This window comes from Ranitomeya imitator, chromosome 5, assembly GCF_032444005.1.
Source record: "Ranitomeya imitator isolate aRanImi1 chromosome 5, aRanImi1.pri, whole genome shotgun sequence".
NCBI classification, from domain to species: Eukaryota; Metazoa; Chordata; class Amphibia; order Anura; family Dendrobatidae; genus Ranitomeya; species Ranitomeya imitator.
This window is the reverse complement of record NC_091286.1, coordinates 341,661,571-341,805,749: the sequence shown is the minus strand read 5'-3', so window position 1 is coordinate 341,805,749 and position 144,179 is coordinate 341,661,571. Positions and strand designations below refer to the sequence as shown.

Below are 144,179 nucleotides of genomic sequence, written 5' to 3'. Positions count from 1 at the left end.
CTCCACTGACCTGTCTACTGCTGCCCGGGTTCCCCTGGAACCAATTTTAAATTGCCTACAGCCCGCCCAATTTATTATGTTAGGGCTTCGAAGCCTGTCTGCGGTCCCTCCTTCCACTAGGCCTCCACTGACCTGTCTACTGCCGCCCGTGTTCCCCTGGAACCAATTGTAAATTGCCTACAGCCAGGCCAATTTATTATGTTAGGGCTTCGAAGCCTGTCTGCGGTCCCTCCTTCCACTAGGCCTCCACTGACCTGTCTACTGCTGCCCGTGTTCCCCTGGAACCAATTGTAAATTGCCTACATCCCAATTTTTGTTATGTTAGGCCTTCGAAGCCTGTCTGCGGCCCGTTTTTCCACTACTACTACACTGACCAGGCCACTGCTGCCCGTGTTCCCCTGGAACCAATTTTAAATTGCCTACAGCCAGCCCAATTTATTATGTTAGGGCTTCGAAGCCTGTCTGCGGTCCCTCCTTCCACTAGGCCTCCACTGACCTGTCTACTGCTGCCCGGGTTCCCCTGGAACCAATTTTAAATTGCCTACAGCCAGCCCAATTTATTATGTTAGGGCTTCGAAGCCTGTCTGCGGTCCCTCCTTCCACTAGGCCTCACTGACCTGTCTACTGCCGCCCGTGTTCCCCTGGAACCAATTGTAAATTGCCTACAGCCAGCCCAATTTATTATGTTAGGGCTTCGAAGCCTGTCTGCGGTCCCTCCTTCCACTAGGCCTCCACTGACCTGTCTACTGCTGCCCGGGTTCCCCTGGAACCAATTTTAAATTGCCTACAGCCAGCCCAATTTATTATGTTAGGGCTTCGAAGCTTGTCTGCGGTCCCTCCTTCCACTAGGCCTCCACTGACCTGTCTACTGCTGCCCGGGTTCCCCTGGAACCAATTTTAAATTGCCTACAGCCAGCCCAATTTATTATGTTAGGGCTTCGAAGCCTGTCTGCGGTCCCTCCTTCCACTAGGCCTCCACTGACCTGTCTACTGCTGCCCGTGTTCCCCTGGAACCAATTTTAAATTGCCTACAGCCAGCCCAATTTATTATGTTAGGGCTTCGAAGCCTGTCTGCGGTCCCTCCTTCCACTAGGCCTCCACTGACCTGTCTACTGCCGCCCGTGTGCCCCTGGAACCAATTTTAAATTGCCTACAGCCAGCCCAATTTATTATGTTAGGGCTTCGAAGCCTGTCTGCGGTCCCTCCTTCCACTAGGCCTCCACTGACCTGTCTACTGCTGCCCGTGTACCCCTTGAACCAACATCAGAAAATATAAAAATAAGTATTTTGCTTATAAAAAAGAAAATACTGGAGAGATATCAAATGCAGACATTTTAACATTAAAAACAAACACATAAAACAAATATCTGGTACAGTACTAAAAATGGCCACCAGCTACAATAACTTTCTCCTGCAAGTAGTTAACTGAAAGTTTTTTTCAATTTAAAACACAGATATGGCATCCACCGAGTGTTGTCCTGTCGCGTCTTCTTTATATTATTGCCAAGAAGATGCAAAACAATGAAAATAATAAAATCATTATTTACCAAAAAAATAGAGTAAGTCAAAACAACATTGCAAATAAACATTCATTACAAATAAAGAAGCAGGGCGCGTCCGAGGGTGAGTATATACCTAATAAGAATGTAATCACCCTCGGACGCGCCCTGCTTCTTTCCGACAGCCTTCCTTCCTAAGAATCAGCCCTTCCGTGGTGTAGAGAGAGGGCTTGTTACACTCCAAGGTGTTCCCCAGGTTGCCTTTCCTGAGCTTCGATCTTCATGCTCTCGTTTAGTAGTTGTTGGAAACTACACTGCATTAGGCCTACAAATTGGGTATGGGGTGTAGAGAGATGGTGTGTTCAACTCCAAGGTGTTCTCCAGGTTGCCTTTCCTGAGCTTCGATCTTCCGACTCTCGTTTAGTAGTTCTTGGAAACTACACTGCATTAGGCCTACAAATTGGGTATGGGGTGTAGAGAGATGGTGTGTTCCACTCCAAGATGTTCTCCAGGTTGCCTTTCCTGAGCTTCGATCTTCCGGCTCTCGTTTAGTAGTTGTTGGAAAGTACACTGCATTAGGCCTACAAATTGGGTATGGGGTGTAGAGAGATGGTGTGTTCCACTCCAAGGTGTTCTCCAGGTTGCCTTTCCTGAGCTTCGATTTTCCGGCTCTCGTTTAGTAGTTGTTGGAAACTACACTGCATTAGGCCTACAAATTGGGTATGGGGTGTAGAGAGATGGTGTGTTCCACTCCAAGGTGTTCCCCAGGTTTTCTCGCCAATGCTTCGATCTTCATGCTCTCGTTTAGTAGTTGTTGGAAACTACGCTGCATTAGGCCTACAAATTGGATATGGGGTGTAGAGAGATGGTGTGTTCCACTCCAAGGTGTTCTCCAGGTTGCCTTTCCTGAGCTTCGATCTTCCGGCTCTCGTTTAGTAGTTCTTGGAAACTACGCTGCATTAGGCCTACAAATTAGGTATGGGGTGTAGAGAGATGGTGTGTTCCACTCCAAGGTGTTCTCCAGGTTGCCTTTCCTGAGCTTCGATCTTCCAGCTCTCGTTTAGTAGTTGTTGGAAACTACGCTGCATTAGGCCTACAAATTGGGTATGGGGTGTAGAGAGATGGTGTGTTCCACTCCAAGGTGTTCCCCAGGTTTCCTCGCCAATGCTTCGATCTTCATGCTCTCGTTTAGTAGTTGTTGGAAACTACGCTGCATTAGGCCTACAAATTGGGTATGGGGTGTAGAGAGATGGTGTGTTCCACTCCGAGGTGTTCTCCAGGTTGCCTTTCCTGAGCTTCGATCTTCCGGCTCTCGTTTAGTAGTTGTTGGAAACTACGCTGCATTAGGCCTACAAATTGGGTATGGGGTGTAGAGAGATGGTGTGTTCCACTCCAAGGTGTTCCCCAGGTTTCCTCGCCAATGCTTCGATCTTCATGCTCTCGTTTAGTAGTTGTTGGAAACTACGCTGCATTAGGCCTACAAATTGGGTATGGGGTGTAGAGAGATGGTGTGTTCCACTCCAAGGTGTTCTCCAGGTTGCCTTTCCTGAGCTTCGATCTTCCGGCTCTCGTTTAGTAGTTCTTGGAAACTACACTGCATTAGGCCTACAAATTGGGTATGGGGTGTAGAGAGATGGTGTGTTCCACTCCAAGATGTTCTCCAGGTTGCCTTTCCTGAGCTTCGATCTTCCGGCTCTCGTTTAGTAGTTGTTGGAAAGTACACTGCATTAGGCCTACAAATTGGGTATGGGGTGTAGAGAGATGGTGTGTTCCACTCCAAGGTGTTCTCCAGGTTGCCTTTCCTGAGCTTCGATTTTCCGGCTCTCGTTTAGTAGTTGTTGGAAACTACACTGCATTAGGCCTACAAATTGGGTATGGGGTGTAGAGAGATGGTGTGTTCCACTCCAAGGTGTTCCCCAGGTTTTCTCGCCAATGCTTCGATCTTCATGCTCTCGTTTAGTAGTTGTTGGAAACTACGCTGCATTAGGCCTACAAATTGGATATGAGGTGTAGAGAGATGGTGTGTTCCACTCCAAGGTGTTCTCCAGGTTGCCTTTCCTGAGCTTCGATCTTCCGGCTCTCGTTTAGTAGTTCTTGGAAACTACGCTGCATTAGGCCTACAAATTAGGTATGGGGTGTAGAGAGATGGTGTGTTCCACTCCAAGGTGTTCTCCAGGTTGCCTTTCCTGAGCTTCGATCTTCCAGCTCTCGTTTAGTAGTTGTTGGAAACTACGCTGCATTAGGCCTACAAATTGGGTATGGGGTGTAGAGAGATGGTGTGTTCCACTCCAAGGTGTTCCCCAGGTTTCCTCGCCAATGCTTCGATCTTCATGCTCTCGTTTAGTAGTTGTTGGAAACTACGCTGCATTAGGCCTACAAATTGGGTATGGGGTGTAGAGAGATGGTGTGTTCCACTCCGAGGTGTTCTCCAGGTTGCCTTTCCTGAGCTTCGATCTTCCGGCTCTCGTTTAGTAGTTGTTGGAAACTACGCTGCATTAGGCCTACAAATTGGGTATGGGGTGTAGAGAGATGGTGTGTTCCACTCCAAGGTGTTCCCCAGGTTTCCTCGCCAATGCTTCGATCTTCATGCTCTCGTTTAGTAGTTGTTGGAAACTACGCTGCATTAGGCCTACAAATTGGGTATGGGGTGTAGAGAGATGGTGTGTTCCACTCCAAGGTGTTCTCCAGGTTGCCTTTCCTGAGCTTCGATCTTCCGGCTCTCGTTTAGTAGTTGTTGGAAACTACGCTGCATTAGGCCTACAAATTGGGTATGGGGTGTAGAGAGATGGTGTGTTCCACTCCAAGGTGTTCCCCAGGTTTCCTCGCCAATGCTTCAATCTTCATGCTCTCGTTTAGTAGTTGTTGGAAACTACGCTGCATTAGGCCTACAAATTGGGTATGGGGTGTAGAGAGATGGTGTGTTCCACTCCAAGGTGTTCTCCAGGTTGCCTTTCCTGAGCTTCGATCTTCCGGCTCTCGTTTAGTAGTTGTTGGAAACTACGCTGCATTAGGCCTACAAATTGGGTATGGGGTGTAGAGAGATGGTGTGTTCCACTCCAAGGTGTTCCCCAGGTTTCCTCGCCAATGCTTCGATCTTCATGCTCTCGTTTAGTAGTTGTTGGAAACTACGCTGCATTAGGCCTACAAATTGGGTATGGGGTGTAGAGAGATGGTGTGTTCCACTCCAAGGTGTTCTCCAGGTTGCCTTTCCTGAGCTTCGATCTTCCGGCTCTCGTTTAGTAGTTCTTGGAAACTACACTGCATTAGGCCTACAAATTGGGTATGGGGTGTAGAGAGATGGTGTGTTCCACTCCAAGGTGTTCTCCAGGTTGCCTTTCCTGAGCTTCGATCTTCCGGCTCTCGTTTAGTAGTTCTTGGAAACTACACTGCATTAGGCCTACAAATTGGGAATGGGGTGTAGAGAGATGGTGTGTTCCACTCCAAGGTGTTCTCCAGGTTGCCTTTCCTGAGCTTCGATCTTCCGGCTCTCGTTTAGTAGTTCTTGGAAACTACACTGCATTAGGCCTACAAATTGGGTATGGGGTGTAGAGAGATGGTGTGTTCCACTCCAAGGTGTTCTCCAGGTTGCCTTTCCTGAACTTCTATCTTCAGGCTCTCATTAAATTGTGGTTAAACGGAACAACTGCATTTGGCGTACTAGTTGGTTTGGGGCCTACTATCGGTGTCTGCCACTCCTTGCTGTTCTCCTGGTTTCCTGTCCTGAAATTCCGTTTTCAGGAGCTCGTTAAGTAGTTGTTAATGTTAGACTGCATTTGGCCTACTAGTTGGGTTGGGGCCTACTATCGGTGTCTGCCACTCCTTGCTGTTCTCCTCCACTGAACAAAGCTGTGCCGCCTGTTTACTACGGTTGCCAATTTTGAACTGCATTTCGACTACTTACTGATTTGGGCCTACTCTCTGTGTCAGCCTCTCATTCCAGTTGTCCTCCACTGCAATGCCCCCTGGTTATTCCTGTGTTACCAATTTTGAACTGCATTTAGCCACCTTTATTCTTTGGGCCTATATCTGTGTTTCCTCCTCATCCTGCCCATTGCCCAGCCAGTGATAGATGAGTCTGCTGGTACATTGACCCATAACGCAACATTCCCCGTGCACGCTACACAACAACATTGTGACCCTGCTGAAAGTCAGGTTGCTCTTCCCGCATACCATACCACCTTACACGGGGACAAAGAGGAAGGTGCAGATGAAAGTGCAGGTTCCTTCATCAGGTGGGGGGAGGAATACTAGTTGGCGACGTCACTGGCACAGGGCCTCTCATAGTACGCAAAAGTGTTGCTGCCGGTGGGAGGCGCCCCCGCCGTGCAAACACACCGCTGTACTTTGAGGGGCCCTGTGCCAGTGCCAATGCCAACGAGTGTGCCCCCCCTGCTTGCTCAGGTTCACAGCACTTGCAAAGTTGAAATACTTACCTCTCCCTGCTCCACTGCCGTGACGTGGTCCAGATTTCCTGGGCCCACTAATTACTTGAACCAGCCCTACCCACCACAACTTTAGCCAAATGACCCCCAATTTCAAATGCCTTCCAATTATTATAAGGTAAATTACGCTTGACAAGCTTCATTAAGAAGAATGGATGGTTTTGACATTAAAATGGGCACTCTAGGTGTTTTCCTGGCCCCCACTCACTGCCGACTATGCTGTCCCATTGACTTGCATTGGGTTTCGTGTTTCGGTCGATCCCGACGTTACGTCATAATCGGCCGATTTCACTCGACCCGACTTTTGAGATAGTCGGGTTTCGCGAAACCCGGCTCGACTCTAAAAAGGTCAAGGTCGCTCAACTCTATCCACCACCACTACCATCATTACCAGCTGGCAATGAACGCCCACGGCCACGACCTCTTCCACCAGACTTCCTCATTGTTTTAAAAATGTAACCAACGTAACGGTATTTGTTATAAATAAAAAAAACAGACACTAGGCTTACTGTGGCCCACAATTTGAGAGAGATGGCACAGACAGGACGGGCACAGAAGCACAAAGGCCAATATTAATCTCCCACTATTTATTTTTTTTTTCAGGGAGAATTTAAATACCAAAATAAAGAAACAGACACTAGGCTTTCTGTGGCCCACAATTTGAGAGAGATGGCACAGACAGGACGGGCACAGAAGCACAAAGGCCAATATTAATCTCCCACTATTTTTTATTTTTCAGGGAGAATTTAAAAACCAAAATAAAAAAAAACAGACACTAGGCTTACTGTGGCCCACAATTTGAGAGAGATGGCACAGACAGGACGGGCACAGAAGCACAAAGGCCAATATTAATCTCCCACTATTTATTTTGTTTTTCAGGGAGAATTTAAAAACCAAAATGAAAAAAACAGACACAAGGCTTTCTGTGGCCCACAATTTGAGAGAGATGGCACAGACAGGACGGGCACAGAAGCACAAAGGCCAATATTAATCTCCCACTATTTATTTTTTTTTTTTCAGGGAGAATTTAAATACCAATATAAAGAAACAGACACTAGGCTTTCTGTGGCTCACAATTTGAGAGAGATGGCACAGACAGGACGGGCACAGAAGCACAAAGGTCAATATTAATCTCCCACTATTATTTTTTTTTCAGGGAGAATTTAAAAACCAAAATAAAAAAAAACAGACACTAGGCTTTCTGTGGCCCACAATTTGAGAGAGATGGCACAGACAGGACGGGCACAGAAGCACAAAGGCCAATATTAATCTCCCACTATTTTTTTTTTTCAGGGAGAATTTAAAAACCAAAATAAAAAAAAACAGACAATAGGCTTTCTGTGGCCCACAATTTGAGAGAGATGGCACAGACAGGACGGGCACAGAAGCGCAAAGGCCAATATTAATCTCCCACTATTTTTTTTTTTTTTCAGGGAGAATTTAAATACCAAAATAAAGAAACAGACACTAGGCTTTCTGTGGCCCACAATTTGAGAGAGATGGCACAGACAGGACGGGCACAGAAGCACAAAGGCCAATATTAATCTCCCACTATTTTTTTTTTTCTGGGAGAATTTAAAAACCAAAATAAAAAAAACAGACACTAGGCTTACTGTGGCCCACAATTTGAGAGAGATGGCACAGACAGGACGGGCACAGAAGCACAAAGGCCAATATTAATCTCCCACTATTTATTTTGTTTTTCAGGGAGAATTTAAAAACCAAAATAAAAAAAACAGACACAAGGCTTTCTGTGGCCCACAATTTGAGAGAGATGGCACAGACAGGACGGGCACAGAAGCACAAAGGCCAATATTAATCTCCCACTATTTATTTATTTTTTTCAGGGAGAATTTAAATGCCAAAATAAAGAAACAGACACTAGGCTTTCTGTGGCCCACAATTTGAGAGAGATGGCACAGACAGGACGGGCACAGAAGCACAAAGGCCAATATTAATCTCCCACTATTTTTTTTTTTTTTCAGGGAGAATTTAAATGCCAAAATAAAGAAACAGACACTAGGCTTTCTATGGCCCACAATTTGAGAGAGATGCCACAGACAGGACGGGCACAGAAGCACAAAGGCCAATATTAATCTCCCACTATTTTTTTTTTCAGGGAGAATTTAAAAACCAAAATAACAACAAAAAAAAAATAGGCTTTCTGTGGCCCACAATTTGAGAGAGATGGCACAGACAGGACGGGCACAGAAGCACAAAGGCCAATATTAATCTCCCACTATTTATTTTTTTTCAGGGAGAATTTAAAAACAAAAATAAAAAAAACAGACATTAGGCTTTCTGTGCCCCAAAATTGGAGAGAGATGGCACACACAGGACTGGCACTCTGGCAGAAATGCCAATCTTAATTTCCCACTATTTTTTTTTGTTAGGGAGAATTGCCAAGAAATCAGGGCCAGTATTACACACTAGGCTTTCTGTGCCCCAAAATTGGAGAGAGATGGCACACACAGGACTGGCACTCTAGCAGAAATGCCAATCTTAATCTCCCACTATTTTTTTTTATTAGGGAGAATTAAAAAAAAAAAATAAAAAAAAATAAAGGATTATAGACACTAGGTTTTCTGTGCCCCACAATTGTAGAGAGATGGCACACACGACTAGCACTCAAGCACAAATGCCAAGATTAATCTCCCACTATTTATTTTTTTTCAGGGAGAATTAAAAAAAAAAAAACAGGGACTGACCTACAATTACTATCTCCCTGCAGTAATCTCAGCCAGGTATGGCAGGCAGCAATAACAAGGAGTGGACTGCTGCACAAATTACATCAAAAGTGTGGACAAACAAACAAGAAAGCTGTGCAGAAAAGAAGGAACAGCAGGATTTGTGCTTTGAAAAAAGCAGTTGGTTTGCACAGCGGCGTACACACAGCAATGCAGCTATCAGGGAGCCTTCTGGGCAGCCCAATGAGCTACAGCGCTGAGGAAAAAAAAATGTAGCTTCCACTGTCCCTGCAAACAAAAGTTGGTGTTGGACAGTGGAAATCGCTACAGCACAAGCGGTTTGGGGGTTAATGGACCCTGCCTAACGCTATCCCTGCTTCTCACGAAGCGGCAGCAACCTCTCTCTATGCTCAGATCAGCAGCAGTAACATGGCGGTCGGCGGGAATGCCCCTTTATAGCCCCTGTGACGCCGCAGACAGCAAGCCAATCACTGCAATGCCCTTCTCTAAGATGGTGGGGACCAGGACCTATGTCATCACGCTGCCCACACTCTGCGTCCACCTTCATTGGCTGAGAAATGGCGCTTTTCGCATCATTGAAACGCGATTTTGGCGCGAAAGTCGCGTGCCGCATGGCCGACCCCACACAGGGATGGGGTCGGGTTTCATGAAACCCGACTGTGCCAAAAGTCGGCGACTTTTGAAAGTGAACGATCCGTTTTGCTCAACCCTATCCATGGATATTGGCCCCTTACCAGCTTAATAAGACTAGCACACAGATGCCTGCTTTCCCTTGGATTGTTATTAAAAATATGATGGCCATCATGTTGTTTTTCATTCATTTATTTATTTACAAGTGCAGTAAAATACACACAAGGCACTGCTCCACTCCTTCACTCCTGCTTCAAGATTATTATTTTTTTAAATTCTATATTATTTTAAGTAATTTTTCTATTCACATTTGAGTGCAGGTCAGTTGTCCTGCTCCTGCCCCCATTTTGCTTCCTTTTGCAGCCCCCTAGCCCTTATTCCGAACATTTTACAGCACCAAAGTTCGGATCCCCATTGACTTATATGAGATTCGCTTCCGGAGTCAAGTTTGGGTCATGTTTAGGTACCCAAACTCAAGTTCTACGAAACCCAAACTTCCACAGGTACGCTAATCCCTACACAGAACTTCTTTAGAGAATCTATTGACTATGATTATATAATAATTTAAATAGTCACTGCACTGTATGCACAATTATTAGACAACTAGATGGTGGCCCGATTCTAACGCATTGGGTATTCTAGAATATGTATGTATGTATGTCGCGCTGTGAGTGGGGGTTAAATTCCGTGCTAATATCAGCCGAGCACGACCAATCAGCGAAGCGTGGTTGAAATCCCACACCAATTTGTGGCCAGACTGGGTTTCGCTGATTGGTCACGGTTGGCCGGACTCGACTAATCACCAAAGCGGTGTTTAAATCCCGCGGCAATATTGCTGATTGGTCGCAGCCGGCCACGTAGTATATAGCACAGACACGTAGTATATAGCAGCCACATAGCACAGCGATGTAGTATATAACACAGCCCACGCAGTATATAGCACAGCCACGTAGTATATTGCACAGCCACGTAGTGAATAGCACAGACATGTAGTATATAGCACAGCGGTGTAGTATATAACACAGCCCACATAGTGTATAGCACAGCAACGTAATACATAGCAGCCACGTAGTATATAACACAGACAGCCACGTAGTATATAGCACAGCCACATAGTATATAGCAGTCACGTAGTATATAGCAGCCACGTAAGATATAGCAGCCACGTAGTATATAGCACAGCCACGTAGTATATAGCAGCCACGTAGTATATAACACAGCCCATGTAGTATATAGCACAGCCACGTAATATATAGCAGCCACGTATTATATAACACAGCCGCATAGTATTTAGCACAGCCATGTAGTATATAGCACTCACGTAGTATATAGCAGCCACGTAATATATAGCAGCCACGTAGTATATAACACAGCCCACATAGTATATAACACAGCCCACGTAGTATACAGCAGTGTGTCCACCATATCCCTGTGAAAAAAAAAATTAAAATAAAAAATCGTTGTATACTCACCTTCCGTTGTCCACCGAATATGTCCCGCTCCTCACTATGCGGCTGGCAGCTTCCGTTCCCAGTGATGCATTGCGAAATTACCCAGATGACGTAGCAGTCTCGCGAGACCACTACGTCATCTGGGTAATTTCTCAATGCATCTCTGGGAACAGAAGCTGCCGAGAGCATCGGGAAGACCTGGAAAGCTGCGGAGGCGACAGAAGGTGAGAATAGCATGATTTTTTATATTTTTATTATTTTTAACATTATATCTTTTTACTATTGATGCTGCATAGGCAGCATCAACAGTAAAAAGTTGGTCCAGGATGGGGCGACACACTGGCGCTGACTGGAGGGGAGTAGGCACTGACTGGAGGAGAGTAGGGAGGGGCCAATTCGCGGCCGGACTAAGCCTGTCACTGCGACGTGGGATTTTCGTTACATACAGACAAACAGACAGACAGATGGAAGTACCCCTTAGACGATTATATAGATAGATTGAATATTTTTAACTAGAATTTTTATGCAGATTTCCCAACTTTAAGCAGTAAAAATGTAAAAAAAAAGCAGATCAAGTGATGTGTAATTGTGCAATGAGGTATGTATGGTTTAAGGATACAACACCCTTTGTTAAGGTGTGCAGAATTATTAGGCAGCTTGTTTTCCTCTGTCAAAATGGGCCAAAAAATGTTTTAACTGACTCTGAAAAGTCAAAAATTGTTACGAGTCTTACAGGGGGATTCAGCACTCTTGAAATTGCTAATTGGGGCGTGATCATAGAACGATCAAAAGTTTTGTTGCAGATGGTAAACTGGGTCACAAAAATGTGAAGGCTGGCTATATTGGTCACTGATATGTTTTCTTCTTAAATGTTAGAAATATATTTTTGTAGATTTTTGGTTGCTTGGTTATTATACTCATCTTAACAGATGAATATAAACAATTGAGATGGGAAAATGTATGTTTTTCCTTTAGTTGCCTAATAATTCAACACACTAACAATTGCCCAATAATTATTCATACATAAATATTCTCTTAAAAAAGACAAAACCTCACTTTTTACTTTCTTAATTATACATGTTTATTAACCTTTTGGACTGACCAACAGCACTGTAGTTGTTCAGTAATAAAAGTAATCATCAAAATACTATTTGTCTGATATTGCACACAATGTAAAAATATTTTGAATTCTGCAAGACATGTACACAATGAGAGTCACCGTGGAAGAACTGAATCTTACGGAGTGCAAACTAAAAAGTCACAAAGCAGTACTTTGAGAATTTTCTTGAATGGACAAGAAGAACACATCTGCAGGGGTCAGAAATGAGATGGGTTGTCAGCCAGGCCAGGGGTCAGATCCAGAATGGCATGCCCACATCAACATAACAAATATGCCATGTGTTCATCAAAGTGCAAACAGTGTTAAAATAGAACAGTAACATACTTAGTAGCACACACTAGTTGACCAGAGACAGAAAGTATTTCTTAATAATTAGATTTGTCTTCTTTGCTGGCCAAAATGACAAACATTATTCATTATAAAACTTTGGATTAAGCAATTTTTTCAATAGTAACATTGATAATCCATCGAAACCTTCAAAAAGAACCTGAAGACCCACCTCTTCCGACAAGCCTACAACCTGCAGTAACCACCGATTGACCAAACCGCTGCACGGCCAGCTCTACCCTCGCCTACTGTATCCTCACCCATCCCTTGTAGATTGTGAGCCCTCGCTGGCAGGGTCCTCTCTCCTCCTGTACCAGTTGTGACTTGTATTGTTCAAGATTATTGTACTTGTTTTATTATGTATACCCCTCCTCACATGTAAAGCGCCATGGAATAAATGGCGCTATAATAATAAAAAATAATAATAATAATAATATTATTAGTTAAAATGAAATGAATAACCTAAATAAAATGTAAGTACTTTGAGCCTTTTCATAATTTGGACTATTATCTGAGGTAAAAAAAATTAATAAATCTGCTCTTCTGTCCTTTTGCTTGTGGATTGCTTTGTTGTGTCTATATCATAGCACTAATCTGTCAAGAATGAATCAGTTGCCTATGTCAGATGTACGAGTCAGACATGTTAACTCTGAACATTGTAATGACCTTAATTTGCTACATAATCATTACCAAAGTGACCCTGAAACCAATTGTAAACATTTTTAGAGAAAATACTAAAAAACTTTTATTAAGAATGGAATATGTGCTAGGTGTCAAGTTCCCACCACTGCACAGGGGGAATCTCGAACCATGTCTATTGCAGTCTCCCATTCTCCTCCAGCCGCAGTGGAACCTGCTCAGCAGAGACGTAGATCCCAGCGTCTGGCTCAAGCTGATACTGAGCGCTTGGTTACTGCTGCATTTCCAGGTTCTGCCTTTGTAGCCAGCACTGATCAGCAGTGAGCAAGCATTTCTGGGACTAAGTCCAGCTTTTCCCATACTGAGTATGCCCACGGGGTCACATGCTCAGGTCCTGTTGCGGCTCCTATTGGACCACCTGGAAGGTCCTGGAGTGCTACTACTATAAAAGGTTCGCATGGCAGCTCGGCCAGGCGCTAGTATAAACCTGGTATTGTGTGTGTGTGTGGTTGTATGCCTGTTCTGGTGATTGCTCCTTAACCATTCCCATTCCTAGTGATGTTGAATGCTCGCGAATGTTGGAGTTAACTAGCGCCTGACAGGGCTAATCTTCACACAAGAGAACTATCTGTACTGCGTCTAACCAGCAGTGACTGCCAGTGCTGCGCTGTACGCACTCTGTACGGCTAACTTTCAACTACTCCTGACAATCGGTCAGTGTAGGGTGGGAACTCCCACTTGATCCCAGCAACTGACTCAGGGTGTCCTCAGGCACGGGCTCAAAAGCCACTGAGGGTCAGAGCGAGATCAATCACCAACATAGTGGGGGTGAATTGCGAGCTCATTCTTAGGAACGGAAGCATGGCGGTTGCAGCGGTGACAACCAGGGCGCGTCTGAGGGTAAGTATATCAATATTTTTTATTTGTATTCTTTATTTTACACATGAATCTTAATCTCGATACCGATTCCCGATATCACAAAAATATCGGAACTCGGTATCGGAATTCCGATACCGCAAATATCGGCCGATACCCGATACTTGCGGTATCGGAATGCTCAACACTACTCTTGTACTCAGGGTGCAAAATGAACATCCATTTTGGAATATAACATTCATTGCTGTATAGCTAATTATTTTTATTTTGAATCAATTATTTTTTTATCGTTTTTTTTAAATAAATTGGTTTGATGCAAGGTATTATAGTGTCCTATACAGATTAGGATGAATGCCACTACTCCTACCATGCAGAATAAGTTAAAAATGATTATACTTGCTAATAAAATAGATTTAAACACATTCTATAAAAAAATCACCAAATTACTTAGTAAATTACAAACAACAAATATTAAATATTAAAAAGAAGGAACAAAAAGTGGAATACAGAAACACCTAATCACTTGCTATTTCAGATGATGATAAATATAATTGACTGCTATACAAGCCCCATTATATAATAATGCTATCATAGTACACAGATGGTCTACAGAATATGTAGGAGACTTTCTCTTTGATTGGAATTGATTATTCTATTTCTTTTCCATTTAACCCTGATCTCCATGATGACTTCTCTTGATGACTTTTCATGTCCAAATATTTTTGCTCCCTTTCATATGCAACCTATTCTCATCTTACTTCCTGCAACCAACATTGTGACTATTAGGCTGCCGTCACACTAGCAGTATTTGGTCAGTATTTTACATCAGTATTTGTAAGCCAAAACCAGGAGTGGAACAAATAGAGGAAAAGTATAATAGAAACATATGCACCACTTCTGTATTTATCACCCACTCCTGGTTTTGACTTACAAATACTGATGTAAAATACTGACCAAGTACTGCTAGTGTGATGGCAGCCTTAAAGTTCATGGTGCCTCCTTTACTATGCCTATATTGTTGCCCAGTGCCTTAGAATAAGAAATAAGTGGATCTTTTGAAATAAAATTTTGCAAGACTTGCCAAATTGTACCCCAAAATTAAACTTGTGGCTAATAAATTCACTTGATTGCATAATTAAAAAGCCTCTGTGTCGCAGAAGCACTGTTTATAGTCTGCTGGCAGCTACAAAAAATGGCTAACATGAACAGGTTTGGCACAAGCTACTCTGCTTCCTAGAACCAATGGGTTGCCCTGCCCTTCACCCTTTAACCCATATACAGGGATTTGGAATTACATAGGAGTCCCTGGGCTAGGGCCACAGAGTCAGCTGCTATTCGCTAGCGCATGCCCACAAGAATGATAGTCAGGTAGCTGGGTCATATCCAGGAGGTATGGGATGTACAAAACTATCAGGCAGGAGAAATATCAATAAATTAGTCAAAGTCATGGAACAGGATAATTCAAGATGAAACACCAGAAGCACAACACACAGGTAAAATCAAGTAGCACAAACATTGACTGGAAGTGGCAACTGACTCTCAGGCTTTTATATAGTAAAAGCCCCATCCAGTGCTGACAGCAGATAGAAACGTAAATGAGCAGAATTAATCCCATTGCTTCTGAACTGGCCCCAGCCACAAGTCAATGGAATAACATGAGATTGACGCTGTCAAGCATTACCCGCAACAAAGGCGCTATGCAAGCAATTTTCAAATTTTTAATTTTTATGTCCTTAAATCAGAGAGGTATAGCACACTAAATAGTTAGTAAATAACATTTCTCGCATGTCATCTTTACATCAGCACAATTTTTTTTTTGTTAGGAAGTGTGGTAGAGAGACTCGGCTGGACACAGAGGTATAACTGGAACACTATCTATTTAAGAAAATGCTTGGTTTATTGTAGCAGCATAAACCAAGCTGGGAAAGTAAACACGGCTCCAAGGACACTGCAGGAGGAGATACGTTGAACCGCCTCCCACCCTCTCTATGGAGGTCCAATAAAAGCTGCCCATAACATAACTCTCATTTAATCCTCTCAACACATAGTGTGCTGGAGGTAACTACTCTGGTTTCACATCACTGACGCCATTATGCGCAGTGACACATATCTCCCCTCCATCACTTCACGGGTAACTCTGTCACATATTCCCCCTCTGCCCAAAGCTGGGGTTTTTTGCACTTTTACTGGCTAAGCAGGGGACTCTGGACAGGGCATTTGAGTTCCCATGCAACCTCCCTGGCCTGTGCTCCACATGGAAAGTGAAGTCCTGGAACACCTGGACTTTCTGCAGGTGACTTCCCCAATCCGGGCTGAAGATCACAATGTCATCCAAGTAAGCAGCGGCGTACTTCTTGTATAGGACTAGTAACTGGTCCATATCCCTCTGGAAGGTATCTGTGGCTCCTTGTAGTCCGAATAGCATCCGGGTATACTGAAAGCACCCATCAGGTGTAGAAAAGGCTGTCTTCTCCTTGGCACTTGGAGACAGGAGAATTTGCAGGGGTGGTGATGTACCTGGCTGACCCTAACCTCTCAATAAGCTCATTGACCCAGGGCATCAGATACGCGTCAAACTTGGACACCTCATTGAGCTTCCTGCTATTGTTACAGAAGCGCCACTCTCTATTTGGCTTCTGCACCAGGACAATAGGGCTGGACCAGCCGCTCTTTGACTCCTTGATGACACCCAGGCTCAACATTTTCTTCACCTCCTGGGAGATCACCTCGAGGCGAGCTTCAGGAATCTGACACTGTCTTTGGTTCACCCTCACATGTGGTTCAGTCAGGATCTCGTGCTCCACCACCTGCATACATCCTGGTAACTTCGAAAACATGTCTTGGCTCTGCTGAAACAGCTCACGGCACTTTTGTTTCTGGGCTGGCAACAGTGTCTCTGCCAGTGTGACATCCTCCACCTTGGCTTCAGGATGGGCCCCTAGGCACATTGCTTCTGCAGAATCCCTGTCCCGCCACGGTTTGAGCAGGCTGATATGGAAAATCTCAGTAGGGCTTCCTTCTCCCTGGTTGCTGGACCTTATAGTTGAATCACTGAACTTCTCGACCACCTGGTATGGGCCTTGCCACTTGGCCAGCAATTTGCTTTCCATGGTGGGGATCAACATGAGCACCCAGTCTCCAGAGCTAAACTCTCTCAGCCCCATGGCCTCAGTTGTGGACCCTCGCCTGGGCTTCTTGTGCTTGAAGGAGATTCTCCTTTACAATCGGCATTACCCTTGCGATTTGGTCCTGCATTTGGGCCACATACTCGATGATGCTCCGCTGAGGTGTAACTTCTTCCCAAGTCTCCTTGGCAACATCTAGAAGTCCCTGGGGGGTGCCATCCATATAACAGCTCGAACGGTAAAAACTCCGTAGAGGCCTTTGGGGCTTCCCTGATGGAGAACAATAGGTATGGTAGGAGACAACCCCAATCTCGGCCATCCTTCTCCATGACCTACTTCAGCATGGACTTCAAGGTCATTTTGAACCTCTCCACCAGGACATCTGTCAGCGGATGTTACACTGACGTCCTAAATTGGGTAATCTGGAGAGCCTTGCACAACTCCCTCATTACCTTGAACATAAACGGTGTCCCCTGGTACATCAGGATGTTCTTCAGCAGACCCATTGGGAGAAAATATGGACTAGCTCTCGTGCTATACTCCAGGCAGAGGAGTTTCTCAGTGGTACGGCTTCCGGGTACCGCGTAGCATTGTCCATTACCACCAGGTTGTATTGATGACCCCTGGTGGACTTCACTAAGGACCCGACCATGTCCATGGCAATCTAGTCAAATGGAACTTCAATTATGGGTAACGGAACTAAGGGACTGCGGAAATGGGAGACGGGGGCGGTTAGCTGATAGCAATGTCCCTGTGACACCTAGGCCAGTAAAACCTCCGAAGGACTCGTTCTTGGGTCTTATCTACACCTAGGTGCCCCTCAAGATATGAGCATGGGCCAGATCTAGTACTCTACGTCTATAGGGCCCTGGGACTAAGAGCTGCTCTAATACATCCCCTCTCTGTTTAGTGACTCGATATAGCAACTCACCATTGATCACAAACTACGGGAACCTGGTGTCAACCCTCGGCTTTTGGGCAACCCCATTTATCACAGCCACATTTTCCCGTACATTTTTCAAGGTCAAGTCCTGCATTTGGGCAGTCCCAAAATTCCCACCAGAAACCCCCAGTTCAGGAATTTCAGTCTCACTGGTCACCATCTCATCCTTCCTCATCATCAACCAGGACACACAAGGGTAACACATTTATCTCCGACTGTGATGGGGTTTCAACAGTGTGGAGCTGGCTCCTGTTGGCATCCTTTGATATCTCCGCCTTCCCCCACAAGTCACAAGTCATGCTATACTCCAGGCAGAGGAGTTTCTCAGTGGTACGGCTTCAGGGTACCACGTAGCATTGTCCATTACCACCAGATTGTATTGATGACCCCTGGTGGACTTCACTAAGGGCCCGACCATGTCCATGGCAATCTGGTCAAATGGGACTTCAATTATGGGTAACGGAACTAAGGGACTGTGGAAATGGGAGACGGGGGCGGTTAGCTGATAGTAATGTCCCTGTGACACGTAGGCCAGTAAAACTTCCGAAGGACTCATAGTAACATAGTAACATAGTAACATAGTTAGTAAGGCCGAAAAAAGACATTTGTCCATCCAGTTCAGCCTATATTCCATCATAATAAATCCCCAGATCTACGTCCTTCTACAGAACCTAATTGTATGATACAATATTGTTCTGCTCCAGGAAGACATCCAGGCCTCTCTTGAACCCCTCGACTGAGTTCGCCATCACCACCTCCTCAGGCAAGCAATTCCAGATTCTCACTGCCCTAACAGTAAAGAATCCTCTTCTATGTTGGTGGAAAAACCTTCTCTCCTCCAGATGCAAAGAATGCCCCCTTGTACCCGTCACCTTCCTTGGTATAAACAGATCCTCAGCGAGATATTTGTATTGTCCCCTTATATACTTATACATGGTTATTAGATCGCCCCTCAGTCGTCTTTTTTCTAGACTAAATAATCCTAATTTCGCTAATCTATCTGGGTATTGTAGTTCTCCCATCCCCTTTATTAATTTTGTTGCCCTCCTTTGTACTCTCTCTAGTTCCATTATATCCTTCCTGAGCACCGGTGCCCAAAACTGGACACAGTACTCCATGTGCGGTCTAACTAGGGATTTGTACAGAGGCAGTATAATGCTCTCATCATGTGTATCCAGACCTCTTTTAATGCACCCCATGATCCTGTTTGCCTTGGCAGCTGCTGCCTGGCACTGGCTGCTCCAGGTAAGTTTATCATTAACTAGGATCCCCAAGTCCTTCTCCCTGTCAGATTTACCCAGTGGTTTCCCATTCAGTGTGTAATGGTGATATTGATTCCTCCTTCCCATGTGTATAACCTTACATTTATCATTGTTAAACCTCATCTGCCACCTTTCAGCCCAAGTTTCCAACTTATCCAGATCCATCTGTAGCAGAATACTATCTTCTCTTGTATTAACTGCTTTACATAGTTTTGTATCATCTGCAAATATCGATATTTTACTGTGTAAACCTTCTACCAGATCATTAATGAATATGTTGAAGAGAACAGGTCCCAATACTGACCCCTGCGGTACCCCACTGGTCACAGCGACCCAGTTAGAGACTATACCATTTATAACCACCCTCTGCTTTCTATCACTAAGCCAGTTACTAACCCATTTACACACATTTTCCCCCAGACCAAGCATTATCATTTTGTGTACCAACCTCTTGTGCGGCACGGTATCAAACGCTTTGGAAAAATCGAGATATACCACGTCCAATGACTCACCGTGGTCCAGCCTATAGCTTACCTCTTCATAAAAACTGATTAGATTGGTTTGACAGGAGCGATTTCTCATAAACCCATGCTGATATGGAGTTAAACAGTTATTCTCATTGAGATAATCCAGAATAACATCCCTCAGAAACCCTTCAAATATTTTACCAACAATAGAGGTTAGACTTACTGGCCTATAATTTCCAGGTTTACTTTTAGAGCCCTTTTTGAATATTGGCACCACATTTGCTATGCGCCAATCCTGCGGAACAGACCCTGTCGCTATAGAGTCCCTAAAAATAAGAAATAATGGTTTATCTATTACATTACTTAGTTCTCTTAGTACTCGTGGGTGTATGCCATCCGGACCCGGAGATTTATCTATTTTAATCTTATTTAGCCGGTTTCGCACCTCTTCTTGGGTTAGATTGGTGACCCTTAATATAGGGTTTTCATTGTTTCTTGGGATTTCACCTAGCATTTCATTTTCCACCGTGAATACCGTGGAGAAGAAGGTGTTTAATATGTTAGCTTTTTCCTCGTCATCTACAACCATTCTTTCCTCACTATTTTATAAGGGGCCTACATTTTCAGTTTTTATTCTTTTACTATTGATATAGTTGAAGAACAGTTTGGGATTAGTTTTACTCTCCTTAGCAATGTGCTTCTCTGTTTCCTTTTTGGCAGCTTTAATTACTTTTTTAGATAAAGTGCTTTTCTCCCTATAGTTTTTTAGAGCTTCAATGGTGCCATCCTGCTTTAGTAGTGCAAATGCTTTCTTTTTACTGTTAATTGCCTGTCTTACTTCTTTGTTTAGCCACATTGGGTTTTTCCTATTTCTAGTCCTTTTATTCCCACAAGGTATAAACCGCTTACACTGCCTATTTAGGATGTTCTTAAACATTTCCCATTTATTATCTGTATTCTTATTTCTGAGGATATTGTCCCAGTCTACCAGATTAAGGGCATTTCTAAGCTGGTCAAACTTTGCCTTCCTAAAGTTCAGTGTTTTTGTGACTCCCTGACAAGTCCCCCTAGTGAAAGACAGGTGAAACTGTACAATATTGTGGTCGCTATTTCCTAGATGCCCGACCACCTGCAGATTTGTTATTCTGTCAGGTCTATTAGATAGTATTAGGTCTAAAAGTGCTGCTCCTCTGGTTGGATTCTGCACCAATTGTGAAAGATAAATTTTCTTGGTTATTAGCAGAAACCTGTTGCCTTTATGGGTTTCACAGGTTTCTGTTTCCCAGTTAATATCCGGGTAGTTAAAGTCCCCCATAACCAGGACCTCATTATGGGTTGCAGCTTCATCTATCTGCTTTAGAAGTAGAATTTCCATGGTTTCTGTTATATTTGGGGGTTTGTAACTTGGGTCTTATCTACACCTAGGTGCCCCTCAAGGTATGAGCATGGGCCAGATCTAGTACTCTACATCTATAGGGCCCTGGGATTAAGAGCTGCTCTAATACATCCCCTCTCTGTTTAGTGACTCGATATAGCAACTCACCATTGATCACAAACTACGGGAACCTGGTGTCAACCCTCGGCTTTTGGGCAACGCCATTTATCACAGCCACATTTTCCCGTACATTTTTCAAGGTCAAGTCCTGCATTTGGGCAGTCCCAAAATTCCCACCAGAAACCCCCAGTTCAGGAATTTCAGTCTCACTGGTCACCATCTCATCCTCCCTCATCATCAGCCAGGACACACAAGGGTAACACATTTATCTCCGACTGTGATGGGGTTTCAACAGGGTTGAGCTGGCTCTTGTTGGCATCCTTTGATATCTCTGCCTTCCCCCACAAGTCACAGAAAAGGCTGAAGTCCCTTCTGATTATCACGGGGTGCAGCAAACCTTCGAGCACTCTGACCCATGGGGCTTTGTACGACAACTTGTTTTAACTGACAGTTTGGCGAAGGGATAGTCTTTGGCATCCCTGTGAATACAATTTACACCCACGTGTTTCCCCGAGATCAACTGATGGGGAAGTGTGGCCCTTATCAGGGTCACCAAACTCCCTGAATCTAAGAGTCCTGTCACCAGCACCCCATTTATTGACACGGGACAAGCCTGGTAGTAGCTTCTCACACTCCGCCACCCACTCAGACACCTTCAAAAAGGCCTCCCCATCATCCCCCTTGGTCATGTTTTGCATGGCTCGTCTTAATGACTTCTGGACGTATGTGTCGTCACCTGGACTTGGGTGAGGGGCTGTCGGCCTTCCATGAACCGCCTATGCCAGTAAGTCAATCTGCTGCTGGTGTTACTGCTGTTGCTGCATTTGTTGCATAAGCAACTTACTGGTCTCTTGTTGCACCATCTGTTGCTGCTGTAATTGCTGCTGATGTTTTTAGCTGCTGTTGCTAATGTGCTTGTAGCAGATGTTTGAGCAGGTCCTCCATCTTGCCTGACATCTACGCTGGCTTGTGGCTGCCACACGTGTTTGCTGGGAAACTGCCCACACTTCTAACACCACTTGTAGCAGATCGGCTCATTCGCCTGGACACAGACATATAACTGGAACACTGTTTCTTTAATAAAAGGCTTGGTTTATTGTATCAGCATAAACCAAGCAAGGAAAGTAAACACAGCCCTCTAATTAAAACAGCAAAGCAAAGAAACAAAAAAAACACAGTTCTTTTCCTAGCGGGGATCAGCCCGCTCACTCGCCGCAATGTCCACGGTTCAGATTGAGCACACAACTTCCTAGAGTGTTCTCTCTCCAGGCAACCCTGAACACTGGAATCTCTGACAGTCAGCCATCTAAGGCCAGACCATGTGACTCCTCCATCATGTGATTGATCACATGATCTCGACATCACCCAGGTCCTGTCTGGACACTGCAGGTGGAGATACAGTGGACCATCGCCCACCTGCTCTATGGAGGTCCACTAAAACTAGCCGATAACATAACTTTCATTTAATCTTCTCAACACGTAGTGTGCTGGAGGAAACTACTCTGGTTTCACATCACTGACACCATCATGCGCAGTGATACGTATCTCACCTCCATCACTTCCCCAATGACACTGTCACAGAAGTTTTTGTGGTTTAAAGTTGACGAGCGATTTCTCATTTTTCCAGCACATTTGCAAAACCATATTTTTTAGGGACCACATAATATTTGAAATGACTTTGAGGGGCCTGCGTGATGGAAAATACCCAAAAGTGACACCATTCTAAAAACTGCACCCCTCAAGATGCTCAAAACCACATTTAAGAAGTTTATTTTTGGAATGTGGAATGAAAAAATTAAGATTTAACTTTTTGTCACAAAAGTTTTACTTTAGTCCCAAATTTATTTATTTTTTGCAAGGATAACAGGGAAAAATGGACCCCAAAAATTTTTAAGCAATTTCTCCTGGGCATGCTGATACCCCATGTGTGGGGGAAAACCATTGTTTGGGCACACGGCAGTCCTCTGAAGGTAAGGAGCACCATTTGTCTTTTTGAATGTAAACTTTGCTGTTATAATTAGCAGATGCCATGTTGCGTTTGGAGAGCCCCTAATGTGCCTAAACAGTGTAAACTGCCCACAAATTAAACCATTTTGGAAATTAGACCCTTCAGGGAACTTATCTAGATGTGTGTAGAGCACCTTGATCCCCCATATGTTTCACAGAAATGTATAACATTGAGTCGTGAATATAAAAAAATCACAATTTCCCCCACAAAAATGACAAATTTGCTTGAATAGCGGATGCCATGTCACGATTGGAGAGCCCCTGATGTGACCAAACAGTGAGAACCACCCACTGACACCATTTTTGAAACTAGACCCCTCAGGGACCTTTACTAGATGTGTGTTGAGCACCTTGACCCCCAGATGCTTCACAAAAGTTTATAAACATTGAGCCGAGAAAATAAAAAAATCACATTTTCCCCATAAAAAGTTATTTAGCTCCAATTTTTTTATTTTCACAAGGATAGCGTAAAAAACAGACCCCAAAGTTTGTTGTGCAATTTCTCCTTGGTATGCATATACCCATATGTAATGGGTAAACTACTGTTACCCCAGGGCTCAGAAAAAGAGTGACATTTTGGAACGCAAACTTTGATGGAAAAGTCTGCTGGTGTCATGTCTTGTTTTGAGAGCCCCTAATGTGCCTAAACAGTGGAAAACCCCCACAAGTAACACCATTTTGGAAGCTAGACCCCTCAGGGAATGTATCTACATGTGTGGTGAGCACCTTGAACCTCCAGCTGATTAACAAACGTTTATAACATAGAGCTGTGAAAATAAAAAATCTAATTTTTCCCACAAAAATGCTATTTTAGCCACATTTGTTTATTTTCACAAGGATAGCAGGAGAAAATGGGCCCCCAACATTTGTTGTTCAATTTCTTCTGAGTATGCCAATACTCCGTATGTTGTCAAATACTACTTTTGACCAGCAAAAGTGGTAGCGGGTGCACCACTATATTAATAGTATGAATTGTATTATAAGACAGGGTGCTAGACTAAGCATGGGAAAAGCAAATATAACCAAGAAAAAGAAAGCCAATGCATATAAATGTGCACACCTGCTACATGATACCCCAAAATAGTATAAATTTTATTACAATAGCAATGACAAGTACAGAATATAAAATCAATTAAAAACATGTGACAAAACACAACACCCTTACCAAAAAGCCTATATCAAGCAATATATGATACACACGCTGCTGATGATATAGCCATAACACAAGGCAATATGGGAATTTAACGTATGGTACAATAATCACATATGAAACCAACACCATATATATAACAACCAATAATGCTAAACCGTGACCTGAAAATGACAAAATATGGGCGTCCAGAATTATGTCATTAATAATGCCTAGTAAGCATGTAGCGTGCAGATGTATGAAATGAAGCAATAGCCCTATCAAAATCAAAGGGGGACTGCAAAAAAAATGGACCCAGCCATGTGCAAATATGCAAATGTAAGCTGAGAAGTCTTCCAAATCAAAGAGCAAGGTCTAGTATGAAAAATGATGATAGTAATAATACATGAAAACCAGCCCAAAGCATGGTATAAATGATCAGACCTTGGGGGAAGCAGGGTCTTCTCAGTGCATGAAGGCAAATGCAGGTGGAATGCAAGTCCAAAGAGTGAAACCAAAAACACATGGGCCACCTGCATAGCGAACAAGTCTGTAGGAACCTGTTCACACCACCACAGAACTTGAAAACACAAAAGCGCACAGAGAGGTAAAAAAATACTCTGTTGTAAAAAAGTCACAGTAAATAAGCAAGTGCTAGTCAAAAAATGAAAAAATACAGGGTATTTAGTTAATAAGCTTTTTTGCAAAAAAAAAGTATGTTAAGCTGCTCCACCAATCGCCAAGGTATACCCATAATAGAGCAGTCCTGTCTAATGTATATAATCCCTATCTGATGTATTTAAAATCCTGATCATCTGTATAGTACCTGTATGAACAGGGCTCAGAGAGAAAATATCCACATTGAACATGCGAGATGGAACAGCTACAATGCAAATGACCCACAAAGGAGTGGTGAACTCCCCAGTCCCCAGTCCAAAGAGTGGTAGGGCAAAGCATGGCAAAAGGCGGGGTGTGGGAAGATCCCACGAGTATCGTTGCCAGCAAGCAGCTTCGTCAGGGAGAGTGGCTTCCCATGAGTAAATGTCCGCTATATATAGCAATGATATAAACATAAAATCATTACCGGTGTGCAGCGTTCACTGAAGAAAGCCGGAAGCCAGTGGAGGAGGGCGGCGAAGGCGCAGGAACTGAAAAAAATTCTGCAAGGTACAGCACCTGCGTGAACTCTGAAACAGCCGAAAGTGAAAGAAGAAAGGAAGGAGGGGCTAGCGCAGTGTGCGGCCGCACAACAAAAAATAGGACGCATGCATGAAGATGCTTGATAGAGAAGAGAACTAATGGAGTGAATAAAGCCGTGAGGCCATGAATGGGCGAGATATAGCACGGGCCATGCTTTAGGAGACCGAGATATGCAAGACCACCTGAGGAAAAATTTGTATTAATGTGAAGAAACTATGCATATAAATATAAAAAATCAAAACATCAAAAAAGAAAAACATATGAATAATATGCATACATGAACAATTATAAAGAAAAATATCTATACTGGACTATGAATTCCCAAAGGAGTCTAATTTCATATAAACTGATCAATATGTAGAACTATATGACATACATCCTGCACATATTTAGAGGTGTAGATACCAAGATTTTTTTTTTATATAATTATATATTTAGTAAGATGACAATGTCCATTCTTGACGAAGCATATGTACTATAGGAGCACTCCAGAATAAGGGACCTTGAAAAAGGACCATAATATGTAGGTACAAGTCCTAAAATCCGGACAATGCATCCACCCCACAGAAGTAAATGGTCCAGCATGAGAAATAGATCAACAACAGATAAAGCTAGTGAGATATGTCCACGATCTTGCATGGGAGAAAACCAAAGGCCTGGAGGTATCTCCAATGAAAATGTATTGAGACGATAGACTCAAATTATGGTCCTGAAAGCCCAAATGAGCAATCCATACGTTCACACAGGTGAAGGTGTATCCACTTAGACTGCCAACTTGGACATCCTGGGAAAGGGCTGCTCCATCAGGACCATGGCACGAGAAAGAAGGCAAAAAAAGCGGGCACAAATGAATAGGGTACTTGGAAAGCAGGTGCCTTCATTCACTGAGCAGACCCTGCTTCCCCCATACCATGCTTTGGGAACTCCTTCAAGATTGTTGGGAGACCATTTCCGGTGACTACCTCTTGAAACTCATCAAGAGAGTGCCAAGAGTGTGCAAAGCAGTCATCAAAACAAAAGGTGGCTACTTTGAAGAACCTAGAATATAAGACATAATTTCAGTTGTTTCACACTTTTTTGTTAAGTAAACAATTCCACATGTGTTATTTCATAGTTTTGATGCATTCAGTGTGAATTTACAATTTTCGTAGTCATGAAAATACAGAATAATCTTTAAATGAGAAGGTGTGTCGAAACTTTTGGTCTGTACTGTATATATATATATATATATACATATATATATATATATATATATATATGTATATATATATATATATATATATATGTGTGTGTGTGTGTGTGTGTGTGTGTGTTTTATTAACCCCTTCACCCCGAAGCCTGTTTTCAACTTCCTGACCTGGCCATTTTTTTCAATTTTGACCACTGTCACTTTATGAGGTCATAACTCTGAAACGCTTCAATGGATCCTAGTGATTCTCAGAATGTTTTCTCGTGACATATTGTACTTTATGATAGTGGTAATATTTCTTTCGATATGACTTATGGTTATTTGTGAAAAAATTGAAATTTGGTGAAAATTTTGAAAATTTAGCAATTTGTGAACTCTGAATTTTTATGCCCTTAACCCCTTAGTGACAGAGCCAATTTGGTACTTAATGACCGAGCCAATTTTTGCAATTCTGACCACTGTCACTTTATGAGGTTATAACTCTAGAACGCTTCAACGGATCCCGCTGATTCTGAGAATGTTTTTTCGTGACATATTGTACTTCATGTTAGTGGTAACATTTCTTCGATATTACTTGCGATTATTTATGAAAAAAACGGAAATATGGCGAAAATTTTACAAATTTTGCAATTTTCAAAATTTGTATTTTTATGCCCTTAAATCAGAGAGAAATGTCACAAAAAATACTTAATAAATAACATTTCCCACATGTCTACTTTACATCAGCACAATTTTGGAAACAAATTTTTTTTTTGTTAGGGAGTTATAAGTGTTAAAAGTTGACCAGCAATTTCTCATTTTTACAACACAATTTTTTTTAGGGACCACATCACATTTGAAGTCATTTTGAGGGGTCTATATGATAGAAAATAATGAAGTGTGACACCATTCTAAAAACTACACCCCTCAAGGTTCTCAAAACCACATTCAAGAAGTTTATTAACCCTTTACGTGCTTCACAGAAACTGAAACAATGTGGAAGGAAAAAATGAACATTTAACTTTTTTTTGCAAACATCTTAATTCAGAACCATTTTTTTTATTTTCACAAGTGTAAAAACAGAAATGTAACCATAAATTTTGTTATGCAATTTCTTCTGAATACGCCAATACCCCATATGTGGGGGTAAACCACTTTTTGGGCGCACCGCAGAACTTAGAAGTGAAGGAGCGCCGTTTGACTATTTCAATGCAGAATTGGCTGGAATTGAGATCAGACGCCATGTCACGTTTAGAGAGCCCCTGATGTGCCTAAACAGTGGAAACTTCCCACAAGTGACACCATTTTGGAAACTAGACCCCTTAAGGAACTTATCTAGATGTGTGGAGAGCACTTTGAACCCCCAAGTGCTTCACAGAAGTTTATAACGTAGAGCCGTGAAAATAAAAAATCGCTTTTGTTTACACAAAAATGATTTTTCGCCCACAAATTCTTATTTTCACAAGGGTAACCGGAGAAATTAGACCACAAAAGTTGTTGTGCGATTTCTCCTGAATACTTCGATACCCCATATGTGAGGGTAAACCACTGTTTGGGTGCACCGCAGAGCTTGGAAGTGAAGGAGCGCCGTTTTACTTTTTCAATGTAGAATTGGCTGGAATTGAGATTGGACGCCATGTCGCGTTTGGAGAGCCCCTGATGTGCCTAAACAGTGGAAACCCCCCACAAGTGACCCCATTTTGGAAACTAGACCCCTTAAGGAACTTATCTAGATGTGTGGTGAGCACTTTGAACCCCCATGTGCTTCACAGAAGTTTATAATGTAGAGCCGTGAAAAAAAAATTGCATTTTTTCTACAAAAATGATCTTTTTGCCCACAAATTTTTATTTTCACAAGGGTAACAGGAGAAATTAGACCACAAAAGTTGTTCTGCAATTTCTCCTGAGTACGCTGATACCCAATATGTGGGGGTAAACCACTGTTAGCGCGCACCGCAGAGCTTGGAAGAGAAGGAGTGCCGTTTTACTTTTTCAATGTAGAATTGGCTGGAATTGAGATTGGATGCCATGTCGAGTTTGGAGAGCCCCTGATGTGCCTAAACAGTGGAAACCCCCCACAAGTGACACCATTTTGGAAACTAGACCCCTTAAGGAACTTATATAGATGTGTGATGAGCACTTTGAACCCCCATGTGCTTCACAGAAGTTTATAACGTAGAGCCGTGAAAAAAAAAATCGCATTTTTTCTACAAAAATGATCTTTTTGCCCACACATTTTTATTTTCACAAGGGTAACAGGAGAAATTAGACCACAAAAGTTGTTGTGCAATTTCTCCTGAGTACGTCGATACCCAATATGTGGGGGTAAACCACTGTTTGGGCGCACCGCAGAGCTTGGAAGAGAAAGAGTGCCGTTTTACTTTCTCAATGTAGAATTGGCTGGAATTGAGATCGGACGCCATGTCGCGTTTGGAGAGCCCCTGATGTGCCTAAACAGTAGAAATCCCCCACAAGTGACCCCATTTTGGAAACTAGACCCCCTATGGAACTTATCTAGATGTGTGGTGAGAACTTTGAATGCCGTGAAAATAAAAAATATTTTTTTTTCCCACAAAAAAGATATTGTAGCCCCCAAGTTTTTATTTTCACAAGGGTAACAGGAGAAATTGGACTGCAATAGTTGTTGTCCAATTTATCCCGAGTACGCTGATGTGCCATATGTGGGGGTAAACCACTGTTTGGGCGCACGGCAGAGCTCGGAAGGGAAGGAGCGCCTTTTTGGAATGCAGACTTTGATAGAATGGTCTGTGGGCATTATGTTGCGATTGTAGAGCCCCTGATGTACCTAAACTGTAGTAACCCCCCACAACTGACCCCATTTTGGAAACTAGACCCCCCAAGGAACTTATCTAGATGTGTGGTGAGAACTTTGAATGCCCAAGTGCTTCACAGAAGTTTAGAATGCAGAGTCGTGAAAATAAAAAATATTTTATTTTTCACAAAAATGATATTGTAGCCCCCAAGTTTTTATTTTCACAAGGGTAACAGGAGAAATTGGACCACTAACGTTGTTGTCCAATTTATCCTGAGTATGCTGATGCCCCATATGTGGGGGTAAACCACTGTTTGGGCGCACGGCAGAGCTCGGAAGGGAAGGAGCGCCGATTTGGAATGCAGACTTAGAATTGTCTGTGGGCGTTATGTTGCGTTTGCAGAGCCCCTAATGTACCTAAACAGTAGTAACCCCCCACAAGTGACCCCGTTTTGGAAACTAGACCCCCCAAGGAACTTATATAGATGTGTGGTGAGAACTTTGAATGCCAAAGTGCTTCACAGAAGTTTATAATGCAGAGTCATAAAAAAAATATATATATATTTTTCCACAAAAAAGATTTTGTAGCCCCCAAGTTTTTATTTTCACAAGGGTAACAAGAGAAATTGGACCCCAGAAGTTGTCCAATTTATCCCGAGTACGCTGATGCCCCATATGTGGGGGTAACCCACTGTTTGGGCGCATGGCAGAGCTCAGAAGGGAGGGAGCATCATTTGACTTTTTGAGCGCAAAATTGGCTGTCGTGTTTGGAGACCCCCTGATGTACCTAAACAGTGGAAACCCCCCAATTCTAGCTCCAACCCTAACCCCAACACACCCCTAACCCTAATCCCAACCTGATCCATAATCCTAATCACTAACCCTAACCATAATCACAACCCTTACCCCAAAACAACCCTAATGTCAACCCTAACCATAACCTAATCAAAACCCTAAATCCAACACACCCCTAATCCTAATCTCAACCCTAACCGCAAACCTAACCCTAATCCCAATACACCCCTAATCACAACCCTAACCTTAACCCTAATCCCAAACCTAACCCTAATCCCAAGCGTAACCCTAATGCCAACCCTAACCCTAATACCAACCGTAATCCAAACCCTAACCCTAATCCCAACTCTAACCCTAACTTTAGCCCTAACCCTAGCCCTAACTTTAGCCCCAACCCTAACCCTAGCCCTAAGGCTACTTTCACACTCGCGTCGTTTGGCATCCGTCGCAATCCGTCGTTTTGGACAAGAAACGGATCCTGCAAATGTGCCCGCAGGATGCGTTTTTTGCCCATAGACTTGTATTGCTGACGGATCGTGACGGATGGCCACACGTCGCGTCCGTCGTGCACTGGATCAGTTGTGTTTTGGCGGACCGTCGGCACAAAAAAACGTTCAATGAAACTTTTTTTGTATGTCGCATCCGCCATTTCTGACCGCGCATGCGTGGCCGTAACTCCGCCCCTCCTCCTCAGGACATAGATTGGGCAGCGGATGCATTGAAAAACTACAGCCGCTGCCCACGTTGTGCACAATTTTCACAACGTGCGTCGGTATGTCGGGCCGACGCATTGCAATGGCCCCGTACCGACATAAGTGTGAAAGAAGCCTAACCCTAAATTTAGCCCCAACCCTAACCCTATATTTAGCCCCAACCCTAGCCCTAACCCTAACCCTAGCCCTAACCCTAACCCTAGCCCTAACCCTAGCCCTAACCCTAACCCTAGGTCTAACCCTAACCCTAGCCCTAACCCTAGCCCTAACCCTAGCCCTAACCCTAACCCTAGCCCTAACCCTAGCCCTAACCCTAACCTTAAACCTAGCCCTAACCCTAGCCCTAACCCTAGCCCTAACCCTAGCCCTAACCCTAACCCTAGCCCTAACCCTAGCCCTAACCCTAGCCCTAACCCTAACCCTAACCCTAACCCTAACCCTAGCCCTAACCCTAGCCCTAATTTTAGCCCCAACTGCTGTTCTCCTGCCGGCCAGCAGATGGAGACAGATGGCGGGCGCACTGCGCATGCGCCCGCCATTTTCTTTTGCCGGCGGCCAGGAGGAGCAGCAGGAGGATCCAGGGACACAGGTGAGTATGATAGGGTCCCCGAATCCCCCTATTTCTCTGTCCTCTGATGTGCGATCACATCAGAGGACAGAGAATTACACTTTTTTTTTTTGCGGTCGCCGGTAAACAGTTAATTACCGGCGATCGCAAAACAGGGGTCGGTAAAACCGACCCCGATCATGCTCTTTGGGGTCTCGGTACCCCCGGCAGCCGAGACCCCAAAGATTCTCACGGGGCCGGCCGGCGGGCGCACTGCGCATGCGCCCGCCATTTTGAAGATGGCGGCGCACACCAGGAGCCATGAGGAGCACCGGGGGAGACAGGTAAGTATTGGGGGGCTACCTGGGACCCCTTTTCTCTGTCCTCTGATGTGCGATCACATCGGAGGACAGAGAAATTAAAGAGATCGCGTTTTTTTTTGCGATCGCCGGTAAATGGTTAATTACCGGCGATCGCAAATGCGGGGTGGGTAAAAAAAAACCAGAATCATGTTCTCTGGGGTCTCGGCTACCCCCGGCAGCCGAGACCCCGGAGAAAATCCGATTCTGGGGGGCGCTATTTACTTTTTCCACAGCGCCGTTAATTAACGGCGCTGTGGTTTAAGTACCCTTAGCGACCGCCGTTAAAAGGCATATCGGCGGTCGCTAAGGGGTTAAATCACAGAGATATGTCACAAAAATGAGTTCATAATTAACATTTCCCACATGTGTACTATACATCAACACAATTTTGGAACCAAAATATTTTTTTGTCAGGAACTTATAAGGGTTAAATTTGACCTGAGATTTTTCATTTTATCAATAAAATTTACGAAACCATTTTTTTAGGGACCACCTCACACTTGAAGTCACTTTGAGGGGTCTATATGACAGAAAATACCCCAAAGTGACACCATTCCAGAAACTGCACCCCTCAAGGTACTCAAAACCACATTCAAGAAATTTATTAACCCTTCAGGTGCTTCACAAGAGCTGAAGAAATGTGGAAGGAAAAAATGAACATTTAACTCTTTAGTCATAAAAATTATCTTTCGGCAACAATTTGTTTATTTTCACAAGGGTAAAAGAAGAAAATGATCCACTAAAGTTGTTGAGTAATTTCTCCTGAGTACACAGATAGCCCATATGTGGGCAAAAACCACTGTTTGTATGCACAGCAGGGCCCAGAAGGGTAGGAGCGCCTTTTAACTTTTTGAATGCAAAATTGACTGAAATTGAGAGAACTTATGCAGCTGTGTGGTGGGCACTTTGAAACCCCAGGTGCTTCACAGAAGTTTATAACGTAGAGCCGTGAAAAAAAAAATCACATTTTTTTCACAAAAATGATCTTTTAGCAATGATTATTTTTATTTTCACAAGTGTAAAAGGAGAAAATGGTCCAATAAAATTGTTGAGCAAATTCTCCTGAATACCCCGATACCCCATATGTGGGAGAAAACCACTGTTTGGGCGCACAGCAGGGCTCGTAATGAAAGGAGCATCTCTTGACTTTTTGAACGCAAAATTGGCTGGAATTGAGAGCGGACTCCATGTCGCGTTTGAAGAGCCCCTGATGTGCCAAAACATTGGAAAACCCTCACAAGTGACCCCATTTTGGAAACTAGACCCTTTAACGAACTCATGTAGCTGTGTTGAGCACTTTGAACCCCCAGGTGCTTCAGAGAAGTTTATAACGTAGAGCCGGGAAAAAATATCTAATTTTTTCCACAAAAATGATCTTTTAGCCAAAAATTTTTTATTTTCACAAAGGTAACAGGAGAAAATAGACCTCTAAAGTTGTTGCACATTTCCTCCTGAGTACGCCGATGCCCCATATGTGGGGGAAAACCACTGTTTGTGCGCACGACAGGGCTCAGAATGGAAGGCATGACATTTTGGATTGCAGACTTTGATGGAACCAGGCAACCCCCACATGTACTTATGCTGGCTAACAGATGTAAATCATTCAGCTGCGGCAAGAAAAACTAAATCTCTGAGCACTAAAAAAAACTCGGAGGACCCCCAAGCATGCTCGAGAAATCTCGAGTAACGAGTATATTCGCTCATCACTAACTATAATGCTTTTGGTTTTAGTGTATGAATTTATAATGTGGTGGTATGTGTAAGATGTGCTCGGTACAACAGATTATAGATGTGTTGTGTCAAAAGGGTATAAACTAATTTTATTAATTTGTGGATGTGTGGTACGCTTTGAAACAATCCTTAATGCAAAGGCCAGGTTTCTCAGGGCAGGATTCACAATGGTAAATTGTGTCCTTTCGGATTCCCCTCTTGGAGCATACTCTACACCTTTTTTGTGATCGGCCTGTCCTTGCTGCTTGGGGAACCTGTCATGGGAAATGTTGACCTGGGACAATACCGGCACTATCAGATTCAGAAGTACTGGGGCCCTCACCTCCCCGAGTGCCAAACATTAGGGCCTTGAAACTGAAGGAAGGTCCCCGTATTGGCTGCAGATCGAAACAGCACAAAAGCATTGTGCATTGCCATCTGTACAATGTGAACGGACAATTTTTTGTACCATACTTTGGCTTTTCGCATGGCACTATATGTTTGGAGGACCTGATCTGAAAGATCCACACCCCCATGTACCGATTGTAATCCAAGATACAATCTGGCTTTCGGACTTGTGTTGTGGTTCCACGAACAGTGACAAGGGTGCTGTTGTCACGGTGTATGGTGGTCAAGACAAGGACATCCCTTTTGTCTTTATACTTGACCACCAGCATGTTGTCGCTGCATTGGGCTCTGCTTTCCCCTTTTCTCAGCATTTGCCCAGTTAGCGGCTTAGGGAGGCCTCGCTAATTTTTTTGCACGGTGCCACATGCAGCTGTACCTCTGGCAGAGAGGGCCTTGAAGAGTGGGACGCTGGTGTAAAAGTTATCAATGTAGAGGTGATAACCCTTATCCAGCAGTGGGTGCAGCAATTCCCACACAATTTTACCACTCACCCCCAGGACAGGGGGGCATTCAGGGGGGTTAATTTGGGTGTCCTTCCCCTCGTAGAACCTAAATCTGTAGGTGTACCCTGAGGTACGCTCGCACAGCTTGTACATCTTTATTCCATACCTGGACCTCTTACTGGGCAGGTATTTTCGGAATTTTAGCTTCCCTTTGAAGTGAACGAGAGATTCATCAATAGTGATGTCCCTCTGCGGTATGTACACCTCAGCAAATTTTCTGCTGAAGTGGTCGACAACTGGCCGAATATTATATAGACGATCAAAGTTAGGATCGTCTCGGGGAGGACACTGCGCTATAATGCAAAAATCTTTGGATCCCTTCAAATCGTGTCCTTGTCATGGCCATGTGGAATACCGGTGTACTGTAGAGAATATCAGTACTCCAGTATTGACGAATCTCAATTTTTGTATTATGCCCATATGCAGCACAATTCCACAAAATGTCAGTCATCATCTCTGCTGCATTTACGGGGGTCCATCTGGCATTTGATGATGTGGGATTTTGGGTGAAAAATTGTTGGGCATACAGGTTCGTCTGGGCCACCATAAGATTTATTATTTCATCACTGAAAAAGAATTTGAAGAAGTCAATTTCAATGAGGCCAGTGGTGTCAAACTGGATTCCTGAGCTGCTGCTGATAATTTTCGGGGGGTGCAATCCATACGGGATCGATTGCTCCAGGAGTTGCCTAGGTCCTAGGGTGCCTTGTTGGGGGTCCTTCCTCACCAGATGAGGAGGAGAAGGAGGAATAGAGGAATGTGGGATCTTCCTCACTGGCTGAATCTGTCAGACACAAGGATGGCGTAAGTCTCCTCTGGTGAATAGCGCCTTGTTGACGAATGGGTCATTTTAATTTCTGTTCCCAAACCCCGGGGATGTGTATGTAAGTGGTGCTTTTACACGTGTAATGTGTGGGGCTTGTGTATAGGGTACTCTTTATTATAGCAAAACAGAGAGAAAAAAAGTAGAGAGGTAAAATGTATAAGAAAAAATGGAAAGAAAAATCAGATGTAAAAAAAGTTTGTATAAAAAAACAGACGTTCACTACGCTAATGCCTTCCCTATAAATTTATCCGATGCAAATTCTTTTTTACAAAAGAAAAACGGACGTCACCAACAATGTGACGTACGCTCCCCTAATGCACTCGCTAAAAAGTTAATCGACACAACTAATTCTTTTTTTTACAAAAGAAAAATGGACGTCACCAACAATGCACTTTTTATGCAAGAAAAAAAAAGCTACCTCCCTACCTATAAAACTACTCTGTACTTTTTTTTTCTAAAACAAGATCGGTGGTACTGTAACTAATGCTGTGACACCGGCTATACTAACACGCTACCACTAAAACTACGCTGTACAATTTATTTTCTCTAAAAGAAGATTGGTCGTCACTAACGATGTGACGCCGGCTACGCTACCTTGCTATGTCTAAAACAATGCTGTACTAACTACTATTATTTCTTTCTAAAAAAACTTGGACGTCGCTTAGACTGCGAAGTCCGCTACACTAACTAGCTAAAAAAAAGAAAAATTCAGTGGCACATTCTCTGATCAGCAGTGATACTGATCAAAGTGCTGCGTACACAGGAAGAGCACAGATGATCTGCGCAGGATGCCACGCACACAAAAAAGCGCAAAAGAAGTTTGCTAAAAATTCAATTGGAGGGGGGGTGGGGGGGGGGGGGAGGGGATGTCACCAAACATTTGACGCCGTCTACACTACTTTGCTATGTCTAAAATAACTACGATTATTATTTTTTTCTTTAAAAAAATCGGACGTCGCTTAGATTGCGAAGTCTGCTACACTAACTAGCTAAAAAAAGAAAAATTCCTGTGGCGCAGTCTCTGATCAGCAGCGATACTGATCAAAGCACTGCGGACATAGGAAGAGCACAAATGCTCTGCGCAGGACTATGAGCACACACAAAAACCACAAAAAAAGGGAGCTGAAAATTCATATTTTCAATATGGTAGATCAGCAATGAAGTAGTAAATCACAATCACTTCAGGTCTTTATCCACCCTATGCTGTGCACTCTGAGCGCTCCTATCCCTACCCAGTACAAGAATAAAATGGCATTCCTTGGCTGACTCCTATGTTTTATAGTGCTTGTGATAGCCCTCATGATTAGGCTGTGCGACACCATGTGATCAGATTGCTGTAGGCCATCATGACGAAACCTGCGTTACTGTACCTGTAGCTCACTTATTGAGCATGCAACATACGTGAGATGGCACCGAGAATTTTTTTTGATGATTCTTGCAAATGGAATTGCAGAATTTTCAAATTTGTGTGGAACCGCAGATTTTAAGAAATATGACTTGAATTTGCTCCTCATCTCTACTTAGAATACAGAATATAGAAGGAGAGACACAACTATGAAATATTAGGAAGCTTTTAGACCTCTAAAATAATCAAACCCAATACCAGACCCCTACTTAAATTCAGAGCTTTGACTAGACTCCATAATAAATCAGACCCAAAATAAGACCCCTAAATTATTTAGACCCTAAAAAAGATGTCTAAAGTAATTTCTATACTAGACTAAACCCCTAATATAATAATACACTAAACTAGACCCATAAGTTAGTCATAACCCACACGAGGCCACTAAAATTAAAATCTCCCACCAATCTTTTCTCTTTCCTGAACTGCTTTTGCTTAAAGGAGTTATCCGGTTTTAAAATGTAAGTCTGCTGTCACTCTATGTGACTACAAACTTGTGAATTCTCACATTGCCCACGTTGCGTGCTGTGAGTATTCTCCTGTGCCAGCGGTGGAAGAGAGCAGTCATGTCACTGCTGTGATGTTAGTCACCACTCACAGACAAGCTGGAGGCTGGGGAGTCAAGAGTTCCGGGGTCAGCTATCAAGATGGCTCATCATAAACAAGGGGATTAAACAAAGGTGTAGTCAGGTCACAGTCTGAGGTAAAAATTCTGGGAATGATATGAGGAATCATAACAACAGCAGGTATGTGTTTTGCATATTTCTAGCCACACTCCAACTAGACTGTGTCTGGCCTCATTCAGTTCATGGCATGTGACTGCATGTATGCAAATCACAAACTTGCAGTCATGCACATTCCAATCTCGGCGCCAGTGCACGTGATGTGATGATTCACAAGTCTGCAGTCACATAAAATGACTGCAGACTTGTAGCTTAAGACCGGACAACCTTTTTAAGGTACTGCTGCAATGTGTTTTGGCGTAAGCCAGCCACAGGATATTGTGAGTGCCATCGCAAACTATGTACTGAGCAGTGGTGAGATCTGCTATCAGCCATACTCATTGCTCCCTGGGCATCCTCTCACAATAAGCACTTAACTCCTCACTGAGACTGATAAATACTCTCAATGGTTCAGAGCACTTGTCAGTCTGAGGAATGAAAAAGTTCTCCTGCTGAGAAAGGGGTGGCCATAGTCAACTATTTTCTGGTGTTTCATCCCCATACATTATCAAATACCTCAAGAGAATATTTATTTTATGTTCATAAAATATGTGACCTCTCTATGTGTGGCACGGTGGCTCCTGAGGATATATATATTATATTGACAAACTTCTGATAGTGACGAGAAATGAGAGATCAGTGTTCGGAGCATCAACTTAGAGTTGAATTTTTTCTAACTTATTGGTCCCTTCAAATTCCCAGAATCTGATCTTCGATTACAGAGGTTTTTTTAAAAAAAAAATTCCCTCACATTTTCACACACTGATAAAAACTCAGACAGCAGACTTTTAACCTCATGTGCAGCTAAGTGGACTTCCCCGTAATGCCCTTGCAGCTATCACATCACATGGTCTAACACAGCCAATCAGATGAGCTATCACAGGGACTGTAAAACATGAGAGCCGGCAAAGCAATGCCTCATTAGCCTTTTACAGAATAGGGATAGGAAGTCAGTAGTGATGAGTGAGTATACTCGTTGTTCGGGTTTTCCCGAGCACGCTCGGGTGGTCTCCGAGGATTTGTAAGTGCTCGGAGATTTAGTTTTTGTTGACGCAACTGCATGATTTACAGCTGCTAGCCAGCTTGAGTACATGTGGGGGTTGCCTGGTTGCTAGGGAATCCCCACATGTATTCAAGCTGTCTAGCAGCTGTAAATCTTTCAGCTGTGGCGAAGAAAAACTAAATCTCCGAGCACAAATACTCGGAGATCACCCGAGCTCACCGCTAGAAGTCGGAGCTCACAGGTCATTCCACCTAGGGAAAGAAAAAGACATATTCAGATTGTGCTGTATTAGGGCAGCTCTGAAGCACACTGTGATATAATAGGGAAGTGCTTTAGCTGTTTAGTTATTCAGTGTGACTGTGAATTGATTGATCTGTGATATATTGAAGTAACAGCATCTTAATAACAGCATTTTTTAAATATTTAATATTCTGCAAACGAGGACAGTATTTTAATATCGCTTTTGCTATATTTTTCTGCTAAATTATAATCCTGAAACCAAGGCTTTTATTTCACAGTAAGTGTGTTTCCTGGATTGTGACATAGTTTTGCCATAATTTTTTTTTTTAAGTTTTAAAGTAAAAAGAAAAATCTCCTTAAAAAATATTTTTTGCGCATTGTTCAATACAGATACGTACTCGCCACCCAAATACCATTTTTGGCTTTCAGCAGTTTCAGTCTGATTTCCCCATAGCCAGATAGGCTAAGGTCACTTTGACTTTAATAAAAACTGTATTTGCAGTTCAATTCAGTCCTAGGAGACTTCGAAATGTTATGCAGGTATTTTTCAGGCATTTAGAGGCCTTTCAGCATTTTCAGCAGTGATTCAGCAAATTTATTTGCTGTGAATCTAACTTTTGGGGAAATTTTGTTGACATGAGCCAACACAAATTTCAAACGATTCGCACAACTCTAGCAATCAGTATTGGTCTTTGGTGGTCTGTGTTGGATTTACTCCAATCTCAAAAATGAAATGGCAGAAAAGCTTAGTTAAGTCTTTGCTCCCTTTGTCTTGGTTTGGCTCACCTCACCTTTTTGGAAAGAAGAGTAAATGTTGACTAGGTCCCTAGAATATCCATAAATTCAGCTAAGGGCTTCTTCCGCTGCGTTGCAGCAATGAGTTAGGGTCTAGACACCCTGACCCCCACTAACTATGTCATTATGATGTGCCAGAAGATTTTTTAAACTGAAGTATTCTATTACGTGTCACCTTAAAGTTCTGTGCCCTTTATAACGCTCTACTTGGCACTCTACTTGAAGCCTTATATGCTTTGATATGATTGTAGATCTCCTGCGTGGCTGCTAGTTTCCTATAGTTTACAGAGGAGTGTTTATATTCATATATTAATTATAAAACCATATAATTTAATGAAAAACTGACATTTTCATGCATTTATTCTGTTGCAAAAAATTCACAATATTTCTTTTGTATAATTCAGTGCTAAAAAGTTAAATTCCATGGTGAGTCTATAGCTTGCAAGTAGTATCAAGCTTCACATAGCCTAAGTCACAAGTGCATACATTCTATACTTTATTTTACAAAGTCAGCTATCCAAATAAGTTAGGAACTTTGAAGTGGAAATCATCATTACCCGATGGACACATTTCTGGTTTTCAATGGTATTAAACTGCCAGATCTTTTTGTTCTCTGCAGGCTAGACAAGCACAATGTTGAGGGTGCAGGTGATACGAATATAAGTTCTTTCATTAAAATATTGGACATTAATAATAAAAAAGCATTTTTTGATTTAAATTCAATTCTTGCTCTCCGCCTGAGCTCTCTTCTTAGAATACATTTCTTAATAGGTGTTCGGGCTCCATCTAGTTCTATTACAATTTTTCTAGTTATATTGTTTTTGCATGGTTCCCCAGTACAGGTCAATGACACCTTTACTGTACTTCCATATGTCTAACATTTCATAGGTGGCATCTTAATCCATTTTTTTCGGTTTCTGTTGTTTAGTGTTAAAGGGACTCTGTCACCTGAATTTGGCGGGCTATGTAAATGCCCTCTGTCCGGTCCGATGGGCAGTTTTCTCTCCTTTCATTCACCCCTTTCTTTCCCGCTGGCCACAATATTTTCTTGAATTTGAGTCTGTTTCCTCCGTAGTTCACGCGTGCGCAAAGCAATCTTGCCTTGCGCACGCGCAGTATGCTTTGCTCAACTGCAGGCAACGCCAAAAAGCATTAGTGCGCATGCGCAGCCGCACTATGTCCCGGAACACAGCTAAATACTTCCGGGAAATAGTGCGGGGGCGCCTGCGCACTAATGCTTTTCGGCTTTGCCCGCAGTTGGGCAAAGCATACTGACCGTGCGCAAGGCAAGATTGCATTGCACACACGTGAACTACGGAGGTAACAGACTCAAATTCAAGAAAATATTGTGGCCAGGGGGAAAGGAAGGGGTGAATGAAAGGAGAGAAAACACCGCCCATCGGACCGGACAGAGGGCATTTACATAGCCCGCCAAATTCAGGTGACAGAGTCCCTTTAATCTGAAAGAATAGGAATAGGCCCAATCTTCATATGTATTTGGGTATTTTTGTCTTTGAAATTTTTCTTCTAAGTTGAATATTTTAATCTATAAGGACCTTTAAAGCTCCATACCAAGAAGCCATGTAGTCTCCATGCACTGCTGCACAGTCTCTTTGCACAGGGCTTGCTCATGTGCTTCAGCACCTAGCAGATTGCTTTCTTCCTACATAAAATTACTTCCATATTTTAGGACACACGAGCCCTTCAAAAAACAGGTGAAATTTTATCAATGGAAATATACTGTTGGATGTTAAAAATGTCCAGAAGTTTGCAATTAACCTGCCATAATATATTACTTATAAAGTACATGGTTAAAACTGTTGTACAATATAGGGAACTTTTGCTGTGAATGTCATTTATAACACGTGTTAACTTGGTGACTATAGGAATTGACTAAGGTCATAGAATGAAGGAATACATCACTCCGGTGTTTAATGTTTGTCATGACATTTTTTTTTAAACTTTTTTTTTTCTCGATTTTTGTTCTGTTCTTTATGAAACAGTCCTCGTTCTGTACTAAACCATACAACTAACACATTACTTAATCTTACTGGCACATTGTAAAATTTTACACATGCGCTCATCCAGATAATTACACAATTAATTTTCACTTAGTACAGCTGAAACGGGGATAATGAAATTTCCACTGGTGTACTGTTACGTCCTAGGGGTCATGGGTCAGTTTCCTGTTTGGATAAGGGCGAGTTTAAAGAGGATTTCTGACAGTCTCCTTACTTTAACTGAGCCTAAAAACATTGCAAAGGAATTTCAATTTACAGCTCAGATCAATGAAAAGAGCAGATGTTGGAAGTGTGCCGTTGACATTCTGGAAGTGCACTGAGCGCAGGTGTAGCTAGCAGACTCGGCACCCCCACTCCAGTTATTGTAAGTAATAATCTGGCCTAATTAAAACTTTCCCTGTTTACAGAAGTGAAGAGGGTGCTATGTCAAACTTGTCAGAAATCCCCTTCACTACAAAGAGGATTTTGTAAGCACTAATCTGCTAAAAAAGCATGACAGATGCTGCACAATGTTCTGTTCAAGAATGAAGGATGTAATATTGTTCTCTTTACGCATATATATCAAAGTAGGAAAACACTAGCATAATTCACGAACACTGCATTTCTAGGAGCTCTGTAAAGCTAAAATTGCTTTGAAAAAATTTGGAACTAGAGTTTGGGCGTAGAGTTATTAGCCTACTTTTTCCTAAGTTGCATTGAGCGTCCCAATAAAAGGAGGGCACTCTAAAGACTGGCAATAATCAAGAAAAATATTTTTCTCCGTGCTGATGGAATCCAGCTCAGCTGCAAACTTTCTACTTCACATAGTATATCGAGGACTAACCTGAGTGGAGCCTTGTATCCACTCTGTCTGTGCGACATATTTGTTTTATGTGCAAAGTCTCTGAATCTGCAACATAAATCTGAACATGTCCTATGACACTTCATAAATTTGTTGGAACTTGAACCAGAGGAAATCCTGTCTGCCTGTTCTACATGTATGCCATTATTTTGGTGTAAATAAATTGCATACTGCGGTGATACATTTATCATATACTTGTGACTGCTTAACCATGTGCTTGTTTTCGTGTCCTTAGGTGAAAAAAGTAATATATCGAAAATATGTAATACGTATTCTTAGAACCACATCTTCTAATATAATTGTAACATTCTTTTGCCCTTTATCATTGACAGTACAAAAATGTAGATTCTTCTAAGCAAGAATGATAGCAATAGTAATTACAGTAAAAAATAGCAAGAAAATAATTTTTATTTTGCATGTAAGATTTGTGCCTAATATTATCTTTCTAGCTATACTGCAGTATAACATTATTTCACTTAAACCATGGAGATTTTTTTTCTGTAAATGTATATTTTGTTTAAGGATCAGTATGATTATTGCATTGATGGAAATGTGTTTCAAATAACATTTTTTTTATTCATAAGTATTTATATATATAGTAGAAGGTATAGAGTAATCACTTCAATATGGGTATGATTGTGAACTAAATGTCATTTGATTCGTATCAATCCTAATATTTATATTTAATTATATTGAAAAAGATAATAGTGAGGAAAATTTGTTTTTTAGGCATTCAGAATTGCTTGAATTTTTTTTTTTTTTTAAAGTGAGAAAATCGAAACTGGACTTCCATTTTTATAGCAATCAGTTTAAAAGAAAAAACTAAAACCTGGAAAACGTTTTTTAGCAAAAGGTGGAAATACTGTTACACATTAGAATTGAATTTTTTGTCAACATTTTTCATTTATGCCTCATTTTCATAGGTAAATGGCATAACAAGAACATACTTTCATCAGTGAATCATATATTCTTATATATGCATCACTGTGAAAATTATTGTGGAACTAAATAAACATCAACACAAAAATATATCACTGACTGTGAAAAATGATTCTTTTATCAGGTATGAAGTGTTGCTACATTGGGTTACAATATCACCAAACATAATGTGGGAACGGCAGATAATTTAGATTGATTTTTGACAAAAGTTTTGCAGACTCTTAGGAATTTTTACAAACTAGAATATGTCTTGAATCAGAAATACTGAGGCTAGTTAGACAGCGTAACAGTAGATGAGGCAGTCAGCAGATAATAATAATCTATATTTATATACTGTTAACATATTCGCCAACATTTTATAATTCAGAGGATAAATGTATAGTCAATATCAGGCATTGCAGTACTCTTGGAGATACTGTTAACCCCTTAGTGACGGAGCCAAATTTTTGAAATCTGACCAGTGTCACTTTATGTGGTAATAACTCTGTAACGCTTCAACAAATCCAGGTGATTTTGAGAATGTTTTTTCGTGACACATTATACTTTATGATAATGGTAAATTTAGGTCAATATGTTTTGTGTTTATTTATAAAAAATATCAAAAATATGAGAAAAATGTTAAAAAATTAGCAATTTTCAAACTTTGAATGATTATCCCTTTAATCCAGATAGCCATAACACACAAAATCATTAATAAATAACATTTCCCACATGTCGGCTTTACATCAGCACCATTTGTAAAATGTTATTATATTTTGTTAGCATTTTAGGAGGATTAAAAATGTAGCAGCAATTTTTCATTTTTTCAAGGAAATTTACAAAATGTATTTTTTTAGGGACTTATCCATGTTTGAAGTGACTTTAGGAGTCTCGTATATTGGGAAACCCCCAAACGTGATACCATTTTAAAAACCGCACCCCCTGACATATTGAAAACTGCTGTCAGGTAGTTTATTAACTCTTTAGGTGCTTTACAGGAATTAATGCAAAGTGGCATGATAGGAATGAAAATGTGTATTTTTACCACCTAAATGTCTCTAACTTCTGAATAGATTACTACAGCCGTCAGACTCTAAGGCCGCTATTTGGTCATGAATTGCCATGGCAAACATCAGGACCACAATATCAAGATCTGAGGGCACCAATTTGGTTAAATAGGAAGCCCCACACTCTGTTAACCATTTATAATGATGCAGTCACTATTGGCAGCAGCATCTAAGGGGTTAAACAGAGTTGGACTGTGCCAACACTGATCATGGCTGATGCAGCAAGTTGTCAGCTATAGTGCACAACCGACAGCTGCTAGATTGTCACCTGTAGGGGGAGGCTATTCTCTTATATCTCAGGTCAGTTAAAAGATGTATTGGCTGTCATTAAGGGGTTAAAATAAAAATTAGGATGTTAGAAAAAGTTAATGAAAGGGATAAACAGGCCTTAATAAAAAATACTGTATGTTTTTAGGGAATGCATAATGCCTTAACATCCTTTGACATGTCTATATGTCAAACGTCATGTCCTCACACTCCATACGGGCTCTGGCACTGAGTCCATATGTTTTTCGGCACATGTGAGCTGATTTCATCAGCTGACATGTGCCCCTAAGGCCGGCGTCACACTAGCGAGTTTTACGGACGTATGAGTGCATAAAATACGTCCGTAAAACACGCATTACACACGGCCCAATGCTTCTCTATGCCCCTGCTCCTATCTGCCGTATTTTACTGATCTGTATTATACGGCTTGCTACGGCCGTAGAAAATCGCAGCATGCTGCATTTGTCACCGTATTGCGCAAAAAAAGCCAATGAAAGTCTATGGAAGCCCCAAAAATACGGATTACACACAGACCAGCAGTGTGACTTGCGAGAAATATGCAGCGAGAAAAGCCGACAATTCATTGCGGTGTACAGTAAAATCACACTGACAGCTTACAGTAGAATAGGTAGAATAAATGTGTACACATAGAATAGAATAGGTATATATATATATATATACATATATATATATATATATATGTCAGTGAGAGGAAGGAGATAGCAAAAGCCAGCAATTGAATTACCGGCTTTAAAGCTATCTAGCGCTGTATGAAGTAATAATATATATACATATATGTGTCTACTGACATAAATATATATATATACATAGACAGTATATATGTTTTTTTTTTTTACACATGGAACCCTTGTATGTCGGTTTTGCAAGCCTGCGAGAAAAACACGCAGTACGGATGCCATACAGATTACATACGGAGGATGCCATGCGCAAAAAACGCTGAAACACCCTGCCTACGGAGGAGCTACGGATCACTATTTTGGGGACTTTTCAGCATATTACGGCCGTAACATACGGACTGTATTGTCTTACGCTGAGCGTGACGCCGGCCTAATAGTCACAGGTGGAATTGCAATCCACTCGCTGCTGTTAAATGCCTCTGTCAGTCTCATTCCCCTTTTTCCCCATTCAAAATAATTTTTTGACCACGTAAATAGAAAATAACCTATACATGTTTGGTATCTGAAAACTTGTAATGACCTGGAGAATCATAATAATGTGGAATTGCACTTTTTTGCAATTTCATCGCACTTGGAATTTTGTCCTGCTTTCCAGTACACTACATGGTAAAACCAGTGATGCCGTTGAAAAGATCAACTCATCCCACAAAAAACAAGCCCTTACTTGGCCATATTGACAGAAAAATAAAAAAGTTATGGCTCTGGTAAGAAGGGGAGCAAAAAACGTAAAAGCAAAAATGGAAAATCATAAAGTGGTGAAATGGTTAAAGTACAATTACCATACTATCTAAATTATTGTGAAATGTTGGGAAAATAAAATTTTAAAGGTCCTATGATTTATAATATTACCTGGAAATTCAATAAGGAAGCATAAACTTAATAAAGATTCATTCCTTGGGGACACAGCTAATGACATATAGAGCAATATCTCTCTGAGAACTGGAGATTAGATAATCATCCAATCTAACCACACAAATGGTATTAATTTCTGTAATTAATCTTTCCAAATGAACACTAAGCTCTTCTGAACATAACAAGGGGATGTAGTTTCACATACATAGTGTAAACCACTGCTTTCCCATTCTGAACTAGTCTAATCAAGAATCAAGAAAGGTCAAAGGCTATATCAACCAATAAGGAAGTCAACTTCATTTTTAATGTTGGTGATATTGGCTGGATGCTGTGTGAAAATCCCAATTGTATCCATTTTTATTCTCCCTTTTTTTTGCTAAATGATTTCTTTAGCATTCAAAGCAGGGAAAATTTTTCTATGAAACAATTATATACTTACACATCTGTAACAATGGACCAACATGAGCAGGGATCGAAGCCATAGGAGGTGCAAATATAGTAGTTGCAACAGGCCACAGGTGAACGATGGAGTCTAACGCCCCTAAGCCAAATGTGTGACTAAAGTATTATACATGGCACCCTGTTCGAGGTGCTGTCTCTTCTTACAGATACTACAGCTGGTCTTCAGAGAATTCTAGGCCATGCAATGATTCTGTGAATATGTCTTCATGTGTCTCTCACACAGCCGATAAGTAACTGTCTGTGCACTGAGGAGGAGGAGAAAACCGGGAACTGCTCTTTGTGGCCGGGAGTCTTTTAATTCTGGAGAAGAGTCTGACTTGGCTTAATATCCTTAGCCATGTTGAAAGCCTTGTTAAAAGGATTGAAATTGATTTATAAAATGTTTACCTTCAATAGGCAACACTAAAAAGCCAACGCTCTTCTTCTCAAAGAGAACTAACATGCCTTCATGGGAGTTGTGACCTTTGGTTCACAACTGAAATAGGTGAGCACATTTCCCGCAAAGGATTGTATTCTTTCAAATATAGTGAGACACATTGGGGGCGCCTTGTGTTTTTTTTCTTTTTTTTTTTTCTTTATCAAAGAGAACTAATTAGCATACCCCTTTCCTAGAGAGCATTGCCTGTTCTATAAACCTCCATGTACTAGATAGCGACCTCTGTAAGGAGAAACACTACTGCCCTAGACTTTTATTAAAAGCATTGAAAAATTAAAAACAGAATAATTGAGAAATACAGGACGTAATTTGGGTAGAGTTGCATTTTGGCAAACACTATCTACAAATATATAGTATAGTTGACATCTTCACGTGGTATTCAGAGAATTGTTAGTCTAGTCCCAAGAATTCTGAAAAAATTAGAAAAACATTGTGAAAATTATTTGGAATATGAATAATTTTACTCTTGATGAAATTAATGTTATTATTACTAATTGATTCCCATTGCCTGTAGAATACTATCTCAAGTTTAGCTTTATTTTCTATGCAGTCAAAACATTTTTTAAACATATGTACAATGACTTCATTTTCCCCACGGAATATATTTTTTATTCAGAATCATAACCAATAGCTTAGAATCAAGAGCTGAGAATGCCAGATTTGACTTCACTTACTTTAATGAAGAAAAAAATAGCAAAAAGTAACCATAATGCTTACAGATAATAATAATAGTAATAAAAATAATATTTACCGATATATAACATATTTCACCATTCTTAATTCAAAGAAAAGACTGACAACATGTTTTCATTTCCTTACAGGAAAGATATATATCTTTGTACCATGTTAGCCAATAGATAGAAAAATATTCAGAATTACAAAACATTCACACTCCTTATCTATGAACTGTTCCAATATTTACGACCACAACTGTTTATCTTTCTCCCATACTGCTTCACGTCACTTGTATTATCTATTGCATTATTTCTGTGCTGTGTTTTGTACATGTATTTGATTCTTCAGATTTTGTATTAGTCTACGCCTGATGATGAGACCTGCATAGTCTCGAAAGCATGCAATTTGTTACCATCTTTTCAGTTAGCCATTAAAAGGTATCAACCACTGAGGACTCTAAATATTTTACATTTCCTTGCAGACTCAGATATTTATTATATTTTTTCTCTATTATAATTATACTGTATTATATTGTTCTAAGTTTTTTGCGTAATTAAGAAAAAATAACATATTCCACTGACTACATAATTGTGCGGCATAACATAATTTTTTTTCACTTGTGTTACTTACAATTTATGCCACGTTAATGTAGTTTAACAAGGCTATAACGTTCTTGTTGTGGTATCTCATAATACTTTTATAAAGTTGGTTTACAGGCTGCTCTTTGTTCTGAGGTTCAAAGTGACAAGCACATTGCAGACAAGTCACCTAAAGTTTTGCTGCTTACGTCCAGCAAGCACCGATTGCATTAGATTTACTCCAGGCTGGTGACTGTAAGGTATGTTCCTGGACTACAGTTGGTATTATATTATACAATTTAAAAAAAAAGCAAAATAACTTATTTGTATGTTATTACTTTTTTTTTTTTAAAACAAATTGAAAACTGTTTGCAACACTCTTTTAAGTTCCGTGAGCGTCCAATAATATCTTTCAGGGCTGTTACAATGCTGGCATTATACTGTCCCCTGTCAGCTTTCAATTACTTCATGCACCTAGCTGATCACCAGCTTATTTCCTGGCTTAGGTAAATAGGGTTTTTTGGTACACTTCCCAAAAGTCATTTCAGGGAAGATAAATTAAATAATGATTGCAATTTAATACAGTGATAGTGCTAAAATATTTCCTTCAAGTTTCAAGTTTGACCACAAGTTTCCAATAATACACTTATTTAACTTTCTATTTCAAACCTGAGGTTTTATTAAATTCTACAGCTGCAGTCAATATTTATGTATTCATCCACCGCATTGGACATTTTAAATATTATGGAGGCTCGAGTGTGTTAGAAGCACATAGAGCGAACACTTGCGTTTCATTTTAGGTGGGAAATTTCATTTTAAGGTATAACTATACTGAAAACACACATGGCCCAAACGCTTCAAAAAATATATATAATTTCATACCTTTTTTTTTTACCCGCTACGAAAAAATACAAGTACGATATTACGATATCATAAAATAAGAATTCTCTTTATATTTTCAATTACTAAAACTAATACAATATCCGTGCTCCGCAAAGGCAATTATAGAGCTTTAATGTGTAACAGACACTAATTTTACCTAGGCTTATGAAAAGAACTGAAAGATGCCAACATTTTGGGGGAAATTATAGTTAATAAAAGAACATTGGTGGTTACCCAACGCTACAAAAACAGAATTGATTATACTATATATTTAGGGCGATTGTAAAGTATTTACCGTTTTGCCAACCCCTAATTTCATGTAACATAGTAAATTTGAGACTTAAAGAGTAACCCACATTTTAATTTTTATTTAATAAATCAATAGTACAAGTAAAAATAGGAAACTTTGTGATATATCTTATCAGAGAAAATTGCTTATTTTTCTACCAGAATTGATAATTCATTATCATAATTCTCAATTCTCAGGTAAAATCTGTATTCAGTGAAAACAGACTTTTCCATTATTGATAGGACCTGGCAGTTACTACAGAGGGAGGAGCTAGAGAAGAGCTCCTCCTTTCTCCTCCCCTTCCTATCTACACAGAATTGTATCCGCAACAGCTCTCATCTCACACAGTAATGGGAAAGTCTGTCTTCACTGAATACAGATTTTACCTCAGAATAATAAGTGATCAATTCTGGCAGAGAAAGATGCAGATTTCTCTGATAAAATGTATTATAAAGTTGCTTATTTTCACACATATTATTGATTAATGAAATAAAAAATAAAATGATGGTTACTCCTTAAGCTTCTAGTTGCCTATTCTACTGGTTTGGCTGACAGCATCCCCAAAAAGGGAAGTGGTGTATATCTGACTTCAGCATAGCAGGTAATTCTTTTGTAAAAGGCGATTTGTAGTCACCGTCAGGGGGAGCTTACTATATAACTATTTATTGGTGTGTCAATGGGAGCTGTATAAATATGCCCGAAATGAGTTCCTGCTTGTGGACCCATCAGAAAGTCAAAATATTGTTTATGTACCTATCTGTCATAAAAATAACAGAAAAACTGACTGAACATCAAGAACTAGTCTGAAGAGGTGCATGCCAAAAAAAGCAACCTATATATCAAAATATGAAAATGGTTGCACTCAATAGTGATAAAGCATGTCAATGTGAAATACAAGAAGTGCGAATAGCAAAATGACTTTTAGGAAAAATACACGAGTTTAGCACAAAATTTGGCCAAATAGTGTGAGCCCATCAACCTATCGGGCCATATTTTGTGCTAAACGTCTCATGTGTATTTTTCCTATCTGTCATAAGTCGGGGTTATGAGTTCTACAGATCAAAGGCTGGGGGCATTTGAACACTGCCTGCACCCCCCACTGTGAACAAGTAATTGAATCTGGTAATTTGATAAAAGCACACATTTAGTCTGTATATTAGTAGTTAACAGGTAACTGTCAATGTTGGATAACCACTAGGGCCAGCAGATGTATTCCTGTATGCATTCACTGGCATAACACATAGGTGTTAAAGGAAGAAGCATCAGTGCTTTCACCTTGTACAGCCTCTCGGTCTATACTGCATAGTCAGGACAAGGTAAAACAATATGTTAAATTTTGTCCTGCAATAATTCTAGTTTTACAGAATCCATAGTTATATTCAGACTTTAGAATAGGCCCTGGCAGACCATTAATGCATCTCAGTAGCAAGGAAAAATTCAGTAGTAGGATGAAGGAAAAGTGCCCGCCCCAAAGCAAGAAGGAAGTGAAAGGCTGTTGATCTGTGTGCTGCTCAAAGCACAACTTGAGAATAACCTTGTCACCAGGTTTTCCCTATATAAAGTACCTCAGGACCTGTAAGCCCTCTGTTACAGCATAATAGAATGCTGTGTATACAGCTCTGGCAAAAATTAAGAGACCACTCTTAATTAAGAGACCATTCGCAAAGATTAGCCCACCCAATTCCAGCCTTGCTGAAGCATCCCCAGATCATCACTGATCCTCCACCAAATTTTACAGTGGGTGCAAGACACTGTGGCTTATATGCCGCTCCAGGCCTTCATCTAACCAATAGACGACCAGGTGTTGATCTGGGGATGCTTCAGCAAGGCTGGAGTTGGGCAGGTTAACCTTTGTGAAGGACGTATGAATCAAGACACATAGAAGGTTATCCTGGAAAAACAGTTGATTCATTCTGCTCAGGCAATGTTCCCCAACTATGAGGACTGGTTTTTGCCCTGATGAAGACGCTCTGAGAGCGTCGATACTCATGGAGCTTTGGTTCCTTTTCCCCCCCATGGTCAGCACTCTATTTTCGGTCATTGTATCTTTATCTGACAGTCTAGGTGTATTAGGTTTCTGGACTATCAGGTTTGATAAGTGACCTTTTTGTGATTATAAATGTTTTTAACAAGTATGTTTTGCCCTGCTGTGTTTTTGTATTGAAAATATTAAACTTTGTATATTTTTTGAGGTTGATCCCAATTGTGTGCATATCTTTTCTTGTTTGGTTTATATTGTATATATATATATATGTATATATATATATATACATATATATATATATATATATGCACTTGGTTGATCCCTAAATACACTGTGTGGTGCCCGCTACCCTTTCTTTTGGACATATGCCACAGAGGTAGGTCAATCAAGGTGTGGATGAAGGACCACCACATCAAATTCCTGTCATGGCCAGCCCAATCTCCAGACCTGAACCCCATTGAAAACCTCTGGAATGTAATCAAGAGGAAGATGGATAGTCACAAGCCATCAAACAAAGAAGAACTGCTTAAAGTTTTGTACCAGGAATGGCACATGGTCACCCAAAAGCAGTGTGAAAGACTAGTGGCAAGCATGCCAAGACGCATGAAAGCTGTAATTAAAAATCATGGTTATTACACAAAATATTGATTTCTGAACTCTTCCTGAGTTAAAGCATCAGAAAATAAATACAAAATGTATTGCTTGGAACTTCGGAGGCATGTTGTCAGTAGTTTATAGAATAAAAGAACAATTTACATTTTACTCAAAAATATGCATATAAAGAGAAAAATCCAACAAACTGAAAAGTATGCAGTGGTCTCTTAATTTTTGCCAGAGCTGTATTTCCCCAATCTGCTCTGCATGGCACAAAGATAACTTTCGTTATACTTACAGGTGATGCAGTCAAATCTAATGGGCATCTTTGGTCTTGATCTGGCACCTCCTCTTTTCTTACGATCACCATCCTCCTTCTCGGCTTCATGTGGATGATACATCCTATGTCATCCACACAGGGGCCTCCACTGCAGTCTTGTGCAGGTGTACTTCTCTCTGCCCTGCTGATGGCAGAGCAAAGTAATCTAGTGTGCGTGCAACTTTTTTAACCTACGGATTAGTGTTCTTTGGACTTTCCCCTGTGCATGCATACTATTGGACTTTGCATTGCCTTCAACAGGGCAGAGAGAAGTACACCTGCACAGGAGCGTAATGGAGGACACTGTGTGGATGACATAGGATGCGGACAGATTGGGGACATATGTACAGCATTCTAGTATTCTGTAAAAGTAGGCTTATAGGTACTGGCCGTACTTTATATGGGGAAAACCTGGTAAAAGGTTGCCTTTAAGCCTTTTTTTAAATCATTATAAAAGTATATAAGTTATTTACAATTTACAACTTGGGAAACTAATTTTCCAAGATTATGTTATTGTTGAATCTGATGTCTTCCATAAACATTACAAAAAAGTATTTTAAGTCTCAAAGTAAGTGGGAGTATGTGAGATGCTACATCTGGCAAAGAGTTTTTTTTACCATAGGAAACAGAATTGCTTGAAAATGTTGTGCACAACCACAGTAATGCCTTACGCTTCAAAACCTACAATGAGCTGTTACTGATATGATGTACTATATTATACAGTTATATGAAAAAGTTTGGGCACCCCTATTAATCTTAAGCTTAATCTACTATATAATTGTCTAAGGGTCACTTCCGTCTGTCTTTCTTTCTTTCTTTCTGTCACGGTTATTCATTCGCTGATTGGTTTCGGCAGCTACCTGTCATGGCTGTCGCGACCAATCAGCGACGGCCACAGTCCGGAAGAAAATGGCCGCTCCTTCCTCCCCGCAGTCAGTGCTTGGCGTCTGCATACTCCCCTCCAGTCAGCGCTCACACAGGGTTAATGGCAGCGTTGACCGCGGTGTAACGCACTCGGTTAACGCTGCTATTAACCCTAGTCAACATGATATTTAGTCAACATGAGACAGCAAGTATGTAAATCGCATAGTGTATACATATGTACAGTGGGGCAAAAAAGTATTTAGTCAGTCAGCAATAGAGCAAGTTCCACCACTTAAAAAGATGAGAGGCGCCTGTAATTTACATCATAGGTAGACCTCAACTATGGGAGACAAACTGAGAAAAAAAAAATCCAGAAAATCACATTGCCTGTTTTTTTATCATTTTATTTGCATATTATGGTGGAAAATAAGTATTTGGTCAGAAACAAAATTTCATCTCAATACTTTGTAATATATCCTTTGTTGGCAATGACAGAGGTCAAACGTTTTCTGTAAGTCTTCACAAGGTTGCCACACACTTTTGTTGGTATGTTGGCCCATTCCTCCATGCAGATCTCCTCTAGAGCAGTGATGTTTTTGGCTTTTCGCTTGGCAACACGGACTTTCAACTCCCTCCAAAGGTTTTCTATAGGGTTGAGATCTGGAGACTGGCTAGGCCACTCCAGGACCTTGAAATGCTTCTTATGAAGCCACTCCTTCGTTGCCCTGGCGGTGTGCTTTGGATCATTGTCATGTTGAAAGACCCAGCCACGTTTCATCTTCAATGCCCTTGCTGATGGAAGGAGGTTTGCACTCAAAATCTCACGATACATGGCCCCATTCATTCTTTCATGTACCCGGATTAGTCGTCCTAGCCCCTTTGCAGAGAAACAGCCCCAAAGCATGATGTTTCCACCACCATGCTTTACAGTAGGTATGGTGTTTGATGGATGCAACTCAGTATTCTTTTTCCTCCAAACACGACAAGTTGTGTTTCTACCAAACAGTTCCAGTTTAGTTTCATCAGACCATAGGACATTCTCCCAAAACTCCTCTGGATCATCCAAATGCTCTCTAGCAAACTTCAGACGGGCCCGGACATGTACTGGCTTAAGCAGTGGGACACGTCTGGCACTGCAGGATCTGAGTCCATGGTGGCGTAGTGTGTTACTTATGGTAGGCCTTGTTACATTGGTCCCAGCTCTCTGCAGTTCATTCACTAGGTCCCCCCGCGTGGTTCTGGGATTTTTGCTCATCGTTCTTGTGATCATTCTGACCCCACGGGGTGGGATTTTGCGTGGAGCCCCAGATCGAGGGAGATTATCATTGGTCTTGTATGTCTTCCATTTTCTAATTATTGCTCCCACTGTTGATTTCTTCACTCCAAGCTGGTTGGCTATTGCAGATTCAGTCTTACCAGCCTGGTGCAGGGCTACAATTTTGTTTCTGGTGTCCTTTAACAGCTCTTTGGTCTTCACCATAGTGGAGTTTGGAGTCAGACTGTTTGAGGGTGTGCACAGGTGTCTTTTTATACTGATAACAAGTTTAAACAGGTGCCATTACTACAGGTAATGAGTGGAGGAAAGAGGAGACTCTTAAAGAAGAAGTTACAGGTCTGTGAGAGCCTGAAATCTTGATTGTTTGTTTCTGACCAAATACTTATTTTCCACCATAATATGCAAATAAAATGTTAAAAAAAACACACAATGTGATTTTCTGGATTTTTTTTTCTCAGTTTGTCTCCCATAGTTGAGGTCTACCTATGATGTAAATTACAGACGCCTCTCATCTTTTTAAGTGGTGGAACTTGCACTATTGCTGACTGACTAAATACTTTTTTGCCCCACTGTATATATATGTAAGGCCTACATTCTTGTTTAAACATGTACTTGAAATAACGGCACTGGTGCCATCAGTGTTTTCTATCCGTGTGTCCATTTTTATCATCAGCATGGTCATCAGTGTTTTTCCAGTATGAAAAAGGAAATGAAAAGAATGAAGAAAGATTAATGAAAGAAAGGGATTACAAAGCTTCTCCTATACTTTACAAAACACAGATGGTACATGTATATCATGCATATGCTGTACACGTATTTCACAGACCCATAGACTTGTATTCGCCCTTGTCACCAGTGCTGCCAGAAAAAAAAAAGTCCTGTCTCTGAGTGTATTGCATGAACACTCACTTAGGTTATAATCGACATGTGTGGGGTCCATAAAAAAATGGATGTCACATGGAGCGCCCGCTAGGGCCGTGGGGTACTCGGGCCAGGTCCCAAAGTTCTTGGAGTTGGATGTGTCACGGCAGCAGTGACCCGTTCCGTGGCCCTGGGCATCCAATAGAAGTGCAATTGTAATTAAAGGGAAAAATAACGTTTATGGGGAATTGAGGAAAATGTTTGTGACGCCACCCGTGGTATTCAGCAATGAGATAGTGGCCAACACTGCAGTTCAGATCCTCTGGGGCAGATGGTGATGCAGCAGAGTTGGTGCAGCTCTCCACAGGTAGAGCTAACCCCAGGGCAGATGTAGTGTTGTATGATAAGATGATGGTGGTGGTCATGCTGGGCAGATGTTGTAGGAATAACGCAAGGACACAGTAAGGTGCAGTTTCCACGTTTACTCACAGTTCTCCAGTCGAAAAACGCCAGCCAGATGCTGTGTTCTCCGGGTCAATGGTCCAGCAAACTCCCAGGTAAATTGGGATGGACTCCTTTCATATGCCTTTCTCTGGCCATCTCACTACGCTGGCTTCCACTTCTCCTGCCCAGTGCCTTGGAAACTTGGGCTGAAAGGTGGCAGATGAGGTTTAACAATGATAAATGTAAGGTTATACACATGGGAAGAAGGAATCAATATCACCATTACACACTGAATGGGAAACCACTGGGTAAATCTGACAGGGAGAAGGACTTGGGGATCCTAGTTAATGATAAACTTACCTGGAGCAGCCAGTGCCAGGCAGCAGCTGCCAAGGCAAACAGGATCATGGGGTGCATTAAAAGAGGTCTGGATACACATGATGAGAGCATTATACTGCCTCTGTACAAATCCCTAGTTAGACCGCACATGGAGTACTGTGTCCAGTTTTGGGCACCAGTGCTCAGGAAGGATATAATGGAACTAGAGAGAGTACAAAGGAGGGCAACAAAATTAATAAAGGGGATGGGAGAACTACAATACCCAGATAGATTAGCGAAATTAGGATTATTTAGTCTAGAAAAAAGACGACTGAGGGGCGATCTAATAACCATGTATAAGTATATAAGGGGACAATACAAATATCTCGCTGAGGATCTGTTTATACCAAGGAAGGTGACGGGCACAAGGGGGCATTCTTTGCATCTGGAGGAGAGAAGGTTTTTCCACCAACATAGAAGAGGATTCTTTACTGTTAGGGCAGTGAGAATCTGGATTTGCTTGCCTGAGGAGGTGGTGATGGTGAACTCAGTCGAGGGGTTCAAGAGAGGCCTGGATGTCTTCCTGGAGCAGAACAATATTGTATCATACAATTAGGTTCTGTAGAAGGACGTAGATCTGGGGATTTATTATGATGGAATATAGGCTGAACTGGATGGACAAATGTCTTTTTTCGGCCTTACTAACTATGTTACTATGTTACTATGTTACTATGTTACCCACAGTGTCCCAAGCCAGCAGCCATGAACCTGGTCGGGCGACATCCTTTCAGTCCCTTGGATTCTATACCACTGCCTTTTTGGCAAAGTATGCGTGGATGCGACTCTTGCAAAAGCCCCAGCCTCTGGTTTCTTAACTGAACTTGAAGTATTCCACTAAGTTGGGGCCGGTCCCCTGACTGCAACCTGGTCCCTCCATATCTAGATACGGGCCCCATGGGTGGCTTCTGCACTTCCCGTGCCCCTAGGACCCATCCTTCCTCTCTCACTCTCTGCAATCTTTCTCTTTAGTCTTTTCTCCTTCTAGCTCCCTCTGACCGGGAGCTTCTTCTCTGCATATCTGCTCCACTCCTCCCTCCTTTTGCCTGACTCCCTTCTCATTAGCTCCTCCCCTACTCTACCTACCCCACCCACTCCCACCACCCATTCCTATCCAGCCTAGAATGAGGCGTTCCTCCCTAAGGGTATGCCCAGTTGCCCCGACAGAAAGATGTGTGTTGGATGTGAGTGTTAGAGTCCTGGATAGTACCCACTCTTTACGTGAGAGTGGGATACCACACCTCTGGATGAGGTGCAGTACCTCTGTGGTGACTGGACCCCAGGGGCGCCAGACACACGTACTGGAAACACAGATATGTAAAGGAGGCCTTATAAACAAAGTGGGGACAATAATTACAAGTTTTCCCACTTTCAAAAAATGTAGAGATCTGTAATTTTAACATAGGTTAATTTCAACTGTGAGAGACTGAATCTAAAAGTAAAAACAGAAAATCAAATGGTTTGATTTTTACATAATTAAATTTCATTTTATTGCATGAAATACATATTTGATTACCTATAAACCAGCGAGAATTCTGGCTCTCAAATTTTTCTTTAAAAAGACCTCCTACGCTACACTCATTGCCTGTATTAATTGCACCTGTTTAAACTTGTTACCTGTATAAAAGACCCCTGTCCACACACTTAATCAAGCACACTCCAACCTCTCCACTACAGCCACCATAGCCAAGACCACAGAGATGTGAAAGGCATCAGGGTCAAAATTGTAAACCTGCATATGACTGGGATGGGCTGCTGGACAATAGGCAAGCAGCTTGGCAAGAAGTCAACAACTGTTGGCGCAATTATTAGAAAATGGAAGAAACACAAGATGACTGTCGATCTTCCTTGATCTTGGGCTCCATGAAAGATCTCACTCTGTGGTGTAAGGATGATTCTGAGAAAGGTCAGGAATCAACCCAGAAATACACAGGAGAACCTGGTCAATGACCTGAAGAGAGCTGGGATCACTGTCTCAAACATTACCGCTAGTAACAAACCACGCCATCATGGATTAAAATCTTGCAGGGCACGCAAGGTTTCCCTGCTCACGACAGCACATCACCAGGCCCGTTTGAAGTTCACCCATGACCATCTGGATGATCCATGGAAGAAGGTGATGTGGCCAGATGAGACCAAATTAGAACTTCTTGGTATCAATTCCATGTTTGGAGCAAGAAGAAGGATGAGTACAACCCCAATAACACCGTCTCAACCGTGAAGCATAGTGGAGGAAATATCATACTTTGAGGGTTCTGTTCTGCAAAGGGGACAGTACGACTGTACTTTATTGAAGGGAGGATGGATGGGGTCAACCGACTCCTTCCCTCAGTAAGATCAATGAATATGGGTCAAGGCTTGGTCTTCCAACATGGCAATGACCCGAAACACACAACCAGGGAAACTAGGGAGTGGCTCTGTAAGAAATATTTCAAGGTTCTGGAGTGACCTAGCCAGTTTCCAGACCTGAACCCAATATAAAATCTTTGGAGGGAGCTGAAACTCAATGTTGCCCAGTGACAGCCCTGAAACCTGAAAGATCTAGAGAAGATCTGTATGGAGAAGAGGGCCAAAATCCCTGATGCAGTGTGTGCAGACTTGTTCAAGAACTACAGGAATTTGTCTGACCTCTGTAATTGCAAACAAAGGTTTCTGTACCAAATATTAAGTTCTGTTTTTCTATTGTATCAAATACTTACTTCATGCAATGAAATGCAAATTAATAATGTTAGAATCATACAATGCAATTTTCTCAATATTTTTTAAGATTCTGTCTCTCACAGTTGAGGTGTACCTACGATAAAAATTACAGACCTCTCCATTCTTTTTGGGTGGGAAAACTTGGAAAAATCGGCAGTGTATCAAATATCTATATGTTCCACTGTAGGCGTCATTTACATGTTTGTAATTCTGCAAGTTAACTTTGATATGCTGAGTCCTAAAGGTATATAATATGCGCTCTGTTAGGATTTTGCTCTACGTGCTGATTTGAGCGATTGTCACTTGATCGATCACAGGCGATTTTAGACTTGTAGTCATGTCCCGACTAACGTCTCCTCCTCCTTCTCTCTTTGTTATAATTTTCAATTGAGAGAAGCAGGCGGAATGTCAATCGTCAAATGACCTCAAGTCTGCAAATCGCATGTGATCACATGACGACCGCTCGAATCAGCAAGTAGAGCGAAATTCTAACACCGTGCATATTACACACCTTTAGGATTCAGCATGTTAGTGTCAACTTGCAGAATTACATACACAGGGGGACACCAGGGAAAAGCCGCAGGGGACCGGACTCTTGAGCTAGTCATCATAATTTCCGGACGGATATTAAATGTTTCTTTTATTTGACACACTGCAGCATCAGAGTATAACATACACAACTGCATCAATAGACTTGATGTCTGATTCATGCTGCCTGGGGGTCGGGCAGTAGGAATCAGCTGTCAGGTTCCTTATCATGTGGCAAAATAACACTGGACGCCTCAGTGTCATACATTACATATTGCTATCTCCAGATCACTATGTAATGACTCAATGTGGAAATAAATGCCATTCTATTAATATAATGCAATTATAACAGCTTATGATGTATTATGAGGTTCTGCAGCAGCTGAAGTGTGTATTACAATGGTTTGCAGTAGCTGAGGTGTGTATTATAATGTTCTGTATCAGCTGAAGTGTATATTACGGGGTTTTGTAGCAGGTGAGTTGTGTATTGTGATGTTCTGCATCAGCTAAGGTATATTATGAGGTTCTGCAGTAGCCAAGGTGTGTATTATGATTAGTGTTGAGCGATACCTTCCGATATCGGAAAGTATCGGTATCGGATTGGATCGGCCGATATTCAAAAAATATCGGATATCGCCGATACCGATCCCCGATCCCAATACAAGTCAATGGGACCAAAATATCGGAATTAAAATAAACCCTTTCTTTCCTTGTAGGTTCATTCTACATGAAGGAAAACAACTAAGAATAATGCAGGATGTATTTGGGGAGGTGGCGGAGACATTAAAGGCATAGAGGTTTAGCCCAATGAAATAGAATAGCAGGAATTTTATTTTTTTTTAAAGACGTTCGGAGTTACAAAGATATTGACTATGTAACATTTTTTTTTATTTTGTCAGATATTGATGTTTCACTATTCCACACCCTTCCCCTTCTTTTTTTATACTTTTCCCACACTTTCATCTTCATCATCATCAGCATCTTTGACATCAACTTCTTCACCTTATTCATCTTCTTCTTCATCTTCTACATTTTTTTTTAATTACATTCTTCATATTCATTTTCTTCAACTATTATTATTCTTCCTATTCTACTTCTTCATCATATTCTCATTTGTGACAGGCATTCCCATAGTTGTTATCTATAAAAGTTTGAAGATTACACCTTCCGTTCTGCCTGTCACAAAAGTTACATTTGTCCGCGTTCAGTTTGGCCTGCAGCATCAGGCTTTATCCAGGGTCACCATGAGGAGGAACGGACTCACCCCCATACACTGCTTAGTCTTCTTCTGCATATAATTTAGATAATATCTTTTGCTCTGATATTAAGTGTTATGCTTAATGTTCTTCTGCTCTTTGTTCTGCAGCCTCTTGTTCTTCTGCTTCTCGGTCTTCCATGTCGTCGTCTCCAGGGTCGTCGTCTCCAGGGTCGTCGTCTCCGCCGTCGTCGTCTCCTCCATCGTCGTCTCCGCCGTCGTTGGGGTGGTCTTCAGGGTTGTCATCTCCAGGGTCGTCGTCATCTCAGTGGTTGTCGTCTCTGGTGTCGTCGTCATCTTAGGGGTGGTCTTCCGGTCGTCGTCTTTAGGGTCTTGAACTTGGAAATGTAGCAGAAGGTACAAGAAGGCTGAGAAAATGCTGAGAACCAGCTGATGGAACTGGAACTCGGATGGCTACCCGAAGGTCAAAGAGCCAATGGAACTACCGAGGACCAGCTGACGTTACTGGAACCCGGTTACTAAGCAGGAGGTACCCGTGCTAAAAAGCACTACCAAGGACCGCCTGACGTTGGCGGAACTCGGATACCCAGAAGGAGGCACCTAAGCCAAAGGCTCTGCTCGGAACCAGCTGACATTACTGGAACCAGGATGGGGAGCAGAAGGTACAAGAGCAAAAGACACTGCCGAGAACCAGCTGACGGTACTGGAACCCGGATGGGTAGCCGAAGGTCCAAGAGCCAATGAAACTACTGAGGACCAGCTGACGTTACTGGAACCCGGTTACTAAGCAGGAGGTACCAGTGCCTGAAAGCACTACCAAGGACCACCTGACGTTGGTGGAACTCGATACCCAGAACGAGGCACCTAAGCCCGGAACCAGCTGACGTTACTGGAACCAGGATGGGGAGCAGAAGGTACAAGAGCAAAATACACTGCCGAGAACCAGCTGACGGTACTGGAACCAGGATGGGGAGCAGAAGGTACAAGAGCAAAAGACACTGCCGAGAACCAGCTGACGGTACTGGAACTCGGATGCGTTGGCCAACTGTGCAAGAGCCAATGGCATGACCGAGGACCAGCTGACGGTGCTGGAACCCGGTTACAAAGCTGTAGGTACCCGCGCTTAAAAGCACTACCAAGGAACGCCTGGCGTTGGCGGAACTCGGATACCCAGAAGGAGGCACCTAAGCCAAAGGCTCTGCCCGGAACCAGCTGACGGTGCTGGGACCAGGATGTGGACCAGAAGGTCCACAGGAGAGGAGAGAACAGCTAGGCCGCGAGGCTGCCGCAGTTACCGAACACCAACAGTCCTACAGGGGGAGCTTGGCCTACTGGCACTACAGAACCAGCCTTGATTGCCAATTCCCGCAGCCCACATAGGAAGCTCCTAAACTGGAGGCACCATGGAGTTGGCTAACCCGACCGCAACACGACGGGGCAACGTATAGGTGTCTAAGTGACCTTGACACTACCCGGAACCAGCTGACGGTGCTGGACCCAGGCTTGGCACGAGGGAGTACCCGTGACAAAGACACTGCCGAGAGCCAGCTGACGGTACTGGAACCCGGATGCGTTGCCCAAGTGTGCAATAGCCAATGGCACGACCGAGGACCAGCTGACGGTGCTGGAACCCGGTTACAAAGCTGTAGGTACCCGCGCTTAAAAGCACTACCAAGGACCTCCTGGCGTTGGCGGAATTCAGATACCCAGAAGGAGGCACCTAAGCCAAAGGCTCTGCCCGGAACCAGCTGACGGTGCTGGAACCAGGATGTGGACCAGAAGGTCCACAGGAGAGGAGAGAACAGCTAGGCCGCGAGGCTGCCGCAGTTACCGAACACCAACAGTCCTACAGGGGGATCTTGGCCTACTGGCACTACAGAACCAGCCTTGATTGCCAATTCCCGCAGCCCACATAGGACGCTCCTAAACTGGAGGCACCATGGAGTTGGCTAACCCGACCACAACACGACGGGGCAACGTATAGGCATCTAAGTGACCTTGACACTACCCGGAACCAGCTGACGGTGCTGGACCCAGGCTGGGCACGAGGGAGTACCCGTGACAAAGACACTGCCGAGAACCAGCTGATGGTACTGGAACCCGGATGCGTTGCCTATTCAAGATTGTCTTCCTACAGCCCCAACTAGCGGTGTTGGAGCAAAGGGTAAGCTGGGGGAGCAGAGTGTAGGCCGAAGCCTGCACTGGAGGCAGATTTGTGTCTGCGTTGCGTTTGCAGGAAACGTTGCCGGCTACACAGTGGGGGAACAGCTGGCGTTGCTGAACCCCACTGACACAATGGCGGTTTTTTTTCTCTGTGCAGCCTGCACTTCCAGGCACCAACTGCCCAGGGTCTGCAGGAGGAGCAGAGTGTAGGCTGAAGCCTAGTAGAACCAATTTCAAAGGTAACCTTTAACCCTCCCTCAGGTGTTAAAATGTAGAAGAGCCACACCTTGTGCAGCAGTAATGCTCCACAAGTGAAAGGTTGCTCTTTAAATTTTGCTCATTGCACACGCTGAATGAAAGACGTACACAATTTTGTCCATTATACAGTAAAACTGTATTGGAGGCGTGACTTGTCTTTTTAAGGAGACGCAGCACAGGTGTCCAAAATAACGCCTTAGTGCAGGGCGCAGCCTCCTGAGCGTTGTTATTTGCTGTACAGGAGTCTGCGCTCTTGTTATCCCTTGGCCATGCTCTGTGAGCGCTGCCTGTCTTCTCACCTCATTTCATGTCGGCCGGTGCGGTTAACGATGGCCAGGAATCCCAGACCCGCAGTGTGTTTTCATAAAGTCACACTGCAGGGCTGGGATTCATGGCCTTGTGCAGTAAATATGTTTGCTGCTCACTCATGTCCTTACACCTGCTTCAGACTGGGCGGCCTCAGCTGATCCCTTATCGCATGCCACGACCATGAGGCCGCACAGTCTGAAGAAGGCGGAAGAAGGGGAGTGAAGACAGGCGAAGATATGCACTGCTCGTGCCCATCAATCACACCCTCGCAGTCAAAATAAGTAAGACAACGAGGGGCGTTGTGTCGGGCAGGGCAGACGCACAGGCACAGGCAGCCAACCAACGATGTCAGAAGACGGCCAGCGTTACCAATGGGGGTGCTGCGTGTCATTAAAAAGGAAAGTCACACCTCAGGGACACTGTAATGGTCTCTAATGAGACACATTTTGTACGTGTTTGTTGAGTTCGACGTGGGCAAGGAGAAAAAGTCAACCACCTTGTACAAATGTAGCATTACTGCTGTACAAGGTGGCTGTTATACATAGAAACACCTGGGGGGGGCAGGGTCCCTTTAATTTCAGTTCAGGTGCCTGCGTGGCGTTTGCAGGACACGTTGCCGGCTACACAGCAGGGGAACAGCTGGCGGTGCTGAACCCCACTAACACATTGGCTGGTGTTTTTCTCTGTGCAGCTGGCACGTCCGGGCAAAAACTGGCGGTGTTAGAGCCCAGGGTCAGCAGGAGGAGGAGAGGAGCAGAGTGTAGGCCGAAGCCTGCACTGGTGGCAGCTTTTGTTCTGTTGTGCCAGCGTGGCTTGTGCTGGACACATTGCCGACTACACAGCAGGGGAACAGCTGGCGGTGCTGAACCCCACTGACACATTGGCTGGTGTTTTCTCTGTGCAGCTAGCATGTCTGGGCAGAAACTGGCGGTGTTAGAGCCCAGAGTCAGCAGGAGGAGGAGAGGAGCAGAGTGTAGGCCGAAGCCTGCACTGGTGGCAGCTTTTGTTCTGTTGTGCCAGCGTGGCTTGTGCTGGACACATTGCCGACTACACAGTAGGGGAACAGCTGGTGTTGCTGAACCCCACTGACACATTGGCTGGTGTTTTTCTCTGTGCAGCTAGCACTTCCGGGCAAAAACTGGCGGTGTTAGAGCCCAGGGTCAGCAGGAGGAGGAGAGGAGCAGAGTGTAGGCCGAAGCCTAATTGAACCAATTTCAAAGGTAACCTTTAACCCACCCTCAGGTGTTGCAATGTAGAAGAGCCACACCTTGTGCAGCAGTAATGCTCCACAAGAAAAAGGTTGCTCTTTAAATTTTGCTCATTGCACACGCTGAATGAAAGACGTACACAATTTTGCCCATTATACAGTAAAACTGTATTGGAGGCGTGACTTGTCTTTTTAAGGAGACGCAGCACAGGTGTCCAAAATAACGCCTTGGTGCTGGGCGCAGCCTCCTGAGCGTTGTTATTTGCTGTACAGGAGTCTGCGCTCTTGTTATCCCTTGGCCATGCGCTGTGAGCGCTGCCTGTCTTCTCACCTCATTTCATGTTGGCCGGTGCGGTTAGCGATGGCCATGAATCCCAGACCCGCAGTGTCTTTTCATAAAGTCACACTGCAGAGCTGGGATTCATGGCCTTGTGCAGTAAATATGTTTGCCGCTCACTCATGTCCTTACACCTGCTTCAGACTGGGCGGCCTCCGCTGATCCCTTATCGCATGCCGCGGCCATGAGGCCGCACAGTCTGAAGAAGGCGGAAGGAGATGAGTGAAGACAGGTGAACATATGCACTGCACATGCCCATCAATCACACCCTCGTAGTCAAAATATATCAGACAACGAGGGACGTTGTGTCGGGCAGGGCGGACGCACAGGCACAGCCAGCCAACCAATGATGTCAGAAGACGAGCAGCGCTACCAAAGGGGGTGCTGCGTGTCATTAAAAAGGAAAGTCACACCTCAGGGACAATGTAATGGTCTGTAATGAGACACATTTTGTAAGTGTTGCGTTCCACGTGGGCAAGGAGAAAAAGTTAGCCACCTTGTACAAATGCAGCATTACTGCTGTACAAGGTGGCTGTTATACATAGAAACACCTGGGAGGGGCAGGTTCCCTTTAATTTCAGTTCAGGTGCCTGCATGGCGTTTGCAGGACACGTTGCCGGCTACACAGCAGGGGAACAGCTGGCATTGCTGAACCCCACTGACAAATTGGCGGGTGTTTTTCTCTGTGCAGCTAGCACTTCCGGGCAAAAACTGGCGGTGTTAAAGCCCAGGGTCAGCAGGAGGAGGAGAGGAGCAGAGTGTAGGCCGAAGCCTGCACTGGAGGCAGGAAAATATCTGTTATTGTGCTAGCGTGGCTTGTGCTGGACACTTTGCCGGCTACACAGCAGATCAACAGCTGGCGTTGCTGATCCCCACTGACACATTGGCAGGTGTTTTTCTCTGTGCAGCTAGCACTTCCGGGCAACAACTGGCGGTGTTAGAGCCCAGGGTCTGCAGTAGGAGCAGAGTGTAAGCCGAAGCCTGCAGTGGAGCAAGTTGAAAGGGAACCTTTAACCCCCCCCAGGCATTTGTTGCTGAAAGAGCCATCTTGTACAGCAGTAATACTGCAAATGGAAAATGGTGGCTCTTTAAATTATGCTCCTTGCAAACGCTGAAGTACACACTCATATAATGTGTCCCCTCACACCGTTAAACCATCCCGGAGGTGGGACTTTCCTTTGTAATGTGACACAGCACAGCCGTCATTCCAACCCCCTTGGTGCCGTGCGCCACCTCCTCAACGTTGTTTGATTCTGTCATGTAGCCCGCACTGTAATGCTATCCCTTGGCCATGCACACTTAGCGATGCCCGTCTTCTGACATCATTTAGGTGTCAGGCTGGCACTGCCTGTGCGTCCAAGCTGCCCGAGATCCAACCTCGCAGTGTCATCTAATGTAATCCCACTGCGGGCCTGGGATCCATGGGCATGCGCAGTGCATATCATCGCCTCTCACTCCCCTCCTTCCTGCTTCTTCAGACTGTGCGGCGTCACGGCCGTGGCATGCTATTAGGGATCAGCTGATGCTGCCTAGTCTGAAGAAGCGTGAAGAAGGGGAGTGAGAGGCTAGTATATGCACTGCGCATGGCCATGGATACCAGGCCCACTGTGGGATCACATTAGACGACACTGCGAGGTGGGATTTCGGGCAGTGTGGACGCACAGGCGCAGCCAGGACGACAACAAATGATGTCAGAGGATGGGCAGCGCAAACAGTGCATGGCCAAGGGATAACATAACAGCGCAGGGTCCGTGACAGAATCAAACAACGCTAAGGAGGCGGCGCACGGAGCCAAGGGGGTAGGAATGACGGCTGTGCTGCGTCACATTACAAAGGAAAGTCCCACCTCCGGGACGGTTTGACGGTGTGAGGGGACACATTACATGAGTGTGTAGTTCAGCGTTTCCAAGGAGCATAATTTAAAGAGCGACCTTTTCCTTGTGCAGTATTAGTGCTGCACAAGGTGGCTCTTTCAGTAACAAACGCCTATGGTGGGGGGGACAGGTTCCCTTACATTTTAGTTGTGCCAGCGTGGCGGTCGCATGACACGTTGCTGGATACACAGCTGGGGATCAGCTGACGTTACTGAACCCCAATAACAGAGGAGCGACTGTTGACTGTGCAGACAGCACTTCCAGGCACCAACTGGCAGTGTTAGAGCCCAGGGACAGCAGGAGGAGCAGATTGGAGGTATTGACACACACACAGCTGGGGATCAGCTGACGTTACTGAACCCCAATAACAGAGGAGTGACTGTTGACTGTGCAGACAGCACTTCCAGGCACCAACTGGCGGTGTTAGAGCCCAGGGACAGCAGGAGGAGCAGATTGGAGGTATTGCCACACACACAGCTGGGGATCAGCTGACGTTACTGAACCCCAATAACAGAGGAGCGACTGTTGACTGTGCAGACAGCACTTCCAGGCACCAACTGGCGGTGTTAGAGCCCAGGGACAGCAGGAGGAGCAGATTGGAGGTATTGCCGCACACACAGCTGGGGATCAGCTGACGTTAATGAACCCCAATAACAGAGGAGCGACTGTTGACTGTGCGGACAGCACTTCCAGGCACCAACTGGCGGTGTTAGAGCCCAGGGACAGCATGAGTAGCAGATGAACAGAGTGTAGGCCAAAGCCTGATTGGAGCAAGTTGAAAGGGAACCTTTAACCCGCCCCCCAAGATCTTTATAGCTGAAAGAGCCATCTTGTGCAGCACTAAGGATGCAAAAGGAAAAGGTTGCTCTTTTAATTATGCTCCTTGCAAACACAGAAGTAAACACTTAAAATGTGTCCCCTGATACCGTAAAACCGTCCCGGAGGTGGGAATTTCCTTCGTAATGGGACGCAGCACAGCTGTCATTCCTATCCCCTTGGTGCCGTGCGCTGCCTCATCAGCATTTTTAAGCTGTCACGGAGCCTGCGCTGTTTTGTTATCCCTTGGCCATGCACACTTAGCGGTGCCCGTCTTCTGACATCATTTAGGTGTCAGGCTGTCAGTGCCTGTGCGTCCACGCTGCCCGAGATCCCACCTCGCAGTGTCGTCTAATGTAATCCCACTGCGGGCCTTGGATCCATGGGCATGCACAGTGCATATACTCGACTCCCCTCTTTCCCTCTTCTTCAGACTGTGTGGCGTCACGGCCGTGGCATGCTATTAGGGATCAGCTGACGGCACACAGTCTGAAGAAGGCAGAGGGAGATGAGCGAGAGCCTGAGGGGAAGATATGCACTGCGCATGCCCATGGATCCCAGGCCCGCAGTGTGATTCAATCAGAAGACACTGCGAGGTGGGATCTCGGGCAGCGCGGCCGCACAGGCGCAGCCAGCCTGACACCAAATTATGTCAGAAGACAGACAGCGCAAATTGGGCATGGCCAAGGGATAACAGAACAGCGCAGGGTCTGTGACAGCTTTAAACAACGCTGAGGAGGCAGCGCATGGCACCAAGGGGGTAGGAATGACGGCTGTGCTGCGTCACATTACGAAGGAAAGTCCCAGCTCCGGGACGGTATAACGGTATCAGTGAACACATTTTATAAGTGTTAAGTTCTGCGTGTGCTAGGAGCTAAACTAAAAGAGCTACCTTTTCCTTGTGCAGCATTACTGCTGCACAAGGTGGCTCTTTCAGTAACAAACGCCAGCGGGGGGGACAGGTTCCCTTACATTTAGGTTGTTGTGCCAGCGTGGCGGTCGCAGGACACATTGCCGGCTACACAGCTGGGGATCAGCTGACGTTACTGAAACCCAATAACACTGGGTCGTATGTTTTGACTGTGCAGCCTGCACTTCTGAGCCGCAACTGGCAGTGTTGGAGCCCAGGAATAGCAGTTCAGGAGGTAAAAGGTGAACACATCAGGAGCCCTGAATGACACCCAATTACTTAATCAGGCAGAGGAGTGGCAAATTCCTGCGAGATCCAGGCCTGGTTCATTTTCAGAAAAGTAAGCCGGTCAATGTTATCGGAGGATAGTCGCATGCGACGGTCTGTTAGTACACCACCTGCGGCACTAAAGACACGTTCCGATAAGACACTAGCCGCAGGGCAAGCCAGCACCTCCAATGCATACTGGCTTAGCTCTGGCCATGTATCCAGCTTAGAGACCCAAAACTTGAAAGGGGAAGAGCCGTCTGGGAGTACAGTAAGATGGCAAGACATGTAGTCTGTCACCATCTGACGGAACCGTTGCCTCCTGCTGACTGGAGCCGCCGGTGATGGTGTAGACATTTGGGGTGGGCACACAAAAGTTTGCCACAGTTGTGCCATACTGGTCTTGCCTTGGGCAGAGGCACTGCTTCTGCTCCCTCTTTGTGCAGAGCCTCCTCCACTGCCTCGACGCACTGAGCTGCTTTGTAAAGCACTAGCAGCACTCCTCTCAGTTGGACTGGAGAAGATGATGGAATTCACCAGTGTGTCGTGGTACTCCCGCATTTTACGCTCCCGGGTCAACGCTGGGATGAGGTTTTGGACGTTGTCCCGGTAGCGAGAATCGAGGAGGGTGAACACCCAATAATCAGGCATGTTGAGAATGTGGTCGATGCGGCGGTCGTTTCTCAGGCACTGCGGCATGAAATCAACCATGTGCTGCAGACTGCCAGCTGGCCCAGAAACGCTGTCCCCTGCTTGAGACATGATCTCTGCCCGCTCGTCATCACCCCACCCTCGCTGTACACACTGACCACTGGACAATTGTGTAACTCCCTCCTCTGGACGGAGCTCTTCCTCCTCCATTGACTCCTCCTCATCCTCCTCACAAAGTGGCCCCTGCCTACCCCTTTGTGAGGAACCACATGGCGCTGACTCTCCAGAAGCTGATGGAAAAAGTGACTCCTCATCCTCCACCTCTTCCACAACATCATCCCTTAACGCTTGCAGTGTTTGTTGAAGTAGGCAGATAAGGGGGACAGTCATGCTGACTAGTGCATCATCTGCACTTGCCATCCGCGTGGAATAATCGAAAGGACGCAAAACCTGGCAGACGTCCTTCATAGTGGCCCACTCTGTGGTTGTGAAGTCTGATCGGCGCTGACTGCGACTTCTTTGCGCCTGATGCAGCTGGTACTCCATTACTGCTTGCTGCTGCTCACACAACCGCTCCAACATATGTAACGTGGAATTCCACCTGGTAGGTAGGTCACATATGATGCGGTGTTCCGGAAGACGGAATCGGCGCTGCAGTGCAGCAATGCGGGATCTTGCCAAGCTGGAACGCCGCAAGTGAGCACACTCTAGGTGGACCTTGTGCAGCAGTGCATCAAGATCCGGATAGTCCCTCAGAAAACTCTGCACAACCAAATTGAGCACATGTGCCAGACATGGGATGTGAGTGAGGTTGCCAATGGCCAAAGCTGCCACCAGATTTCGGCCATTGTCACACACTACCATGCCTGGCTGGAGATTCGCTGGCACAAACCACACATCGCTCTCCTACTTGATGGCATTCCAGAGCTCCTGCGCTGTGTGGCTTCAATTCCCCAAAGAAACTAGTTTCAAGATGGCCTGTTGACGTTTGGCCACGGCTGTGCTCATGTCGGTCGTAACAGGTAAACGTTCACGGGTCCATGTGGAGGTGGACTGTGACGGCTCCTGCAACTATGATTCTGAGGAACTTGTGTATGAGGAGGAGTCAATGCGTACAGACTGGATTCCTGCAATCCTTGGAGTGGGCAGGACACGTCCTGCACCACTTGCACGATCTGTACCTGGCTCAACAACATTAACCCAATGGGCAGTGAGGGAAAGCGTTCAGTAGCGCGTGTTTTATGTGTCCCTCCACATGCTTGTGAAGAGCAGGGACAGCTTGCCTGCTGAAGTAAAAGCGGCTGGGCACCTTGTACTGTGGGACTGCCAATGCCATCAAGTCACGGAAGCTGTCAGTCTCCACCAGCCTGAATGAGAGCATTTCCAGTGACAGAAGTTTTGCAATGCCTGCATTCAGAGCCTGTGCTTGGGGGTGGTTGGCCGAGAATGCCCGCCTTTTCTCCCATGCCTGTACTACCGATGGCTGTAGACTAGGCAGGGAGTGTGAAGATGACTGGGAACGTGGTGCTGTGGGTGGAATTACACTAGGTCTCTGGACAACAGTGCCAGAGGTTCTTCCATGGCGATCCTGGGAGGAAGCCGAACCAGCTGTGTGTGAGCTGGAGGAAGAGGCAACACGAGCTGAAGAGGTGGTAGCTGCCGCTGTTGGTTGGCCTAGGTCTTCAGTGTGTTTTTGTAACTCCTGGTCCGCACATGTTTCCACATATTTGTGGTATTGAGGTTGCTGACACTTTTCCCTCTTTTGACTTTCTGATGACACAGCTTGCATTTGACAAAACAAATGTCATCTGCAACTGTGTCAAAAAAGGACCAGGCACTGCAAGTCTTGGGAGCGCCCTTTTTGGCTTTTGGAAGAGACAGGCTCCTAACGGGTGCCAAAGTGGAGGCTACAGGCTCCGCAGTCTTCCCCCTCCCTCTCCCTCTTTGGCCCGTTAGAGGAATCTCTTCCTCAGAGCTGCTCCCACCACCTTCCTGTTCCTCACGCCACGATGGGTCAAGGACCTCATCATCTCCACTACCCTCTGCCACCAACTGCTCCTCCTGGGTAGTCTCGGCAGCACAGTACGCACCAGAAAGCGGCACCTGAGTTTCATCATCAGATGCGTACTGTGCTGTGGTCACCGGAGGCACTGGCCCACCCGCATCTTCAGAGTCAGAGAGACAAAGCTGTTGGGCATCACTGCACACTGCCTCTTCTTCCATTTCTCCAATGCTGCTTGGCTGGCCCCCTGTTTCTAAGCCAAGAGATTCAGAGAACAGAAGTAGAGACGACTCCTGTCCTGGGCTCTCTGACTGCCTGGCCAATTTGGCAGGTGGTGAAGAGACAGATGGCTGCTCTCCAGTGGTCTGTGCCTGAGAGGATGTGGCACTAATTGAAGTCGATGCCGATGCGTTAGCTGCCATCCATCCGACAACGGCTTCAATTTGATCTTAACGCAGCAGCGGTGCACGGCGCTCTCCGACAAAGCTGCGCATGAAGGACTGTTCCCTGCTGAAACTGAGTGATGATGGGTCACCGGTGCCCGCAGCAGGCACAGAATCACCACGTCCTCTCCCTGCTCCTCTCCCTGCTCCGCGCCCACATGCCTTACTCCCTGCCCTCTTCATCTTGGTTGACAGATAAAGATAAGCAGAAAAGTACTAAGGCCTTAGTGTGCTTATTCCTGAAATGCTCCTCCTAACAGGTGTAAGAAACACTAATTTTGTAAAGTGTGGACTAGACTTTATTATTGATAAAATGTGGCCTACACAAGTGTTAAGTGGTGTTTGGTGAACTTTACTTTTTTTTTTCTGCAGATCGGGCTACAGAGCGAGTTTAACTCATACGGGGACCGTGCAGACAGCCGTAAACGGCGCTGCAAGGCCCAAAAACACTCCTTTAGGTTATCCTATGTAGTGTTTTTCCACAATTTAGCTGGAGACGGGTGGAAAGACACTAATAGGAAATTTTAGAAAAAATTTGCAGCAGGCTTCACTATTTGCAAAAAAAGACAAGTTATTTTACGGTATGAGGCAGTGACGCACCCTGAGCTGAATACAACCGGCTGTGGCTGCACACAGACTACAGGGCGAGCTGCGCTCACACGGAGACCGTGCAGACAGCCGTAAACGGCGCTGCAAGGCCCAAAAACCCTCCTCTAGGTTATCCTATGTAGTGTTTTTCCACAATTTAGCTGGAGACGGGTGGAAAGACACTAATAAGAAATTTTAGAAAAAATTTGCAGCAGGCTGCACTATTTGCAAAAAAGGAAAAGTTATTTAACGGTATGAGGCAGTGACGCACCCTGAGCTGAATACAACCGGCTGTGGCTGCACACAGACTACAGGGCGAGCTGCGCTCACACGGAGACCGTGCAGACAGCCGTAAACGGCGCTGCAAGGCCCAAAAACCCTCCTATAGGTTATCCTATGTAGTGTTTTTCCACAATTTAGCTAGAGACGGGTGGAAAGACACTAATAGAAATTTTAGAAAAAATGTGCAGAAGGCTGCACTATGAGCAAAAAAGGACAATGGATAGAACAGTATGAGGCAGTGTGAACCCCCCCTGAGCTGAATACAACCGGGTATATGGCTGTACACAGACTACAGAGTGAGCTGCACACACACACACTGAGAGAGACCTTGCAGAACGCTGTTAAAACAGCGCTGCAAGGCAAGAGCAAGGTGAACACACAGCGTTTGCTAAATTAGCCTGGGAAAAGCGCAATGAAGCAATTCGCTATCTCAACTGGCCCTCAGTTAGAACACAGCGTCCTGTCCCTAACTGAAATCACAGCAGAGTGAGCGCAAAATGGCGGCAGCGTTTTTTATAGTGCATCGTGACATCATTTCAGCAGCCAATCACAGCCTTGCCAGTAGTTACATGCCCACCATGCTAAACAGGATGTGCCCACACTTCCATTCATTCCTCATTGGCTGCTGCGTGCAGTTTTGAATTCTGGGAACTTCCGATTCCGGTATCCGATATGCGGGAAATATCGGAATTCGGTATCAGAATTCCGATACCGCAAATATCGGCCGATACCCGATACTTGCGGTATCGGAATGCTCAACACTAATTATGATGTTTCTGCATCAGCTGAGGTGTATTATGAAGTTCTGCAGCAGGTGAGTTGTGTATTATGATGTTCTGCAGCAGGTAAAGTGTATTGTGAGGTTCTGCAGTAGCCGACGTGTGTATTGTGATGTTCTGCATCAGCTGAGGTGTATTATGATGTTCTGCATCAGCTGAGGTGTTTTGCGAGGTACTGTAGCAGCTGAGGTGTGTATTATGAGGTTCTTCAGTAGCTGAGGTGTGTGTGTGGGCTAACATTGCTCTGTCACCACTGTGGATGTGGTGTGAGCAGATTATTGCACTACAGATAAGAGCACAAGATCACTCCTCTATCACTTCCAATGCTGGAATGAATTATTGCTGTGTACGATGGGAACCAGCACCCCAGTGAGAAACAGTAAATTCTCTGAATGGCTCTAGGCTTAAAATTGGGGCGTTGAACATACGTAATTCCGCCCAGCAGAGTTTTGGCTGCTTCAAAGTCATCTTAAATATGTGTTCACCTATTGTGCACACATATTTAATAGGCATCCATTTCGTATCCAAAAGAGCCAGCTCTCCTTGGTAAGTGGAGTCAATAGAGGCAGATCACCAGAAAGATCCTGTCATGAATGTGTCAGTTGTGACAAACAGTCATCCTAGATCTGGCTGCAGATGGTCTTTGTATTTAGTTCAAGCACCGTCTTGATTTTTGCATCTCTGTTATGGAGCGATATCATTCTCCCTCTAGGACCCAATAGTTACCTCCACCTCCTGCTACTAATCACACACCTGTGCTGAAGGTTAAAATACATTCAATTGCTGCAGCATGGTGCGGGTGTCAGCTCATACTTGCCTCAGTTTTGTTGGAAGTTTTAGCAGTCAGTTAGCGTGGTCCTTGTGGACCCTTGGAGGATTGCTGGCGTGATATCTCGGTGGTTTACTCAAGTTAAGTGTTTTCCCCTATCCGTCTACACTCTCTGTGTATAGTTTTAGTGGGGACCAACTAGTGCTTACCATGTCTACTCCCTATGTAGAGCCTATCGCTAGAATCAGGTAGGGATTAGGTGTTGTGAATTCTGCTCTTGGGCTCCCTACGGTGGTTATGAGTGGTAGTGCTGCTGTCTTTGGATCGCAGCATTTATCAGGTGTGTCCACTTATTGCAATTTGGACTGGGCTATTTAGTCTTGCTTGATCCTTTAGTCAGTGCCAGTTGTCCATTGTTTTTGGAGGATTCACATCCCTGACTGGTCTCTCCTGTTTTGCTGTTCTTTTCAACAAAGATAAGTTCTGGCTTTGTTTTTGCTGTCCACATGCTGTGGGCCTTATAGTTCTGTGCATTTTCATGTTTTGTCTTGTCCAGCTTTGTCTGTGTAAGGATTTTTTGCAGCCAAGCTGTATCTCAGGAGATGCAGATATACCCTCCATGTCTTTAGTCAGATGTGGAGATTTGTATTTTCTGTGGTGGATATTTTCTAGTGTTTTAATACTGACTGCATAGTACTCTGTCCTATTCTTTCTTTTTAGCTAGAAAGGCCTCCTTTGCTAAATCCTGATTTCAGTCTGCGTATGTCATTTCCCTCTCCTCTCACAGACAATATTTGTGGGGGGCTGTCTATCCTTTGGGGATTTTCTCTGAGGCAAGATAGTTTTCCCGTTTCTATCTTTAGGGGAAGTTAGTCCTTAGGCTGTGTCGAGGTGTCTAGGGAGTGTTAGGTACATCCCACGGCTACTTCTAGTTGCAGTGCTAAGTTCAGGGTCTGCGGTCAGTACAGGTACCACCTTCTCCAGAGTACGTCACATGCTGCTCCTAGGCCACCAGATCATAACAGTACAACTGGCCAACAATGAGTTAAACGCATCTCAGAAGAAGGGAAGGAAAGTGCTGAGCCATTTTTTTTTCTGTAGTCTGTTGTGTCTTTCCTTCCCTCTTTTCCTCTGGGTGGCTCAGGAGTTAGGCGCTGGCATGGAGGTTCAGGAATTGGTTTCTCGTGTGGACCAACTTGCTGCTAGAGTGCAGGGTATTTCTGATTATATCGTTCAGTCTCCGGTTTTAGAGCCTAGAATTCCAACTCCTGATTTGTTTTTTGGGGACAGGTACAAATTTTTGAGCTTTAAAAATAACTGTAAACTGTTTTTTGCTCTGAAACCCCGTTCTTCTGGTGATCCCATTCAGCAGGTTAAAATTGTTATTTCCCTGCTGCTTGGTGATCCTCAGGATTGGGCATTTTCCCTGGAATCTGGGAATCCTGCTTTGCTTAATGTAGACACCTTTTTTCAGGCACTAGGGTTATTGTATGATGAACCTAATTCAGTGGATCATGCAGAGACCTTGTTGGCCCTGTGTCAGGGTCAAGAAGCGGCAGAATCGTATTGCCAGAAATTTAGAAAATGGTCTGTATTGACTAAATGGAATGAGGATGCCTTGGCGGCAATTTTCAGAAAGGGTCTTTCTGAATCCGTTAAAGATGTTATGGTGGGGTTCCCCACGCCTGCTGGTCTGAGTGATTCTATGTCTCTGGCCATTCAGAATGATCGGCGCTTGCGTGAGCGCAGAGATGTGCACACTGTGGCGTTGTCCTCCGAGCGGAGCCCTGAGCCTATGCAGTGTGATAGGATTTTGTCTAGAGCTGAACAACAAAGATTAAGGCGTCAGAATAGGTTGTGTTTTTACTGCGGCGATTCTGCTCATGTTATTTCTGATTGCCCTAAGCGTACAAAGGGATTCGCTAGTTCTGTTACCATCAGTACTGTACAACCTAAATTTCTGTTATCTGTGACCTTGATCTGCTCATTATCATCATTTTCTGTCATGGCATTTGTGGATTCAGGCGCCGCTCTGAACTTAATGGACTTAGAATTTGCCAGACTTTGTGGTTTCCCCTTGCAGCCTTTGTAGAACCCTATTCCTTTAAGGGGCATTGATGCTACACCGTTGGCTAAAAATAAACCTCAGTTTTGGACACAGCTGACCATGTGCATGGCGCCAGCCCATCAGGAAGATTGTCGTTTTCTGGTGTTGCATAATTTGCATGATGCTATTGTGCTAGGTTTTCCATGGTTACAGGTGTTAGGACTGGCGGAACGCACCAAGACAGATGGTATAGATGCGTTCTCAGTCCGGGGTCCACCGTGCAGGTGAAAACCTGCTGCTAGCAATTAGCAGACTATATGGCGGTACACTAGAGTATACACGCGTGGGTTAACCTCACCCAGCGTGAAAGAAGCAATCCTGTTAAGGCACAGGACCGCGGTACCGCACCTAAAGCGCGAGCAAGTAGTCAGCGAACTCAACCCCAACTAGGATTGAAGTCCGATTAGACCCTTGCTGGCGCAACACCGCAACTGGGTGTGAAATAAAACAGAAGAGCATGCAGTGCCGCACTGACGAACACCACTAACCACCCAGGCTTGGGTAAGGAAAGCACAGAGGAAGTGCACGGCGCCGTACTGGCGGTCACAGCAACTGGACGCTATAATGTGTGACTAGTGCTGTAGGATAAGTCGGGCGCTAGGTAGCAGCCATACACCTTCCGCGAACAGTCATACTATAGGGTAGGGGTATCCAAGGACGACTTGCACTCACAACATACACACATTAGCAATTGTTTGACAATACTAGCGCATGGCCGTGCAGTCATGCGCAGTTTATATAGCAGCAGCACAGGAAGTGGCCACAGCACTTTTGCCCTTCTAGGACCTGCCAAGAGGACCAATGGAATGTGCTGCAGAGCCTGAGCACATGACCCTCGATCTCCAATGGGAAACCTTACGCTGGGCATGCTCAGTACGTGCAGACAAGGACTTAGTCCCAGAGAAGTCCGCTCGCTGCTGACCAGCACAGACTTTAATAGCAGAGACTGGAGAAGCAGCAGTAACTCTCAGAACAGAGTGAGAATGAGCAAGACGCTGGGACCGACGTCCTTGCTGAGCAGACTCCACTGCGGCTGGACAAGAATGGGAGACCGCAGCGGAGGTGGCTCGAGATTCCCCCTGTGCAGAAGCGGGCACTCGACCCCTAACATTACCCCCCTTCCTAGGGCCCCCCCCCTCCCTGGGCCTCACTATGTTCGAAGGCAGCAATGAGCTGCGGAGCCCGAATGTGCTCAGCAGGCTCCCAGGACCTATCCTCAGGGCCGTAACCCTTCCAGTCCACCCAAAAATTTTTTTTGCCACGTACCACCTTGCACCCCAAGATAGCGTTCACCTCGAAATCGTCCGTAGACGAACCCGATGTCCCGGCAGATGACTCAGAAAACCGAGACATGTATACGGGCTTAAGGAGGGAAACATGAAAGGTGTCGGTGATACCAAGGCGTGGAGGAAGGGCCAGACGGTAGACCACAGGATTAACCTGTTCGAGGACCTTGAAGGGACCCAAGTAGCGAGGAGCAAATTTAGTGGACTCAACTCGCAGCCTGATGTTACGGGCGGAGAGCCACACCAAGTCGCCAGGAGCAAAGGACGGGGCGGGGCGCCGATGAGCATCGGCGGAGGACCTCATTCTCTCCTTAGAGGCCCGAATGGCATCCTGAGTGCGGTCCCAAATATCCCGTGCCTCCACAGCCCAGTCTGCCACCCTGGAGTCCGCGGAAGACACGGGCATAGGCACAGGTACCCGTGGATGCTGACCATAGTTGAGGAGGAATGGGGTTTGTCCAGTGGAGTCGGCTACGGCGTTGTTCAGCGCAAACTCTGCCCATGATAGCAAGGATGCCCAGTCATCCTGCCTGGCTGAAACAAAATGTCGCAGGTATGTGACCAAGGTCTGGTTGGCCCTCTCTACCAACCCATTCGTCTCGGGATGATAAGCGGAAGAGAGATTCAACTCAATACTGAGAAGACGACACAGCTCTCTCCAGAACCGAGACGCAAACTGGGGACCCCGGTCACTGACAATTTTGTCAGGCATACCATGTAGGCGGAAGATGTGCTTAATGAACAACGCAGCCAAGGCCCGTGCAGAAGGTAACCGTGGTAGCGGCACCAAATGCACCATTTTCGAGAAATGATGGGTGATGACCCAAATGATGGTACAGCCGCGAGAATTGGGCAAACCCACGACAAAGTCCATCCCGACCATCTCCCAGGGCCTATCTGCCACCGGCAAGGGATAGAGCAACCCAGCTGGCCTTTGACGCTGAGATTTATTTTTGGCGCAGGAGACACATGCCAGAACATAATCCCTGACATCCCGGACCATATGCGGCCACCAGTACGTCCTCGCCAGTAGCTCAGATGTCCTCTTTGTCCCAAAGTGTTCACCCACTCTGGACGAATGAGCCCAAGAGAGAACCTCCGGTCGCAAATTAATGGGCACAAAAGTCTTGCCCGGAGGCACAGACTCAAGCGAAACCAGTGCTACGGTTCTCAGGCTCTCAGAGGGAACAATAAGCCGAGGCTCCTCTTCCTCCTCTTCAGTTGACATAAGGGAGCGAGAGAGAGCATCAGCACGAATATTCTTCTCCCCGGCGAGAAAATGAAGAGAAAAGTGGAACCGGGAAAAGAACAAGGACCATCTGGCTTGGCGAGAATTTAGCCGCTGGGCTGTCTGTAAGTAGACCAAATTTTTGTGGTCAGTGTAAACCTGGAAGGGAAACCGCGCACCTTCCAGAAGATGTCTCCACTCTGAAAAGGCCAACTTCATTGCTAGCAGCTCCCTATCCCCGATGGAGTAGTTTCTCTCCGCTGGCGAGAAAGTCTTAGAGAAGAAGAAGCATGGATGCTTCCGACCTTGAGCATCCTTCTGGTAGAGGACTGCTCCAGCACCAACGGACGAGGCATCCACCTCCATTAGGAATGGCTTATCCACATCGGGACGATGTAAGATGGGAGCGCTAGCAAAGTGGGACTTAATAGAAGTGAAGGCCTTGGAGACCTCTTCCGACCACAATTTAGGATTCGCTCCCTTCTTGGTGAGGGCTACCAAGGGAGCTACCAGAGTTGAGAAGTGGGGAATGAACTGGCGGTAATAGTTAATGAACCCCATAAAGCGCTGCACCGCTTTAAGAGAATGGGGCTCTTGCCAGTCCATCACAGCCTGTAGTTTGGCAGGATCCATAGCCAATCCCTGGGCGGAGATGATATAGCCCAGGAACGGCAAAGACTCCTGCTTAAACATACACTTCTCCAACTTAGCGTAAAGAGAGTTTGCCCATAGGAGGTCGAAGACTCTGCCAACATCTCTCCGGTGGGAGTCAATATCTGGAGAAAAGTTGAGAATATCATCCAGATAGACTACAACTGAGGTGGAAAGCATATCCCGGAAGATGTCGTTGACAAAGTCTTGAAAAACGGCTGGGGCATTACAGAGCCCGAAGGGCATCACCAGATACTCATAGTGCCCATCTCTGGTGTTAAACGCCGTTTTCCATTAGTCCCCCTCACGGATGCGAATCAGGTTGTAAGCACCCCGCAGATCTAATTTAGTAAATACCCTTGCTCCCCGAAGCCTATCGAAGAGCTCAGATATCAAGGGCAAAGGATACTTGTTCTTAACGGTGACAGCGTTAAGACCCCTGTAGTCTATGCATGGACGTAGCTCCCCATTCTTCTTCTGCACGAAGAAGAACCCTGCCCCAGCAGGTGACACTGACTTCCTGATAAACCCTCTTGCCAGATTCTATTGAATGTACTGAGACATGGCCTCCGTCTCCGGGAGAGATAATGGATAAACTCGACCCCGGGGAGGCTCTGCACCAGGCAAGAGATCGATAGGACAGTCATAGGGGCGATGGGGCGGAAGGGTCTCCGCCGCCTTCTTGGAGAACACGTCTGCGTAAGACCAATATTGCTTGGGGAGAGAGGATAGATCTGCGGGTACCTCAGTAGTAGCAACCTGAACGCACTCTCGGTGACACCTACCCCCACATGATTCACCCCATCCCAGAATTCTGCCTGAGGACCACTCGATGTGAGGAGAGTGGTACCGTAGCCAAGGTATCCCCAACAGGACCTCATCAATACCCTCAGGAATGACGAGCAGAGAAATAATCTCCTGATGGGATGGCGACAGGGACAGAGTAACAGGGATGGTCTGATGTGTTATCTGTGCGGGGAGTGTCGACCCATTCACCACTCGTACCGTTACTGGTTGAGATAGCATAACCAGGGGTATTGCGTGACGTTGGGCGAAGGCAAAAGACATAAAATTGCCCTCCGCCCCAGAATCCACGCAGAGGTCTACCGAGTGGGAGGATGAGCCAAAGGTAATTGTCCCTTTAAAGGACAATTTGGAGGCAAACGTCGCAGTGTCTAGTGCACCTCCACCTACTACCACTAGACGCTGACGTTTCCTCGACCGCTGATGACATCTGGTGGCAAGATGTCCTGACTGTTGGCAAACATGGCAACCCTGGAGTGCACGAGCGGTCTGGGACTTAGATCCCGCTCGTGACACCACCTTAGGTTCCTGGAACTCAGGAGCCTGGACTGGAGATTCCAAAGGTTTGGCGAAGGTGGGAGCCAGCCGAAACCTCTGCCTACACTGGGCTCGCTCTAACCTCCGCACGTGAAAACGGAGGTCAATGCGAGTAGATACTGCTATTAACTCCTCCAGTGTGGCGGGAATCTCCCTAGTGGCCAGAGCATCCTTAACGTGGTCAGCCAGCCCCCTCCAAAATATAGGGATAAGGGCTTTATCCGACCACTCCAGCTCAGATGCCAGAGTGCGGAAATGGACGGCAAAAAGGCTGACCAAGGACGAGCCCTGAGTCAGTGCCAACAGTTGGAGCGCCGTGTCATGGGTGACACGAGGTCCTAGAAAGACCTGTTTCAGAGTGCTCAGGAATAACGGAGCACTCTGCACCACATGATCACCACGCTCCCACAGCGGCGTAGCCCACTGCAACGCCCTGTCCGACAATAAGGAAATTATAAAGCCCACCTTTTCTGTAGGGAAACGAGAGGCCAGAAGCTCGAGATGTATTGAGCACTGACTCACGAAACCTCTACAGGACTTACTGTCACCAGAAATTTCTCTGGTAGCGGGAGGCGAGATAGCGTCGGTACAGGAGCGGCAGTGGACAAGGTAGCTGCAGCCACACTTGCAGCCTGAACAGCGACAGCAGTAACATCCACAGCTGAGGTTGAACGCTCAAGAGCCGCCAACCTTCCCTCCAGCTGCTGGATGTACCGCTGTAAACGCTGGTCGTCCGCCATTTTACTAGCCAGACCCTGGCGCTAGTATTCTGTTAGGACTGGCGGAACGCACCAAGACAGATGGTATAGATGCGTTCGCAGTCCGGGGTCCACCGTGCAGGTGAAAACCTGCTGCTAGCAATTAGCAGACTATATGGCGGTACACTAGAGTATACACGCGTGGGTTAACCTCACCCAGCGTGAAAGAAGCAATCCTGTTAAGGCACAGGACCGCGGCACCGCACCTAAAGCGCGAGCAAGTAGTCAGCGAACTCAACCCCAACTGGGATTGAAGTCCGATTAGACCCTTGCTGGCGCAACACCGCAACTGGGTGTGAAATGAAACAGAAGAGCATGCAGTGCCGCACTGATGAACGCCACTAACCACCCAGGCTTGGGTAAGGAAAGCACAGAGGAAGTGCATGGCGCCGTACTGGCGGTCACAGCAACTGGACGCTATAATGTGTGACTAGTGCTGTAGGATAAGTCGGGCGCTAGGTAGCAGCCATACACCTTCCGCGAACAGTCATACTATAGGGTAGGGGTATCCAAGGACGACTTGCACTCACAACATACACACATTAGCAATTGTTTGACAATACTAGCGCATGGCCGTGCAGTCATGCGCAGTTTATATAGCAGCAGCACAGGAAGTGGCCACAGCACTTTTGCCCTTCTAGGACCTGCCAAGAGTACCAATGGAATGTGCTGCAGAGCCTGAGCACATGACCCTCGATCTCCAACGGGAAACCTTACGCTGGGCATGCTCAGTACGTGCAGACAAGGACTTAGTCCCAGAGAAGTCCGCTCGCTGCTGACCAGCACAGACTTTAATAGCAGAGACTGGAGAAGCAGCAGTAACTCTCAGAACAGAGTGAGAATGAGCAAGACGCTGGGACCGACGTCCTTGCTGAGCAGACTCCACTGCGGCTGGACAAGAATGGGAGACCGCAGTGGAGGTGGCTCGAGATTCCCCCTGTGCAGAAGCGGGAACTCGACCCCTAACAACAGGTACATAATCCGGTGTTAGATTGGAAATCTATGTCTGTGACTAGTTGGGGTTGTCAGGGGGTTCATGGTCACGTTCCTTTGATGTCAATTTCCTCTTCCCCCTCTTCTGAAATTCCTGAGTTTTTGTCAGATTTCCAGGATGTATTAGATGAGCCCAAATCCAGTTCCCTTCCACCGCATAGGGACTGTGATTGTGCTATTGACTTGATTCCAGGTTGTAAATTCCCTAAGGGCCGACTTTTCAACCAGTCTGTGCCAGAACATGCCGCCATGCGGAGCTATATTAAGGAGTCTTTGGAGAAGGGGCATATTCGGCCATCTTCTTCACCATTGGGAGCAGGTTTTTTTTTGTTGCCAAGAAGGATGGCTCCTTGAGACCCTGTATTGATTATCGCCTCTTGAATAAGATCACGGTCAAATTTCAATACCCTTTGCCTTTGCTTACTGATTTGTTTGCTAGGATTAAGGGGGCTAGTTGGTTTACTAAGATTGACCTTCGAGGGGCATATAATCTTGTTCGTATTAAGCAGGGTGACGAATGGAAAACTGCATTTAATACGCCCGAAGGCCATTTTGAATACCTTGTGATTAGTGTTGAGCGATACCGTCCGATACTTGAAAGTATCGATATCGGATAGTATCGGCCGATACCCAAAAAGTATCGGATATCGCCGATACCGATATCCGATACCAATACAAGTCAATGGGACACCAAGTATCGGAAGGTATCCTGATGGTTCCCAGGGTCTGAAGGAGAGGAAACTCTCCTTCAGGCCCTGGGATCCATATTAATGTGTAAAATAAGGAATTAAAATAAAAAATATTGATATATTCACCTCTCCGGCGGCCCCTGGACATCACCGCGGGTTACCGGCAGGCTTCTTTGTTTAAAATGCGCGCGTTTAGGACCTGAGGAATGACGTCGCGGCTTCTGATTGGTCGCGTGCCGCCCCTGTGACCGCCACGCGACCAATCAGAAGCCGCGACGTCATTCCTCAGGTCCTAAATTCCTAGAATGAGGAGTTTAGTGCCTGAGAATGGCGTCGGGGCTTCTGATTGGTCGCGTGGCGGTCACATGGGCGGCACGCGACCAATCAGAAGCCGCGACGTCATTCCTCAGGTCCTAAACGCGCTCATTCTAGGAATTTAGGACCTGAGGAATGACGTTGCGGCTTCTGATTGGTCGCGTGGCGGTCACATGGGCGGCACGCGACCAATCAGAAGCCGCAACGTCATTCCTCAGGTCCTAAACGCGCGCATTTTAAACAAAGAAGCCTGCCGGTTACCCGCGGTGATGTCCAGGGGCTGCCGGAGAGGTGAATATATCAATATTTTTTATTTTAATTCTTTATTTTACACCTCACTATGGATCCGATACCGATACCCGATACCACAAAAGTATCGGATCTCGGTATCGGAATTCCGATACCGCAAGTATCGGCCGATACCCGATACTTGCGGTATCGGAATGCTCAACACTACTTGTGATGCCATTCGGACTCTCTAATGCCCCATCTGTGTTCCAGTCCTTCATGCATGATATCTTTCAGAGTTATCTTGATAAATTCATGATTGTATATTTGGATGATATTTTGATTTTTTTCGGATGATTGGGAGTCTCATGTCAAACAGGTCAGGATGGTATTTCAGATCCTCCGTGATAATGCTTTATTTGTGAAGGGGTCTAAGTGCCTCTTTGGAGTGCAGAAGGTTTCTTTTTTGGGCTTCATTTTTTCTCCCTCATCTATAGAAATGGATCCGGTTAAGGTTCAGGCCATTCATGATTGGATTCAGCCCACATCTGTGAAGAGCCTTCAGAAATTTTTGGGCTTTGCTAATTTTTATCGTCGTTTTATTGCCAACTTCTTCAGTGTGGTTAAACCTCTGACCGATTTAATGAAGAAAGGCGCTGATGTGACGAATTGGACCTCCGCGGCTGTTTCTGCCTTTCAGGAGCCTAAACGCCGATTTACTTCTGCCCCTGTGTTGCGTCAGCCGGATGTTTCTCTTCCATTTCAGGTTGAGGTTGACGCGTCTGAGATTGGGGCAGGGGCCCTTTTGTCTCAGAGGAATTCTGATGGTTCCTTGATGAAACCGTGTGCCTTCTTTTCTCGGAAGTTTTCGCCTGCGGAACGCAATTATGATGTCGGCAATCGGGAGTTGTTGACTATGAAGTGGGCATTTGAGGAGTGGCGACATTGGCTTGAGGGGGCCAAGCACCGTATTGTGGTCCTGACGAATCATAAAAATCTGATTTACCTTGAGTCTGCCAAACGACTGAACCCTAGACAGGCTCGATGGTCCCTGTTTTTCTCCCGTTTTGATTTTGTGGTCTCGTATCTTCCGTGTTCCAAGAATGTTATGGCTGATGCCCTCTCTAGGAGTTTTTTGCCTGATTCTCCTGGGGTCCTTGAGCCGGTCGGCATTCTGAAGGAAGGGGTGATTCTTTCTACCATCTCCCCTGATTTACGACGGGTTCTTCAGGAATTTCAGGCTGATAAACCTGACCGCTGTCCAGTGGGGAAACTGTTGTGAATTCCGCTCTTGGGTGGTTGTAAGTGGCACTTTTGTGAGTTCTGCTCTTGGGCTCCCTCTTGTGGTTTCTAGTGGTATGGCTGCTCTTTGGAGTTACCTGTCATCAGCTGCCTCCACTTATCACAGCTGCCGGGTGCGATCGGGGCTCGTGCAGTGTTGGCTGCTCCAGTCACCAATGATTTGAGGTCACACTTATTTGGCCAAGTACCGGGGTCGTGTAGTATGGCCGCTTATGGTGGATGAAGGACACGGCAAGTTTAGCTGCAGCCAGAAATTATTCTGTGCCGCTTCTACATCACAGAGTAACAAGTGAAAGGAAATGCCACTGAATCAGGCAGCAAATAATCCGAGTGGTTCCACCGTGCCCCACCAGGGGCCACCGTGCCCCACCAGGGGCCGCGCAATACTCTTCAGTCTTTGGCCGTGTGACCTAAGTCGAGACCACCATTCTCCCCTATGAGTCAATCACACAGAGCGGCTCTATTATGTGGATAGCCACATTTTTAAAGTTTCTTTGGGGGGGGGGGAGCCGAAAACAAAAAGCATCAGATATATAGCGTCCATCATACGCATCCTAGAGAAGGACTTTTCTTTTCACCGATCAGGTGGCGTCTTGGCCTCCGGACCCCCGGTTATGATCTGAGCTCACCTCCTCCTCCTGTACAATTACCTAAAACCAGGTCACTTCAGTATCCAGGGTCCCGTGAATGGTTTAACTTGTTTTTGTTTGTTGAGCCCATTGCTTATGACTTGATCTGCCAGTCTGATATGTACGGGGACCACCCGACTTTGTCCCAATAATGTCGGGGGAGAGGGGGGTCCACCAGTTGCTTTGTAACTTTATTTTTTTTGCGCAGATAGCTGAGCCGCTCCTCTGCCACGGGAGCTGGTGGCGGCTTTCTTGCCGGACACGGAGTGCTCCTGTGTATGGGGGAGATGTGGCTGACGGCCATCTAATGTGTACGGGGGTCTTAACTTGAGACCGGTACCGACTGCTCGCAGAATGTGATTGTGAAAGGCACACGTGTGTTATTTTCGCACTTGTCTGACTTGTTGCACTGGATTCACACTCGGTATGTGACCGTCTCTTGTTTAGGCTAAAAAATAAAAGTAAATTTTGAATCTTGCAAAAGAGAACATCTGACCCGGCGCCGGTTCCCTTATCCATGCCCCCGGCTCGTCCAGGAGGAAACCTTCGCTTCCCCCTCTTGGTATTTATTGTGGTAAACTCCAATACTGTTGTGAATTCCGCTCTTGGGCTCCCTCCGGTGGTTGTAAGTGGCACTTTTGTGAGTTCTGCTCTTGGGCTCCCTCTTTTGGTTTCTAGTGGTATGGCTGCTCCATGGAGTTAGCTGTCATCAGCTGCCTCCACTTATTGTCTCTTCTGTTCGGCTATTTAAGTCTGGCTCTTTCTTCAGCCTGTGCCACTTGTCAATGTTTCCTGGCTGGATTCACATCTCTGCTTAGATTCTCCTGGTTTCCTGACCAGTTCTGCAAAGATAAGTTCTGGCTTTGCTCATTTCAGTCCACATGTTGTGGACTTATTGTTCTGTGCATTCTATATTTGTCCAGCTTGTCAGTATGGATTATTTCTGTTAGCTGGAAGCTCTGGGAAGCAGATTTACCCTCCACACCTTTAGTCAGGTGTGGAGTTTTTTGTAAACTCTGTGTGGATTGTTTTGTAGTTTTTATACTGACTGCACAGTATCCTTTCCTGTCCTATCTATCAAGCTAGACTGGCCTCCTATGCTAAAATCTGATTTCATTTCTGCGTATGTTATTTTCCCCTCCTCTCACCGTCAATATTTGTGGGGGGCTATCTTTCCTTTGGGGATTTTCTCTGAGGCAAGATAGGTTTCCTGTTTCCATCTTTAGGGGAAGTTAGCTCTTAGGCTGTGCCGAGGGGTCTAGGGAGCGTCAGGTACCCCCCACGGCTATTTTTAGTTGCGCTGCTAGGTTCAGGGTTTGCGGTCAGTACAGATACCACCTCCTTCAGAGCTTGTCTCATGTTGTTCCTAAACCACCAGATCATAGCAGTACAAGTGGCCTATAACACCTCTATATATAGTAGATAGCAGTGATATCACCTATTGTGAATGGTGGATCCTGTTATCTACTATATATAGAGGTGTTATAGGCCACTTGTACTGTTATGATCTGGTGGTTTAGGAACAACATGAGACAAGCTCTGAAGGAGGTGGTATCTGTACTGACCGCAAACCCTGAACCTAGCAGCGCAACTAAAAATAGCCGTGGGGGGTACCTGACGCTCCCTAGACCCCTCGGCACAGCCTAAGAGCTAACTTCCCCTAAAGATGGAAACAGGAAACCTATCTTGCCTCAGAGAAAATCCCCAAAGGAAAGATAGCCCCCCACAAATATTGATGGTGAGAGGAGGGGAAAATAACATACGCAGAAATGAAATCAGATTTTAGCATAGGAGGCCAGTCTAGCTTGATAGGACAGGAAAGGATACTGTGCGGTCAGTAAAAAAACTACAAAACAATCCACACAGAGTTTACAAAAATCTCCACACCTGACTAAAGGTGTGGAGGGTAAATCTGCTTCCCAGAGCTTCCAGCTAACAGAAATAATCCATACTGACAAGCTGGACAAATATAGAATGCACAGAACAATAAGTCCACAACATGTGGACTGAAATGAGCAAAGCCAGAACTTATCTTTGCAGAACTGGTCAGGAAACCAGGAGAATCCAAGCAGAGATATGAATCCAGCCAGGAAACATTGACAAGTGGCACAGGCTGAAGAAAGAGCCAGACTTAAATAGCCGAACAGAAGAGACGATAAGTGGAGGCAGCTGATGACAGCTAACTCCATGGAGCAGCCATACCACTAGAAACCACAAGAGGGAGCCCAAGAGCAGAACTCACAAAAGTGCCACTTACAACCACCGGAGGGAGCCCAAGAGCGGAATTCACAACAGGAAACTATTTGTTCCTGATAGATGGACTAGTAAAGTGATTTCTGAGGTTCACTGTTCTGTGTTGGCTGCTCATCCTGGGATTTTTGGTACCAGAGATTTGGTTGGTAGATCTTATTGGTGGCCTTCTTTGTCGCGGGATGTGCGTTCTTTTGCAGTCCTGTGGGACTTGTGCGCTGGCCAAGCCTTGTTGTTCCCATGCTAGTGGGTTGCTTTTGCCTTTGCCGGTCCCTGAGAGGCCCTGGACGCATATTTCTATGGATTTTATTTCAGATCTTCCGGTTACCCAGAGGATGTCCGTTATCTGGGTGGTTTGTGATCGGTTTTCTAAGATGGTTCATTTGGTGCCTTTGCCTAAATTGCCTTCCTCTTCTGATTTGGTTCCGTTGTTTTTTCAGCATGTGGTTCGTTTGCATGGCATTCTGGAGAATATTGTGTCCGATAGAGGTTCCCAGTTTGTTTCTAGGTTTTGGCGGGCCTTTTGTGCAAGGCTGGGCATTGATTTGTCTTTTTCTTCCGCATTTCATCCTCAGACAAATGGCCAAACCGAGCGAACTAATCAGACTTTGGAAACTTATTTGAGATGCTTTGTGTCTGCTGATCAGGATGATTGGGTGGCTTTCTTGCCATTGGCCGAGTTTGCCCTTAATAATCGGGCTAGTTCTGCTACCTTGGTTTCGCCTTTTTTTTGTAATTTTGGTTCTCATCCTCGTTTTTCTTCAGGGCAGGTTGAGCCTTCTGATTGTCCTGGTGTGGATTCTGTGGTTGACAGGTTGCAGCAGATTTGGGCTCATGTGGTGGACAATTTGGTGTTGTCTCAGGAGGAGGCTCAGCGTTTTGCTAACCGTCATCGGTGTGTTGGTTCCTGGCTTCGGGTTGGGGATTTGGTCTGGTTGTCTTCCCGTCATGTTCCTATGAAGGTTTCTTCCCCTAAGTTCAAGCCTCGGTTTATTGGTCCTTATAGGATTTCTGAGATTATCAATCCAGTGTCTTTTCGTTTGGCCCTTCCAGCCTCTTTTTCCATCCATAATGTTTTCCATAGATCTTTGTTGCGGAAGTATGTGGTGCCTGTTGTTCCCTCTGTTGATCCTCCAGCCCTGGTGTTGATTAATGGGGTGTTGGAGTGTGTGGTTGAGAAGATTTTGGATTCTCGTTTTTCGAGGCGGAAGCTTCAGTATCTTGTCAAATGGAAGGGTTATGGCCAGGAAGATTATTCTTGGGTTGTTGCCTCCGATGTTCATGCTGACGATTTGGTTCGTGCCTTTCATTTGGCTCGTCCTGATCGGCCTGGGGGCTCTGGTGAGGGTTCGGTGACCCCTCCTCAAGGGGGGGGTACTGTTGTGAATTCTGCTCTTGGGCTCCCTCCGGTGGTTATGAGTGGTAGTGCTGCTGTCTTTGGATCGCAGCATTTATCAGGTGTGTCCACTTATTGCAATTTGGACTGGGCTATTTAGTCTTGCTTGATCCTTTAGTCAGTGCCAGTTGTCCATTGTTTTTGGAGGATTCACATCCCTGACTGGTCTCTCCTGTTTTGCTGTTCTTTTCAACAAAGATAAGTTCTGGCTTTGTTTTTGCTGTCCACATGCTGTGGGCCTTATAGTTCTGTGCATTTTCATGTTTTGTCTTGTCCAGCTTTGTCTGTGTAAGGATTTTTTGCAGCCAAGCTGTATCTCAGGAGATGCAGATATACCCTCCATGTCTTTAGTCAGATGTGGAGATTTGTATTTTCTGTGGTGGATATTTTCTAGTGTTTTAATACTGACCGCATATTACTTTGTCCTATTCTTTCTTTTTAGCTAGAAAGGCCTCCTTTGCTAAATCCTGATTTCAGTCTGCGTATGTCATTTCCCTCTCCTCTCACAGTCAATATTTGTGGGGGGCTGTCTATTCTTTGGGGATTTTCTCTGAGGCAAGATAGTTTTCCCGTTTCTATCTTTAGGGGAAGTTAGTCCTTAGGCTGTGTTGAGGTGTCTAGGGAGTGTTAGGTACACCCCACGGCTACTTCTAGTTGCGGTGCTAAGTTCAGGGTCTGTGGTCAGTACAGGTACCACCTTCTCCAGAGTACGTCACATGCTGCTCCTAGGCCACCAGATCATAAAAATTAGGTTCCTGCTTTGTGATAGGTGCAAAACCTATATAGGTACGTTTAGGGCAAACAGGGTGATTTTAGATCTGTCTAGGGCTCTCCACTCCCCTTTTCCATACTGTTTGGGCTCTCCCTTCCCTCTTTCCATTGTTGTGCGCTTACTTATCCTTCACCTGGCATGACAGAGCCTGACTGCACATCATTATAATGAATGACAGAGGTCAGTGTTGGAGAGGATAGTAACAGGGAATGAGTGTTCAGTGGGTGGGCAGAGGGCGTGGCTGGACAATGAGGCTGGGGACAGGGCTACCTCTGGTTCTGTGCTAAGAAAAAGCTGCCTGGTCAAGAGAGTCAGATGTAAACAAACTGAGTGAAGAGAATTAAGTGATGTTCAGAAGGAACAAAAGGTGGGACAAAATTCAAAATGTATAGGGGTGTTGTATAATACAATACAGCACAGATTAGGCTAAAGACAAATTGGATTTAGGGGGTCAGACAACCTCTTTAATGAAAAGAGAATTCTGGAGCAACTTTTATTTAGAACTTTGTAATATCCTATTTGCCTGTTACTCTTAAATATTTTAACTAAAATTACAACTGGGTGTTACCTTTTGCCTTGTAAAGTCGTGTATCCCTGGCCACTTTAACTCTTTCAACACTGATTTGACTGCATCAGAGGGGGTAGGCATTTGAAATGTTCGGTGTTCAGGAGTTAGAAAGTCCTGTAGTTTGGGTTCTCCATTGTTTTTTTTAATTAGTGTTCAGGCACTGACTCAAGTTCGGGTACAGTTCAGATACCTGAACTGAACTTTGTAATAAAGTTTGTGTCAGGTACCAGAACCCACACTTCCATGGGTCCGCTCTTCTCAACTGGTGTAATCCTCAACTGGAAAAATCAAGTTGTTGAAGGAATTGTCTACTACTTTTATATTGATGACCTTAGCTCATGTGGATGAGCTATCTTAAGGTACAGTAGCTCATCCACATAATTTACGCATCAAAACTTTTGCTAATAGAGAATAACCAAAGACCATAATCATAAATCTATATATCATTTTATTAAGTAAAATACTCAAAAGCGGAAGACTAAAATAAAATCAAAACAATCCATAAACCAGAAAAAATGCAGTGTGGTCAATTGTAAATCACATCGCGGCAAAAAACTACGGTAACTTAGTAACTTAATAAAAAGGGGGAGGGGAGTATGAAATGTTAAAAATGGCACAAAATGACAAGTATGATCAGGAAACCAGAGACATGATTATATGTAGAGATTACATAATAGTCAAGATAAAAATCTTAATTCATAGAATGACCCTTCATAAAAACTTCACATAATAAATAAGCATAAATGGCAATATATGAATATAAGAAACCCCTCAAAGCTATTAAAGTGGAATAGTACAATAACACCCATGCCACTGTAAATGCACCAGTTAACAGAACACACTACCCAGCAGCTTGACGTGAATTTCACATTAGCTTTGTTACAGGGTTTAGAAGTACAGTGCTTCTCACCATTATTGGCACCCCTTGATTTTTTTCATAGACTGTTCAATTACTTCATAAATAATTACAATAGTTATAAATGTTCCAAAGTTGTATCCTCAGGATTTTTGAATTAGTGGCCCAATGTAATACAACAAAAAAACATTGTTTTTCAACTTACATGTTGCAATTTCAAAAAAGAAGCAGAATATACAGCATGTGCAGCAATAAAGGCACCCCTAAATAACACTCTATGGCATTGATGACAGCCTCGAGATGTTTTTTGAAGTCGTCTATAAGCTTCTTGCACTTCTCAGCTGATATTTTCTCCCACTCTTCCTTTGCATTTTTTTCAAAGGTTGAGGTAAGCACTCATTGATTCCATTTTTAAAACAGTCCATTTCCTCTTTTTCAACCATTGCTGTGTACTTTTAGATGTGAGCTTTGAGACATTGTCTTGCTGGAGGACATATGAGCTTCTACTCAAACCAAGTTTTCTTACACTTGGTAGGACATTTTGCTCTAAAATCTCTTGATAGTTCTCTAATTTCATGATTCCTGTGATACAATCAACGCCTCCAGTACCTGACACAGCAAAGCAACCCCACAGCATTATGAATCCTCCACCATGCTTAACTGTTGGTATGGTGTTCTTTTCCATATAAGCTTCATTGTGCCATCTGTAAACAAACTGTTGATTTGCATTGCCCAAAAGCTCTAGTTTTATTTCATCTGTCCACAGAACATTTTCCTAGAAGGATTGTAGTTCACCAAGGTACTCTTTGACAAAGATCAGTCCTTCCTTTTTATGTCTTATTTTCAGCAATGGTTTCTGTCTTGGCCTTCATCCATAAAGCTCTGCTTGGTTTAGTGTGCGGCATATGGTAATTGTTGAAACTGTGACCCAAGACTGTTCCAGGTTGGCCTTCAGGTTTCTAGATGTTTGACGTGGTATTTTTTTCCACCATTTGCACCAACGTTCAAAGACATCTCTTGTAAATTTTCCTCTTTTCCCCCATGTCCAGAAATGTTCTTGATAACTTCATGCTAGGCAAACATCCTAATAACATTGTGCACTGTTGAAACTGGGATTCCGAGGTCTTTGCAGAAGGCCTTATGCCCATTGGAAGTTATGTGTTTGCTAATAATAGTAGTTCTTATGTTCTCAGACAGCTCCTTTGTCTTTACCATTATAGCAAACGAACATGGCCTACCATGTGGCTTTTTAAAACACTGAAGTCACCATTCATTGGCTAATTCATGTCACATGGGCACCAACAATTCCAGGTGAATCTCATTTGTGATTTACCACAGACGAGTCAAAATGTGTTTCTATTCTAATTTAATGTAAAGGGTGCCAATACCAGGGTTACAGCAAGCTTTAGTATTTTCTATTTTTCCCTTTCATTATTTTTTGTTTTCAATTATTGTTTATCATTTATTCTTCTGTATTTAACATGAGTGCTCTTTACAAGAAAACTTTACTTGATTCATTTTTTTTCCAGGAGATATTCCACATTATATACTTAAACCTCATGGTGTTAATAACAATGAGCAGGACTATATGCCATTATATGATTTGCCATTGACCACACTGCCTTTTTTCAAGATTTATAGGGTGTTTTTATATATTTTTTTTGCCTTATGTGTTTGTGTGTTGTAATTATTACATTTATATTTATTTATATTTATGCTTTTTTGGTTATTCTCTATTAGCAAAAGTTTTGATGAATTATTTATAGGTTCATATTTATACTAAGTCTACAAAAGTGTGATCTTGATGATTCATTTTAGCATGAGTCTTGTGATCCAATATTGGTTGATCATAGGTCAAGACTGTAATTGTCCAACAGACATCTGATCGGTGGTGGTGCCGACATCACCTCTAGCAGCACCTACAAGTGCTTCTCACTAAATTAGAATATCATGAAAAGTGAATCTATTTCAGTTCTTCAATATAAAAAGTGAAATTCATATATTATATAGTCATTACAAACAGAGTAATCTATTTCAAGTGTTTATTTCTGTTATTGTTGATGATTATGGCTTACAGCCAAAAAAAACCAAAAGTTATTATATCAGTAAATTAGAATACTTTATAACACCAGCTTGAAAAATTTAATTATTTTAAAATCTGAAATGTTGACCTACTGAAATATATGTTCAGTAAATGCACTCAATACTTGGTCGGGGTTCCTTTTGCATCAATTACTGCATTAATGCGGAGTGGCATGGAGGCGATCAACCTGTGGCACTGCTGAGGAGTTATGGAAGCCCAGGTTGCTTTGATAGCAGCCTTCAGCTCATCTGTATTCTTGTGGGGTCTGGTGTCTCTCATCTTCCTTTTGACAATACCACATAGATTCTCTATGGGGTTAAGGTCAGTCGAATTTGCTGGCCAATCAAGCACAGTGATATTATTGTTTTTAAACCAGGTATTGGTACTTTTGGCAGTGTGGACAGGTGCCAAGTCCTGCTAGAGAATGAAATTTCGATCTCCATAAAGCTTGTCTATAGAGGGAAGCATGAAGTGCTCTAAAATTTCCTGGTAGACAGCTGCGCTGACTTTGGTCTTGATAAAACACAGTGGACCTACACTAGCAGATAACATGGCTCACCAAACCATCACTGATTGTGGAAATTTAACACTAGACCTCAATAAGCTTGGATTGTGTGCTTCTCCACTCTTCCTCCAGATTCTGGGATCTTGATTTCCAAATGAAATGCAAAATTTACTTTCATCTGAAAACAACACATTGGACCACTGAGCAACATTCCAGTTCTTTTTCTCCTTCACCTAGGTAAGATGCTTCTGGCGTTGTCTATTGATATTGAGTGGCTTGACAGAAAGAATGTGACACTTGTAGCCCATGTCCTTGATACGTCACTTTTTGTATTAAAGAACTGAAATAAATTAACTTTTTGATGATATTCTAATTTAGTGAGAAGCACTTGTATATGTAAACAGTGTACATATAAACAGAATAGCACAGCTCTGTATAATCTTCAGTGCCTGATGCAAGGTACTATAGATAGGCTCCTATTATCTTCAGTAGAAGCAGTATCGTTGTTCCGTATCTATACAGTGTTTACTACAAGCCACCTCTGGAGGTGTAAAGTGTCCGAGAATGATAGTCGCGACCAAGCTGCTGTCTAGTTGCGTTCTGACATTTTACAGACAAGGGGTGTCCCAGTCCTAGTGTACTTTAGTATGTGTGGGGTGCATCATACTCACTAGTAGGCCGCAGGTCTCTGTTGTCTCCAGGCTTCTCTCTTCAGGAGCATCTGCACACAATGCATGGGACACCAAGTTCGTTGTAACATTCAAACATTTACTATACAGTCCAAGTTCATCAGGTGGGTTCAAGTGGGATAGGGCACAGCAATTCACACTTCCTTCCTCTTTAGTACAACTCTTCTTCTGTCTTGCCACCTGTTCGTTCTGGACTATCCCCAAGCTAGTGGACTGCATCAGCCTCAGGGATTCGTTGTCCACTCAGTACACCTAGGACCTACCAATTGCCCTCCATATAATTCCACATCCACCAACTTCGTAATGGTAGAAGACCATGCCCTCTCCATGGTACCTGGCCTGAGCTCTAGGCTCCAGATGCTGTAGGAATGTCCATCAGGGAACACCATTTGACCTCCCACTGCTCCGAACGGGTGGTTCATGCTGCTGCTAGCAACCCTTCCCATCTGAACTTGAACTCCACTGTACACTTCACTAGCTGAAACTCATCTCCCTCTGACAAGGAAGTGCCCCCTTTTTATTAGCACTAGTGCCTTCCCACTGGGCTAAACCTAACCTTAACCATTTCCTATCTACATGCTAACCTGTTCTATATCCTATGTTGTCCTAAGCTTATCCTTTGTTATATTTACATTGTGCTCTAACACTTTATATACCGTACATCACCAATTCCATCACAATAGACCCACATTACTTCACATATAAAACTGCACGATGGTATGCACAAAGTGTGTTTGTTGTCTTCAGGGGCGGGAACAGGGTAATACAGTCCACATCCCTACAGAGGTACTAACTAAAGATGATATGATCAGGCAACATTCAAATTCACCTGTTCGCCTGTTTATTTCCAGGAACTGTAATGTCTTTTTAATTTTGAGGCCCAATAGCATAATAAATGTAATATGAAAAAAAACATTATACTCATCTTTTCCTCACTTCTCTGGCTCCTTTCCTACTCATCTCCACCCTTCTGGTCCTTTCCACATTTTGAAATCCCTTGCCGCTCATTTTTAAATCTTTGGTCCTCTCACCTTGTGCAAAATTTCCAGTTGCTATGGCGCCCATTAGGGTTCTATGCAGAAGTAAATCATGACATCATGGCACCATTATCCTCCTAAACACCTCCCCAGAAACCTCTCGGACACCATGACAGTCTGGAAGTCTGACACAGTGAGGACTGAAGATTTTAACACAAGCAGTGGGGGATCACGAGTTGCATTGAAGACCAGACAGGTAGTGGTGAGTGGAGAAGTCAGAGAGCTGAGCGGTGATGTGAGTATAGCGCTTGATAGTTTTTTTTCGTTTTTAATCTATTTAATGACACGATAGCTACCATCTTGCTGAATATGTGCGCAAACAAATTACAGAAAATCCCTATTTTTGCAAATGCGGATTTTTAGCAAATTTGAGCAGAATTCAATGCCACTGAAATTTATTAGCTCAACGCTAGTGCTATTAGCAGATCACGGAGATGCTGGAGGATAGTTTATTAATATGGTAGTAGTGTACAAACCTTTTAATTATTATATTTCTCCTAGGCTAGGTTCACATTGCGTTAGTGCAACCCGTTTAGCGCTAGCGCTAGCGGGTTGCGCTAACGCAATGTTTTTATGGGGCCGCGTCCTGGGGTCGTGGTAACGTCCCCGCTCTCGCAGATCCCTGATCTGCGAGAGCGGGGAACGGACCACGGGTGCGCCTCGGACGCTGCGAGCAGCGTCCGTGGCGCGCCAGGAAACACCGGCGCGTCGCTAGGGCGTGCCGAACATGGCACGCGCTAGTGCTGCGCGTTCCCATTGCCTTGAATGGGCGCGCTAACGGACACGTTGCACGGCGTTAATTTCGCCGTGCAACGCTGTCCGTTAAACGCGATCCCATAACGCAATGGGAACCCAGCCTTAGGAATAACATTGGCTTGGAACAACAAAGAGTTCTGAAAACAAAATCCTCCAGAAATTTTTATGTTATGGGGAATTGCATTTACAGACATGAAGTGGGGACAGATCTTTGTTAAGGTGCATGACCTATCTGTACACCATCTACACCTCTTTTTTTACTTCAGTTTTATTTATGTTGTTTTATGTATATGATTGTATAAACATTAAAAAATAATTAATGAAAGCAATAAGATTAAATAAATGGGAGTTCCCAATAACCAATCAGAAAATCTACTAAAGAAAATAAAAAAGTGCAATGCTGTGTATGAAAACATCAGTTCTAAAAGCTACAGTATTGGAAACACTTTAATATCGCAAATAATCAAAAAATCTGAATTAAAAAGATGTTCAATGAGCAATTTAGCATAGTTAGAAAAATAATATAATATTATATTGTCATATTACAACTTTACAATGCATTTAACTTTCCAAAGCATTTACAGAACTCAATACTGCTTTACTTTATTGTAATGCTTAGATGTTTCACACGCTCAATTAAAATTTACTTTGAATTTATGAGTTAAAAAATTACTAATGAATGAAAACGAATATATAATAGGAAGCGACTTGCTTTGCAATGTGTGATTGTAGTAATCCCTTTAAACCAAGCCACTTATCATTAAGTTCTAAATGGATGACCTTTGTCATAGTAACTCTTGCTAGATCAGTTAGATCTGTGTGGTCTACTCTGCTATTTCCCCTGAGAATCCAAAAAGAATTTTATCTGGCTCTTCCCAGCCAGTGAGTGGTTGTAATCTATTATAAATGTTTCTACAAAATACCCTGCTTATCATTCCACTGCTCAAATTCGCTCAAATTTGTTCCTTTGTTTTTAACTGAAAAATAGTTTCTTATAATGATTTAATGGTAATTACCCAGTGAGTGTCTTAATTTGTATTTTAGATAATTTATGCCATATTAATTAGATCCACTCAGTTGCATATTAGAAACAAGTAAATCTTTTGACATTCAAATTCATGAACTTTGCCAAATTAAAAGTACCTAATTGCCCTGAAAAGACATGTATGATATTTTAAGATCTCCTAGGACCATATCCAACCCCTTGTAAGCTTGTTAAAGGGGCTGTTCACTATTAGGGTAACTCCTGCTCGATCTGTTAGATTGCCACCATAAAATAAAATCATCTGTACTCACCTCCCATGCCGGAGTCGTTCCAGCGGTGTTGGCACTCATGTTTGTGGTGGTTATGACACGGGAGCCCTGTGCCCAATCAGCACTGGCATCAGTGTCCAAGTTTTCAGACGTATTAGTAATAAAGAGGAAGTGATCGGCCAGCCACAGCTCTCACTTCCTCTTGATTACTTATATGTTTGAAGGCAGGGACAGTGATTGGGTGTAGAGTTCACAAGTCATACTAATTGTAAATAAGCCCCTGGAACACAAATGCTGATACTGCTGGAACGGCCCCAACATGGGATGTGAGTGTTTTTATTTTCACAAACACAGCCTTAGTAATATCAAAGTGACCTCACCATACATGGCTATGGGCAGAGGAGTAGTTAAAGAATGGGATGATTCTAGTTTTTCTATTTCTACAATGACAGAGAGTAAAGAGAAGAGAAGCACTTCCCGCGTGAACATATAATGGATAGTAGACCTTGATGAGCACAATGCTATTCACTTGGAATGGTTGTGTTGGGCAGGCACAACACTGACAAGGGCTACAGTGGGGAAAGTTAAGTATTTGATACACTGCCAAGTTTACAGGTTGTCCCACCTAAAAAGAATAAAGAGGTCTGTAATTTTTATCAAATGTAACTTCATCTGTGAGAGACAGAATCTTAAAAAGAAATCCAGAAAATCACGTTGTATGATTTTTACATAATTAATTTGCATTTTTTTGCATGAGATAAGTATTTGATGCAATATTCAAACAGAACTTAATATTTCGGACAGAAAACTTTGTTTGTAATTACAGAGGTCAGACATTTCCTGTAGTTCTTGACCAAGTTTGCACACACTGCAGCAGGGATTTTGGACCACTCCTCCATACAGATCTTCTCCAGACCTTTCAGGCTTTGGGGCTATCACTGGACAACATTGAGTTTCAGCTCCCTTCAAAGATTTTCTATTTGGTACAGGTCTGTAGACTGGTTAGGCCGCTCCAGGACCTTGAAATGCTTCTTATAGAGCCACTCCTTACTTGCCCTGGCTGTGTATTTTGGGTCATTGTCATGCTGGAAGACGCAGTCACCACCCATATTCAATGCTCTTACTTAGGGAAAGAGGTTGTTGGTCAAAATTTTGCAATACATGACTCCATCCATCCTCCTATCAATATGGTTCAATCGTCTTATTCCCATTGCAGAAAAGCACCCTCTAAGTATGTTGTTTCCCACACTATGCTTCACAATTGAGACGGTGTTCTTGGGGTTGTACTCATCCTTCTTCTTCCTTCAAAAATGGCGAGTGGAGTTAATACCAAAAAGTTCTATTTTGGTCTGCAAGATTTCAATTCATGACGGTGTTGTTTATTACTAACGGTAATGTTCCTTTGCTAGGTGAAAAGAATGGGGCATCAGACTGCACTGCTCGCCTGTCAGGATAATGTACCAGAGAAGTCCAAGTAGATGTCATAGGGAATAGACTTTATTTCTATGCGTTTTGTGGTGATCACACCACTTCCTCAGGAAAGATAGACTGTCCTGAGGAAGTGGTGTGATCACCACGAAATAAAGAATATAGAAATAAAGTCTCATGCCCCATTCTCTTCACCTAGCAAAGGATCATCACATCGGGGCTTGAAGCAGCCGCCAATGTTAAATGCATTGGTTGTGTCTCACACAACCATAATAGGTGAGTGAATTTGTATAATCTTTCACGAATATTTCATTAACTCGGATTAGACCCTATGTGCGCTCTATATTCCTTCTAGCTACCTTACTAACGTAATGTTTAAGACAGTGGTCACAGCTCTCATTGACCAGGTCCTCTAGTGTAGTTATGGGCTGATTCCTTACCTTTCTCAGAATCTTCCTTACATCACAATTTGCATAGAGCTCCAGACCGAGGAAGACTGACGGTCATCTTGTGTTTATTCCATTTTCTAATAATCATTCCAACAGTTGGAGTATGATTGAATGAGTTTGGGACAAGTGTAATTTATACAGGTATAGAGTTCAAACAGGTGCAGTTAATACAGGTAATGAGTGCAAAGTAGAAAAGCTTCTTAAAGAAAAACTAACAGGTTTGTGAGAGCCAGAATTCTTGCTGGTTGGTAGGTGATCAAATACTTATTTCATTTTATAAAATGCAATTTAATTATTTAAAAATCATACTATGAGATATGGGAAAATGGTATCTAATTAACCCCTTTCTGACCTCGGACGGGATAGTACGTCCGAGGTCAGATCACCTGCTTTGATGCAGGGCTCCGCGGTGAGCCCGCATCAAAGCTGGGACATGTCAGCTGTTTTGAACAGCTGACATGTGCCCGTAATAGGCGCGGGCAGAATCGCGATCTGCCCGCACCTATTAACTAGTTAAATGCCGCTGTCAAACGCAGACAGCGGCATTTAACTACCGCTTCCGGCCGGGCGGCCGGAAATGACGTCATCGCCGACCCCCGTCACATGATCGGGGGTTGGCGATGCGTCTCCATTGTAACCATAGAGGTCCTAGAGACCTCTATGGTTACAGATCGCCAGTAGCTGTGAGCGCCACCCTGTGGTCGGCGCTCACAGCACACCTCCATTTCTGCTACATAGGAGCGATCAGCAGATCGCTGCTATGTAGCAGAGGCGATCGAGTTGTGCCTGCTTCTAGCCTCCCATGGAGGCTATTGAAGCATGGCAAAAGTAAAAAAAAAATTTAAAAAAATGTGAAAAAAAAAATATATAAAAGTTTAAATCACCCCCCTTTCGCCCCAAAATAAATCAATAAAAAAAATATCAAATCTACACATATTTGGTATCGCCGCGCTCAGAATCGCCCGATCTATCAATTCAAAAAAAGCATTAACCTGATCGCTAAACGGCGTAGCGAGAAAAAAATTCGAAAAGCCAGAATTACGTTTTTTAGGTCGCCGCGACATTGCATTAAAATGCAATAACGGGCGATCAAAAGAACGTATCTGCACCACAATGCTATCATTTAAAACGTCATCTTGGCACGCAAAAAATAAGCCCTCAACCGACCCCAGATCACGAAAAATGGAGGCGCTACAAGTATCGGAAAATGGCGCAATTTTGTTTTTTTTTAGCAAAGTTTGGAATTTTTTTTCACCACTTAGATAAAAAATAACCTAGTCATGTTAGGTGTCTATGAACTCGTACTGACCTGGAGAATCATAATGGCTGATCAGTTTTAGCATTTAGTGAACCTAGCAAAAAAGCCAAACAAAAAACCATTGTGGGATTGCACTTTTTTTGCAATTTCACCGCACTTGGAATTTTTTTCCCATTTTCTAGTACATGACATGCTAAAACCAATGATGTCTTTCAAAAGTACAACTCGTCCCGCAAAAAATAAGCCCTCACATGGCCAAATTGACGGAAAAATAAAAAAAGTTATGGCTCTGGGAAGGAGGGGAGTGAAAAACGAACACGGAAAAATGAAAAATCCCAAGGTCATGAAGGGGTTAATATCATTTTGATGTCTGATGTAATTCTCTACCAGATACAGACTGGCCCAAAAATACTTGCTCCAAACTCAGCCCCCACCTTTGGCATTCCCCCCAGACCAATGTTTTCTTTTAATTAGCTCAAGCAACTAGGCCTTTGAAACTCTCCCTGGGGTGGGAGTGGGGAGCAAAAGGCATGGACCTTTGTCCCCAGCAATTATCACAGGGGTGTGAACTCTTGTGCAGTTGCCAGCCAACTGGCTTCCTTTGTTTGACTCAGGCTGCCATGGAGACATTGGGGCACCACAGGTCACAGGTTCCCAGCACAAGGCTCTGAGCTATTGAATCTGGAAAATGACCTATAATAAAAGAATGCAATATCTCAGAGCCTAGCTGAGCACATAATCGGAATCTGCATTCCTTTCCCCTCTAGCCGATACAAGCAGCCACCTCTGGAACTCTGCGTTATATGGTCATAAAGCATAGCTACCAGGAATTAAATACGGTAGCCCTATTAGGTCTCTCTGCACAGATATAATCCAGCAGAACCCAGTGGTGCCGCCACCATCCTGTTTAGAGCTTCGGACAGAAAGTTATGGACATCCACGGTTCTAGACAGAAAACCATGCACTCAGATATGGGATGAGAGAGACTGCACAGCCCAGGGGTTGGCGCAGCATGTAGGAGGGAGCAGACTAGGAGATAATAGGCAGCTCCTCTTGTTTGGACTTATTTTTTTTACTGGCAGTAGGCCCGTTAGCTGACGCGGCCAGGGAACATGTAGCAAAGTATTGGACCTGTGATCCATCAGTGCCTCCCTGTGGTCACATGCTACATCACATGATAATTGTAATCTATCTGTACCCTACCCTTGTACTACACTCCTGACTGTATAGTTGTATATTTGTTCTTATATATATATCCCTGTATCTTTCTAGTGCAAATTTCGTCAATTAACCCCTTAACCCCCGAAACTGTTTTCAGTTTTGCGTTTTTGTATTTCAATCCCCTCCTTCCCAGAGCCATAACTTTTTTATATTTTCATCAATATGGCCATGTGAGCACTTGTTTTTTGTGGGACGAGTTGTACTTTTGAACGACACCATTGGTTTTACCACGTCGTGTACTAGAAAAAAATTCCAAGTGCGGTGAAATTGCAAATAAAATTCAATCCACACTTGTTCCTTATTTGGCTTTTTTGCTAGGTTTAATAAATGCTAAAACTTACCTGCCATTATGATTCTCCAGGTCATTACAAATTCATAGACACTAAACATGTCTAGGTTCTTTTTTATCTAAGTGGTGAAAAAAAATTCCAAACTTTACTAAAAAAGAAAAAAATTGCTCAATTTCCCGTTACCCGTAGCATCTCCAATTTTCGTGATCTGGGCTTGGGTGAGGGCTTCTCTTTTGCGTGCCTAGCTGACGTTTTTAATTATATCAATTTAGTGTAGATACATTCTTTTGATCACCCGTTATTGCATTTTAATGCAATGTGGCGGCAACCAAAAAAACCTAATTCTGGCGTTTTTACTTTTTTTTCTTGCTACGCCATTTAGCAATCAGCTTAATCCATTTTTTTATTGGTAGATCGGATGATTCTGAACACGGCGATACCAAATATGTGTAGGTTTGATTTTTTTAATTATTGTTTTATTTTGAATGGGGCGAAAGGGGGGTGATTAAAGCCGGAGCCCGCATCAAAGCGGGGGTTTTGCCATCAGACGTACTATTCCATCTGATGGCAGAGAGGTGTTAAATATCAAATTAATCTTGGGCTGCTTTTTTATCTCGATTCACGAATCCCCACATCCGCATGCTCAGCTGGTTATTATACGCTATTAGTAAAACAGGATGATACCGCGCTAAAGGGAATTATCTGTGCTGAGGAATCAATATACCAACAGGTGGAGTATACCAAAGTTACCCCTATTAATAAACTCCCCGCTGAGTCCCTGCTACATATAATGGAAAAAAAAATGGAGGGATAAGTGCACTGTGATAAATACTATGCTGAGCACAACGTGGTACCAGAGGTGTTGGCATTAACCAATACGAGTCTGACTCACCGAAGTCTGATGTTAGACGTAGTGCCAGAGGTACCAAGGATCCGAGCACCCAGAAAAAGAGTCCGGCACATGAGACGCTGATCCTGAGGAACAAATACTGGGCGAGGAGGCCAGCGCCAGGTGGCAGCAGCCAAACAGTAAGGTGGTGAGTCGGCGTGGAAACCAGGAATGCCCCGGCCGGTGGTGTCCCTGGAGACAGTGAAGGACGTCACTGTGTGACGTCACAAAAAGTGTGGAGCAACACTGGGACCAAGCAAACAACCTTGGTCCCAGTGTTGCTCCACCAAAACCTCTGGTACCACATTGTGCTCAGCATAGTATTTATCACAGTGCACTTATCCCTCCATTTTTTTCCCATTATATGTAGCAGGGACTCAGTGGGGAGTTTATTAATAAGGGTAACTTTTTATACTCCACCTGTTGGTATATTGATTCCTCAGCACAGATAATTCCCTTTAGCGCGGTATCATCCTGTTTTACTAATATTGTTTACTTACATTGACAACCCTGGCATCTGGCTGTTTTGATACCAGCAGCAAAGGGTATCTTTTCTATTGGTAGCGCTGGTGTTTGCCTTGGTTATTATACGCTACCCGGGTTGGTTTCTGACCCGATATAAGCCTGTTGTCAGATTGGGCTTATATCTAACTAGGAACTAGTGGCAGCATACTGTACTGTGTTAATGAGGAACTCTGACAGTGATGGCTGGGAAGTTTACATATATATCCCCAGTCTGGACTGGTGATATATCTCCCCCCTCACTGGGAGCTCCTCAATAACTTACACCTATAAGGGAAGCCTCTCCAGTGACTATTTACCCTCTGTGCAGTTCCCTGACTGACCTGGGGTAAGTGATGGTGCCAGAGAGCCAATCCCTACTGGGTCATTCTCTCCCCTACCCAGAGGTGAGTGAAGTCGACACACCCCTTCCCCTGTACGATCCGTTACACATACAATGTGATTTTCTGTTTTTTATTTTTAGACTCTGTTTCTCACAGTTGAAGTGTACCTAAGATAAAAAATTACAGACCTCTCCATTCTTTGTAGGTGGGAAAACTTGCAAAATCGGCAGTGAATCAAATACTTATTTCCCCCACTGTATAATGGATCCACCAAAGGCTATTGCACTGACCACAGGTTCCAGACGCTGGACATGGAACTGATGATGAAGACCAAACTGGAAAAGATGGCGGTAACAGCCAATTCAAGTTAAAGGGAACCTGTCACCCCCCCGCCAGGCGTTTGTAACTAAAAGAGCCACCTTGTGCAGCACTAATGCTGCATTCTGACAAGGTGGCTCTTTTAGTTATTGGTGCTGTAAGTTCAGAAATAATCCATTTTATAATTTGTCCCAAATATCTTGAATCAGTCCTGGAGGCAGGTCTTTCCCCCCCTGCTGCAAACGCAGCACCGCCGTCACTCATGTCCTCTTGGCGCCGGTCGCCGCCTCCTCAGCGTTGTTTTCAAATGAGCCGGCGCCTGCGCTCTTTTCTCATGCCTTGGGCATGCACAGTGAGCGCTGCCTGTTATGAAAGGTAATTCAGTACCACAATGGACATAGAGGTCAGCGCACATACAGTGACCTGGCAATAACCCAAAAAACAAGAACGAGCTCTGAGACGTGGGAACTCTGTTGACCGCAATCCCTAATCCTCTCCAACCACACTAAAGGCAGCCGTGGATTGCGCCTAACTCTCCCAATGTAACTCGGCATGGCCTGAGAAACTAGCTAGCCTGAAGATAGAAAATAAGCCTACCTTGCCTCAGAGAAATACCCCAAAGGAAAAGGCAGCCCCCACATATAATGACTGTGAGTTAAGATGAAAAGACAAACGTAGAGATAAAATAGATTTAGCAAAGTGAGGCCCAACTTTCTGAACAGAGCGAGGATAGGAAAGGTAACTTTGCGGTCAACACAAAACCCTACAAAAACCATGCAAAGGGGGCAAAAAGACCCTCCGTACTGAACTAACGGCACGGAGGTACACCCTCTGCGTCCCAGAGCTTCCAGCAAGCAGAAAAAAACAAATAGACAAGCTGGACAGAAAAAAACAGCAAACAAATAGCAAAGAGGAACTTAGCTATGCAGAGCAGCAGGCCACAGGAACGATCCAGGAGGAAACAGGTCCAATACTAGAACATTGACTGGAGGCCAGGATCAAAGCACTAGGTGGAGTTAAATAGAGCAGCACCTAACGACTTCACCACATCACCTGAGTAAGGAAACTCAGAAGCCGCAGTACCACTTTCCTCCACCAACGGAAGCTCACAGAGAGAACCAGCCGAAGTACCACTTGTGACCACAGGAGGGAGCTCTGCCACAGAATTCACAACAGTACCCCCCCTTGAGGAGGGGTCACCGAACCCTCACCAGAGCTCCCAGGACGACCAGGATGAGCCATATGAAAGGCACGAACAAGATCGGGAGCGTGGACATCAGAGGCAAAGACCCAGGAATTATCTTTCTGAGCATAACCCTTCCACTTAACCAGATACTGGAGTTTCCGCCTTGAAACACGAGAATCCAAAATCTTCTCCACAATATACTCCAACTCCCCCTCCACCAAAACCGGGGCAGGAGGATCAACAGATGGAACCATAGGTGCCACGTATCTCCGCAACAATGACCTATGGAATATGTTATGTATGGAAAAAGAATCTGGAAGGGTCAGACGAAAAGACACAGGATTAAATACCTCAGAAATCCTATACGGACCAATAAAACGAGGTTTAAACTTAGGAGAGGAAACCTTCATAGGAATATGACGAGAAGATAACCAAACCAAGTCCCCAACCCGAAGTCGGGGACCCACAGAGCGTCTGCGATTAGCGAAACGTTGAGCCTTCTCCTGGGACAAAGTCAAATTGTCCACTACATGAGTCCAAATCTGCTGCAACCTGTCCACCACAGTATCCACACCAGGACAGTCCGAAGACTCAACCTGCCCTGAAGAGAAACGAGGATGGAACCCAGAGTTGCAGAAAAACGGTGAAACCAAGGTAGCCGAGCTGGCCCGATTATTAAGGGCGAACTCAGCCAAAGGCAAAAAGGACACCCAGTCATCCTGATCAGCAGAAACAAAGCATCTCAGATATGTTTCCAAGGTCTGATTGGTTAGTTTGGTCTGGCCATTAGTCTGAGGATGGAAAGCCGAGGAAAAAGACAAGTCAATGCCCATCCTACCACAAAAGGCTCGCCAAAACCTCGAAACAAACTGGGAACCTCTGTCAGAATCGATATTCTCTGGAATGCCATGTAAACGAACCACATGCTGGAAAAACAATGGCACCAAATCAGAGGAGGAAGGCAATTTAGACAAGGGTACCAAATGGACCATCTTAGAGAAGCGATCACAGACCACCCAAATGACTGACATCTTTTGAGAGATGGGAAGATCTGAAATAAAATCCATAGAGATATGTGTCCAAGGCCTCTTCGGGACCGGCAAGGGCAAAAGCAACCCACTGGCACGAGAACAGCAGGGCTTAGCCCGAGCACAAATCCCACAGGACTGCACAAAAGTACGCACATCGCACGACAGAGATGGCCACCAAAAGGATCTAGCCACTAACTCTCTGGTACCAAAGATTCCAGGATGACCAGCCAACACCGAACAATGAACCTCAGAGATAACTTTATTCGTCCACCTATCAGGGACAAACAGTTTCTCCGCTGGGCAACGATCAGGTTTATTAGCCTGAAATTTTTGCAGCACCCGCCGCAAATCAGGGGAGATGGCAGACACAATTACTCCCTCTTTGAGGATACCCGCCGGCTCAGATACACCCGGAGAATCGGGCACAAAACTCCTAGACAGAGCATCCGCCTTCACATTTTTATAGCCCGGAAGGTATGAAATCACAAAGTCAAAACGGGCAAAAAACAACGACCGACGAGCTTGTCTAGGATTCAACCGCTTGGCGGACTCGAGATAAGTCAAGTTCTTATGATCAGTCAAGACCACCACGCGATGCTTAGCTCCTTCAAGCCAATGACGCCACTCCTCGAATGCCCACTTCATGGCCAGCAACTCTCGATTGCCCACATCATAATTTCGCTCAGCAGGCAAAAACTTCCTGGAAAAGAAGGTGAATGGTTTCATCACCGAGCAATCAGAACTTCTCTGCGACAAAACAGCCCCTGCTCCAATCTCAGAAGCATCAACCTCGACCTGGAACGGAAGCGAAACATCTGGTTGACACAACACAGGGGCAGAAGAAAAACGACGCTTCAACTCTTGAAAAGCTTCCACTGCAGCAGAAGACCAATTGACCAAATCAGCACTTTTCTTGGTCAAATCGGTCAATGGTTTAGCATTACTAGAAAAATTGCAGATGAAGCGACGATAAAAATTAGCAAAGCCCAGGAACTTTTGCAGACTTTTCAGAGATGTCAGCTGAGTCCAATTATGGATGGCTTGGACCTTAACAGGGTTCATCTCGATAGTAGAAGGGGAAAAGATGAACCCCAAAAATGAAACCTTCTGAACACCAAAGAGACACTTTGATCCCTTCACAAACAAAGAATTAGCACGCAGGACCTGAAACACCGTTCTGACCTGCTTCACATGAGACTCCCAATCATCCGAGAAGATCAAAATGTCATCTAAGTACACAATCAGGAATTTATCCAGGTACTCTGGGAAGATGTCATGCATAAAGGACTGAAACACTGATGGAGCATTGGCAAGTCCGAATGGCATTACTAGATACTCAAAATGGCCCTCGGGCATATTAAATGCAGTTTTCCACTCATCGCCTCGCTTAATACGCACAAGATTATACACACCACGAAGATCTATCTTGGTGAACCAACTAGCCCCCTTAATCCGAGCCAACAAATCAGATAACCATGGCAAGGGGTACTGAAATTTAACCATGATCTTATTTAGAAGGCGGTAATCTATACAAGGTCTCAGTGAACCATCCTTCTTGGCTACAAAAAAGAACCCTGCTCCTAATGGCGACGATGACGGGCGAATATGCCCCTTCTCCAAAGACTCCTTCACATAACTCCGCATAGCGGCGTGCTCAGGCACAGATAAATTAAACAGTCGACCTTTTGGGAATTTACTACCAGGAATCAAATCGATAGCACAATCACAATCCCTATGCGGAGGTAGGGTATCGGACTTGGGCTCATCAAACAAATCCCGGTAATCAGACAAGAACTCAGGAACCTCAGAAGGGGTGGATGACGAAATAGTCAGAAATGGGACATCACCATGTACCCCCTGACAACCCCAGCTGGACACAGACATGGATTTCCAATCTAATACTGGATTATGGACTTGTAGCCATGGCAACCCCAACACGACCACATCATGCAGATTATGCAACACCAGAAAGCGAATAACCTCCTGATGTGCAGGAGCCATGCACATGGTCAGCTGGGTCCAGTACTGAGGCTTATTCTTGGCCAAAGGCGTAGCATCAATTCCTCTCAATGGAATAGGACACTGCAAGGGCTCCAAGAAAAACCCACAACGCCTAGCATACTCCAAGTCCATCAAATTCAGAGCAGCGCCTGAGTCCACAAATGCCATGACAGAATACGATGACAAAGAGCAGATCAAGGTAACAGACAGAAGAAATTTTGACTGTACCATACCAATGGTGGCAGACCTAGCGAACCGCTTAGTGCGCTTAGGACAATCAGAGATAGCATGAGTGGCATCACCACAGTAGAAACACAGCCCATTCAGACGTCTGTGTTCTTGCCGTTCAACTCTGGTCAAAGTCCTATCGCACTGCATAGGCTCAGGTTTAAGCTCAGGTAATACCGCCAAATGGTGAACAGATTTACGCTCGCGCAAGCGTCGACCGATCTGAATGGCCAAAGACATAGACTCATTCAGACCAGCAGGCATAGGAAATCCCACCATGACATCCTTAAGGGCTTCAGAGAGACCTTTTCTGAAAATAGCTAAGAGCGCACCTTCATTCCACTGAGTGAGTACGGACAACTTTCTAAATTTCTGACAATATACCTCTATTTCATCCTGACCCTGACACAGAGCCAGCAAATTCCTCTCTGCCTGATCCACAGAATTAGGCTCATCGTACAGCAATCCGAGCGCCAGGAAAAATGCATTGATATTACTTAATGCAGGATCTCCTGACGCAAGAGAAAATGCCCAGTCCTGAGGGTCGCCACGCAAAAAAGAAATAACGATCCTAACTTGTTGAACTGAGTCACCAGAGGAGCGAGGTTTCAAAGCCAGAAATAGTTTACAATTATTTTTGAAACTCAGAAATTTAGTTCTATCTCCAAAAAACAAATCAGGAATAGGAATTCTCGGTTCTAACATAGAATTCTGAACCACAAAGTCTTGAATACTTTGTACTCTTGCCGTGAGCTGATCCACACATGAAGACAGACCTTTAATGTCCATTGCTACACCTGTGTCCTGAACCACCCAAATGTCTAGGGGAAAAAAAAGGCAAAACACAGTGCAAAGAAAAAAAAATGGTCTCAGAACTTCTTTTTTCCCTCTATTGGGAATCATTAGTACTTTGGGCCTCCAGTACTGTTATGAAAGGTAATTCAGTACCACAATGGACATAGAGGTCAGCGCACATACAGTGACCTGGCAATAACCCAAAAAACAAGAACGAGCTCTGAGACGTGGGAACTCTGTTGACCGCAATCCCTAATCCTCTCCAACCACACTAAAGGCAGCCGTGGATTGCGCCTAACGCTCCCTATGCAACTCGGCACGGCCTGAGAAACTAGCTAGCCTGAAGATAGAAAATAAGCCCACCTTGCCTCAGAGAAGTACCCCAAAGGAAAAGGCAGCCCCCACATATAATGACTGTGAGTTAAGATGAAAAGACAAACGTAGAGATGAAATAAATTTAGCAAAGTGAGGCCCAACTTTCTGAACAGAGCGAGGATAGGAAAGGTAACTTTGCGGTCAACACAAAACCCTACAAAAACCTCGCAAAGGGGGCAAAAAGACCCTCCGTACCGAACTAATGGCACGGAGGTACACCCTCTGCGTCCCAGAGCTTCCAGCAAGCAGAAAAAAACAAATAGACAAGCTGGACAGAAAAAAACAGCAAACAAATAGCAAAGAGGAACTTAGCTATGCAGAGCAGCAGGCCACAGGAACGATCCAGGAGGAAACAGGTCCAATACTAGAACATTGACTGGAGGCCAGGATCAAAGCACTAGGTGGAGTTAAATAGAGCAGCACCTAACGACTTTACCACATCACCTGAGGAAGGAAACTCAGAAGCCGCAGTACCACTTTCCTCCACCAATGGAAGCTCACAGAGAGAACCAGCCGAAGTACCACTTGTGACCACAGGAGGGAGCTCTGCCACAGAATTCACAACAGCTGCCCGTCCTCTGTCCTCATTTGCAGTCTAGCTGACTGCGCCTGTGCGGCCGCCCTACCCGGGATCCCGCCCTGCAGTGTCTTCTGAATTATTCTCACTGCGGGGCTGGGATTCCTGGGCATGTGCTGAACACTCTGTAGAAGGCGGAGGGAGATGAGTGAGAGGCTTAGATATGCACTGCGCATGCCCAGGAATCCCAGCCCCACAGTGAGAATAAATCAGAAGACACTGCGGTGCGCGATCTCAGTCAGGGCGGCTGCACAGGCGCAGTCAGCTAGACTGCAAATGAGGACAGAGGAGGTGGCTCTTTTAGTTACAAACGCCTGGGGGGGTGACAGGTTCCCTTTAAATTTCAGACTTTATTAGTCTTTGTGTTTCAGGGATGATCTGTCCCCTTACTCAATAGTTTAATAAAGCCTGAATTTTATCTTAAATTGGTGCCTCCATTCACGGCAGCAGCTAAAAATAAAGTAATAATTTCTTGACTGGTCTATTTCAGCAGTGACATTTTTATATGCATTGTGTTAACTGCTAATTTAAAACAATGAATTTCAGTACAAATTGTTTCATAGATTTTAAGGCTGAAGGTAAACATAAGTCCATTGAGTTCAACCTATAGCCTAAAATGTTAATCCAGAGTAAGGCAAAAAGTCATGAGGCAGATGCTGACTGCCCCATATTAGGGGGGATATTCATTACGTACAGCAATCAGATTAGTTCCCTAGATCAACATCCCATCACACAATCTAGTACTCATAACCTGTAACATTATGTTTATCAAGAAAGGCATCTAGGCCCTCTTTGAAATTTTGTAGTGAATTAATCATCACAACATCATATGGCAGTGTGTGCTATAGTCTCACTGTTCTTACAGTAAATAATCACATTCTGTGATTATGATAAAACCTTCTTTCCCCTAGACGTAGAGGATGACCCCTTATCACCGCTGCATGCCTAGGTGTAAAAGGTTCATTAGAAAGATCTCTTTTCTGTCCCTTCATATATTTGTACATTGTACAAAATCACTCCTAAGTCTTCCTTTTTCCAAACTGAATAAACCCAAGGTTGATCCTCTTCTTTGGTACTACAGTTCACCTTGGCTCCTCTTCTCTGCACCCATTCTAATTCAACTATGTCCTTATTATACACTGGAGCCATTATACACAGTAGTCTAAGTGTGGCCACACTAGTGACCTGTATAAAAGCAAAACTATGTTTTTTGTTATGAACAACTATGCCTCTTTTAATGCATCCCATTATTTGATTTGGCAGCAGCTGCCTGGCACTGGCCACAAATGTTTAATATGTCATCCACACAAATGTAATTATTAAAAAAAGCTCCGAAACATTTTGAAAACAGAACGAAATTTTCATTCTTGTCAGAAAGGTGCGCAATTCCTTACACAAGTTTGTACTGTGTCTGTAAATACAGCACATGTCAGAGTAGTGGGTTGAGAGCTGGCTCAGGGATAGGAAACAAAGGGTGGTTATTAATGGAGCACACTCGGACTGGGTAGCGGTTAGCAGTGGGGTACCACAGGGGTCTGTATTGGGCCCTCTTCTTTTTAACATATTTATTAATGACCTTGTAGGGGGCATTCAGAGTAGAATTTCAATATTTGCAGATGACACTAAACTCTGCAGGGTAATCTATACAGAGGAGGACAATTTTATATTACAGGATGATTTATGTAAACTAGAAGCTTGGGCTGATAAATGGCAAATGAGCTTTAATGGGGATAAATGTAAGGTCATGCACTTAAGTAGAAGTAATAAGATGTATAATTATGTGCTTAATTCTAAAACTCTGGGCAAAACCGTCAATGAAAAAGACCTGGGTGTATGGGTGGATGACAAACTCATATTCAGGGGCCAGTGTCAGGCAGCTGCTACAAAGGCAAATAAAATAATTGGATGCATTAAAAGAGGCATAGATGCTCATGAGGAGAATATAATTTTACCTCTATACAAGTCACTAGTTCGACCACACTTAGAATACTGTGCACAGTTCTGGTCTCCGGTGTTTAAGAAAGACATAGCTGAACTGGAGCGGGTGCAGAGAAGAGCGACCAAGGTTATTAGAGGACTGGGGGGTCTGCAATACCAAGATAGGTTATTACACTTGGGGCTATTTAGTTTGGAAAAACGAAGACTAAGGGGTGATCTTATTTTAATGTATAAATATATGAGGGGACAGTACAAAGACCTTTCTGATGATCTTTTTAATCATAGACCTGAAACAGGGACAAGGGGGCATCCTCTGCGTTTGGAGGAAAAAAGGTTTAAGCATAATAACAGACGCGGATTCTTTACTGTAAGAGCAGTGAGACTATGGAACTCTCTGCCGTATGATGTTGTAATGAGTGATTCATTACTTAAATTTACGAGGGGACTGGATACCTTTCTGGAAAAGTATAATGTTACAGGGTATACACACTAGATTCCTTGATAGGGCGTTGATCCAGGGAACTAGTCTGATTGCCGTATGTGGAGTCGGGAAGGAATTTTTTTCCCCAATGTGGAGCTTACTCTTTGCCACATGGGTTTTTTTTGCCTTCCTCTGGATCAACATGTTAGGGCATGTTAGGTTAGGCTATGGGTTGAACTAGATGGACATATAGTCTTCCTTCAACCTTAATAACTATGTAACTATGTAGTCATACAGATTGAGGTATTACTTGAAGTGTCTTAATTGAGATTCGCTGTTTAAGGTGACCATCAACTGAGTTCTTAGCAGCCATAATGACCAGGAGTTTAGTCAAAAATTTTATCTTGTTCTTTCTAAGAAATAACTTGCATTTTATGTATAATTTAAAACATTTATTTTATTCTATTAACAGTATTGATATAGTTTGTTAAGTAACATTTTTAAATTGAGAAGAAATTTCTATAAAAATAACGTCTATAAAGTAATTTTGGGGTTACTGCTGGAAGTATATCATGTTTATGTGTTTATTTTACTTTTTACCTACTAATTTGTTTTTACATTGCAGCTTCTATGTGGAACATTTAACTTTATTATCAGCCATGATTTGTTTCATATACTAATGTAGATGTTTTCACAGAACATAAAGAATCAAAAACTTCCTTTTCTTGCATAGCATGCAAGGCTAGATGAAAATGCCTTCCTCTTATAACATTCCTGCTTTCTACTGCTGAAGGAAAAATGTGCTTACAGGAGGAGAGCACCATAATATTCTCTTTGTAATACAGCGTGAGAATCTTGTATTCCTTACCTTTTTTCTGTGACAGAAGCACTGAACCACATTGACACACAAGAGAGATGTGGAAAATATTGCGGTGATGCCTGAAAACCCCTGTTTATATTACACAAATACACACATGCTGTTCTAAGAAACACAAATGCTCCAGGACCTGGTTAACGATAACTTTGAAATATGTTGGGTATGGGTCTTGCAAGTGCTTGCTTCAACAATGTATATTAATCATTTTTCAAATTTAATGTAGTAATATACGGAGAGTCTTGCGATAGGTCACATCCGCTTTAGAAAATAGACTAATTTCTTCGAAAAGTCATAGAGTGGGTATGTTTTCTTTAACTATTGTCAACTATTATGAACTAGTAGTCATCCTGGTACTGTAACCTGGAACAGAGGTCACAGAGTAAAGAGACATGGTTTTGGTAATGAAGTTTTCTGGAGCACAAGAAGTGGTATTTTCCTGAGCAGTCTGAAGAGCTGATCTCAAAGCAAAGATAGAGAGATGCTTAAAAATAAGTCATGTGAACAAAATGCTGAGTGTCTAGAGATTGTGGAAATAGAGTAAGCACAATGTACAAAGTTCATCAGCTCCCATTGAATGGCTGAAGATGCTGAAAAAGCAAACTTAGATATTCGGTGATTTGGAAATAATACTTCATAAATGTGTTCGTACAGCTTAAAAAGTTCCATGTACATAAAATATTACATCAAGGCAAAAAAAACAATGTGTTTCGGACATTATTATTATTTATTTTTATACCACATTGATTCCATGGTGCTCTACATAAGAAGGGGTTACATACAAAATACAAATATAAATTACAGTGAACAAACTAACAATTACATACTGGTACTGAGGTGAGAGGGCCCTGCCCTTCCAGTCTAACAGTCTACAGGACATTGAGGAAGGAGGCAGTTGAAGGGGTTGAAACAGCTCCAATGGTGGTGAGGTGGATTATTGCAGGATGTAAGCTTTGTAGAAGAAGAGATGTGTGTTCAAGTTCCATTTCAAAGTTCTGAATGTGGTGGATAACAGGATGTGTGGGGGCACAGAATTACAGAGGATTGGGGATACTCAAAAGAAGTTTTATAGGTTATTGGGTGAGGAAGGCATAAATATGGAGGAGAAAAGGAGCTTTTTGGAGTTCTGGAGATTACTTGTTGGAACATACAGTATATGAAGATTAGTTTAGAGAAATATGGAAAAGACAGATAATGGACACCTTTGTAAGTCAATGTCAGTAGTTTGAACTGCATCTGTTGGGTAATTGGGAGCCAGAGAAAAGATTTGCAGGGGGAGTAGCAGAGGAGTAGAGAGGAGGATTAGTTGGGCAGCAGAGTTAAGGACATAACGGAGAGGTATGAGAGTTTTAGTGAGGCCACAAAGTAGTCGAGGCGGGAGATGATGAGGGCAGGCACTAACATTTAGTATACTCAGGCTTCAGGAAAGAAAAGATTCTGGAAATATTTTTAAGTTAGAGGTGACAGGAGGTGGTAAGAGCTAGATTGGGTAGGGGAGTGTTAGGGGTCGAGTTCCCGCTTCTGCACAGGGGGAATCTCAAGCCACCTCCGCTGCGGTCTCCCATTCTTGTCCAGCCGCAGTGGAGTCTGCTCAGCAAAGACGTCGGTCCCAGCGTCTTGCTCATTCTCACTCTGTTCTGAGAGTTACTGCTGCTTCTCCAGTCTCTGCCATTAAAGTCAGTGCTGGTCAGCAGCGAGCGGACTTCTCTGGTACTAAGTCCTTGTCTGCACGTACTGAGCATGCCCAGGGTAAGATCTCCCGTTGGAGATCGAGGGTCATGTGCTCAGGCTCTGCAGCACATTCCATTGGTCCTCTTGGCAGGTCTTGGAAGGGCAAAGGTGCTGTGGCCACTTCCTGTGCTGCTGCTATATAAACTGCGCATGACCGCACGGCCATGCGCTAGTATTGTCTTTCAATCGCTAATGTGTGTATGTTGTGAGTGCAAGTCGTCCTTGGATACCCCTACCCTATTGAATGACTGTTCGCGGAAGGTGTATGGCTGCTACCTAGCGCCTGACTTATCCTACAGCACTAGTCACACATTATAGCGTCCAGTTGCTGTGACCGCCAGTACGGCGCCGTGCACTTCCTCTGTGCTTTCCTTACCCAAGCCTGGGTGGTTAGTGGCGTTCGTCAGTGCGGCACTGCATGCACTCTTGTGCCTTAATATTGCTCTTCAGTCTCCTTACACACCCAGTTGCGGTGTTGTGCCAGCAAGGGTCTAATCGGACTTCAATCCTAGTTGGGGTTGAGTTCGCTGACTACTTGCTCGCGCTTTAGGTGCGGTACCGCGGTCCTGTGCCTTAACAGGATTGTTTCTTTCACGCTGGGTGAGGTTAACCCACGCGTCTATACTTTAGTGTACCGCCATATAGTCTGCTAATTGCTAGCAGCAGGTTTTCACCTGCACGGTGGACCCCGGACTGCGAACGCATCTATACCATCTGTCTTGGTGCGTTCCGCCAGTCCTAACAGGGAGTTAGTTGAAATGGAGGAAAGATGTCAAGTTCATTTTTGCCCATATTGAGCTTTAGGAAGCGTGATGAAAAGAAGGAGGATATGGCAGATAGACACTCTAGGACTTTGGACAGCAGAGAGGTGATGTCTGGGCCAGAGAGGTAGATCTGAGTGTCATCATCATATAGGTGGAGTTGAAGTTGAGGAGCAGGTCTGCAGATGAGTTCAGGTGGGTAAGTAAGAGGAAAGGTGAGATAATTATTTGCTTGGAAAGTGATAGGGTTTGGGGATAACGTAGGAGAATAATGAGACTATTGGATTGAAAACTGTAAGGGCACATGTAAGCATGGTGAAAGAGTAAGTGAGGAAAAACAAAGAGGTAAGCACAGATAATAAACAGTGGCAGCTATAACCTTCCGGTCACTTTTGGCACTTTTCTGGTGTCTTTCTAATGTGCACTTAAAAAGCTGCACTTAATGAAGCTGCAGGCATAGGCCAAGGTCAGCATAGATCTAGGCCTCCAAATTTATACACCTTAAATTGCACATAAAGCATGCCAGAAGTGAACAGAATGGGGGAGCCGCAGGAAGACAGGTTAGACAATCAAAGGACTGGGACAAATTAGCAAAGACTATCCTTAGTTATGCTATGAATATAGTGATACAGACAAGATTTAAATGTAGAAACCAGCTAAAACAAGACACAGCCAATTGATTGGGTAAATGCAAAAACCAGGAAGATTGTGGAACTTTTGACTGAAACATGAGAAAGTTTGAAGTGAAAACCATTTCCGGTGACTACCTCTTGAAGCTCATCAAGAGAATGCCAAGAGTGTGCAAAGCAGTCATCAAAGCAAAAGGTGGCTACTTTGAAGAACCTAGAATATAAGACATATTTTCAGTTGTTTCACACTTTTTTGTTAAGTATATAATTCCACATGTGTTAATTCATAGTTTTGATGTCTTCAGTGTGAATTTACAATTTTCATAGTCTTGAAAATACAGACACATCTTTAAATGAGAAGGTATGTCCAAACTTTTGGTCTGTACTGTATAGCTCTGGCAAAAATTAAGAGACCACCACATTAAAACCCTGTCATGGGCAGCCCAATCTCCAGACCTAAACCCCATTGAAAACCTTTGGAATGTAATGAAGAGGATGAAGAATAGTCACAAGCCATCAAACAAAGAAGAACTGCTTAAATTTTTGTGCCAGAAGCAGTGTGAAAGACTGGTGGAAAGCATGCCAAGACACATGAAAGCTGTGATTAAAAATCATGGTTATTCCACAAAATATTGATTTCTGACCTCTTTCTGAGTTAAAAAATTAGTATTGTTGTTTCTAAATTATTATGAACGTGTTTTCTTTGCATTATTTGAAGTCTAAAAGCAATGTTTGTTTTTTTTAATTTTGACCATTTCTTCTTTTAGAAAAAAATATAAAATGTATTGCTTGGAAATTCGGTGACGTTGTCAGAAGTTTACAGAATAAATAAACAATTTACATTTTACTCAAAAATATGCCTATAAAGAGAAAATCAGACAAACTGAAAATTTTGCAGTGGTCTCTTAATTTTTGCCAGAGCTGTATTTCTAAATGTGCTATTGGCATTAAATTATCAACAGATATAGGAAACAACCCATTCAATCATCAGGGGCAAAGAAATCAAACCATAGATGTCCATAAAAAATGTGGAGTATTCAGGAATGGCAAAAGGAAAAGTATTGAATACACTTACTGAAATTTATTTAATACTTCTTGCAAAAGCCTTTGATAGTGATGACAGCTTCAAGGTGCCTCCTGTATGGAGAAACTAGTTGCATACATTGCTCAGGTGTGATTTGGGCTCATTCTTTCACACAAATACTCGTCAAATCCTGAGGGTATCCTGTGCTCCTTCTATGAACTCTGTTCTTTAGTTCCTTCCATAAATTTTCTATTGGATTCAGATCAGGTTATTGGCTGGGACATTCTACCAGCTTTATTTATCTCTCTGAAACCAATTGAGAGTTTCTTCGGCTACTTGTTTGGGATCATTGCCGAAATGTTCATCCTCATTTCATCTTTATCAACCTGGTAATTGTCAGCATATTTTTTATAAAGAATGTCTCTGTACATATGAGCAATAAACCTTCCTTCAGTTCTATGAAGTTTGCCAGTGTTACGTAGTCTGGAAACATTTCTGCAATCTCTAAAACTGAAAAAAAAAGCTTTTACAAAATTTGCAGACTTCTATTTCTCAGCCATACAATGTTACGTGGACTGTGAACATTTCTGTGATATCTAAACATTGAGAAAAAGCTTTTAAATATTTTGTAGGCTTTCATTTCTCAGCCAAATAGTGTTATGTGGTCTGTGAACATTTCTTTGATCTCTAAAACTAAGAAAAGTTTTTAAAAATTTTGTAGGCTTCCATTTCTCAGCCATACAGTGTTACTTGTTTTGGGAACATTTCTGTGATCTCTAAAACTGAAAAAAGTTTTTTTAAAAATTGCAGGGCTCCATGCCTCAGCCTTATAGTATTATGTGGTCTGAATACATTTCTTGTGATCTATAAAACTGAAAAACAACATTGAAATAGTTTTCTGGATTTAAGTTGATTGTCATCCATACCCTTTTGCATTCCTTCTGTTACATTATGGTGGAGTAAACTCCCAAAAAACACTTTGATTGCTGTAGGTAACTATTTTTTTTCTTTTATTAAAAATATACTTGGTTTCAAGAGACCTAGCATTTACAAAATGCATAAGGCATGCATTAAGGGACGGGAAAGTTGAAGTGCTGATGATGGTGTACGCAGATGGCGAGGACGTGGAGCAGGTATGACTACACCTGTTGCTGGAACACACAAACACACCACGACACATAGGTTGCTGTCCCACTTTGCAGGGAGGCACGGTACATCACGTCTGAAGCCAGAGCAGTGTCAACAGGTGGTCATTTGAATAGCAGAACATGCTTCCAGCAGGCTTGGCAGCATCACACAGTCTTCCACACGGTCCAGTCTCACCAGCCTAAAGTCTGGATCACTTAATCCTCCCCCTGATCCTCCTTCCTCTCACCATGTTGAATCTCAAGAGACTAGTGATTACACACTGTGAAGGAACAAATTATGAAAGATTCTCCATTTTGTGCTTTGACTCCATTTTCTTGTTGGTCAAAGATAAATTCTGTTATTTAATTAGGTAGAAGGTTACAGCTGCCATGAAGTAATTTTATCTTGTTTTTCACAAGCCTGTTATTCAACTAGGCTATGGTTCATAATTGGTATAAAGACCTTGAGTGTTTTAACTCGAGCCGAGCCAGATAAGAGACTCGGGGGTGTATCGCTATACAAGACTGAGGCATCTGTTAATATGTTTTTTATGCCAAAAAGACATGACCATATCTGTAGTTTCCATTTTTCCTGTATCTTTATGGGTTAAGTTTTTCCTGCATTCTTCTTGGTTAAGAACTGTGAGCATGATTTTATGCTGATTGGTTGAAGTAGAATTTGCTAATATGATAAAACTGCAACACAATAAACGGGGGCCCAGAGATCTGCTCGATCCCCCATACAGAGACATTAGTCTCTGTCTGGCCATTTTCAGTTGCCGGCAACGCCCTGTAGATTAATTTGGAAGTTACTGAGTCAACCGTGAAGGATCAATTTAGATCCTCCCTCAACAGCTTGGCGCCCGAAACGTGGGGCCCCAAACAGGAACGCCTCTGCCCCCCGCAGGACAACAAGACAAAGGACCCTTGGACCGGACACAGGCACTGGAAAATTGGGACTGATCATCCCCCACAACAACCACGGTAAGTTGGCAGTAATACTGTCCAGACTGACCGTTTGGTGTGGTTTTCCTGTGTTTGTGCTGCAAAGAGGATCTGAGGTTTGTCCCCAATGGTGGGGTGATTCTTGGGTGGAATCATATAGAGGTCTAGTTCCGTTGGGAGCCCAGTGCTCGAACCGTACCCCATAAGGGACGGACACCCGAGATTGACCAGTGATGTAATTCTCTTTATAGTCAAAATATCCTGAATTGCTGATCACTGTGAGAATTAGGCGCGGTGAGGTGATCGAAGATTGGGTAGGATACGTAACTCAGGTATATATTGATATACAGTAAATATATCCAGAGGTATCCGGAGGGTTAGTCTAAGACGCCCTCCTCCTTTCACTGAGTACCGCGTTTTTGGGTTGTTCCAGTGGGGGACAGGTAGACCCAGTGGAATAGACTATATACGGCCGCTCTAGTACTATGCACGACTAAGTAAGGATATTTAGCTCTAAAGGAGAATCATGTTTCCATGGAAGTAAGAGAAGACTTTGAATTTGTGTGATGAATCTGATATTGTTTGCCCAAAGACGGGGAAAAAAATCTGTCAGGAATGCAGGAAAGATATTCTCAATCATTGGTTTTTCTAAGGTGGTCTGGTTTTTCGTATGAATTGTGTGATGAAGGTTTTGTAGAAATTAATTAAGTCTGAGAACTGCTGTATTCCGTTTCTGTGTGAAATTTTTAAGATACTCGATGGGAGGGGTCAAACAGCTGTGCTATTGTTTTTCTTCTTTCTGTGTTGAGGAATGCTGTAAATTCTTATCTCTGTGTCACTGGTATGGAGGGGGCACGAAGCTGCGTCCTCTCTGAATTTTATGTCCTTGGTGTAGAACGCGCTGGGAGATCTGTGTTTTGTTTAAAACAACAATATTGTATTGAATTAGAAAGAAATATTGTAAGTTTAAAGTAAAAAATGGCGCCTAGTTTTAGAAGGAAACTTGTAAGAGATTGTTTGGTTATCAGTGTAATTGAAAGATTGGTAAAAGATTCATCTGCTTCAAGTTGAATGGTTGATATATAGCAAATCAAGGATTAACAGAGGAAGTGAATTCTGATTTGTTTTTGTTACATTGAAAAAGGAAAGTTGTCTATTACTATGACAAAAAAATGGATGTTTGTGGTGCAAGAAGGAACTGAGAAAGTGACTGAGATCAATGTGTTGGGAAAGCAAACAATTAAAAATTTGGGACAGGGGGGCTCCCTGCTAGATAATATGGTCCCTCCCCAGGAAATTAAGCCTCTACTCCCAACTGTAAGCTCTATGCCCCTTAATCCCAAGGCACCAATATATCCTGGACTGCCGAGAAGTTCTATGGGCGTCTTATGGTAGTATTTAAAGATCTGGGATTCTCATTGTAAAATAAAGCCCATACACACCTTTTTGTAGTAGGTTTAATGTCCGGCCTTAAATCTGAATTGAAAGAGGCAATAATGTCAGTCAGATCCGATATTGAGACTTCCATTCTGGACGATGCATTGAAAAAAAGTAGTACAAAGTTTTCAGAAGAACTTAACCCACTCTACATCAGCAGAGAAATTAAGGGTTAAATCAGTAGCCGCAGCGATTTCTGCTCCAATCTCAGCCCCCTCACCCCCATCCTCCACACACAGTTACAAGGACGCAGCTGGTTCCTTATCAGTGGCCCAGACTCCAGCTCCAGCCCTCCTGCCTTACACAAATCCAGTCCCATACTCCAATTCAAGAGTTTGTTTTAATTAGAGTAGATGGCAAACCCAATAAATATACTCTTACAAAACCTATCCCTGTGGGTCCTTTCCCTGAAGTTACTGCTCAGTTCGTAATCTCTCCCTCATGTCCGGTAAATTTACTGGGGGCAGATTTATTATCACAATTCGGCACCAGAATATAATTCCAAGATGATGGTCAGATGGTATTTACGTTATATAACCCTTATGCAGATGAACATAATGAGATGTATATCTTACATGCCCTTCCCACGGTTATGATGGCCCTGATAGGCCCAGATCCACCCCAATAATGCCTGTAGAACCAGTAAAAGTGTTTCTCAAACCTGGTGTCCCTTTTCCCAAAGTCCATCAGTACCCTTTGAAATATGATCAGGAGTGGGGCCCCAAGGGTCAAATACAAACGTTACTCGATAATGGTGCCCTGGTACCCTGTGTTTCCCCATGTAACACGCCCTTGTTTCCCGTTAAGAAAAAGACCCCACCCGACCAACCCCCTGTGTACCGGCTGGTACAAGACCTACGGGCAGTTAATGCAGCTACTGTTCTGGAAACTCCGGTGCCTAATTCACATACTCTCTTGTCCCAGATACCTCAGGATGCTGCTTGGTTCACAGTCATCGACCTCGCCAATGTCTTCTTCAGCATTCCATTACACCCAGATTGCCAGTTTCTGTTTGCATTCACTTATCAGGGACGACAATTGATGTGGACAGTTATGCCACAAGGGGCCCAAAACAGTCCCAATGAGCTTGCAAAAAATATGGGAGAGTGTTTTTAACCCTGGCAGTTAGATCACCCCTATGTCACGCTATTTCAGTATGTGGCTAATCTTTTGTTGTGTGCACGAACAGAGCAGGAAGCCATTGCTGCCACTGTTAGCCTCCTCAAGTATCTGGCAGATCTGAACTGTCGGGTTTCGGCCTCGAAACTTCAGTTCTGCCTTGGTCAAGTGATATTTTTGGGTCACTGTCTCCTTCAGGGTGCCAGACACCTCACAGAAGAAAAAAAAAACCAGCCGTCAGCTCCCTTCCTGTCCCAAAAGATGAGACTGCACTCCAGCGTTTTCTTGGGCTATGTACTTATTGTCATCAGTGGATACCAGACATATCCCGCATAATGCAACCTCTCTACAATGCCCTGAAAGACGGTTCAAGATATGCTGATGATTTTGGAAGATTCCACACCAGATACGCTGTTACTATGGAAGACACTGTAGTGTACGGAGCTGCACTCCCTCCCTCTGTTAGGGCTAGCGGAACGCACCGAGAAAATAGAGATGTTTTATTATTAATGGTGCGTTCGCAGCCCGGGGTCCACCGTGCAGGGGAACCGGCTGCTAGCGAATGGCGGCACTGTTAGGCGGTATAGACTAGCTCTGTTACTCCACAGAGTAGCCGTGAAAGGGAAGCACTGCGCCCTGTTAGCCTCACAGGAGCACAAGCTTACTGCCAAGCTGATAGCAGTCAGTGGTTATGCTACATGCAATCTCCTCACCGGAGAAGCCGGTACTCTAGGGGCTTATTTCAGCCGGGTCCCTGAACACTCTCATACAATCTCCTCACCGGAGGTGCCGGTATTCCAGGGGCTTATTTCAGCCGGGTCCCTGAACACACTCATACATAACCACACTGGCGCAAAGCACATATATGAATTGATACTAGCGCATGGCCGTGCGGCCATGCAAGCCTTAAATAGTTACAGCATGTTTAGGACCTTTCAAAGAAGGACCAATGGAGTGCTGCAGCACCTGAGCATGTGACCCTAGATCTCCACTGAGAGATCTCGCCCTGAGCATGCTCAGTGTGCAAAACAGGATTTAGTCCTAGCAGCTACAAGGACCTTAGCTGCAGTATCTGATCATGTGACCCTCGATCTCCACTGAGAGATCTTACTCTGGGCATGCTCAGAATGTGAAAAGCAGGACTTAGCCCCAGAAGCGTCCGCTCGCCGCTGCCCAGCACTGACTTCAATGGGAGAAGCAGGAAACGCAGCAGTAACTCTTAGCACAGAGTCAGACTGAGCGAGACGCTGGGATCGACGTCTCCGCTGAGCAGGCTCCACTGCGGCAGGAGAAGAATGGGAGACCGCAGCGGAGATGGGCCGAGATTCCCCTTGTGCAGAGGCAGGAACTCGACCCCTAACATCCTCCTCCCTCACTGTAAGCACAAGAAGCAGAACTTCAGGCTCTGTCTACTGCATGTACTTTGGCCAAAGACAGGCGGGCTAATATATACACGGACTCACAGTATGCATTTGGTATTGCTCATGATTTTGGGGCTCTATGGGCCAATCTAGGGTTTATTACTACTGCCGGAACTCCAGTGAAGAATGCTGAAGCTGTTAAAACCCTCATGGACTCAATCAAATTACCTACTCAGGTGGCCATTATCAAAGTTAAGGAGCACGGTACTATGGAACAGTCCACAGACTGTTGTTAACACCTTTGCGGATATGCAAGCAAAAGCTGCTGCTCTCCTACCCGTTGAACTGACCATACCAGCTATGGTGACCACACGCTCTTAGCGTAAACAGTTACAAGAAACACTGACTCTACAGGAACCTGATGATCCACAACAGACTGAAGTTTTCTGTCGGACCCCGCGAGACCGCTTAATGACGATGCAGAGAATGTCTCCAAAGGAAGAAGTGAAGCAGTGGAAAGCTGATGGAGCACATATGGACAATGGTCTCAGGAAAAAGGACCAACTTGTGTGTCTCCCTAAGTGGATGTACCCTGCTATTGCCACATGGGCACATGGGCCCACACATCAAGGAAAAAACCAGGCCCTTGACCTAGTACAAAAATTCTACTGGGCTCCAGGTATTTCTACAGTCCTGACAGCACTCAACCGTGCATGTAATATCTGTCAGACCTGCAATCCCACTCAACTTCAACGTGTACCCCCAAAGCATCTTGCTAAGCCCGACTATCCTTTCCAAAGGCTCCAGGTGGAACACATCACGTTGCTTAAGTCTGGAAGGTAGGAATATTGCCTGGTGGTTGTCGACATGTTCTCCAATTGGCCGGAAGCATTCCCCGTTACCAACATGACTGCAAAGACCAAAGCAAAGAAACTGGTGATGGAAGTTATATTCAGATATGGTGTTCCAGAAGTTGTTAAAAGTGACCAAGGCCCGGCCTTTTCTTCTCATGTGTATCAGGAGTGTTATGACCTGGTGGTCAGGACAATAATGGACCTGGTGGTTAAGAGCACATGGAATGACCTGATAGTTACTGATAATATAGGACAAGCTCTTGGACGTGGGAACTCTGCTGACCGCAATCCCTAATCCTACCAACCACACTAGAAATAGCCGTGGATTGCTCCTAACGCTCCCTATGCAACTCGGCACAGCCTAAGGAACTAGCTAGCCCTAAAGATAGAAAAATAAAGCCTACCTTGCCTCAGAGAAATTCCCCAAAGGAAAAGGCAGCCCCCCACATACAATGACTGTGAGTAAAGATGAAAATACAAACACAGAGATGAAATAGATTAAGCAAAGTGAGGCCCGACTTACTGAACAGACTGAGGATAGGAAAGGTAGCTTTGCGGTCAGCACAAAAACCTACAAAAAGGCCACGCAGAGGGCACAAAAAGACCCTCGGTGCGGAGGCGCTCCCTCTGCGTCCCAGAGCTTCCAGCAAGCAAGACAACAATCAAAATAGCAAGCTGGACAGAAAAACAGCAAACCAGTGAAAAACAAGCAGTCACTTAGCTTCTGCTGGGAAGACCGGTCACAAGAACGATCCAGGAGTGAACTAGACCAATACTGGAACATTGACAGGTGGCATGGAGCAAAGATCTAAGTGGAGTTAAATAGAGCAGCCAGCTAACGAATTAACCTCGTCACCTGTGGAAGGAAACTCAGAAACACCCACAGCCACGAGAGAAAGTCCATGGACAGAACCAGCCGAAGTACCACTCATGACCACAGGAGGGAGCCCGACAACAGAATTCACAACAGTACCCCCAGGGGGGGTCACCGAACCCTCACCAGAGCCCCCAGGCCGACCAGGACGAGCCAAATGAAAGGCACGACCCAGATCGGCAGCATGAACATCAGAGGCAAAAACCCAGGAATTATCTTCCTGACCATAACCCTTCCTCTTGACCAGGTACTGGAGTTTCCGTCTCGAAATACGAGAATCCAAAATCTTCTCCACCACATACTCCAACTCCCCCTCAACCAACACCGGGGCAGGAGGATCAACGGATGGAACCACAGGCGCCACGTATCTCCGCAACAACAACCTATGGAACACATTATGGATTGCAAAAGAAGCAGGAAGGGCCAAACGAAATGACACAGGATTGATAACCTCAGAAATCTTATACGGACCAATGAAACGAGGCTTAAGTCGGGGACCCACACAACGCCGGCGGTTAGCGAAACGTTGAGCCTTCTCCTGGGACAATGTCAAATTGTCCACCACATGAGTCCAAATCTGCTGCAACCTATCCACCACAGTATCTACACCAGGACAGTCCGAAGACTCAACCTGCCCTGAAGAGAAACGCGGATGGAAACCAGAATTGCAGAAAAACGGCGAAACCAAAGTAGCCGAGCTGGCCCGATTATTAAGGGCGAACTCAGCCAACGGCAAAAAGGACACCCAATCATCCTGATCAGCAGAAACAAAGCATCTCAGATATGTTTCCAAAGTCTGATTAGTTCGTTCGGTTTGGCCATTTGTCTGAGGATGGAAAGCCGAGGAAAAAGACAAATCAATGCCCATCCTAGCACAAAAAGATCACCAAAACCTCGAAACAAACTGGGAACCTCTGTCAGAAACGATGTTCTCCGGGATACCATGTAAACGAACCACATGCTGGAAAAATAATGGCACCAAATCAGAGGAGGAAGGCAATTTAGACAAAGGTACCAAATGGACCATCTTAGAAAAGCGATCACAAACCACCCAAATGACTGACATCTTTTGAGAGACGGGGAGATCTGAAATTAAATCCATAGAAATATGCGTACAGGGCCTCTTCGGGACCGGCAAGAGCAAAAGCAACCCACTGGCATGAGAACAGCAGGGCTTAGCCCGAGCACAAGTCCCACAGGACTGCACAAAAGAACGCACATCCCGTGACAAAGACGGCCACCAAAAGGATCTAGCCACCAAATCTCTGGTACCAAAGTTTCCAGGATGCCCAGCCAACACTGAACAATGAATCTCAGAGATAACTCTACTAGTCCATCTATCAGGGACAAACAGTTTCTTTGCTGGGCAACGGTCAGGTCTATCAGCCTGAAATTTTTGCAGCACCCGCCGCAAATCAGGGGAGATGGCAGACAAAATTACCCCCTCTTTGAGAATACCCGCTGGCTTAGGAACACCCGGAGAGTCAGGCACAAAACTCCTTGACAGGGCATCAGCCTTCACATTCTTAGAGCCCGGAAGGTACGAAACCACAAAATCAAAACGGGAGAAAAATACCGACCATCGAACCTGTCTCGGATTCAACCGTTTGGCAGACTCAAGATAAGTCAAATTCTTGTGATCTGTCAAGACCACCACGCGATGCTTGGCTCCTTCAAGCCAATGACGCCACTCCTCGAATGCCCACTTCATGGCCAACAACTCTCGATTACCAACATCATAATTGCGCTCAGCAGGCGAAAACTTTCTAGAAAAGAAAGCACATGGCTTCATCACCGAGCCATCAGAACTTCTTTGTGACAAAACAGCCCCAGCTCCAATCTCAGAAGCATCAACCTCAACCTGAAACGGGAGCGAAACATCTGGCTGGCACAACACAGGGGCAGAAGAAAAATGACGCTTCAACTCCTGAAAAGCCTCTACAGCTGCAGAAGACCAATTGACCACATCAGCACCCTTCTTGGTCAAATCAGTCAACGGTTTAGCAACACTAGAAAAATTAGCGATGAAGCGCCGATAAAAATTAGCAAAGCCCAGGAACTTTTGCAGGCTCTTCACAGATGTCGGCTGAGTCCAATCGTAAATGGCTTGGACTTTAACAGGGTCCATCTCGATAGTAGAAGGGGAAAAAATGAACCCCAAAAATGAAACCTTCTGAACTCCAAAGAGACACTTTGACCCCTTCACAAACAAGGAATTCGCACGAAGGGCCTGGAACACCATTCTGACCTGCTTCACATGAGACTCCCAATCATCCGAAAAGACCAAAATATCATCCAAATATACAATCATGAATCTATCCAGGTACTCTCGGAAGATGTCATGCATAAAGGACTGAAATACTGATGGAGCATTGGAAAGCCCGAATGGCATAACCAGGTACTCAAAATGGCCCTCGGGCATATTAAATGCTGTTTTCCATTCATCGCCTTGTTTAATACGCACAAGATTATACGCCCCTCGAAGATCTATCTTGGTGAACCAACTAGCCCCTTTAATACGAGCAAACAAATCAGACAGAAACGGCAAAGGATACTGAAATTTGACTGTAATTTTATTGAGAAGGCGGTAATCAATACAAGGTCTCAAAGAACCATCCTTCTTGGCCACAAAAAAGAACCCTGCTCCTAACTGTGATGACGATGGGCGAATATGGCCTTTCTCCAAGGATTCCTTTATATAACTCCGCATAGCGGCGTGTTCTTGCACAGATAAATTGAACAATCGGCCCTTAGGAAACTTACTGCCAGGAATCAAATTAATTGCACAATCGCAATCCCTATGAGGAGGTAGGGCACTGGCTTTGGGCTCATCAAATACATCGCGATAATCCGACAAAAACTCTGGAACTTCAGAAGGAGTGGAAGACGAAATAGACAAAAATGGAACATCACCATGTACCCCCTGGCAACCCCAGCTGGACACAGACATAGATTTCCAGTCCAATACTGGATTATGAACCTGTAGCCATGGCAACCCCAAAACGACCACATCATGCAGATTATGCAACACCAGAAAGCGGATATCCTCCTGATGTGCAGGAGCCATGCACATGGTCAATTGGGTCCAGTACTGAGGCTTATTCTTGGCCAAAGGCGTAGCATCAATTCCTCTCAATGGAATAGGATACTGCAAGGGCTCCAAGAAAAAACCACAGCGCCTAGCATACTCCAAGTCCATCAAATTCAGGGCAGCGCCTGAATCCACAAATGCCATAACAGAATAGGATGACAAAGAACAAATCAGAGTAACGGACAATAGAAATTTAGACTACCGTACCAATGGTGTCAGACCTAGCGAACCGCTTAGTGCGCTTAGGACAATCGGAGATAGCATGAGTGGAATCACCACAGTAAAAACATAGCCCATTCCGACGTCTGTGTTCTTGCCGTTCAGCTCTGGTCAAAGTCCTATCACATTGCATAGGCTCAGGCTCATGCTCAGATAGTACTGCCAAATGGTGCACAGCTTTACGCTTATGCAAGCGTCGATCGATCTGAATGGCCAAAGACATAGACTCATTCAACCCACCATGACATCCTTAAGGGCTTCAGAGAGACCCTTTCTGAAGGTTGCTGCCAGGGCACATTCATTCCACTGAGTGAGCACAGACCACTTTCTAAACTTCTGACAATATATCTCCGCTTCATCCTGACCCTGACACAGAGCCAGCAAGATTTTCTCTGCCTGATCCACTGAATTAGGTTCGTCATAAAGCAATCCAAGCGCCAGGAAAAACGCATCAACATCACGCAATGCCGGATCTCCTGGCGCAAGGGAAAATGCCCAGTCTTGAGGGTCACCACGTAACAAAGAAATAATGATCTTTACTTGTTGAACAGGGTCACCTGAGGAGCGAGGTTTCAAGGCAAGAAACAATTTACAATTATTTTTGAAATTCAAGAACTTAGATCTATCACAGAGGACAGACCTTGAATGTCCATGTCTACACCTGTGTTCTGAACCACCCAGATGTAAAGGGGAAAAGAGAGACAAAACACACTGCAAAGAAAAAAAAATGGTCTCAGAACTTCTCTTATCCCTCTACTGAAATGCATTAGTACTTTGGGCCACCTGTACTGTTATGACCTGGTGGTCAGGACAATAATGGACCAGGGGGTTAAGAGCACACGGAATGACATGATAGTTACTGATAATATAGGACGAGCTCTGGGACGTGGGAACTCTGCTGACCGCAATCCCTAATCCTACCAACCACACTAGAAATAGCCGTGGATTGCTCCTAACGCTCCCTATGCAACTCGGCACAGCCTAAGGAACTAGCTAGCCCTAAAGATAGAAAAATAAAGCCTTCCTTGACTCAGAGAAATTCCCCAAAGGAAAAGGCAGCCCCCCACATACAATGACTGTGAGTAAAGATGAAAATAAAAACACAGAGATGAAATAGATTAAGCAAAGTGAGGCCCGACTTACTGAACAGACTGAGGATAGGAAAGGTAGCTTTGCGGTCAGCACAAAAACCTACAAAAAGGCCACGCAGAGGGCGCAAAAACACCCTCCGCACCGACTCACGGTGCGGAGGCGCTCCCTCTGCGTCACAGAGCTTCCAGCAAGCAAGACAACAATCAATATAGCAAGCTGGACAGAAAAACAGCAAACCAGAGAAAAACAAGCAGTCACTTAGCTTCTGCTGGGAAGACAGGTCACAAGAACGATCCAGGAGTGAACTAGACCAATACTGGAACATTGACAGGTGGCATGGAGCAAAGATCTAAGTGGAGTTAAATAGAGCCGCCAGCTAACGAATTAACCTCGTCACCTGTGGAAGGAAACTCAGAAACACCCACAGCCACGAGAGAAAGTCCATGGACAGAACCAGCCGAAGTACCACTCATGACCACAGGAGGGAGCCCGACAACAGAATTCACAACACAGGAGGTTCTGACAATGCTTAGACCCACTGCAGCCCTCCATACTCCGTACCATCCACAATCCAGTGGGAAAGTTGAGAGGCTGAATGGCACACTGAAGGGACAATTGACCAAAATGATGCAGGAGACTATGGCTCCATGGCCAGAGCTCCTACCTATTGTACCGTACCACATTCGTACTGCCCCTATTGCAAAACATGGCCTGTCCCCATATGAGATATTGTTTGGTGCTAGGCCCTCAGTTGCAAATTTCCAGCCTCAGTAGTTATCAGAAGAAACTGACCGTGCTGTTCAATATGTTATTCAGCTTAGTTAAAATGTTGCTAACACCCATGTTTTAGTTTATTCTTCCCTTCCAGATTCAGCAGAAACTGACACTTGTCACAATTTGAAGCCTGGTGGTTTTATGGTCGTGAAAAGCTATGTCAGAAAACACGGACTAGAACCCTTGTATGACGGTCCCTACCAAGTCCTCCTCATTACTCCTATGTCAGTAAAGCTGGAAGGAAGGCCGACGTGGATCAACGTATCGCACTGAAAGCTGGTCAAACAGACTAGTAGCAAATAAGGGAACATAATGTTTTAGTTTTTCGTATTTTCATTTAATAATATTGTAACCGCATGGGACAGCCTAAATTCTCCAACATCCTTGAATAATAAGTTTGTACAATATCATGAAAGATTAGTAGTACAGATGGGTATAGCCAATAAAACTGTCAGTTCTATTTTCATTTACCCTATGATTACACAAATGTGGGATAAATTGCTTAGGGCTACAGACTATCTAGATGATCAAATTTGGGATATATTGGATATACTTAATACTACTGTCGCTGTCCAAAACCAACTTATCATAGTCACTAATCAATATACTGTAGTACTGGAGTACTTAACAGCAGCACAGGGTGGTATGTGTCAGATTATTGGACCCGCTTTCTGTTATTATACAGATCCCAATAGTACTTTAAAGTTAAAGTTAGAGGATATTCAAAGACTAAGAGATCAATATGATAAAGACAAAGACCATAATAGGGACAGTTGGTGGGCAGACACCTTCTCCTTTCTTAATCCAGCCAATTGGTTTGAGGGACTTGGGGGCTGAATCTTGCAAAGTTTGTTAGAAATCGCTGCCTTTATCCTTGTCATGTATGTAATACTAAAACTTGTTCTTTGGTGTATTTCTGTATGTATTAGGAAATTCTGCACTAAGACAAGTAATGATGAAACCAAAAGCGTTGCCACCCCTGCTCTTCTCTACACCGATTTCACAAAGTTATCTGATGAAGATGTTGACGCCAAGCGTATGGCTATATTCAAAAGATCCCCACCACCGTCATCAATAATTGTTATTCGTAAATTCTAGTATACAGGGGGATGGGTACGCCGCAACAGCCATGGCTGGTAACATGGCACCAGTCATGTGAAGACCAGTACCCCTCGAGCTTATAGCTTGGGATAGTACCTCTGATGCTGGACATTAATTAACAAAAATTTATCTAGGGGGGAATGTGAAGGAACAAATTATGAAAGATTCTCCATTTTGTGCTTTGACTCCATTTTCTTGTTGGTCAAAGATAAATTCTGTTATTTAATTAGGTAGAAGGTTACAGCTGCCATGAAGTAATTTTATCTTGTTTTTCACAAGCCTGTTATTCAACTAGGCTATGCTTCATAATTGGTATAAAGACCTTGAGTGTTCTAACTCGAGTCGAGCCAGATAAGAGACTCAGGGGTGTATCGCTATACAAGACTGAGGCATCTGTTAATATGTTTTTTATGCCAAAAAGACACGACCATATCTGTAGTTTCCATTTTTCCTGTATCTTTATGGGTTACGTTTTTCCTGCATTCTTATAGGTTAAGAACTGTGAGCATGTTTTTATGCTGATTGGTTGAAGTAGAATTTGCTAATATGATAAAACTGCAACACAATAAACGGGGGCCCAGAGATCTGCTCGATCCCCCATACAGAGATATGATTCTCCGTCTGGTCATTTTCAGTTGCCGGCAATGCCCTGTAGATTAATTTGGAAGTCACTGAGTCAACCGTGAAGGATCAATTTAGATCCTCCCTCAACAACACTAGGACACTCTGAGGAGCTCTTTACCAAAACATTTCTTGATGGTGGCCTCTCAACATGCATGCTCCAAGATGGACAGGAGGACACGCTGCTTTGTGATTCACAAACCTTAGAACAGCCATGACCACAAGAATATAACAGTGGGGAATGATGAATATGAGATAAGGAAGAAGATGATGATGAGACATAGTTGCCGCTACATCTTGTTGTTGTTAAGGCTGCCGTCACACTATCAGTATTTTGTCAGTATTTTACATCAGTATTTGTAAGCCAAAACCAGGAGTGGGTGAGAAATGCAGAAGTGGTGAATACGTTTCTATTATACTTTTCCTCTGATTGTAAAATATTGACTAAATATTGATAGGGTGACTGTAGCCTAAGTCAGGAGGACCAGAGTGTGATGGAAGACATCGTGGTGGATGACAAAGTCACTGACAAAACATGGGAAGCTGGCATGCAGAGCGAGGCCAGCAGCATTGAGAGGGAGAGATCGGCAGCATCGAAACAGACAGGAAGAGGCAGTGGGGTGACCAGATGGACAAGGCAGGCAACTGTTTCTACACTCGTGCATTTCTCCATCAAAGAGTTAGGTGTTCCCCAGTTTGTGACTATTTTAAATAGAGTTCTAAGACTAACAAAATGGCCATTTGAAACCTGTGCCATGCCAAGATCAGCATGGACATGACCACTAAGAACCTAACCACTACCAACCTGATCAGGCATATGTCATCTAAGCACACAACTCTGTGGGCCAAAAGCATGGGTCCATGATTGGTGCCATCGGGTGACACCACTGCTTCTTCCACTAGGTGCTAGGTGATTCCCAATCACCTGTTCAAAACACTGGAGCAGATGCCTTCTGGACTGCACCTATCCTTGAACACTCTGACTTACCATCATAAGGCACTTCCAAATCCTTGTGGCTCTGATGAAGCTAATTTTTCTAGGAGACACACCGCACATCGCAGCAGAGTTACATAAAGGAATAACATACCAGACAGGTCTGTTTTTTTGCCACTGAACCTCCAACCAGGCATGGTCATGTGTGATAATGGGCGTAACTTGTGGCAGCTTGGCATATGTTCTCAACTTGGTAGTTCATTGGTTTCTTAAAACATACACTACTGTTCAAAAGTTTTGGGTCACCCAGACAATTTTGTGTTTTCCATGAAAACTCATACTTTTATTAATCAAATGAGTTGCCAAATGAATTTAAAATCTAGTCTAGACATTGACAAGGTTTGAAAAAAAGATTTTTATTTGAAATAATAATTTTCTACTTCAAACTTTTCTTTTGTAAAAGAATGCTCCCTTTGCAGCAGTTACAGCATTGCAGACCATTGTCATTCTAGCAGTTAATTGGTTTGGCTTGATGGGCACTTTTTGTATACCATACGGTCAAGCTGCTCCCACAACAGCTCAATGGGGTTGAGATCTGATGACTGCGCTGGTCACTCCATTATAGATAGAATACCAGCTGCCTGCTTCTTCACTAAATATTTCTTGCATAATTTGGAGGTGTGCTTTGGGTTATTGTCCTGTTGCAGGATGAAATTGGGTCCAATCTAGCACTGTCCACAGGGTATGGAATGGCATTGCAAAATGGAGTGATAGCCTTCCTTATTCAAAATCCCTTTTACCATGTACAAATTCTCACTTTACCAGCACCAAAGCAATCCCAGACCATCACATTACTTCCACCATGCTTGGCAGATGGCTTCAGATACTCTTCCAGCATCTTTTCAGCTGTTCTGCGTCTCACAAATGTTCTTTTGTGTAATCTAAATACCTCAAACTTGGATTCGTCTGTCCATAACACTTTTTTCCAATCTTCCTCTGTCCAATGTCTGTGTTCTTTTGCCCATATTAATCTTTTCCTTTTATTAGCCACTCTCAGATATGGCTTGGAATAATCTTCATTTCTAAGAACAAGAATAGACTGTCGAATTTCACATGAAAGTTCTTTATTTCTGGCCATTTTGAGAGTTTAATGGAACCAACAAATGTAATGCTTCAGATTCTCAACTAGCTCAAAGAAAGGTCAGGTTTATAGGTTCTCTAATCAGCCAAACTGTTTTCAGCTATGCTAACATACTTTCACAAGGGTTTTCAAGGGTATTCTAATCATCCATTAGCCTTCTTACACAGATAGCAAAAAAAGTACCATAAGAACACTGGCGTGATGGTTGTTGGAAATGAGCCTCTATACACCTATGAAGATATTGCATTACAAACCAGACGTTTGCAGCTAGAGTAGTCATTTACCACATTAACAATGTATAGACTGTATTTCTTAATCATTTAATGTTAGCTTCATTTAAAAAACAGTGCTTTTCTTTAAAAAATAAGGACATTTCTAAGTGACCCTAAACTTTTGAACGGTGGTGTACCTTTATTTGCCAGAGGTGCTGGTCAATGTACACCACATCAGAGTCCATTTCCGCAAGTAGGCACAGTTGTCGCCTCTGCAGCAATACTGCAGCAGCTCATGCAAGTGCCAGCTCACCGACTCGTGTGCGACTTCAATACACACTGGAAATCCACACTGCACATGCTAGCAAGGCTTTGTTAGCAGAAGAGTCTAGTGGTTGAGTACCATTTCAAACACGCCCGTTGATATTCTGGTCAGCCTACACACATAACAACTGAAAAGTGGGCAAAGATGTCTGACATTTATGCGGTCCTCCAAGACTTTGAAGACTCCACAAAGATGATGAGCGGCAATGACAACAAAGTCAGCACAACATACTGGTTCTGTGCCTACTTAAACAATTGCTGCTTACAATTAAACATGAATCTTGTGGACCAGGTGGGGATAGAGGAAGACATAACACAGAGAGATTGTAGCCAGCCCAACCTCATGTCATCTGCTCAGCAAGGACTGGGCATTAATGAGGTGGACGCTGAGGAGGAGAAATAGGAGCTGGTGGCTAGCACAACAGAGACAAGTGGCCACACAACCTTCATCCTGTCTCTCTTATGTATTTGGGCTGAGGATGGGAATGAGGAGGAGAGGGAAAAGGAGGAGATGGAAAGTCGTCATCATGTTGGAAACAGGGAACTTTTGGTTGTATGGAGCTTGGCACATATGGCTGACTTTATGTACCACTGCTTTTACTGTGACATCACATTACATTCATCTTGGCCACAAAAGATTGCAGGTTGTTCACCCTGCTAGACCCATGCTACAAGGAGAACTTACTGCCTGTACCATGTGCCACGCCAGAGAGGCAACGGGAGATTAGGGAGGTTAATAAGTGGCTCAAGAATTGGTGTAGGAAGGAGGGGTTTGGGTTCCTGCAGAACTGGGCTGACTTCTCAGTTGGCTACAGGTTCTATGCTAGGGACGGGCTGCATCTCAATGGGGAAGGTGCAGCTGTGCTGGGGGAGAAAATGGCTAGAAGGTTGGAGGAGTGTTTAAACTAGGATTTGGGGGGGGAAGGTATTCATTTTATAGGAGGGGAAGATAGTGCAGATAGAGACCTGGGCACAAATAAGGAAGTTGGGGGTGGCGGTGGCATGGGGGGTGGGGTTAGAACAGTTAATAATGTAAGAAATAGAGGTACAGAGAGGAACATCAAGTGCATGTATACTAATGACAGAAGCCTCACCAACAAAATGGACGAATCAGAACTAATGTTGTTGGAGCATAATTATGACATGGTGGGGATATCTGAAATATGGCTGGATGAGAGCCATGACTGGGCTGTTAACTTGCAGGGCTATAGCCTGTTCAGAAATGACCGTACAGATAAGCGAGGGGGTGGGGTGTGTCTATATGTAAAATCGTCCTTAAAACCCATCCTGCGTGATAATATAGGTGAATTTAATGAAAATGTAGAATCCCTGTGGGTGGAGATAAGGGGAGGGGGAAAAATAATAAATTACTGATAGGGGTTTGTTATAAATCTCCAAAAATAATGGAAGCAATGGAGAATATCCTCGTAAAACAAATAGATGAAGCTGCGACTCAAGGAGAAGTCATTATTATGGGGGACTTCAACTACCCTGAAATAGATTGGGGAACAGAAACCTGCAGTTCCAGCAAAGGTAATCAGTTTTTGACAACTATGAGAGACAATTACCTTTAACAACTGGTTCAGGACCCAACAAGAAGGGGGTCACTGCTAGACCTAATATTAACCAACAGGCCAGACCGCATAGCAAATATAAGGGTTGGGGGTCACTTGGGAAATAGCGATCACAAAATAATAAGTTTTCATGTATCCTTTAAAAAGATGTGTAATAGAGGGGTTACAAGGACACAAAACTTCAGGAGGGCAAATTTCCAACGGATGAGAGAGGATCTTGGTGCAATTAACTGGAACGATATCCTGAGACACAAAAATACACAAAGAAAATGGGAGACATTTATTAGCATCCTGGATAGGACCTGTGCACAGTTTATACCATATGGGAATAAACATACTAGGAATAGGAGGAAACCACTATGGCTAAATAGAGCTGTAAGGGGCGCAATAAGTGACAAAAAGAAAGCATTTAGAGAATTAAAGGAAGTAGGTAGTGAGGAGGCATTAAATAAATACAAAAAATTAAATAAATTCTGTAAAAAAGCAAATCAAGGCAGCAAAGATTGAGACAGAGAGACTCATTGCCAGAGAAAGTAAAAATAATCCTAAAATATTCTTTAACTATATAAATAGTAAGAAACTAAAAAATGATAGTGTTGGCCCCCTTAAAAATAGTCTGGGTGAAATGGTGGATGAGGATGAGGAAAAAGCCAATATGCTAAATGACTTTTTTTCATCAGTATTTACACAAGAAAATCCCATGGCAGACAAAATGACTAGTGATAAAAATTCCCAATTAAATGTCACCTGCTTAACCCAGCAGGAAGTGCGGCGGCGTCTAAAAATCACTAAAATTGACAAATCTCCGGGCCCGGATGGGATACGCCCTCGAGTACTGCAGGAATTAAGTACAGTCATTGATAGACCATTATTTTTAATCTTTAAAGACTCCATAATAACAGGGTCTGTACCACAGGACTGGCGTATAGCAAATGTGGTGCCAATATTCAAAAAAAGGAAAAAAAAAATTGAACTCGGAAATTATAGGCCAGTAAGCTTAATCTCTACTGTGGGTAAAATCCTGGAGGACATTCTAAGGGACGCTATACTGGAGTATCTGAAGAGGAATAACCTCATGACCCAGTATCAGCACGGGTTTACTAGGGACCGTTCATGTCAGACTAATTTGATCAGTTTCTATGAATAGGTAAGTTCCGGACTGGACCAAGGGAACCCAGTGGATGTAGTGTATATGGACAATTCAAAAGCTTTTGATATCGTGCCACACAAAAGGCTGACACATAAAATGAGAATAATGGGGATAGGGGAAAATATGTGTAAGTGGGTTGAGAGCTGGCTCAGGGATAGGAAACAAAGGGTGGTTATTAATGGAGCACACTCGGACTGGGTAGCGGTTAGCAGTGGGGTACCACAGGGGTCAGTATTGGGCCCTCTTCTTTTTAACATATTTATTAATGACCTTGTAGGGGGCATTCAGAGTAGAATTTCAATATTTGCAGATGACACTAAACTCTGCAGGGTAATCAATACAGAGGAGGACAATTTTATATTACAGGATGATTTATGTAAACTAGAAGCTTGGGCTGATAAATGGCAAATGAGCTTTAATGGGGATAAATGTAAGGTCATGCACTTGGGTAGAAGTTATAAGATGTATAATTATGTGCTTAATTCTAAAACTCTGGGCAAAACCGTCAATGAAAAAGACCTGGGTGTATGGGTGGATGACAAACTCATATTCAGTGGCCAGTGTCAGGCAGCTGCTACAAAGGCAAATACAATAATGGTATGCATTAAAAGAGGCATAGATGCTCATGAGGAGAACATAATTTTACCTCTATACAAGTCACTAGTTCGACCACACTTAGAATACTGTGCACTGTTCTTGTCTCCGGTGTATAAGAAAGACATAGCTGAACTGGAGCGGGTGCAGAGAAGAGCGACCAAGGTTATTAGAGGACTGGGGGGTCTGCAATACCAAGATAGGTTATTACACTTGGGGCTATTTAGTTTGGAAAAATGAAGACTAAGGGGTGATCTTATTTTAATGTATAAATATATGAGGGGACAGTACAAAGACCTTTCTGATGATCTTCTTAATCATAGACCTGAAACAGGGACAAGGGGGCATCCTCTGCGTTTGGAGGAAAAAAAGGTTTAAGCATAATAAAAGACACGTATTCTTTACTGTAAGAGCAGTGAGACTATGGAATTCTCTGCCGTATGATGTTGTAATGAGTGATTCATTACTTAAATTTAAGAGGGGACTGGATACCTTTATGGAAAAGTATAATGTTACAGGGTATATACACTAGATTCCTTGATAGGGCGTTGATCCAGGGAACTAGTCTGATTGCCGTATGTGGAGTCGGGAAGGATATTATTTCCCCAATGTGGAGCTTACTCTTTGTCACATGGGTTTTTTTTGCCTTCCTCTGGATCAACATGTGAGGGCATGTTAGATTAGGCTATGGGTTGAACTAGATGGACTTATAGTCTTCCTTCAACCTTAATAACTATGTAACTACGTAACTATGTAACTTTGCATCTCTCCTTCCTGAGGTGGAGAGGTCTTCTAAAATGATGCTTTTCCAGAAGGCTATTGTGGAAAATATGTTGAAAAAATTCCCCCCAGACAACAGAAGCACAGCAGAGGCAGGGGTACACTGTCAATGATGCGGGCCAATTCCATGAAACCAGCCAAGGCCTTGATTACCAGGTATTTTTGACAAGGAGCGAAAAGTTTTGAAAGATAGTCAAGCAATACCTGTCTGACCAAATCAGCTTAATCCCTAATTCTGCTATGACTTTTGAGTCTCAAAGCTGGACACCTGGCATGAGCTGTCCGTTTATGCCTTGGAGGTGTTGTGCTGCCATGCCGCTAGCATCTTGTCTGAGCAGGCTTTTAGTGCCTCCGGGGGGTCATAGCAGGCAGTCACTTTTGGCTGTCAACAGTGAATGCAGACAGTATGTCTTTGGAATAAGGAAGGAAACCGGAGAACCCGGAGGAAACTGCAAACATGGGGAGAACGTACAAACTCCTTGAAGATGTTGTCCTTGGTGGGATTTGAACCCAGGACCCCAGCACTGCAAGGCTGCAGTGATATCCACTGAGCCACCCTGCTGCTCCATAGATGTTTCTCATTATTTATTTCCTGGGAAAATATGGCTCTCAACCCGACACCTGAATAGTCTGTCTATACTACAAATTACTTATTGCAGCCAGGTGCAGCCAAGACCGGCTTCTTACACAGGTCGAGCTTCAACTCTTGTAACGCAATCTCTGCTTCAGAAAACCACTTGGTCATTGACATCTTTGTGCCCTTAAGAAAGTCAGTCAGGGGTGAGGCTATAATGGTGAAATTCAGGATAAACCGCTGATAGTATCCTAAAATTCCCAGAAATGCTATAACCAGTTTCTTGGAGACTGGTTGCTGCCAATTTTGGATTGCGTCTACTTTGTTTACTTATGGCTTTATTTTGACCCTCCTGACCATGTAGCTTAAAGCTTTAGTCACACTAAACAACTTACCAACGATCACGACCAGTGACACGACCTGGCCGTGATCGTTGGTAAGTCGTTGTGTGGTCGCTGGGGAGCTGTCACACAGACAGCTCTCTCCAGCGACCAACTATCAGGGGAAAGACTTCAGCATCGTTGAAACTGTCTTCAACGATGCCAAAGTCCCCCTGCAGCACCCGGGTAACCAGGGTAAACATCGGGTTACTAAGTGCAGGGCCGCGCTTAGTAACCCGATATTTACCCTGGTTACCATTGTAAAAGTTAAAAAAAAAACACTACATACTCACATTCTGATGTCTGTCATGTCCCCCGCCGGCATCCACAGGGTTAAAACTGCTTTCGGCAAGAGCGCTGCTAATGCACGCGCTGCTGCCGAGAGCTTCCCTGCACTGACTTGTCAGCGCCGGCAGTAACAGCGGTGACGTCACCGCTGTTCTCTGCTTTATGGCCGGCGCTGACACATTAGCAGCGCTCCTGCCGAAAGCAGTTTTAACCCTGTGGACGCCGGGGGACGTGACAGACATCAGAATGTGAGTATGTACTGTTTTTTTTTTCTACTTTTACAATGGTAACCAGGGTAAATATCGGGTTACTAAGCGCGACCCTGCACTTAGTAACCCGATATTTACCCTGGTTACAAGTGAACACATCGCTGGATCGGCGTCACACACGCCGATCCAGCGATGACAGCTGGTGATCAGCGACCAAAAATGGTCCTGATCATTCCCCAACGACCAACGATCTCCCAGCAGGGGCCTGATCGTTGGTTGCTGTCACACATAACGAGATCGTTAGCGGGATCGTTGCTATGTCACCAAAAGCGTGACGTTGCAACGATATCGTTAACAATATCATTATGTGTGACTCCCTCTTAAGTATTTGGCCTCCTCCTTCCCATGGCGCACTTCTTTGGGTTTATGTTAAACTCTTCCTTCCTCAGGTCATGCAGTGCCGCTTGGACCTTCTGTAGATGAATTTCTCATTCTGGGCTGAAGATCAAAATATTATCAAGGTAAGCAGCAGCGTACTTCTTATGAGGGTCTAGGATCTGATCCATGGCCCTCTGGAAGGTGGCTGGGGCTCCTTGCAGCTCAAAAGTCATTCTGTTGTATTGGTAGAAACCGTCAGGCCATCTTCTCCTTGGCACATTGAAACATTGGAATTTGCCAGTACCATTCTGTTGGGTTAAGGGCAGTGATGTATCTGTCAGACCCTAACCTCTCAATGAGTTCATTAACATGGGGCCTTGGATACACATCAAATTTGGACACCTCATTCAGCTTCCTATAATCATTACAAAACTACCATTCTCCATTGGGCTTTGACTCCTCAATAATGCACATGCTCAATATTCTCCTCACCTACTTCAAAATCAGCAGTGAGCTTTGGAAATTCGATACAGCTTTAGGTTTACCCGCACATGCGGTTCCATCAAAATCCTGCATGTGTCTGGTAACAGCCATGGTGAGATGACTTATGTTCTAAGATATGTTCATGGTTATTTTCTTTAACGTCATCACTAATGCTAGAAGTAAAGCATTTTAACAGCAGATAAGGGAAGTCAGATTAAACAATGTGAATGAAAGTGATTCTGTACTCAAGAAAACCTAAGATCCATTTGTTAGCCTGTAGGTGCCAAGAATGGTGGAAATCTAATCAGCACCGATACTTTTCATGCTATGAAAACATGATGTAATTGTTCTTGCATTTGAAAAATGATGTGCCGCGTGTCAAGAATGTATCAAGTGAACAGAACAGCAAAATAAATTATGGCTGTTGCACAACCCAGAGACACCTGAAATAAATGTGTCAGTCTTCATATACACACAGGACAGTTCAGAATACATAAAAATAGATAGCAATATTCTTGAAAAAAAGTTGCTTTACTTTTCACAGGTTCAAAAGAAATTGATGTTTACAAATATGTGACTTCTGGTTGTCCTATATTCATGAGTTTAGTAGAGAAAGTATGCAAATCAACTCTCTCGCAAAATGAAACTATATTGCAAATATCATCTGGGAGAGATACCACACAATGCCTAATTGTCAACAGGGAAATGGGCTGGCATCTATTGCCCAAATAACAGTTTCATAAAAAAGATTGCCATAAATATGTGTAAACAAACCAATTTTCGTTTTTGCAATTTCATGTTTTTCTTTTCTTTTTCAAAGAGCCAAGCTTTTATTAATGTTCTGTTGATGTACCTGTATGAGGTTTTATTTTTTGCAGTTGTAATTTTGAGTGACACCTTTAACTTTTACTTGAGGTGAAATGGTGAAAAAAAAAATAAAACTCTGCTATTTTTTGGACTTTTATGTTTTTTACTCTTTGCGTGGTAAAACTGACTTGGCAACATGATCAGGCCAGGGCTTGTTTTTTGTGGCAAGCTGAAATTTATATTGATATAATTTTGGAGTATGTGTGATGTTTTATCCCCTTTACCTCCGAAGGTTGTTTGCATGTTAATGATCAGGCCAATTTTTACAATTCTGACCACTGTCACTTTATGAGGTAATAACTCTGGAACGCTTCAACGGATCTCAGTGATTTTTTCGTGACATATTGTACTTCATGTTAGTGGTAAAAATTTATTTGGTATGACTTGCATTTATTTGTGAAAAAACAGAAATTTGGCAAAAATTGCTGTCAGAATCAGCTGACAACCGGCAGTGATCGCCAGCACACAACCCTTGTGCGCGGGCGATTGCGCAGATGTAATACATGGACGGATTATTAGATCTGATTTAAGAAAGGGCTTAATTGTTTTTTCTACATTTTGGGAAGGAGATATGGTGACTGAAAAATTGAAATTTTGGTACTTCGATTTTTTTCTTTTCACTATTTACTGTTTGGATTAATTTCAGATTTGAATAGGCCTTTCATGGATATGATGATACCAATTATTTTCATAATTTAATTTTGAATTTGGATAAAAGGATGAAAGGGGTAATTTAAATTTTAATATTGTTAATTTTAATACTGTAAAAAATATTTATTACTTTATTTACTTTAGCAAGACTTCAAGACCAAAATGGCAGTTGGTGGGACCTTGAGTAAGCACCCCGGCTGCCATGTTAACACATCTGCACAATTGTCAATGGATGTCAATATACATATGCATAGATAACCAAGATATTTCAGTTGTTAAACAGCAGAAATTGGAAGTAGCTCCAGTCATTGTTATTATAGGCATATACCGACTGTATAACACCGCTGGCATTTGCCACATGGGGAACCTGGTGCAGACGTTCAGCTTTGTCCAAATGGTCCAAGGGTTCATCTTTGTATACTACATAAATAATGTACTGATAAGGCTACTTTCACACTAGCATCGGAATTCGGCCCGTCGCATTGCGTAGGGCTGAGATTCCGATGCTAGCGTTGTTAGCGCTGCACAACGGGTGCAGCGGATGCATTTCTCCGGCGCATCTGCTGCCCCATTGTGAGGTGCGGGGAGGCGGGGTCGGAGTTCCGGCCGCGCATGCGCGGTCAGAAAAAGCGGTCCGTCAGGAACAAAAAACGTTACATTTAACTTTTTTGCTGCCGGCGGTCCGCCACAACACGGCGCAACCGTCGCACGACAGTTGCGACGTGTGGCAAAGCGTCACAATACGTCGCTAATGTTAATCTATGGGGCAAAAACACATCCTGCAAACAACTTTGCAGGATGCGTTTTTTGCCATAAACGACGCATTGCGACGTCTGGCAAAAAACGCCAGTGTGAAAGTAGCCTAGCCTATTAACAAACTAAATATATTGAAGAAATGGATAAGAACATACCGGTATATCTATGTTAGTTATAAAATATAATATTTCAAAACACGTTAAAAAAGGCTCAATGAG

The 144,179-nt window shown here is 43.9% G+C and overlaps 1 long non-coding RNA gene across 1 annotated transcript; it reads left to right on the top strand.

Annotated features, from left to right (window-relative positions):
• The first annotated feature begins 48,316 nt into the window (after positions 1-48,316).
• Positions 48,317-132,638, top strand: LOC138637600 (uncharacterized). The gene is made up of 3 exons (XR_011312414.1): positions 48,317-48,362; positions 94,179-94,283; positions 131,874-132,638. It is a non-coding gene; the product is annotated as an uncharacterized lncRNA (long non-coding RNA).
• The last annotated feature ends 11,541 nt before the right edge of the window (positions 132,639-144,179 follow it).